This window comes from Peromyscus maniculatus, chromosome 7 (assembly GCF_049852395.1).
Source record: "Peromyscus maniculatus bairdii isolate BWxNUB_F1_BW_parent chromosome 7, HU_Pman_BW_mat_3.1, whole genome shotgun sequence".
Taxonomy (NCBI): Eukaryota; Metazoa; Chordata; class Mammalia; order Rodentia; family Cricetidae; genus Peromyscus; species Peromyscus maniculatus.
The window spans coordinates 33,173,413-33,314,646 of NC_134858.1; the positions used below are offsets into that span (position 1 = coordinate 33,173,413).

The 141,234-nt window shown below is 42.2% G+C and overlaps 9 protein-coding genes and 1 pseudogene across 21 annotated transcripts; 4 read left to right on the forward strand and 6 right to left on the reverse strand.

Moving 5' to 3' along the window:
• Positions 1-308: 308 nt before the first annotated feature.
• On the reverse strand, positions 309-19,406 carry Ddx25 (DEAD-box helicase 25). 2 transcript variants are annotated; one of them, XM_006979791.4, is made up of 12 exons: positions 19,219-19,406; positions 18,582-18,648; positions 18,297-18,341; positions 17,695-17,830; positions 15,401-15,493; positions 15,190-15,292; positions 13,403-13,517; positions 11,961-12,138; positions 5,370-5,607; positions 4,333-4,495; positions 1,934-2,122; positions 309-507 (listed from the first exon to the last, which is right to left on the reverse strand). In XM_006979791.4, exons 1-12 carry the CDS (start codon positions 19,279-19,281, stop codon positions 446-448), a joined length of 1,452 nt encoding a protein of 483 aa, XP_006979853.1. In that variant the 5' UTR covers positions 19,282-19,406; the 3' UTR covers positions 309-445. The 2 variants fall into 2 exon arrangements, with proteins under 2 accessions (XP_006979853.1, XP_015853912.1); XM_015998426.3 differs by having other exon boundaries at positions 18,582-18,625; positions 19,219-19,401.
• Positions 19,407-19,435: 29 nt separating this feature from the next.
• On the forward strand, positions 19,436-31,521 carry Pus3 (pseudouridine synthase 3). 3 transcript variants are annotated; one of them, XM_076575989.1, is made up of 5 exons: positions 19,508-19,616; positions 20,235-20,408; positions 25,480-25,888; positions 25,998-26,566; positions 27,406-31,521. In XM_076575989.1, exons 2-5 carry the CDS (start codon positions 20,398-20,400, stop codon positions 27,905-27,907), a joined length of 1,491 nt encoding a protein of 496 aa, XP_076432104.1. In that variant the 5' UTR covers positions 19,508-19,616; positions 20,235-20,397; the 3' UTR covers positions 27,908-31,521. The 3 variants fall into 3 exon arrangements, with proteins under 3 accessions (XP_006979854.3, XP_076432104.1, XP_042136577.2); XM_006979792.4 differs by having other exon boundaries at positions 19,436-20,408; XM_042280643.2 differs by lacking the exon at positions 20,235-20,408 and having other exon boundaries at positions 19,511-19,616.
• Hyls1 (HYLS1 centriolar and ciliogenesis associated) lies at positions 21,707-31,010 on the reverse strand. Of its 5 annotated transcripts, none has more exons than XM_006979793.4 (4): positions 30,753-30,889; positions 29,417-29,469; positions 24,555-24,673; positions 21,707-22,987 (listed from the first exon to the last, which is right to left on the reverse strand). In XM_006979793.4, exons 3-4 carry the CDS (start codon positions 24,566-24,568, stop codon positions 22,057-22,059), a joined length of 945 nt encoding a protein of 314 aa, XP_006979855.1. In that variant the 5' UTR covers positions 24,569-24,673; positions 29,417-29,469; positions 30,753-30,889; the 3' UTR covers positions 21,707-22,056. The 5 variants fall into 5 exon arrangements, with proteins under 5 accessions (XP_006979855.1, XP_076432106.1, XP_076432107.1 ...); XM_076575991.1 differs by lacking the exon at positions 30,753-30,889 and adding an exon at positions 30,180-30,622; XM_076575992.1 differs by lacking the exon at positions 30,753-30,889 and adding an exon at positions 30,389-30,518.
• LOC121830792 (uncharacterized) lies at positions 30,531-71,400 on the forward strand. Of its 3 annotated transcripts, XR_006074016.2 has the most exons (3): positions 30,531-31,320; positions 32,503-32,705; positions 70,741-71,400. XR_006074016.2 is itself a non-coding variant. In XM_076575993.1 (2 exons), the coding sequence occupies exons 1-2, from the start codon at positions 30,531-30,533 to the stop codon at positions 70,743-70,745; spliced, it is 795 nt and encodes a 264-aa protein (XP_076432108.1). In that variant the 3' UTR covers positions 70,746-71,400. The 3 variants fall into 3 exon arrangements, 1 of the variants encoding a protein (XP_076432108.1); XM_076575993.1 differs by lacking the exon at positions 32,503-32,705; XR_013052682.1 differs by lacking the exons at positions 30,531-31,320; positions 32,503-32,705 and adding an exon at positions 63,924-64,316.
• LOC102927522 (prostate and testis expressed protein 4) lies at positions 50,205-54,747 on the reverse strand. Its single transcript, XM_076575994.1, has 3 exons — positions 54,591-54,747; positions 51,327-51,437; positions 50,205-51,001 (listed from the first exon to the last, which is right to left on the reverse strand). The coding sequence occupies exons 1-3, from the start codon at positions 54,700-54,702 to the stop codon at positions 50,880-50,882; spliced, it is 345 nt and encodes a 114-aa protein (XP_076432109.1). The 5' UTR covers positions 54,703-54,747; the 3' UTR covers positions 50,205-50,879.
• Positions 71,401-73,220: 1,820 nt separating the features above from the next.
• On the reverse strand, positions 73,221-76,440 carry Pate3 (prostate and testis expressed 3). Its single transcript, XM_076575995.1, has 3 exons — positions 76,159-76,440; positions 74,707-74,829; positions 73,221-74,302 (listed from the first exon to the last, which is right to left on the reverse strand). The coding sequence occupies exons 1-3, from the start codon at positions 76,205-76,207 to the stop codon at positions 74,178-74,180; spliced, it is 297 nt and encodes a 98-aa protein (XP_076432110.1). The 5' UTR covers positions 76,208-76,440; the 3' UTR covers positions 73,221-74,177.
• An 11,682-nt stretch (positions 76,441-88,122) lies between these two features.
• On the forward strand, positions 88,123-94,435 carry Pate2 (prostate and testis expressed 2). 3 transcript variants are annotated; one of them, XR_013052684.1, is made up of 5 exons: positions 88,123-88,991; positions 89,137-89,157; positions 89,737-89,865; positions 90,184-90,414; positions 90,532-94,435. XR_013052684.1 is itself a non-coding variant. In XM_006979802.4 (4 exons), the coding sequence occupies exons 1-4, from the start codon at positions 88,940-88,942 to the stop codon at positions 90,318-90,320; spliced, it is 339 nt and encodes a 112-aa protein (XP_006979864.1). In that variant the 5' UTR covers positions 88,124-88,939; the 3' UTR covers positions 90,321-94,435. The 3 variants fall into 3 exon arrangements, 2 of the variants coding, with proteins under 2 accessions (XP_076432111.1, XP_006979864.1); XM_006979802.4 differs by having other exon boundaries at positions 88,124-88,991; positions 90,184-94,435; XM_076575996.1 differs by lacking the exon at positions 89,137-89,157 and having other exon boundaries at positions 90,184-94,435.
• Positions 93,067-94,126, reverse strand: LOC102925374 (proton-coupled zinc antiporter SLC30A9, mitochondrial pseudogene; annotated as a pseudogene).
• Positions 94,436-97,746: 3,311 nt separating the features above from the next.
• Pate1 (prostate and testis expressed 1) lies at positions 97,747-100,296 on the reverse strand. Of its 2 annotated transcripts, none has more exons than XM_076575998.1 (5): positions 100,195-100,296; positions 99,874-99,909; positions 99,225-99,254; positions 98,817-98,939; positions 97,747-98,083 (listed from the first exon to the last, which is right to left on the reverse strand). In XM_076575998.1, the coding sequence occupies exons 1-5, from the start codon at positions 100,244-100,246 to the stop codon at positions 97,950-97,952; spliced, it is 375 nt and encodes a 124-aa protein (XP_076432113.1). In that variant the 5' UTR covers positions 100,247-100,296; the 3' UTR covers positions 97,747-97,949. The 2 variants fall into 2 exon arrangements, with proteins under 2 accessions (XP_076432113.1, XP_076432112.1); XM_076575997.1 differs by lacking the exon at positions 100,195-100,296 and adding an exon at positions 100,061-100,187.
• A 28,296-nt stretch (positions 100,297-128,592) lies between these two features.
• LOC121831076 (prostate and testis expressed protein 2-like) lies at positions 128,593-130,845 on the forward strand. The gene is made up of 3 exons (XM_076575999.1): positions 128,593-129,342; positions 129,776-129,910; positions 130,349-130,845. Exons 1-3 carry the CDS (start codon positions 129,276-129,278, stop codon positions 130,507-130,509), a joined length of 363 nt encoding a protein of 120 aa, XP_076432114.1. The 5' UTR covers positions 128,593-129,275; the 3' UTR covers positions 130,510-130,845.
• The last annotated feature ends 10,389 nt before the right edge of the window (positions 130,846-141,234 follow it).

Here is a 141,234-nt window from a genome sequence, read left to right on the forward strand (position 1 = left end):
TTTTAAAGTATCCTTTCGCCTGAGCAAGGGGTGGGAATGGGGTAACTGATAAATAGAAAGGGCAGTCTGTGAGCCAGGCCTGAAAATGGGTGGCTTTCCATCGGTCCTGCCAGCTTCCATTCTAAAACTGGTGATGTTCTACCGCCCCCTGGTGGCCAGGTTCATAAATGGGTATCATTGTATAATCTAAATGAAAAGCCATCTCCGCAGCAGCTCCGGGAGATGCTACCTGTAAACAGATTAGAAGAAGGAATCCTGCATTCTCATTTAAACCGGTCACATGCTTTGAATCAATTTGGGTCTTAGAATGAAGAGTACCATGACATTTATTTTGTTGTCTGTGACAGTTTCACCTTGACAGAGCCTCAACATAGAAAATTATCTTCAAAACCTGCTGCAACATTCTCACAAACTAGGAAAGCCCACAAACAACAAAGGCCTCTCTTCAATATTCGATCTTTTCAATCTCATCCATGTCTTCTGGGTCGAGTTGCTTAATATTGCTATCTGAAAGAACGAAAGAGAAAGAATCCAGTCTCATCCCAGGTCCTAAATGCAAGTTCATTCCAGCCAGCCATACTAGAAACAGTGACACCTTTAAAATAGTTTCTAAGCAGGGTGTGGTGATGCACGCCTTTAATCCCAGCACTCAGGAGGCAGAGGCAGGTGGATCTCTGTCATTTTGAGGCCAGCCTGATCTACACAGTGAGTTCCAGGACAGCCAGGGCTACATAGTGAGACCCTGTCTCATCAAACAAACAAACAAACAAACAAACACCCTGCTCCTGTGACATTTTGTATAGGAAGCCCCAAATGAGTAACAGACACCAAATAGTTGGCCCACATAAACTACAACAGCAGCAAATAGACTGGATCCAGAGTGTATATATCTGGATACCTTGAGCAAAAAGAGGCTTTGCTGATAGTGAGAAAAGCTGGGGTGGACCAAGCCTCCTCACTGGAGTTACTTCCCAGGAGTTCAGCAGAGCAGTAGTGGCCTACATGGGTGCCACTCAGGTAGTTTAAGATGGGGTGCCTAAGCAGTACTTTAAAGGGTCAGTGGAAATGCAGCAGTCAGCCTGAAAACCTTTACAAATTCCATTCCAATGTTCGGTGAGTCCACTTCCTGGGGAGTGTGCCTACGGCTTCCAACGGAGTCCCATCCGAGAAGATGGTACTTAAGGCCTTCTTGCCATGCTCCCCGCTCCCATCAGTGGCCAGGTTCAAAAATAGGTATGAGCATATAATCTAAATGAAAAGCCATCTACACAGCTCTCTTGGGCTTGGGGTAATGTTTGTTTGTTTGTTTCTTCAAGACAGTCTTACTATGTGACTGGCCTGTCCTGGAACTCACTATGAAGACCAGGCTGCCTTGAACTCACAGAGATCCTCCTGCCTCTGCTCCTGAGTGCTGGGATTAAAGGTGTGTGCCACTACACTTGGCTTCTGCAGGGGAGGGGGTACAGCTACCAAGTGATGCTCCCTTGACGCTCCCATGAGTGCATTCTGACAGTTCTGGGGCCCAGCAGACTAGCTGAGTCTGCTTGTTCAGATGTGGGGCTGGGAAAGGTTGCAAAGTTCAGAAGCCAGGACTGTCCTGTCTGAGAGGGTGAGACTAAGGAGAAACTGTAAAAAAAGAGGAAATTGGGACACAATAAATCCTAAAGGGTGTCATTACTTTGTGGTATTGCTCTATGGGCATAAAATTCTACAGATTGCAGAATGAGCTCATGTGAATTGACTTGAGCTTGACACTTAAACTTCTGTTTAACCATGAAGGAATCATGTAATCACTTGGCCCAGGTTATGACTTTCACCCTATGAACTAGAAGCTATTCTCTCACGGCTTCTGTTTCACACAACCTCCCTGCCCTCACGGACAGTGTGAGCACGTCTGGGGCCCCTATTGTGCATGCGAAAGCCTGCTACTTACTGAAGTGGTCCTGTATTTTCATAAGCAGGGGCAGCTTATCCACTTCAATCATGTTGAAGGCGAGACCTTTTTTCCCAAAGCGTCCTGTCCGTCCTATACGGTGGAGGTAGGTCTCATAGTCTGGCTCTTCTGATTGATTTACAGGAAGGTCAAAGTTCACCACGATGGTGACCTGCTTCACATCAATTCCTAGGAGAAGAAAGACACTATAGGGTCTTGCAACAATTTCTTCAGGACAAATCCACCAAGAACTGTATTTGCCAAAGGAACTCTCACTAGTGGGTCCTAAGACAGGGCAGTTTGCTTGCTCACGGTGGTGTCTGTGATGCGGGGCAGCAATCAAGCTAATCAAGGCTAATTCTGCACCAATCTGGGTACAAAGCATGTATATGTGAGTGGGGGAAGGGGGGGGGCGGAGAGAGGCCCTCACCAAGCCTACAAGGCCAAGCTCTTCCCTACTTCTGTGGAGCTTAGTCCCCAGCAGGCTCGTAGGTCCAGGGTCTTCTTACCCATTATGGGATGCAGCTCAACTGTACTCCATGGCTGTGTTCTCATCATGCCAGTTTTTCATCCCTTGTCTCAGTGTTACCTCCACTCAGCGTTCCGCGTTACAATGCTTTTCCCTCAATCTCTTCCCCACTCTCCTAACGTCACATAGAGGCCACCACCGCCATGTCCAGGACACTTGTGCTCACAGCCACCACCGCCATGTCCAGGACACTTGTGCTCACAGCCTAGAATACATGCTCCTCAAATCCTCAAACCACCTACGGGCTCACCTCATCGCCATGTTCAGTTCCAGCTACAAGGGCTGGGCATTTTCTAAGCCACTGTATTTTCCTACCCAACTGACCTGTTCTGACCAGAGCTGTGGTTTAGTGGTAGAGTGCCCGCCTAGCAAGCACAAGGCCCCGAGTTCAATCCCCAGCATTTAAAAATCATCTGAACTTTGTCCTTTCTTCAATACCTTTCAATCGTAGTGCTGCCTAGGACACCTCTCTGTCGCCTGGGCCTCCATGGCCACACTGACAGGCTGCCCACATCATCATCCTTCCCTCTCTGCTCCGAGCCTTCAGCCTGGAGCTTTCTTTGCCATTTTCCCCCCTAGGGCCTGAGATCATTCTGTCCAGAAAGGAAACCATAACAGTTCATAGACTATTCACAGTTAAATTAGCCAAATTAAAAAGAATCCAGTTCCTCAGTCATACTGTGATGTTTCAAGTGCTCAAGAGCTGATACAGTTAGTTAGTGGCCACCATCTGGACAGCACAAAGTCCCTTTGGATAGCTCCAGGCAAGAACAGTTCCCAAGGGCCAGGAGCTTCACCCTTTTTCAGGGAGGCTAGGCTTCCAAGACAAGGCTAGTAGAGCAGGCCCTTTGTTCTATTCAATGACCTAGAGAACGTGGTTTGAGCATAGGCTGACCTAGAGAATGTGGTTTGAGTATAGACTGACCTAGAGAACGTGGTTTGAGTACAGACTGACGTAGAGAACATGGTTTGAGTATAGGCTGACCTAGAGAACATGGTTTGAGTATAGGCTGACCTAGAGTCTGGGGTCCAATTTGAGTATAGCGTCCAAACAACAATGTGAGAAGGATAAAAATATACGCAGTCCTCTTTCTTAACACTTCTCAGCTTGAAAATGTAGATTTAAAACTCGAAACACCTAAGATACTAATAATGTTGGCATTATTAGTGATTAGGGTAATGCAAATTCAAACCGCATGGAGATACAATGCAACTCCATCTGAATGGTTGAAACAAGAAACTGACAAGATTAATGAATGACAAGGGCGTGGAACATCATCAATGGGAGCGTACCCTGCTGGTGGGAATGCACAGTGGTTGAGACATTGCGGAAGAGCAGCAGTTTCTTAGAAAGCAGTTCCACAGCAAGGTATTTACCCAAGAGAAATGAAGACGTGTGTGGATACAAAGACCTACACATGACTTTTTTTGGTTGTGAGCCTAGCCTTTAACGGCTGAGCCATCTCTCCAGCCCCTACACATGACTTTTTATTGCAGACACATTCAAAGTAACCCCTAGCTGCAAGCAATTCAAATACCCAACTGGTAAATGACTGAGCTATCAATGGAGTACTATTGCCAACGAAGAGGAACAGAACTACTGTTGCCTTAGCAAACAAAGCTGGGGAAATTCAGCAGCAGCATGCTAGGTGGACAAATCAGATACAAAGGCTCTACACTATATGATTCAATGTAGGCAGCAGTCTGGAAGAGAAATCGCATCGGCAGCAGTTGCCAGAGGCTGTGCTGGGAGGAGCCTGGGTGCAGAGAAAGCCAGGACCATGCTGGGGAGGTGGCAGGTTCTGATGTTGATTACAGTGGTGTTTCTATGACTGCATACATTTCCCAGCAACACTCAACTTTCACAAACCTCGAGCACAGACATTGGTTGTGATGAGGACCTTCTCTTTGCCATCTCGGAACCTCTGGATGATGGACGCTCGCTGCTCCACTGTGAGTTCCCCACTTAGCAAGGACACCTGGTGGCCATCCTGCATCATCTCCACAGTCAGCCACTTGGCATTTCGCCGTGTCTATGAGAGAAATCAAAGCATGAGTCTAAGCAGACTGGCTGCCCCGTAAGCTCATGGGTGAAGGGGGAAAGCTGCAGAGGGCTTGTTTCCTTCTCCCTCAGTCTTCCAAGGAGGCTGTGGCATGACATTCTCCGCGATTTGAAGAATCACAGTCTCTCAACTTGACCAAGCTTTGGCCTTTTCTGATGACCAAACCAAACCAACAAACACTACAAGAGTTCTTTGTAGGAGCCATGTGATTAACATCTTTATGTACACAATAAAATAGCTACCCATTTCTGCATCTGCATCTGCATCTGCATCATCTTTGTTAAATGGACCAAAAAGAAAACAATTCTAAAGCTAAGTAACTTGCCTAGTTTACATGACTATCTTGGGGCAGAGCTGAACTTGTTTTCATTCTACAGAGGATTTCAGTTCTGTCCACATGCCAGCAGATGCCAGTCTAGAGCAGGGGATATGTCTCAACACCCTGCTCATAATGCTAAGCATGTTCACATGGTAGGAATGAAAATAAAGTATACGAGCATGAAAAGGGTCAGATAGCAAGAAGCAAACACAACACAACTCCCCCCTACCAGCCCACATAAAATAAACACAGTGGGATAGAGATCAGTATAAGTAACATCACAGACTTGGAAAAGCCAAGTGTGGATGTGCTAGTGGCAGGCTTTCTAAAAGGGACCTTTATTTAAGGTCCATCCCATCAGCCAACCTTCCTAAGTTTCACCCCGAAGCTGAAGATTCTAGTCAAAGCTGTTCTGAGGGTTAAAGTGAACACAGTGCCTGGCTCGATGGCATTTACTCATGATATAGTCTCCCCGCGCACTTGTATGGAATCTGTCCATGGCAAAGACACAGGCAGCAGGCTTGCCTGGCAGAAGATGATGGCCTGGCCAATGGTGATGCCGCCATAGATGTTGCACAGGGCTTGGTATTTGTCTTTTCTGTTTTCACACAACACATAATACTGTCGGATGTTGTTCAGGGTCAGTTCCTCTTTTCGTAACTTGATAACATTGGGGTCAGGAATGATTCGTTCAGCAAACTGCCACACAGAGTCCTCAAAGGTTGCCGAAAAGAGGAGCATCTGGCATTCGGAGGGTAAAGCTCTGAAAGAGAAGGAAGATGCCGTCACTCAGCTGCCAGACTGTCACTCGTCAAGGATTGGCATACTTGTAAGCTTACATGGTGCTGTGTGCTGTGATCAGCGCCACCTCCAGGCAACAAGTCAAATATCCTGTCCCTATCTGCCACCAAGAATTTGGAAAAATGTATGTGGGATGTGAATCTCCGAGCATTCTGGAGGGTCAGCAGTCACACACGCCAATCTCCTCCCAATGTAAGGTTCAGTAGTCTCACACTGGGAATACATCTAAAGGGAATGAGCCGAACCACTTAAAGGGATTGTTTTAACAACCCAAAGAAAGGAAATCAAAAAAGGGAGTGCTGAGCAACCAACATAAGTGCTCTAATTATTATACAGCTTTCTCCTGAGTAGGAAATAAGAGGGACCTTTTCAGAAGCCCCTTTTGACTACTAAATCGTGAGTTCTGACTTTTTTTTTTTTTTTTTTTTTTGGTTTTTCGAGACAGGGTTTCTCTGTGTAGCTTTGTGCCTTTCCTGGAACTCACTCTGTAGCCCAGGCTGGCCTCAAACTCACAGAGATCTGCCTGCCTCTGCCTCCCAAGTGCTGGGATTAAAGGCGTGCACCACCACTGCCCGGCAGAGTTCTGACTCTTACTCTACAGCGTAAACACGCTAACTTACTGGTTAGAGGACGGCAAGAGGAGACTCTCCCCTGACCTCTAGCCATAACGAACAAACAACTGGGTCCCTTATTTCAGCAGCTAAGCACTTACTACTGGGAGACTAGCGTGGAAATTCCGTATTTGGAGACAGGAGCATTAATGGTAGGTGGAATGAGTCACGTGGCCGAAGGGAACGAATCAAATGAAAGCATGCACACTTCCTGGTAGCTCTTCTCATCCAGACTGCCAGCCGCCAAGCGCTGCTGCCTCCTGGAAGAGGTCAGAGCATCACCTAGTTCTGATGCCCCCCTATGCCAACCACCCGAAAGGAACGCTTCCTGGAATTTCAGTCCCTCGGATTATGAAGAGTTGCCAAGCACTGCCAGATGGGGAGAAGAAAGGTCCACCCTTTGTGAAAGCCGGATGCAGCAAACAAACAAAACAGGAGAGCTGGCCAGTTCAGACAACGTTGAAAACTGGGAATAGACGGAAACCGAAAGCGCAGCAGTACCACCTTGCAATAATACTGAGATTAGTACCCTCAGCGAGGGAAGGTGGATGCCGTATCCATAACACAAGAAAAGGAAGTGAGGGAAAAGAAACAACCAGGAAATACCACGAGTAGGGGGCAGACAGGAAAAAGAAAGCCGAGACTGCCATTTTAACCTCAGACAGAAGGAAGTGCACGATAAACCCCCGATTAAAGAGCACCTGGAGTCAAGGGTTAGACTAGGCGCTAGGGTCAGGGATGCAAGGGGCCAGTGCACAGACAGACTTGGAAGTTTAGGGGAGAAAGGCAGTGCTTTCAAATTTCTAAAGGTGGCTCCCTCAAGAGCCCAGCGCCGAGGTGAAACAGTAGCCCCTCAATTAGCTCAGCCACAGCACCCACATGAGCACGCGTTAGAGTGTCCCTGGGTTCTATCTCCAGGACATGGAGTAGCGGTAGCTCAGGGTTTACAGAAAGCATCTTACACTGTGGGCTGTGACCCCATCTGGGTTGTATAACTGAATGTGGGGAGTGTGAAAAAGTCTGCAATCCAGTAAAAAGATATCTGAGCGGGCAGAGGCCAACAACTAATTCCAAATCAAACCCGTAATGAACCTGAGGTGTTTCCAGCGGAGCTTGCCTGGGGTGCAGAGTGTGGCTTGCACACTGTATGCAACTAGAGTCGTCTTGGTTCTGAGCACGTGGCAGCTTCACTTGGTGCTGTGCCTGCCCCTGAAGCCATACAAGATACCAATAACTATTGCTTGAGACACTCGGCTCCAACTGGTCACTACTGGATGCGTCTGAGCTCCCTACAAGGCTTTCTGTTCTCACAGAAACATTCCTTGACATGTTCTTATCAAATCAGTATGTCGTAATTGCTGGGCTATTTGATTTCAAGATTTTCTGAGTTATTGACTTGAATTTCATAAAAAACAAACAAACAAACAAAGAACATTAACTGTAACTTGAGGTTAGGAAAAAAAATTCTAATAATTTCCAAAATGGTGTGAAACATATTTCTGCTATTTGTATTAAATAATTAAGCAAAGTGGTATTTCTAGCATTGGCAATTTAAAAATATCAATGAACTCTAGAAAATATTGAATAACTTTTGTTTCAGGCAATATTTAATTCTTGATATAAAAATAAAAGGCACATCCATCTATTATGCAAATTTTATTTTTATCATTAATGTAAAATTATATGCATACCAACAAACTGTTTTAAAATAAATCTCTTTATGACTCATTTTCAGTAAATGCTTGACATTTATGTACCTAAATATTTGGAGTCATGTAAAAATTTCTCCAGTGAAAATGAGTCTTAAGTACAGAAAATATAAGACCTGGTTTATATAAAACTAAGTGGGATGTCCCCATCAAATCCTTCATTCCAGAGCTCAGGGAACCCCATAGAAGAGGAGGCAGAAAGAGTGTAAGAGCCAGAGGGGATGGAGGACCCCAGGAGAACAAGGCCCTCTTGAGCAAGGCTCATATGAACTCAGAGACTGAAGCAGTGAGCGCAGGGCTGATGTGGGTCTGTTCCAGGCCCTCTGAGTGTACACTACAGCTTTCAGCTTAGTATTTTTATGGGACTCTTGAGTGTGAGAACAAGTGGGTCTCTGACTCTTGTGCCTGCTCTTGGGACTCTTTTCCTCTGGTTGGGTTGCCATGTTCAATTTTGAGATGAAAGTTTTTGCTTCATCGTATTATATTTTATTTTGTTATGTTTGGTTGTTATCTCTTAGAAGCCTGTTCTTTTCTAATGAGAGACAGAAAGGGAGTGGATCCAGAGGAGAGAGAAAATGGGGAGGAACTTGGAGGAATGAAGGAAGGGGAAACTATAATCAGGATATACTGTATGAGAAAAGAATCTAATTTCAGTAAAGGGTAGCGGGGGACACGGTTTATAGACCTAAATAAAATGTCCTGTGAGTAAGGAAAGGCAGAATGCTGATAACAGATGACACAGCTTTCTGTGTGAGAGCTGATTCTTTTAAATCTGCTTCAGATGTGTAATCCATGCTCCACCACACCCAGCAATAAAAATGTGTCCCTATCAAGCATGCTGGCTAACACCTGTAATCTCAGCAGTTAGAGGGTGAGGTAGGACTGTCATGAGTTTGAGGACAGGCTGGGCTACATAGTTATCCCATGTCAGCCTGGGCTACAGAAAAAAGTCTTTCTCAAGACACACACACACACACACACACACACACACACACACACGCACAAAGATACTTCAATTTTAAAAATGAAGATGATATTTATGAATTTTTTATAAAACAAAGAAAATAAAAGACATCTTACCCAAATATAAAGTAGTAGTAGCATGTAAATAAAAATTCTGGCAAATTCTATTCATCCCACAAATTCTTGATCAAATAAAACAAAAATGGTCCTACCAGCTACATGTCTTGCATACTTTGCACCTGACATTTTAAAAAGCTTGTAATATCTGACCATGTCATTATCAAAGTTTTGGGCCACTTTTCAGTTTGAAGTTTGCACTTAGAAAGACCTTTAACTATGAAGACATGTACTCATATGGTGACTACACTGTTGGTGTCTCTGGAAAGATGTGCAATAAATGAAAACAGATGTCTTTCTCCAAAATGGAAACACAGAGAGAAGGAGAATGGAGAATGGATCACCAGGAAACAGAAATAGCAACCCTTGCTTTTTAGTAACATGTGTATAATTATTTCCATTTTTAATATTTCTTATTTGTGATGACTGTGTCCTATATGGGCTCTCTCTAGGAAAAGAAACAACTTCAGATAATTTCCAGAACTTGCAGGCACAAGGTTTGACAATAAAAGTCAACAAACTCCAGTGAGAACTATCAGGATCTGGAAGCGGCAAGAGACCCCAATGGTAGGCTAAGATCAAGGTCTAGGGAAGCAGGGTGACATCCAACCTCCCCGCCACAGAAGCAGAAGCTCACAGTACTGATTACACATAACGTTACCCAGGGAAAACTGTTTGGTTTTCAACAATGCACCTGAAATTGGGAGGAAGAATGGTTTTTCAATACAGGATTCCTATGTAATAGAGACCAGATTTATAAGACAGTAAAAACGTTTGAGACACATACAAGCTAAAAAACAAAATTAACCCACAAACTTCTTATATACTTTAAAGGAGATGAGAAAATACAACCCAGCACATTCAGGAGATTACACAGGAACCCAGGGACTTTGGGAGATGCAAAGCAGCAAATGAGCAACAGCACAGCCATGATTAAAGTACACAACAGGGCTGGACACTCAGACAGGCAGGAGAGGGAGACCTGGAGAGACCTCCCGGATAAACAGAAGCCAAGGACTAACAACATGATTCGAGGCCTCATGGACTTTCCTCCATCCACTCTGGCATGTCGACTGTTGTCCTTGCTCGCTCATGTTCAGGCAGCCCTGTCAGTGACACTTTATGGCTGGAGCTTTTGACATTACACAGTATCACAGTAGACTACCTGTTCCTTGGGCTCCTACAGTCTCTCCCCTACTCTTCCTCTATGATCTCTGAGCCTGAGGTGGGGGAGATTTTTGTAGATTTATCCAATGGGACTTGGCTCTACAACTCTGCATTTTGATCAGTTGTGGTTTTCTATAATGATCTCTGTCTGTTGCAAAGAGAAAGTTTCCTGGAGTGAGGACTGCACGTATCTGTGGGCTTCAACCCTACACAAAACACTAGAGGTAAAAAGCAATGCTGAGAGCAGGGAAACAGTCTCCCCCAGGGCAGAGCACACCAACTGTTTGCCCAGTACCAAATGGTCAGCCCTGAAAACACACACACAAGTAACATTATGCAGACCAAGCAGGTTTTACTAAGGAATACGTGTACAAACATATACATATATGCATGTAACAATCATTTAAAAAAAAAGAGGCCATGAATTTGAAAGAGAGCAAAGAAGGCCACATGGGATGGTTTGGAGGGAGGAAAGGAAAGGGGGAAATAATGTAATTATATTATAATCTCAAAAATAAAAGAAATTATGAACACAAACAACATGATGTGGCTATGTGAAGAAAGCTCTTGCATATGACACAGCTGATGGAATAGTCAGGGAAAAGCTAGAGATCCCTCCCTACACAGGGCTAATGCATGGGAAAAAGACAATAGTCAAGGGGAAGTTGTATGATAAACACACAGTAACAACACTACACCACTGGACCCGCAGTCCACAGTGCGTGCCTGCATCTGCATGTGTCCTCAGACTGACATAAACAGCGCTGGCACAATCAAACTCTTACGATTTAACCTCCGAGAGAAGGCAGAGAGTGGGCAAGGGCAGTGGTTCAAAAGAAATCAGGGCTACTTTCTACACTGAGAAGTAAGGAGACGATGACTTGACATCAGGAGACAGTAATGTGAGCATGTTATTTAAGATCCGAAGATTGGCATCAGAAAAGACAGGCATGTTCTTAGGACTGAGCAGGCAGGGGTCTACTGTTCCTAAATACTATTGAATTTAAAGTTGAGTAAATATTACTTTTTTCCCCCCTTGAGACAGGGTTTCTTTGTGTAACAGTTTCTGGCTATCCTGGAACTTGCTTTGTAGATCAGGCTGGCCTCCAACTCACAGAGGATCCACTTGCCTCTACCTCCTGAGTGTTGAGATTTAAGGCATGCACCACCACCTTAACTTTATTAAAAAAGAAAGAAAAAAAAAAAAAAAAGAGCAAGGCAGATTCTTAACTTCCCTCCCCAAATCTCAACGCAGTGGGTGTGAGGAAGGGCCCAGAAATGTGTTATCGGAAGCCCGTCCGTCAGGTGATTTGTTAGAGAAATCTGGGGAAATGGTATAATTTACTTACACACTAGAAGTGGAGTCAGGACTAGACCTGCTCCAACACCACGTGTTTTCTAGTCTAGCCCAATGGCCATCACATCCTCAAGGCAGCCTTCAGCAGATACCTTCAGGATTCTGCTCAGGATATAAAACATGACTGGCAAAACCTTGTGCGACCCAGGACACACCCTTCAACCTGTAAGTCTGCCCTGCAAACACGCACAGCAGAGAGGCACTCACAGTGAAGGCAGGCATCACAGCAGCCTGAGGGGGCCCTGAGCTGGTGAAACTATGACAAACCCGCAGTCCGCCGGAGGTGACAACAGCAAGAACTTAAGCAATGGAGGTAATTAGGAAGAGCAGAGAAACAAAACTGATCATGTAGACTGAAAATCCAGGAGGAACGGATGAACGTGAAGGTTACCTTTGGATACGAATACTCTGATCTGAGAATCCTTGGGTGTCAATCATCACATCTGCTTCATCCAGGACAAATACACGGATCTTAGTCAAATCAATCAATTTTCGCTTGAAGCACCAATCTAGGACAGTCCCGGGAGTACCAATTATAATCTGTTTGGTGATTTCAGTGCCCCGAGGAACTGTGGAGAAAAGGGTTTGAAGTATTCCTGTAGATCAAAACAGCTCACCTCACGGTGCCAGGACACAGGCCAGGGTGACAGGACGTAGTGCTTGGTATCATTTTTCAAGTGCAAACCCTGCGGGTCATGGATGTATTGAGATTCTGCAGAATTTCAGGATGGATTTCAGACTTTTAGGTTTATGGTAATAATAGCCCTATATATTTGACTGTGCTCCGTGGTCATTTAAAAAGCTATACTTAGATAAAATGGATACAGTGGCATCCTGTAGGCCCCGCTACTCAGGAAGCTGAAGTGAGATGATCACTTGCTTACATAAGTTCAAGACCATCCTGGGCAACACAGTAAGGCACTGTCTAAAAAAACAAAACCAAACCAAAACAACAACCCTCCCTCCCCCCAAACCTCCCAATCCAAACCAAACAACCAAACAAAAAACCAAAACAAAACCAAAAGCAAAACAAACAAACCAAACCACATTCCGACTTTCTCTTGTCCTGTGGGAACTATGGCATGGCTGTGGGGAAACTGGTCAGGTGAGGAGTACAGGCCGGGCCACTACTGCAGTCTCCAGAGCAGCTAGTGTCCCCGGCCTGCCACTGCATGAGCTGAGAGATCCCATTGCAGCTACAGGAACTGGGCTGCCCTCAGGATGAGAGCACTCAGCTAGCGCGCACAAGGCCTCAGTGTCTATCTCCAGCACCTCCAAACCAAAAACAAGCCCTCCAAACCACAAAGCCTTTCCAAACGGGGAACAACAAAACATTCAATAATAGTCTAGAGGTAAAAAATACGGGATGCTGTGAAGCCAGTCAGAGAGGGTGGTGTGACGTGCTCCCATTATGTGAGCACTCAATGAAACAGATGTGCAGATGCATCTGCATGGGCTCAAGGAAGAGCAAACACTGGCTTCCTGTCTTTTTCCTGGGGCAAAGAAGAGCAGACTTCCATCTCCTAATCTTCATCCTTTAAAATTTCAGTTCCCATGATAAGCATGTAGTATTTTAATGAAAAATCTCCAATAAAACTTGTTTGGCACAAAATCACCAAGTCTCAAAAAGCAGACTATAAATAGGGCATCCTCTTACAAGGTGTGGAAATAATGCACTGTTTGCTGTCCTCATTATATGCCAGACTGTACCAGGGCTTAAGTCTGGACCACTTTGTTTAAGTTATTTCCCCCACTTTAGAGATGAGAAAGCAGAGAAGTTAGGTGTGAAGCCAGGATTTAACAAATAGCCAAGACAGGCTGACTGGTACATACTTCGATTTCCTCGAATGGCATACATCACTTCAACATCCACACAGAATTTCCCCATCCTTTCAACCACACGGCCAGTCTGCAGAGCCAGTTCATAGGTAGGAGCCAGGCAGAGGCACTGTGAGATACAAGAGGAGAGGGGAAGGTTCATACAAGCCACTGTTCAAATTTGAACCACAATTAAAAGTTGTATGGGAAGAGGCATAGAAATGTCACTGAAGATTTTCGCTGAATGAAACATTTTAAATTGAATATAATTTGACAGTTGATAAATAGCTCATAGGTTTGAGGTGAGTACTCAGGGGAGGGGTTGGAGCTGAAGGGAAAAAATAGTTACTTTATATATTCCTCTCTACAGGGCTATTTAGAAACATAAGTTACTGGTCACTGTCTTTTGATGGAGAGAGAAAGGGATATAGGGAGCTGGGAATCCATGAAGAAGGCAAGATAAACCACAGCTTGTACAATACCTATCACCTCTTACTTGCTCTTAAGAGTCTGTCTGTCTCCAGCATGTTTTGCTTAATCCACATTATAAATGCATAATCCTGCCAGAATAATATTCCCCCCAACTCCCATAGAAGCAGTGACCGTCGAATGAAGATTCTGACGGAAGGAACTTGGTAAGTAAAATATCCTGAGGGGGTGGGTACCTCCACCGATGCAATAGGCCAGATTACTAAATCCAGGTTTAATCTGAGCAAAGCATTCCCGGGTGGTCTCAGGGGAAGCGGGAGAACTACGTGGCTGCTCCCGAGGAGGGGCCTTAAATACCCTTGGGGGAAGGATCCACTGCTTGGTGGGCTTTCTTTGGGTGGGGTCTGGAGTAGGCAGCTCCAGGGGAGATTCCCAACAAAACTGGTGGTTATTTCATGTGTTCATGTGCAGGGTCTATGGCAGGGAAGGCAACTACCAAAGGGCTAAAAATAATTTCCATACACATTTCCATAACATGGGCTCAAGCATGGCTCTCTTGAATAATTGAATGGATACCACAGTTTCAATCTAAATTTCAGTGACCTTATGTGGAAAGCACACTTCCTGTGCTTGGCCCCCATCACATGCATCTACAATTTCTAGGAATCACTGGCAGCTGGCTGAGAAAGGCTTTTAGCATATATGGGAAGTCAGCCCAGGAAAGAACTTTCTAAGTGTCCTTTGGAGGAAAGAGGGAAACAGGACCAGATTCTTTTTGTGAAAAGAAATGAGGCTAGAACTGTGAGCTGGGTGCCTCTACCAGCCACTCTGTGACCTCAGAAAGACACTTCCCCCCCAAGAGTTTCTGATAAATGAGTGAACTGTATGCCCTTCTGACCCTACAGTCATGCAGACACCATCACTATATGCTTACTTATTCCAAGCACAGTGATGAATGCACATGATGATTTTAGGAGAAAAACACTCACAGATGCATTTGTCATTCAGTGCTTCAGGAATGGTCTCTACAAGGCAGGCTACACTGCGTGTGAGGAGTCGAGCATGAGGAGATCAATGATGATCCGTGCCTTTAGAGTGTGCTGACTTTGCAGAGAGAAAACAGACCCGGGGAGATTTACTAACTGGCCCCTGACACCCAGCTAGGCAGGCAGTTGCGGCAAGGCTGGAACTGGAGGCAGCTGGACTCTAAGGCTGGGGCTGTGTATTACTGGGTACTAGCCCCATACTCCCCCCGACACTCTAGGATTTTATGAAGGAATGCCTATTCTTCATATATCTGCAGAAAGACCAGGCATTGCTGAAACACTGTTGGCATCACAGCTACAATTATTTCCACCAGAGCCCTTCCTTACCTGTGGAAACAATTCCAAGGCATTCACTCTGCTTAGCATTGCTAAGACAAAGGCGGCCGTTTTTCCAGTTCCCGACTGGCTTTGTGCTATGAGGTTCTGGGGACTGTGAAAAAGAGGAGACGGCTGGGTATAAATTGAACACAAGATCCTGGGTATAAATAGAAGAAACCAAAAACAACCAACTTGGAAGACCACTACCCTGTAAACTCACGGATGTGCAAGCATCATAGGGAGGGCCATCTCTTGAATTTTGGATGGTCTGTTAAATCCCATTGCGTAAATCCCTTTTAGTAACTCTTCCTTTCTGTAAAATAATAAATAGATGGGTACATAGATAGATAGCTAAATAAATAAATAGTAAGTAAATAAATAAATAAAAATTCTCATTCTCAAACATGCAAAGCCTCTGCTGGTCAGCAGCCTCATTAATACATGTACCAGCAGCCTCCAGAAACACATACTTGAAAGATACACTTCTGAGGTAAGCCACTTTGCAATTAAGCATTATCACTTTCCTAGGACACAGTGCTCAACAGAAGCAGCTTCAGAAGGATTTATTTGAGCTCATGGTTTAAGAAGGGGTAGAGTCCACGATGGGGAGAGTGTGAGGTTGCTGCTCTCACTGTGTCTGCCATCAGAAAACAGAGACAATGCTGATGCTCAGCTTGCTTTCTCCTGTCCTACCTTTTATTCAGAGGCTCCAGTCTACGAGACAGTGACACCCACAAGCAGATGCTCCTTCCTCCTCACCTAAACCCCGTGGGAAATACCCTCAGGGACATACTCAGATGTGTGTGACCTAGGTCATTCCAAAGCCAATGAAGTTGGCAATGAAGATTAGCCAGCTACAAGCACTGAAAGCAATACTTAGAAATACAATATTTACACCTCAACCCTGACCCTCCCCCCAACTACATACCATCATGCCTCTAAGCTGGACCACTATGATAATAACCTAGGCTAGAAGCCTAGGTTAAAGGAAGTGGGGAAGGCCTAAAGCCAAACTTTCTGTTAGGGAGCTGGCCGGGGATGAAGATTCATTGGATAAAAGGAGTATATCCATATACCACAAGTGTTATCTTCCCATGAAACAGAAACAAAGTGGCATTGATAGTTTAATTCCTTTTCATGAATGACAGACATTTCCAGAAAAAGAAAACATTTGATTGGGGTGATTCTTTTATCATTTCTTTCAGACTCATTACCCTATAATCTCACCTTGCTGATGAAAGAACTTTAAATGCATCTTTCCTGTACTCCTCTGCAAAATGTCAGAACGAGAGCAACATGAGTGGGCTGGACTGTACACCTTTCCCGAGTTACTCACACATTCGGGTGTTCTTTTCTTTTTTCTTTTCTTTGTTCTTTGTCTTTGTTTTTTCAAGACAGGGTTTCTCTCTGTAACCCTGGCTGTCTTGGTACTGTCTCTGTAGACCAGGCTGGCCTCAGACTTACAGAGATCACCTACTTCTGCATCATGAGTGCTGGGATTAAAGGTGTAATGGCCTGGCTACATTTGGATGTTCTTAATTTGGTACATTACGTGGTGGATGACTGGCAGCCACGTTTTAATTATAGGCAGGACTCTCTATCACTCAGAAAATATCTGGGCATCAGGATGTTGGATATTTTCCTGTATGTAAGTTCACATGTTACTACATCTTTCTCTTGGAAACCAAATATTGGGTGTTCCCAATTGGAACTTGGCAACAAAGGCCAAATGAGAAACAGGAATCCCATCAATCTTCTGTAATCAAGTAAGATATCTTCCAGATCCACAAGCCATTTCTCTACTACAAAGTAAAATTTCATGCTAAATATCAGCAACGCTGACTACAGCAAGTCCTGGGATGAGCGATCCAGCAGCTGCTCACATTCACCCACAGGCTCTTCATTCAAGCAATGGGGCCCCCGAGGCAATGGCAAAAGGTGTGTCAAGAGTTGCCTTTTGGGTGGTTGTGCAAACTGCTACCTAACCAGGTCCATTCTGCCTACTGTGCCTGGCAGGCACAATAAGCCTCGTTTGTCCACCCACATCTGTCACCTGTTCTTTTTTGTTAGAATATATTTTCTTCATGTCAGTTTCGGCCCTAGGAGATGAAAACCCATTTGAGGAAGTTACTCATTTAATACCATTTGAAATAAATTATGGTTAGCAAAGTAAAGGACTATATTTTTTTTAAAAGTTGGTTAAGGGGATAACGTTTGGGTCATCAAAGCCTGTGTCGATTCTGATATGGAGGGTGACAACATGGCTGTGCTTGGCTTGGTATCCCCCTGACTCCTGCAAGATTAAAATATTTTGCTTTTCTACCAAAATGTGCTCAGTTTGCTGGGCAACTTGGGTACCCAAGTGTTCCTTGAGTTGTATTATTAAAATACAATCTATTTTTTAACACAGCCTACTAGAAAATAAAGGAGATTCTGATGTTCTTTTAGTACCAGTATGCTAGTTAGTTCTGGCTAGCTGAAGCATTCTTACATACTGAGAGTTAAGATACTCACAGCCGTAGTTCTTCAAATGTTTTCACCGAGTAGAGTGGAGAGCTGGGATCCTTTTGTAAGACTTCCACTCGGTGGCTGGATTCTACTAAGGACTGACGGATTAACTTGTTTAAGAGTGAATTGGCTGCCAAATCCACTAGAAAAGCAAAAACAACAGGGGACATCAAGCCTCCTGAATGGCATCTAATTAATTGTTTTCTCACACTCGGTAGAAATATACAAAACAGCTGCAACTTATTCTCATTTTTCTTCTAAAAGAAAGTTCTAGAAGGAATGCCACAGTACTAGGAACTCCCTCTTTCACAAAGGTCCAGTTTCTTATGCTCTGTTGCACCAACTCCTGACCTTGAGCAAACCAACATCTAATCATGACAGAACCTAATTCTTCTTTGCAAAACTGAGAATTCTTAGCCCCTTCCTTGCAGTTTCCATTTTGTCTAAAGAAATATACCCCCTCCTAATTTAGTATTTTTGTCTGATTGTATTCACTCAAAAAGAAAGCCAAGATAGTGCTTTCCCAAGGCAATCCCGTTCATTACTATTGTTAAAGGGATGATAAAGCAAGCAATGTTAGAAAATACATGCAAACAAACGTCTCTTACCTACATCATCCTCTTCATCATCTTCTTCAGTGTTAAGAGAGCCGTCTAAAAGGGCAAGAGAGAAATAATAAATGTAAAGAAAAACGTTGAAAAAAAATACAGTGCACTCTCAAAATTTCTCACAGGTTTTAGTGTATGCAAACAGAGTCATCTCCAGGAAGAGTAAAGTGATTGGGAAGGTGGTGGAGGATCTTGTGTGTAAATTAAATTAAAGGAGCCAAAGCTATTTCAGCTGGCAGAAAGATCTTTAATCAAGCCAGTCTGCTCTAGTCTAACAACACTCACCTATGTTTGGGACTGTGGTACTCCTAATACCACGGAGGTTCTTCCTGGGGTGGACGAGATTTGAAAACTATTGAAAGGCACAAATTTCAACCAATGTTAGGAAGCAAGACAACAAGCAGAAGCCTGGTGCTATCTACAGCAGGGGCAGGGAAGACCACCCCAAACGCCTTCCTTTGCAATGCTAAGGATTAGTGAATTCATTAATCGGTCCACGGTATGAATTCTCCTATAAAAAGATGGGAGTTTCTTCCATAGTCTCTTCTAGAGGTCTCTTAGTCTGAATATGGCCAGCACCTGGGTGAAAGATGGTTTACAACACCTACAAGGGAAAGGTGACCACCAAGAAGGGGAACCTGCTAAATGGTCAAAACCAGGAGAGGAGACAACTCAGAGCTAGGACTAGCAGCTGCGTTCTCTGTCTGGATTTCCAGGGGTCTTCGCCCTTTCCAATCAAAGGTGTGCCCTGCCTCTGGGAGCCTCCTTTTCCGTGGCCCTTCCACCCCTGCCCACACCTCCCCCATCACTTGACACCCCTACTCCAAACGCCGGAGGGGCGCTCCCCCTCCCAGGGGACTTCCCTCGGGAGTCCTTGTTCTAGCTCCCGCCCGTGGGCCCTCCCCTGCTCAGCGGCGGTTACGTGGCTGTTCAGCCGCTCGCTCTCTGCCGCCCCAGCGTCGCCTCCCCAAAGTAACGACGCCATAGCTGCGGTCTCCGCTCTCGCCCCCGGCACGTGCTGCCACCCCCGCGCGGGGAAGCGCCGGCTCGGCTCAGTGGCCAATGGTTAGGCTCCGGGACCGGCGTCCGCCTCGCGACCACCCGTGGCGCGGCGCACTGCGCAGGCGCGGGCCCGGCGCGGGGCGGGCGGAGGGAGAGAGAGGTGCGGGGCGCAGCCGTGCGGGGCACCCGCGAGCTTTCCGTTTGGCCAGCCTGCCATCAGCACAGCAGGGAGAAGCTGGGCGCGGAGTCGGTACCCATACCGCGTTGCAGGCTCTCGGGGCTCGTGTCTCCCCGGACAGCTCCATCTGGGCATCAAAGGTGTGAGATTGCATAGGACCGTGGAGGGACTGGTGGGCTCGACTGGAGGTTCGGAAAGAAAGCCGAGTTCAAGTGCAGACATCTGTCTCCGTCCTGGATATTTCTGATGTGCCCACATATACACGTATTTTAATTTTTATTCTAAGGCGTGGTCCCTTGTTAAAGCAACCTCGACCACCACTACCTACGCATATATTGCACAGCTCGGGGGTAGATCCCTTATGCTAAGTTTGGACCAAAGAACCACGATTTTCTGCTTTTCGACTGGAATTTTAAGAATCGTGGCAACATTTCTAGAATTGGCAAAAATAGAAAAGGAACAAAACTGTCGCCATGATCTCTCCGTGGTGCTGAAGCAGCACTCCTTTGCCCTGTATTGTCAGTGTTTCATTCAGGCTATAGCATTTCCCTTTAGCCTTTACATTAACATCCTAATAGTAAACGCTTTTGACTCTCAATTAAATTTCTGTTAATTGAACGATATGCAAGATTGGGACACGATCTTCGATCTCTTAGTTTTCATATACGATAGCCAGCATTTAAAGCCTTTTTATTTTAGACCAGAATTGTAATTTGGCCATTTGTTCTTGCATTGATTGTGCCTTGGGGTGAAAACAGGGCTGCATTAGAAACCTGTGCTTACGGTGGGTTGGGGCTTAAAGCCGCACCCGGATCTCGGAACTACATTTCCCAGAACCACAGGCGCGCCTCCCGTGAGGCCGCGCATGCTTACTGGAGACACGAAGCCGTAGCTTCCGGCTAGTCGCGTGGTCGCGAGCTGATGACCGGAAGGTAAGTGTGGACTCTCTCCGATGGGTTGCTTTGAGTCCTATAGAGGAATGAGCAAATGCAGGGAGATCAAATAGCTACCTCCTACCCCGGTACTTAAAGGCTTTAGGAAGGCACTGGTGTATGAAGTGGGACTTAGGACAACGCATGTGGTGTCGTGCCTGGGACTTCTTGGAGCTAAGAAAGTCCCGCCAGCGGGGCTTAGATTCGGCAGCTGCCTTAGAGGGCCTCTTCTGCACCAGAATTGCTCAAAAACAAACTATAGCCCAGTAAAGATGGTATGGGAGGAAGGCGTGGCGGAAACTAGCAGTTTATTCTGGGGTTTGCTTTACGCGATACTTTTCAGAGTTAATGATAGTAGCGCGTCTTGAACCCTTTATCAAGGGGAAATGTGTATCCACCCCTCCCCCCCTTTAAACTTCAAAAAGTTTCGTGCCTTCGAGGCTATTTTTAGTACACCCAGGAATTCCCTTTGTGGGCATTTGGTCACCGTTGCAAACCTGTCTACCTTCTGAATTTCACCGATAAACCTAGTGTGCTGGGCCAAGAGTCTTGGGGTCATCCTTTTTAAAACAAATATGCCTCATGACTGCGTTGATCTTCTCATGCTTAGAAAGAGCTAAACTGGGATACTTACCTTGAAATCCCTTTTATTTTGGCAGTTTGAACTTTAAGGTGCAGGGAAAGGATTTTTTTTTTTTTAAATCAACTGTTTTGAAAAAGCTGTCATACTTTTAACCCTGCACCTAGAGTTAACTATTCTTCGTGCTCTGCATGTATGACAGATCTTGCTGTTTGAGTTACAACGTAATTTGTATTCCCAGGCATTTGTGGCATTGTCCTGGCTCAGATGTACCATTGGAATTTGCAATTTTTACTTGATGTCAGTGTGTTCACAACACGTAGCTGAGTTCCTAATAACATGTCTAGCTATGGGTGGTACTGGGTAAATGTATTCTATCTATAGCCTCAAATATTGTTCAGAGGATTCTTATAGTGTTTTTCCTTCTTGAACAAGTATTCTGCTGTCAGCTTTCAGTCCTAAATCTAGTGCTTGAAATAGACAACTCTTTTTTTTTTAAAAGGTATTCCTTACTGAATTATTAAGATTTTCAAGAATGTTAAGTTCTAGCAAAAAACAGAACTAGTATTTTGATCTGTACCAAGACAATTTGTTCATTTTTGTGTCTTCATGTCAAGTTATATACAAAAACTCTGAATATCAGTAGATGATCACAGGAAGAATCATGCCCTAGAGCTGAGGTCCTTATATTGGGAAGTACTTAAAACAAGGTCCAAACTTATCATTTTCCAAATTCTTTAATAGTTGAGCTTAATGCCCACTAATGGGGAAAAAAAAAAAGCCAAAACAAAACACCACAGTTTACAAGTCTTTTCAAAATGGCACTGACTACTTTGACAAAATCCACATTTCAGGTAGTCCCCTCCCTCAATTGCTGCATTTGAGAATATCATCTTAGAAATTTAAGTGGTGTATGATACCTAAAGTGACATAGGGAAATTAGGAAGGACCAGTGAAGTCCTTCCCCTATGTTCTGCGGGCTTTTCAAGTCAGTTGTATGTAAAAGGAGAGAGATAGAGAACTGGGTTGTCCTAAGTTCCGTGGAAGGAGACAGGTTAAAAAAAAGTCTTAAGAAGGAGAAAGAGGGAAAGGAAGCTTCTTGGGTATGACACCGTTTGCAAGGTCACAACGCACACCCCACCGAAGGGCAGACCTTTTCTTCTCAGTTGGTACTAGGTAATTGTTTGGAACATAAACATGTTGAGGCTTGGCCTGGGGTTCTGTTCTAGAGAGCATTTGTCCTCGGACACTCCAGCGTAGCTCCTTCCTATGATCTTCCCCAGGAAACCGCATTGAATCCCAGTCCCTTTTGTACTCAAAATATCTGGCCACCCGGTCTATCTTGCCCCGGTTTCGGCTTAACTGATCCAGCCTGGGGAGAATAAAGGACTTGGGTCTGCTGGCAACAATCAAGTCTTGTTCATAAACAGGAGGTCCCATTTCTTCTCTTCGTAGATAGCAAATGAGCTGATCTTCTTGTGAAATTCCTTGATACTCATGTGGTAGGTTATATTTTTGTGAAGCATCACTTGGGGATTCTGTGCCTTCTTGAAATTGTAGGTTCATCAGCCTGTGTCTTAAGTTCCAGAGGTCCAAGTCACTTTCTGTACCCGATTCAGATTCACTGATAATAGACTCATCTGTCACTAGTACTTCCCCATCTGGCTTTCTGCGCAGAACCTTTCTCTTCATCACTGGCTTTCTGCATTTTTGGGAAGCCTCTGAAACAGTTGATGAAGTGACGCGGCTTCTTATAGGTGGGTAGTGCAGCTGCACAGGAAGAGCAGGTCTCTTTCCTGGTGTCACGGAGGCTTTACTGTAGGGATCATACTGGCTAGCCTTGGCTTCTCTCCTAATATCTCCTTCGCCCTGCCCTGCACAGATATGTGTAAAAGCTGTAGCAGCAGCTAACATTCGTTCTTCTGGATCCATATTGGCCCATTTTTGTCCACCGGGTCCTATCAGTTGTTCCATTGCTTCCTCTACATTATAAGGCTGTCTATAAAAGATAACACTGGTCAGTTTCCACCTCATTAATTGCCCATTCTTGTCTCAGTTTTATAGTCAATTGAAAGTACAAGGTAATAATAAATTCAGTAGCTGTGGTAGAGATGTATTATTACTTGCTCTCATGTCTACTGTTTTCTTTCACTTCCTATTGCCTTGTCACATGTGGCTCCTGTGATGTGGGCTGAGTTCTGGCATATGGAAAGCTTGAGACTACATGTAATGGAGCATGATGCTTGGTGAACATTATGTAACATGTTTAGAGGATGCTTTATGTATATGGCATTACTCTCATATGGTTATTAATCCATGTAATCCTTGCATTTTAGGATTAGTTCTTTTTCACAGGAAGCTTCAAGAAGTTAACTTGCCCAAAAGTACACAGCTAGTAAGTACCGGAGCTGTAACAGTACCTCAGCAGTCTGAATCAGACATCAAAAAAGCAGCATGATGGGGTCTGCACACATACAGCACACATGTGTATGCATATACTCTAAGACAAATCTGTCCTAATAAGAATAACGATCCAAATCAACCACCGAAGCACGCAGTGGTGGATTTCCTGACTGGGCTGAAGGTAGTTATCTGTTGTCTGCCACTTTGTTTCCCTACTTTTTTTTCTCTTCAAGTTGAAAAATACATGCTTATAATTTTAAAGAATTTCCCCTCCATAATGAAATTTCTGTCTAAGAGGCAGTTTCTTAGCAGTTTTTCAGAATTTTCTGTATTCACACTAAAGTTTTTCACACTATAAAGGAGCATGGCACAAAACCTCTGAACTTTGAAGAGAGTTGTGGTGATTCAGCTGTCAGCACATGAAAACTTACTTCACCATGTTGTGTCAAATTTGTCCAGTCCCTTATTGATATAACACAGACTTATAATCACTTGTTAAGAAGTAATATACAGTGAGTATCTTGTAAGCTTTGACACACTTGCACAAGCATGTAGCATAGGTTCAATTTCTAGCATGGGGTTACCTCTAAGTGAGTTTCCCCCCTTCACAGTGGTGTACTATCAAACTTGCCCATCCTTGTAGACTATTCCACAATTAACTGTTCTCAAGCACTTGAACATGTGTTAGTTAGCAATGCCTTTCCCCAAGGAATATAGCTTAGTGACTGAGGGACTGCCTAGAATACAAGAGGCTCTACGTCAAATTCCTGTGGTGGTGTCTCCACCGCCCCGCCCCCCCCCACCCCCCCACCCCCCGGCTTTTTCTGATAATTTAAAAATATAAGAAAAGGCATTTCCCCATATTTCTGCTAGTAATATTAGTGTCACTTATAAGACTTAAATGTTTAATCTACCATAAACTCATAAACTCCATTTAGTCATAGTTGGCCTTAGAATGAATATAGAAATGCTCACCAAGTAACTACAAGTCACAGATTAGTTCAGTGTTCAAACTGGTATTGTTGCCCTTTGGTTACTGAAATACACCAGAAATTTCAACTTTCAGATCCAAATTATGTCAGACTAACTCTTGTATAACTGTTACAGAAGTCTTTTAGGAACATATGAAATTGTTTGTAAAAAAGCCAGTAATTATTAATTACCTTTTTTCTGCCATTACAACTACTTAAAGTAAGAAAAATTTGTCTCCAGGTTCTACTTCCAATGTGAAATATAATCATTGATTGTATTTCTTCAATTAAGATAGCTTCTATTGTGCCACCTTTAAAACAAAACAGAACATTAGATAATATATAGGCCACTTACTTCAAATATTGTAAGACAATAGAAACAGAAGCAGTCATAAGTACCCCATGTAAATAATTCTTACTATTAAAAATACTGGACAAATGTACTGAGAAATCAAGAGGAAATGTTATAGGGAGAAAACCAGTCTACATGAATCCTCATCTTCGTTAGTAAGGAATAGAGAATGAAATTGAGGCATTTCCCTAAATTTTAAAAAAATAGGTGAATTTTTCACTTTTCTTTTGTGAAAGTAGCCAGATAGAATGTAAAAGAACAGAGATGAGCTGGGCGGCGGCAGCGGCGGTGGCGCACGCCTTTAATCCCAACACTCGGGAGGCAGAGCCAGGCGAATCTCTGTGAGTTCAAGGCCAGCTGGGCTACAGAGTGAGTTCCTGGACAGGCTCCAAAGCTACAGAGAGAAACCCTGTCTTGAAAAACCAAAAAAACAAAACAAAACAAAACAAAACAAAACAAAAAACAGTGATGAATCCATAATAAAAAAAACTGGTGTCTTTGGGCACCTTGGGTAAGCAGAACCTACACTTTTAACATCAAATTAAATCTTAGTGTTTTTGTTTGTTTATTTGTTTTCTTGAAATAGTATCTTGTTTGTACCCGACTGGCCTGGAACTTGTGGTCTTCCTGTCTGTGCCTTCCAAGTACTGGGACCATAAGACTGCACTACCATGCCCAGCTTCAATGATATTTAATCATGTTACACTGTCATATCCAAAGGAACTAGCACTGAAACTAATGTGTTCCTTCACTCTTTTCCCACAGACGGCTTTTCTTGTCTTGTCTTCAGACGGTTGTCATGGCTGAAAACACAGAAAGAAACCAGATTGAGAAACTCCTAAGCAGAGTAAAGGAACTGGAGCAGGAGGTGAAAAGACTTAAGAAAGAACAGGCCAACAGTATCAAAGACTCAAACATCAGAGAAAATTCTTTAGGCTCTGGAAAAGCTAAGCGTGCATTTGATTTCAGTGCTCATGGCCGAAGACATGTAGCTTTAAAAATAGCCTACCTAGGCTGGGGATACCAGGGCTTTGCCAGTCAGGAAAACACAAGCAATACCATTGAAGAGAAACTGTTTGAGGCCTTAACCAAGACCCGACTAGTAGAAAACAGACAGACATCCAACTATCACCGGTGTGGTCGAACAGACAAAGGAGTTAGTGCCTTTGGTCAGGTAAGGGCCAGTACCTTGTTTCTTAAAGCAAGTAGTAACAGGAAATCTGAGTGTACACACTGAGTCTTGAGATCATCTCTGAAACAGTTTCCTCTCTCTAATTCCACAGGTGATTTCTCTGGACCTACGTTCTCAGTTTCCAAGGGGCAGGGATTCAGATGACTCTAATTTAAAAGATGATGAAGCCGACGATGTTGCTAAAGAGATCCGTTACACCCACATTCTCAATCGGGTGCTCCCTGCAGATATCCGAGTGTTGGCCTGGGCTCCTGTAGAGCCCAGCTTCAGTGCTAGGTTTAGCTGTCTAGAGCGGACTTACCGCTATTTTTTCCCTCGTGCTGATTTAGATATTGTAACCATGAATTACGCCGCTCAGAAGTATGTCGGCACTCATGACTTCCGAAACCTGTGTAAAATGGATGTGGCCAATGGAGTGGTGAACTTTCAGAGGACTATCCTGTCTGCACAAGTGCAACTGGTGGCTCAGAGCCTGGGTGAGGAGAGACGGCAGGAGCCTTTCCAGTTATGTCAGTTCCAAGTGACTGGCCAGGCCTTCCTGTATCATCAAGTCCGGTGTATGATGGCTATCCTCTTTCTGATTGGCCAAGGAATGGAGAAGCCAGAGATTATTGATGAATTGCTAAACATAGAGAAAAATCCCCAGAAACCTCAATATAGGTAAGTTAAACCAAACTAGTACATCTGTCTCTCTCCCATGATTTTGAAAAAAACTCAACCACTGATTCTGTCTTCATTAAATTGTATACTTTTAGAAAATTTTATGTGTATAGGTGTTTGGTGTTTGCCTGCATATATGCCTGTACACCACTTGTGTGCCTGGTAACCACAAAAAAGGGTGTCAGATATTTTGGAACCAAAATTACAGAAGGTTGTAGCCTACTATGTGGGTACTGGGAATTGCACCCAGGTCCTCTGGAAGAACAGTGAGTGTTCTTAACCACTGAGTCATCTCCCCAGCTTCTTTCACAAACTTCTGATTTGTAGAATGTTGTGAACATGTAAGAGGGGGTGCTTGCTATCTACTAGTTTTCTCATTGTTCTATTCCATTAGTGAGGAAGTAGATATTTGGACCAGGCTTCTAATTCCCAGCTTCTGAAACCATAGGGAAGGTAGAAAAGAGGTTTTTCTTTTGTGAACAGGCTGTGGCTAACAGCGACACCAGTAGTTCATTCTATGAGAATGTCATGAACAAATCTGGATAAATAATGTGCTTTAAATTTTATGGTATGATGGGGAGCCAGTGTCTTACTTTCTTATCAACCCCCATCTTGATTTATTGCCACTTAATACCGAGCAAATTGATCATTGCTCTTATTCCTTCCTTTTAAGAAGCAGTTATAAAGTTGCTCCATATTAAGACAGTGTTGTATTCTTAGATGTTACTAACCATTGACATTAGTAGATCTTCCTCCCCCCCTTAATCTCAACTAAAGCTCAGTATTATAAAAAAGAACTATTGGCTAACTGCTGTGCATTCTCACTTGTTTTTCTTTAGCATGGCTGTTGAATTTCCTCTAGTCTTGTATGACTGTAAATTTGAGAATACCAAATGGATTTATGATCGCGAGGTTCAGGAGTTCAATGTTACTCACCTGCAACAGCTATGGGCTAATCATGCTGTTAAAACCCACATGCTGTATAGTATGCTACAAGGACTAGACTCTGTCATGATAACATGTGGGGCAGGAACAAAGATGGATGAAGCAACAGAATGGAGAAACATTAAGCCCTCTGTCATAAAGCAAACTAGTGCCTTTGTCGAAGGAGTGAAAATGCGCACATATAAGCCCCTCATGGATCGCCCTAAATGCCAAGGACTGGAATCCCGGATCCAGCATTTTGTACAGAGAGGACGTATTGATCACCCACATTTACTCCACAAGGAAGAAACAAAGGCCAAAAGGGACTGTGCCGACACAGAAGAAGAAAATACTGTTTTAGAGAATCCAACAAAGAGGGTCTGTATAATAGATGCAGAGATTAACAGTACTGTATAATCCCAGCAAGCTGAGATCTCTACCAGGATCTAAGAAACAAAATCAGCTAAAATTCTAAAGACTGGCTCTTAAAAAGACCTAACAAGTCTTAAACAGGAAAGGGTCTAAATATTCTCTAATCCCTGTCCAAAAGAATTATGGAATAAAAGAAGCAAAAAGCACTTGTGAGCTATATAAGCCTCTGGAAATCTGTGCCTTGTGTTCAAATTCATTAAAGCCTGACCCCACAAATATCATTTGTTATTCCAAGGCAAATGTAATAACCACTTATCTGAAAGATCTTTGCCAAAATGTCTTGCTTTCTTATTAAATTCCATCAATTAAAGATTGGGTAGATGGGTTTAGTGCCAGATGTGAAGCTACTTGAAATCTACCTAACTCAGTATAGCACAGTATGTTTTTAATGAGGCAGCTAAGTGCAGGAGCTGACAGATTCTTTTTACTAAGGGTAAGAGCAAATATTTTAGGTTCTGAAAAAAATGCTATGTTGCATTCTTCTTATGACCTTTTAGAGATGTAAAAACATTTTTATTTATTGTTAGCCAAGTTCTGGAAGGTTCAACTTTGCAGAACTGGGGAAAAATGTTTTGGTTTTGAGCTAATTGGGTATACTGGCACACATCTATAATCCCAGCCTTTGGGTGGATGCAGGATCAGGAGTTCAAGGCCAGCTGGGCTATAAGAAACTCCTTCTCAACAACCAAACAAGAAAAGACTTTGAAGTCTATGGTAGAAAATACAAGTCCTTTAAAGAGTTGGGAATTAGCACATACTTAGTATGACTACAAAGTGACAAAAGCTTAATTTAGGTAAGTCAATGTGTCACATTCATATCTTTAGGGGCCACTAAGAAGTTTTAAAAGCCAGAAAATTATGCAGCAAAAGCACTACTAATATTCAGACATATGAAATTCTTGCCTCATACCATAGCAAATGAACTTAAAAATGCCTACTTTAGCAACTGTCCTTGCAATAGTGTTATTCACATTTACTAGACATGTTTATAAAAACCAATCAACGAGTAACTAGTTTGTTCTTATGTTCAAGTCTCAAAACATATATGGATTATATCTGGAAACTGCTAAATATAAGGAACACCTGGACAGTTAGAAACAATATTTACAGTAATCTGGTGCTAAGTACTAGATTCCTAGTGATGGAGTATATAATCACAGACTCATGGGATTTTAGAAGGGAAGTAGCTTGAAAAGTGAGGTGACTTGTGCAGAAGTGGTACAACATAATAATAGCTTTTACAACCTAGTAGAGGATCCAGGAGAACAGCATACAAAGTGATTTAGGATTTCTTGTCAATGTAACATTCTAAAAATGACTGCTTTGTTCTTTCATTTTTAAGTCTTAAACATTTGTATGTGTGCATCTCATGGGTGTCCACAGAGGTTGGAAGAAGGCATCTTAACATTCTGTGGAGCTGGGACTGGGCAGTTGTGAGCCATCCACTGGGTGCTGGGATCCCAACTCTGGTCCTCTGATAGAACAGTTTCTTACCTTATTTTGGTTTGCCTTGACTAACAGTATTTGAGTTAACAAAAAGGAAAAACCTAGAAAAGAAAAACAGACTTTAAGAAATAGTACCTATTTAAAAAGTTACCTCCAAAGCCCTAAGTAAAAGGTGTTCTACTCCGGAGTCTGTAGAAGCAAGAGTTCAAGGTTTAAATCTGAGTAAAATCCTTTCAAGAGGTTGCCTGCCTAGGAATCTAAAAGAGAATGGATTCAGTGACCTTATGTTTGGTAGGCAGTCATCACAGAAGCAAAGGAGAAGCCCCCAAATGTATTTTTGCAAAACCACTGAGGTGATATTTATATGAACTCCAAGGTAAGGACTGATGTTGGAAAAATGTAAAGACGGGCTTAAGGTTTACTTTCTACATTGAGAAAGCAGAATTATTTCAATATGTTTTGAAGTTTAATTGAATTTTAGACACTAAAGCCATGAGGATTTTTAATGGCATGTTTACTGGACATCGTTAGTGTTGTTCCTTTGTGTTCAAATTATGTCTCCGTCATTTTACCCCTCAAATGTGTTGATGCTTACAGAGTGAAATGCAACTTTTCATAAGGTCTATAGGTGATGTTCAGTTCCTTTGGTTTCTAATAAAACATGACAATCTCACAAGCTAGAGAGACACACACAAGCTAAACTACCATCTTGTATTTTGTGAATAAATATGGTTAACATTGACCAAAATACCTATCTTTTCTAAAAAAGGCAAAACAAAACAACAACAACAAAACAAACTTAAGCAGTTACCTAGTTACAGTTGAAAGGATTTGGAGGGTGGTATTTTTAACTCTTAAATTCCCGGATGCGGATATAACTGAAATTATGGTGCAATTTAGCCTTCAAGTCAAATGACAAACTGCTCTCTAGAAAAACTTACTACCTGGACACACTGGTTAGCGTGCTTATTTGTATTTATTCACGTTCATCAGCACTGCGTATTGAAAAGCCTAACAAACCTGAAAGGGCACTGTAATAGCCGTTCCTTCGGTTTTACCCGCTATCCTAAATTCTAAGCAAACGCAATGGTGGGCTGGTTGTAGGCATGAGCCCACGAAAGGTGCAACCCAAACGTGAGACGACTTCCCTGCTGCTAGAACAATGAGGACACCCGTAGCACCATCTGGCCGTGGGCGTGCCGAGAGCTCCGCTCCTTCCCCAGGGGACCGGTCCCCAGCCTCCACGCTGACTCCAAGGGCTGTCAGCTCGCTCGGCCTCCGGGCAAGAGTGGCGCACAGTGCACATTGTGACCTGGAGGAACTTGGCGGCCTCTGCCCCGGTGGACGGTTAAGGACGCCCCAGGCAGCGCACCCCGGGATTTACCTTGACCGCAAGAGCCCGGCCAGGGAGGAGAACGCGAATCCACGCGCAGCGGTCCAGGGAAGGAGCTCGGGCCCCCGCCGCACCCTGTCCCAGGAAGTGTCTGTCCACCGCTGCCCGGCTCCGCGTACGTCACCAGCCCCTGTCGCCGCCGCTGCTGCTGCTGCTGCTGCTGCGGGTTTAGTCGTCTCGTCGCCGCTCACGGCGGACCACGGCTTCCCACTCACGCAGGCGAACCACCCACCCTTACTCCACGCAGTCGTTAACGGTCGGCCGTTCAAGTTTAAATCCCGGGGCGAGCCCACGCCCTCGGCCCCGCCCACCAGCTCTCTGATTGGCTTAGGGGCCAGACGTCCTCCACGCCTACAGAAAGATTGGTGCTCGTTTTCTTTCGGCCCGCCCCCGCGGGCCCGGAAGCGGGCTATGGGGCGTGGAGCTGAAGTGGGAACCCGCCGGGCAGTGGCGCGGAAGCCTTGGTCTTGGTTCCCCAGGCGTTGGTTTGGCGGAGAGACAAGGGGCTGGCCCTGCTTCGTGCCCCAGCCGCTCTTGGCCGCAGTCGGCGGCGTCGGAGGTGAGCGGAGGGGAAGGTTCTGGGGCGCAGCTGGCCCGGCTCATACGTAGGCCTCCTCTGCAACCCGCTGTACGACGACGTCTTGACCAATGCCAGCCTCACCCCTCCCGCGGCACGATGTGCTCTCTCGCAGAACGCACTGTTATTACCCTCTTTAGCTGAGCGTACTCTTGACAAAATAAAAAGTATTTTTAAAAATTATTAACAGGCGTTTTAAATTTTTTTTGCATATGTGCCTGAAAAAAAAAAAAGAGGTACCCTAGTGCTGAGGATAAGATTGGAAAAGAGGTCACCATAGTTCAACATTCTAGTCACTTGTATGCATCAAATCTAAAGAGTTTTGGCCAAATCCTCGGTTGTATTTCCCAACACAAATCTCAATCTCTCTCTCTCTCTCTCTCTCTCTCTCTCTCTCTCTCTCTCTCTCTCTCTCTCTCTCTCTCTTTAATTTTTTGAGACAGGGTTTCTCTGTGTAACAGTCCTAGCTGTCCTAGAACTCGTTTTGTAGACCAGGTTGGCCTCGAACTCACAGAGAGATCCACCTGCCTCTGCCTCCCAAGTGCTTGGATGAAAGGCACGTGCCACCACCGCCCGTTTTTTTTTTTTTTTAATTTTATTTCTTAAAATCTAGAATATGTAACTCTTCCAAACACTTCATCCTATCTTCTACCTAGCTCACTTTTTCTCAAGGCCCTTGATCTACCTCTGGCCTTGATCTCAAGATCTCCTTCTCTCTGTCTCCACTAATATTGCAATTGTAGGTCTGTGCCCACCTGCCGGCAAATGAAGATAAATGTAACCGTAGTCCTATGGTTCATACATGACCTTAAGTTTCCTTTATTCTAGAGACATCTCCATTTCCCTCCTTGTACTTTTACTTTGTAAAGGACCCCAGTGACAGGCTCTGATGAACCCCGCTGGTGAGTGTCCTCTCTACCTTTTGACACCATGCTCTTGTTTGCTCCCCCACCTAGGCGTTGTTGATTTTAGCCCACCAGCATCTTTATTTATAGACTTAAATATATTCAACTGATTACACGGTCACACTTAAGTTAAGCAACTCTTATGCTATCTTTGCTTACCTTACCTCTTGTTGACACTTTAAAGTCCTCTTAACTGTAGTTCTCAGATTATGTCCTGTCTCTCATGTTCCATTTTTTCTTCTTGGTCTTCTCGGTCTAGAGGAACAACAGTACAGACAACAGCAGAATGAAAACAAGCAACATTCTCTTGACACTGCCGCTCTCCTGTCAGCTTGCCTGTCATTCACTCCCTCACTCTCTCTCAATTGCTTCTGAATTCTGCCTCCTCTGTAAACTCAGGCTACTTTTGATAGTCGTCAGTGATCTCAACAGTCAGCAGCTTCAGTTGTCTTGCTCAGTCCTGTGAGTATTTGATAGTTTACCCAATACATATTTATTGGGCACTCGTGAAATGTACTGTGGTATGTTTTGGTGGTTTGATAATTGAATAAAAATCTCAGCAAGTGGGAGACTGAGAATGCAGGATCTTGACTTGGAGGCAAGCCTGGATTACATAAGGAGACTATGTCTCAGAACACAAGAGGCTGGAGATGTAGCTCCTGGTAGAGCACTTACCTAGCATGTACAGGATTCTGGGTTTAATCCTTAGTACCAAAACCAAAAGACACAACTTCTTGTATTTAGGAGTAATTGACATTGATGGATCACAAATTAAAATTATGGTCAGTCAGCACAAACGGGTGGCAAATTTTTCATAGAGAACTCCTAATAACAAGGATTCACCGTATTATGTCACAAACCAGGAAATAAAAGATGAGTGAAAGGGTGAGGAGGGTAGAGATGCAGTGAGAGGTATGTTGTCGGGAATGGAAAATCATATGCAAAGATCTAGGCAGATGGGAGACTTAGACTTGAGAAACTGAATGAGAACTAGGACAAAGGTAGATGGTAGAGATGAAATTAAGAGGTAGGTCATGGAGGCCAATGGGAGGGATTCTGATTTTATCCAAAGAGCTATGGAAACTGGGTGTCTGAAGCAGAATTGGGGTGTGCTGTGAAATATTCAGGCTTATACTTGCAATTATTTTCTCTGCATTGAGAAGAATGGATTAAAGGAGTGCACCATTCTATGTAAAATCTAAAAGGGAGATACGTGCATATTCCAGTTGTACATTGTGGTACTTTAGGTGAGGATGGTAATGGCCAAGATATTAAGATGGGGCAGATAGCTGTATTTTGTGCCTATGACCAGAACATAGATTTGCTGAAGTTGAGGTATGAGAGAGCAGGTGTGCTCTATTGGTTCATAGGTCTCTGGTTTGTACAGCTGAATGCTGTTTTTTGTTTGTTTTTGTTTTTTGAGGCAGGGTTTCTCTGTGTAGTTTTGGTGCCTGTCCTGGAACTTGCTCTGTAGACCAGGCTGGCCTCGAACTCACAGAGATCTACCTGGCTCTGCCTCCCAAGTGCTGGGATTAAAGGCATGCGCCACCACTGCCTGGCTGAATGCTCTTTTCTCAGACAAGGGATACTGGAAAAAGATAATCTTGGGTGAGGTAGAGTTAAGTTTTGAGCATGTTGAATTTGAGATGTTCATCAGTATTCTGTTGCTGTGACTTAACAGAGAAATTCAAATGGAGGAAAGATCTGTTGTGCTTCAAAGATTGAGCTCACTTAGCTCTACTGTTCCTGGCGGGGCTGGTGGTGGTGTGGCAGAACAGAGCTGCTCATCTTATGGCAACTGGGAAGCAGGGAGGTGGAGAGGCAGATAAGAAGGGGCCGGGGCATACCCTATTTACCTACTTCCTCTAATCAGGCCCCACCTCCTAATAATGCCACCAGATTATGAACCTTTACTGGGTTAATCAACTGATGAGGTTTGAGTCCTCTGATCTAATCACCTTCCAATGAGTAGTTTCACCCACTGGGGACCAGTCCTTCAAACATTGAGCTTAAGGGATGCTACACATCCAGAAGATACCTTGAGATATCTGGGGAGATGAGAGTAAGCAGTTACATTAAAACAAATTTGTTGTGTCAATGGAGAATTGACTCAGTGGTTCAGAGCACTTGTTGCTCTAGCAGAGGACTCAGGTTCGATTCCTAGTGTCCATGTGTCAGCTTTCAACCATCTGTGACTCCAGGCCCAGGGAATCCAATGCTTTCTGACCTCCACAGGCACCAGGCGTACACATGGTGCACATACATACAGCAGGCAAAACTCTTATATAAATAAAATAATAAAATAAAGAAGTATGTTAAGTGATGTATGAGAACTGAGGGAAAATTTATGTTTTACTCAACAATCTTCTTTTTGTAAGCTTGATAAACCTGGGGTGATCAGCAAGGGAGAAAATGGATATTAGCATAGTACCTACCAAATAGCTTAACACATTATAGATACAGTGTGTGGTGATATTTTATTTGTGCTCTAATACATAAAGCTTGCCTGGAGATCAGAGGAAAAATCCAGCCATTTAAAGTAAACACAAAAGTCATGCAATGTTAGCACACACCTTTAACCCTATCACTTGGGAGGCTGGAATCTGTCTGGATCTCTGTGATTTCAAGGTCACACTGGGAACAGAGCCAGGCGTGGTGGTACATGCCTTAAATTCCAACACTAGTTAACCATGGAGGTCTGGAGTCTGTACAGACAGATAAGAAGTGATGGAGCTGAGCAGGAAGAGGAAGTGATGTAACTGGACAGAGAGCAAATCAAATGGCAGAACAGCAAGGCATATAGACATGGGTAAACAGGAAGTAGCTTGCTTTTGGAAGTTTCGGAGTTGGTGAGGTGAGGTTGTTATGGTCATATCACAAGACACCCCCCCCCCCCCCCCCCAGCAAGACCACCACAGAGCTGATGCAAACACACAGGGGGTTATTGGTAACAAGCAAGCCCAGGCTTGGTCCGTGTCCAACACTCAATATAGTGGGTAGAGGACAGCCCTGAGCTCTCAGGGTGAGTTTTTTGTTTGTTTGTTTGTTTTTTCGAGGCAGGGTTTCTCTGTGTAGTCTGTGCCTTTCCTGGAATTCACTCTGTAGCCCAGGTTGGCCTCGAACTCACAGAGATTTGCCTGGCTCTTCCTCCCGAGTGCTAGGATTAAAGGTGTGTGCCACCACAGGGTGAGGGGTTTTTAAAGGGAAAAACCTCAAGCCGGGTGGTACAAGCCTTTGCATCATATGATTGGGTGAGGGTATGTAGCCTTTGAATTTACTGGTTGGGGGTTACAGTTATCATTTTGGGGCAGGCATGGATAACTCCCAGGCTTTGCCCTTGAGCTGCCATGGGGGCTGGCTGGCCTAGCACATACTGACTGTGGGGGCTGACTCAGTGGCCCAGGCTCTGTCCTTGAGTTGCGAGTTGCTGGCTGGACTCACACTTTCACATTGACCCATGCACGTAGCTATACGTTGGTAAGGGGTCCCAGACAGTAAACAACTGGCTGAACCCTGAGCAGTCAGAGTACATGCAGAAAGGGAGCTACTGCAAGGACTATGTCTTTTGTTCATGACCCTCCCAGAAACTGCTCGATCAAGTCTCAGGAAACTGAAATTGAGGCCTGATCTCTGAGAGAAGACTGAGCAGCCTGTTATGGCATCTGCTTGGTCCTTTCAAGGTTAGCATGTGGCTGTTCCTATTCCTCTGACCTCTCTCAGGTTTTCACCCCTGTGTTTGGCTCTGTGTTTTCTATTAATAAGACTGTTTAGAAATTCATCTACAATGGTGTGTTATATTTATTCTTTATTCTCATTAGATAATGGCTCCATGCCTTTTCTTATATCTTATATGGATCAATCTGTTCTCAACATCATTGCCATGTGAGGTTTCCTAAAATGATAATCAAGTCACTCTGCTTATGTACCTGCAGAGTAAACTCTGTCCCTGGACCCTGTGTAATCTGGACCAAAGAGGGAATCAAAGGAATGGCTCATATATTTGAATGCTTAGTCACCAAGGAGTGGCACTATTTGGGAAGGATTAGGAGGTGTGGCCTTGTTGGAGTAGCTGTGACCTTATTGAAGGAAATATGTCAGTGGGGATGGGCTTTGAGGTTTGAAAAGTCTATTCCAGGCCCAGTATTTCTCTCTTTGCCGACAGATCAGGATGCATCTCTCAGCTACTTCTCCATCACTATGTCTACTTTCTTGCCACTGTGTTCCCCACCATGACAATACTGGACTAAACCTCTGAAGCTGTAAGCCAGTCCCAATTAGATGCTTTCTTTTGTAAGAGTTGTCGTGGTCATGGTGTCTCTTCACAGGAATAGAACAGTGACCACGTATAGAGAGCAGGAGGTTCATGTGCTTACAAATAGCACTATTGAAACCAGAATTGTTAAACATGCAGACTTTTTCCTTCAATGCAAGAAACTGATACCTGTTCACCAAGAAGGCTGGCATGGATGTTGTTTATTAACCTAGTGATCTTTTGCTATTTTGTGGAGCTAGCCTCCATTTGAATTCCCCAGACTCTTGAGCATTGTTTTTCAGTTAGTAGAACCCATCGTTATGAAAGAGGTCCTGTGTACTTTGCAAAAAAGCTTTGCTATTATGCTTATTACAAAACCTTCCTCCCTAGACCCTTATCTTGAGCATTGTTTCTCGGTCAATAGAATCCATTTTGGAAGAGGTGGTAGTTGCTTTGCTAAAGAAATGTACTCTGCAAAGGAGTTTCAATGTTGCCATGTCTTAAGCTTTGCTTTGATAATTGTCATGAAAAAACTTTCCCTCAAAGTCTTACTGTTTTTAAATATGTAAAAAAGTAAACTGCTCAGGGTCAGACTCTAGAAGTTTGAACTAGCCAGACAGGTTAACTCATGCTGAACCGAGTTTCCTCCTTACCTCATGGATCATTTCCCTCCTGGCTGTGACACTTGAAGGGACCCCCATGACCAAGACAACCCACAATAACTTTTCAACCTTATTTCTCAGGGTCCCCTTCTATGAGCCTTCCTCTTTAGCCAGTTTCATTTGTTCAATGTTCCCCAAGCTCTTGGGTTAACTTTGAGTTCCGTGGTGACTTCCCAATCTAGAACGTTCTCTTATCTCCTCCCAAATCTTGTGTCTCTTTAGTGATCATTACCATTCCATTTTTTTTTCTACCAAGCCTCTATAATTACCTTCAAATTGCTGAAATTTGACCCACTTTGAAATTCCTCAGCATGTCATTCAACATCTAGAACACACAGCGCAGGGGCATCTGAACTTTTGACTTCTCTGGACTACAGTGAATAAAGAATGATCTCAGGCTACTCACTCATTGCATACACAAACACTAAAGTAAGCTGATGAGAGAAAAAAAAAGATTGGGGTATAATTGTTATCTATCACCACAGATAAGGAAACACTCCTTACATAGTCCAAATTATGTGACTCCCTGTTTAGATACTTGTTTAAAATTATTGAACAGGTCTTGAGTTTGTGAGCACCAAAAAAGAAAATGAATGTATCTAAGTAATAAAACTCCATTGATTTTTAAAGATTTTTTTCATTGTGTAAGTAAAAGAATATACCATAAAATGAGTGGAATATTTGAAATTGTATTGAGAAATGTCTGCATCCACATCTGTTTTGATGGGAGTACCTCAGTTCTCTGTGATCTGAGATTTTGTTTCTAGCTTTTCTTTTCGTGTACTTCATTCTTGAAAACAGTTGCTTACAAATGCAGATACTGCCAGCAAGCGGTGACGTGGATGAGGTGAGATGATAAAGTAAGGGATGTCTGTCTCGATGTCAGGAACACATTTTACAAGTTGAATTCAGGTTGCAGCTCTATGAATTCAATTGGAAAATGGGCAGGGAACATATTTGTGTTGACTGAAAATGTGGTTGCAAATATACCAAAATATTATTTCTCCAGACATCTTGAAGTCCAGTCTCATATTCTTTTATCAAATTGAAAAACGCACTGCATACTTTTCACCATTTGGGGACTGTGTTGAGTCAACATAATGAGATGCATAAAATTGTGTCTTAATTTGAACTTGTTATAATTTCAGTTTTATAACACTGTTATGACTTGAAATGTTGTATTGATATGTTAGTTTTGCCTTGAAGATTAGTATTTTAAATGAGTGGTTAAAGTCACCAGCAATGCTAAACATGTAAGTCAGTTTTCATTGTCAAATTCTACAAGCTTTGTGATACCATGAATGACTTGAAAACATGTCACAAATCATAAAATCTATTTAACATTTGGCTTAAGCCTATCTGTCTTACTTTTGGAAAGTAGATGATGTAGTGCTTATCAACCCTTTGAAAAACTTCCTGGGTTAGTGATGATTTAAACCCTTGGCTTTATGAAATTCATAGTATTGTTGACAATTTGTGCAGAATTATTCACTTAGAATGCTTTTGTGCATAATTTTTGGTGCTGTGAAGTGATACTTCAGTAAATATCAATTTTGAGTGGCAATTGCATCATCTGTTAACTTTATGAATTTCCCTGTTTTACCTTCTGTTGTTAGAGCATCAACAGTAACTCTACCCCAGACATGTTGATAATGGACAAAGAAAGCCATTTCACAATATTTCTTATGATTTGTATAGATTTATTGATTTAATTGTGTCTTTTACTTTCATTTTATTTTTAAATTATGTGTCTCTGTGTGGGTATGTACACATGAGTGCAGATGTCCACAGAGGTCAGATACCCGGGAGCTGGAAATACAGGTGGCTGTGTGCTGCCCAACATGGTTGCTGGGAACAGAACTCAGGTCTTCTGCAAGCGCAATACGTGCTGGTAACTTCAGAACCATCTCTCCAACCTCTAGCTGTGATTCTTGATGGCACTAAAAAGTCGTTGTCCCCAGTGACGTCGTATTGATCATCAATGACTCTGTAAAAAAGGAAACGTAAGCAGCACCTGTAGTCAGTACTGCCATCCATCACCACAGCTTAGACTGGAAAGTAGGATATACTCTCCAAATTGTGTTTGATAGATTTCCCATCTTCTTCAATTCACCCGGCTATACTCTGGTGAGCGAACCTTTATTGTTTGTTTGTTTACAACATTCCTTCTTTTTATATGTCTTTCTTTATAAAATGTTATATCTATTATGCTTCCCATACATTGCTTAATAAATTCACCATCAGTATGGCTTGATTTTCTTGCTGTTGAATATGCTATTACACAACTAACTTTTATAATTGAATTGAATAATTAGATTTGGTATAATTAGAATCTGCATTGGAACTCCCTTTTTAAGATTGTTGTTGTTGCCGGGCGGTGGTGGCGCACGCCTTTAATCCCAGCGCTCAGGGAGGCAGAGCCAGGCGGATCTCTGTGAGTTCAAGGCCAGCCTGGACTACCAAGTTAGTTTCAGGAAAGGCGCAAAGCTACACAGAGAAACCCTGTCTCAAAAAAAAACAAAACCAAAAAAAAAAAAAAAATTGATGTTGTTGAGAAGACAAATTTACTTTTCAGATCTGTTACTTTGTCCTTATGACACAGCCTTTGATACCCACCAAATCTGGCAGCATTTTACTGCATATGGCACCTTTTCAAATAACAGTCATTAAATGCATGCACAAATTCCTTAGATACTAAGCAAAATGCTTACAAGTTTCCTTTAAAAAAAAAAAGCAGTGATATGCCCACATTTTGTTGACTAATCTTCCTTCATCCATAATTTTTCCTTTGTTTGGGTTCTGTTTTATTTATTTTTCTTTTCTTTTTTTTGGTTTTTCATATTTATTTTTTCTTTACAGAAGTATTTATTTGGAAAATATGAGTGAAGCCATATGATTTTTTAAATAGAAGTTCATTCAATGATAATGTGCATTATATAATATAGTTTGTAGTGAAATTTACATTTGATAGTTTAAGCAAAGCATTATCCTATAAGAATCATGTTATAGGGCCATAGCGATGGGTCAGTGGTTAAGAGCACATACTGCCTGGGCAGTAGTGGCACATGCCTTTAATCTCAGCACTCAAGAGGAAGATCTTCAAGGCCAACCTGGTCTACAGAGTGAGTTCCAGGATAGCCAGAAAAACCCTGTCTTGGAAAAAAAAAAAGCACATGCTGCTCTTGAGACGACTTGGGTTAGGTTCCCAGCACCCACAATGGGCAGCTTACAACTACCTATAACTCCAGCACCTTCTTCTGGACTCCTCAGGCACCCTTACTTACTGGTACACAAACTCACATGCACATATATACATTGTAGGGACCGGTATCAACTCAAGACACTCCAAGAGCAAGTTCTCAGCACAAAGGAGATTTATTTGCCCCAGAGGGGCAGAAGGCAGGAATAAAGGGCAAAGACAGGAGAGAGAGGATGAAAGAAAAGGGGAAGGGAAGAAGGGAGGGGGAAGGGATATTTGCCCCAGAGAGACGGAGGACTGTCTCTGGATAGAGAGGAGACAGACATGGCCCATAGGCAAATGGCAGCTTATAGAAGTAAAAGGGGAAGCCCCATGTTAGAATGAAGTGTTTAATTTTAATTGGGCATCTTAATTAGGTGAGCCAAAAGGGGGACTTTTGATTGCTGGACTTTGGTAGTCAGCCTGAGGAGGAGGAAGTGGCTAAATAAGGGAACAGACCTTGGTGGCCAGCTTTAGGGATGTAATCTAATGGTTTTTAGCAAGGCAGAGGGAATGGGAGAGAAGGGCAAGGCCTGCCGGAGCCATGTTTGCCATGCTTGGACTGATTAGAGTTCCTTCATACATAAAATTAAAAAAAATCACGAATCTTTTTTGGAATTATGTTTAGAAAAAACATCTAAGATTTAATTAGAAAATTCACGGTTCACAAAAATCCATGCCTTGTGTTGACTGCTTGAGAACACCATCATACATTTCCTGAAGACACAGAACAAAATTTACAAGCTTGACCAAATTCAGTGTGTCAAAAATTTGTGCTGGACCTACTGATACTTTGGATCTCCTGCTCTTCTGGCTAATGAGATGCATTTGAAGTAACTGCTTCTGTTTATCAATCAACTGATATTTTATCTTATAGCCAAGATCTGTTGGTTTACAATATGTCTACTAATCAATAATTATTTATAATATAATTATTATGTCATTGTTCACCCCAGTTTACCTCCCTATCTCAAGGAAATAACAGGTCCAAAAGTGCAGGGGCCTTCATCACTTACAGAATTCAGTTTACCCTAGTTATTCTGGAGAAAACAAGAAATCCTGTCTTGTCTATGCTCCCGCCTAGCTCCAAGGGAGCCTGACTGGTAAACCGGTGCACATGCAAGCACTATTACCTGGAATGTGCTACACAGAACTGTCCTCTGTTTGGGAAGCATGTGACCAGCTCAGGCTACAAGCCCCACTTTGTTCTCTGGCCTTCCAGAGAGAAAGATACGGGGTATTCACAAAGAAGAGTATTTTTTGGAGAGAGAACATTAAGACCCGATGAGAGATGACAAAGGGGTTGTGTCTTCTTATTTTTTTTTAAGATTGATTTATTATGTATACAGTATTCTACCTGCTTGTATGCTTGCACACTGGAAGAGGGCACCAGATCTCATTATATAGATGGCTGTGAGCCACTGTGTGGTTGCTGGGAACTGAACTCAGGACCTCTAGAAGAACAGCCAGTGCTGTTCTTAATCTCTGAGCCATCCATGTCTCCAGCCCCCGGGATTGTGTCTTCTGAAGGAGATCACAGAGAGTTATACTTCATAAGTGGAGTAGAGTGGCAGACACAAAAGGCCACAGTACTGCATATGCCTGAACGTTGTCTACGCAGTTCCTATAGGTGCAGTGCCTTCTTTAGGCCTTTGGTTCCAAAGAAAGTGGGGGGCCGAGAATACAGTTTTTAATTTGTATGAAAGGTCTTATAATGAGGATTATTTCTAGGGAATACGGGGACCTTGACAAACAGGGCAGACTCGTTGGAGGGGGACCTTGAACCACAGAGTCTAAGAACCACAGTGTCCAGTGTGATGAACTGGGCATCTGCCCAATAAATTCATGTAAGGGCAGAGAGGCCAGAGAAATAGCCGCCGACTAAGCGCAAAAAGATACATTTTCTTTTCTCACAATCTAAAGGGCTCCCTCTTGTGGTTATAGGGAAGAATATTTCCGGCATGGCCTAACTCCCAGGGCTCCCTCCCCAGGTGGTAGAGGAGAATCCCTTCTTGCCCTGTCCTCACTCTGCTGGAGCGCTCCTGGTTCTCAGAGTATCAGTGAAGCCGGTTTCGGCTGTTTGCACATACCTTTTGTCTCTGCGTAGACTGTGTATGTCTGTCTCTACTTTTTATTTTCACCCACATTTGACACTGTTTTTTAAAGTGCCTCCTCACTGCAAATGAATTGCAAACGTTTTTGTCTCTATGTCCCTATTGAGTCTTGGACTTTGCAATCAGTTAATCCAATGGTTCCCCACCTTCCCTTTAATACAGTTCCCTTTAATGCTGTGACCCTTTAATACAGTTCCTCATGTTGAGTGACCCCAAACCATAAAATTATTTTCGTTGCTACTTCATAACTGTAATTTTGCTACTGTTATGAATCGTAATATAAATATCTGATATGCAGGATATCTGATATGTGACCCCTGTAAAGGGGTCATTCGACCCCCAAAGGGGTTGTGACCCACAGGCTGAGAACCTCTGAGCTAGTCAGAAAGTACCAGAACAGAGCTAGGGGTGCAGTGAAGGGCTAGTGCAAGAGAAATTGCCTATAACTTGTGACAGGTCCTTGTTATGACCCCCACGGCTGATAGAGAGAGCTAGAGAGAAAGGGAGCGGGAGGGAGGGAGAGTGAGAGGTTGGTTAGAATACTATTCTGCATCTGTAGCACAAAGTTTATCAGCGGACAATCTCCAGGTCTGTCAAAAAGATGTGTATTCTTTCTAAACAATTTTTTTTTTTCAGAGCTGAGGACCGAACCCGGGGCCTTGTGCTTGCTAGGCAAGCGCTCTACCACTGAGCTAAATCCCCAACCCCTCTTTCTAAACATTTTAAGGACATTTGTTATTACATTAAAGGTTTACCCAGTTAATCACCTCTACAAAGACACTCTTTTCTCCCCAGATGCAGTAATAAATTTATCACAATTCACTTTACCATTTCTTCCCCCCTTTCTGAAGTTCCTGTGCGGCAGATTTGTAGGGGCCAGAGTTCCCAGGAGATGGCACTGTGCATCTGCACAGTAAAAGGAAGGACTCAGTGACTGATTCTGCAAACTGGTGGCTCAGGACAGTTAGTTAATGGTTTCTTCTTATTTTCAAACCCAGCAAAGGTTGCACCTCTTTACAGAGTATCACTCTCACACTATCTTCCTTGTGATGACATTGGGAACACCCAGGTATCTCTTTGCAGCAATAGAACACTGACTAAGACACCCAGGGTGAGTCTCAGAAGGATAGCAAAGTCTTTCTCTGGTCCATATGTGGATGCTGATAGTGTATGCAGAAAATCTCCACCATAGCTTTCTCCCCTAGGGTATTTACAGCCAGAAGACTGCTCCCCAACAGAGATGCTCCTATGAGATTAGCTAAACCTGCCTCCTTGTTCAGCTATATATAATAACCCTGCCTCCTTGATTATCTGTATTTTTATTTGTTAGTCTGTTGTGTCTAGTAAGGGCATTGTTGGCCCATTATAGCATTACAGGACAACTCACAACTCCATTTAAACTCTGCCTCTGTCTCTGTTCCTTTCATTGTCTCTGTTTCTCTCTGTCTCTCTGTCTCTCTGTCTCTCTGTCTCTCTGTCTCTCTGTCTCTCTGTCTCTCTCTCTCTCTCTCTCTCTCTCTCTCTCTCTCTGTGTGTGTGTGTGTGTGTGTGCGCGCGCACACACACATGCTGTGGGATATCTTTCTGTATGTTGTGAATATGTGTTGCTCCCATTGGCTATAAATAAAACTGTATGGCCTATGGCAGGCCTCTTTGCTAGCTAGCTCTTATATCTTAAATTAACCCATTTCTATTAATCTATGTTTTGCCATGTGTTCCGTTGCTTTATTGGTCTACTGGCATGATGCTCCTTGGGTGGCAGACTGGCATCTCTTCTGCCTCTTCCTTTCTTCTCCTCTCTCTCTCTTGGATTTCCCACCTGCCTCTAAGCTGCCTTGCCATAGGCCAAAACAGCTTTATTTATAGCCAATGGGAGCACCACATGTTCACAGCATACAAAAAGATATCCCACAGCACTTCCCCTTTTGTATCTAATCAAAAAGGAAGGTTTTAACTTTAATATAATGAAATTAGATATAATAGAACAGTTGTCAAGCAGGAATTACAGTTACCATATCTAGCCTATTTGTATTTGGCAAAATTAAAGAAAATATTCTATCATCTATCCTATATTTGTGAGTCTAATGTTTCATATCTAATTTATCTTTTATCATAACCAAGGGAAATTATAATTATAACTATCTAGTCTTTAACTCCATCAAAGACCTGAGAAGGAACATAATAATACCTGTAGTGGTATTTGCTCCACCCATGACCTTGGGCTATATGGCCTAAAGGAGGCGGTACTTCCTGCCATTGTATGTGACCTCTTATAAGGAGTAGGAGAAGAGTCACATTCCCTTTCTCCCTGCTCCTGCATGCAGGTAGATTCGCTCCCGGTCAGATCAGAGGACGACTTCTACTGTCTACTACATTCTGTATTTGTGAGTGTATTTCTTCAATTTATATCTTAATAAATTCTGTTACCCATTTAATAGACTCACATGGATTAATTGTAATAAATGCTTGAGAATACGGAAAATGCAAGCAAGCAATTTCCAAAATTCTTGCGAGAAAAGACAAAGCAGCTGGCAGCCTGGACAGTCATCTAAAGTTCGTCTGAAACATTGGGTCATCCAACTTCAGCCAATAGGCCTAGAGCTTCTCAATTGCTTTTCCTTGTGTCCTGCAGAATGTCTGGCAGTCTCCTCTGTGAAGCAGGAACCTGAAGGACCATCTCACCTTGTTTTGGCACAAACTAGTGGTCATTTTTCCATGGGTTCTGCGTATGCAATCTATATAACATGTTGTCAAGCAGTTCAGGCAAGAGCAGTTCTTTGCCCAGCAGGCCATTTTGTGCCAAGAAGAAGATAAACTCCATTGATGTCTTCGATGCCCATCTTCCTCTTTGAAGTAAATCAGTGCTGCCAGGGCCAGATGTGTCTAATCGTCCAGAAAGTCTAAGTTTTTAAAACATTTTAAATGCCAAATTCTGTAAGTCTTTGAAGTGTTTGAAGATTACCTACCTAATTGAAATATATCTATGTATACCTAGAAAACTTAACTAACATGACTATGTGTGATTATCATAGATGAGTAATTATCAATCTGTATTTCTTAATTATACATTACAATTTTAAATGAGTTTCATAAATATACTACCTTAAACAAAAGTAGAAATATATATATATATATAGTATAACAAAATTAACTTTAAATTTGTATCAATAAACTAAAATCCATAGCAATGTAAAACATTTTAAACAAGTTGTTGCTCTTTAAAAGTAGATTCAATAATCTACCCTTTCATTCTATCATATCTATATATGGCATTTCTATATCATATCTTTTAGAAAGAGATTGAATGTGACCAATAACAATTTGTAACCAACCCCTAAACAAGGACAAACATCCATAATCCATTTTTTTGGGAATGTGGGCATAGTTTTCTAGGTGACTTCCTGCTGATTGGGAGCACTGGTAGTCTTATGGGCACATAAAGAAAAATGTAAGATTATGGTCAAGTCCTGGCTGGAGTATTCTCTGAGCCACTTGCCTTGAAGCTGTTCTGGATGTTAGATCATCTGGAGACCTCTCAGGGGGTCTTCCATGATGGAACCATATTAACTTGGAAGGAATCCACAGCTTCTCATCTTCTATGGAAAGAAAAGCAGAACCTCTTTTCTAAAGCAACATATCCTTAGACATGAATTTTGAAGTCAAGATGCATTTAAAATATACATATTAGTTTAACTGAGTAGACTTTACAATCAAATGTCTTTCTACAGTTAAAAATCCCTAAGACAATATAATCCAGACTCTTTGTGTGACTTCCATCTTTACGTGGCTTCTTTTTATATTATTTTTATTGTCTCTTTAAAAACTTTATTTTTTAAAATTATCTTTTTTTAAATCAACTGTCTATCCTCCTTTTCTTCTCTCTTCCAAGCCTATGTACATTTTTACATACACTGTAAACCATTTAGAGGTTTATTCCATCTGAAGCTGCCTGTTGTGTATCTGTAATCCTTTTCTGATCATTGCAAACTATAGTGTGGCTAAGATTGAAATGGCATCCCTGGCTGTGACTCCACCCACTGCAGCTTTTCAACATGGCGGAGGTACCCAGGAGAGTCACACTTACTCTGCCAACTCTGGGGTCCATGTTGCCATCAGGTAGCATGCAGCTGGCCCATAAATCCTTTTTGTCTGTATAAATAAAGGCTAAATCCACTGTGCAGTGTGCTGTGCAGTTTGGAAACACCTCTGTGTACTGAAGCGGTAATCCGCCATGCTGCACTCAAGCCCAGATGCTGCAGAATCTTGTGGCCCATATGAGACATGAAGTAGGAAGCTGCTTTTGGCTCCATTTTAGAATCTCTTATTAAATTTTCTCAGATTTCACGTGGAAACTCGAGCCAACACGTTGGGCAGCCAAGGACAAGAGAAAACTTTGGACTGTATGCACACATATATTTTAATGAAGCTTCTACATTAATAGGTTCCTATAGGACTTTTTCAAAAGGCCTTTCATGTTAGTTATTCCTCCCTAGAGGAAATGTATCTGTTAGACCTCCACCTCCCTGTAATTAAGAAGACAGCAACAATGGACAGGAAGGAAACTGTTATGGTTTGGATAGGAAATGCCCTACACAGATAGTTTAAAACCTAGGTATGCTGCTGGTAGTGTTATTTGGGAGGTTCTGGAGACTCAGTTAGCAGGGGCAGGTCCCCGGGGGATTGTAGCTAGAGTTTTCCTGCCTTGCCCACAGTCAGGATAAATCTCTGTCACCCGCCAGTCCCACAGCCGCTCAGACCCAACCAAGTAAACACAGAGACTTATATTGTTTACAAATCGTGTGGCCGTGGCAGGCTTCTTGCTAACTGTTCTTATAGCTTAAATTAATCCATTTCCATAAATCTATACCTTGCCACGTGGCTTGTGGCTTACTGGTGTCTTCACATGCGGCTTGTCATGGTGGCGGCTGGCAGTTTCTCTGACTCAGCCTTCCACTTCCCAGAATTCTTCTCCTCCTTGTCCCGCCTATACTTCCTCCTGCCTGGCCACTTGCCAATCAGTGTTTTATTTATTGACCAATCAGAGCAACAGATTTGACATACAGACCATCCCACAGCAGGGGATAACTTGAATCATGACTCTTCCTGTCTCTTGCTCTGCTTCTGGTCTGCAATGAGGTAAATGGATCTCTGCTACCATATTACTCACACTGCCATGAGGCTGTGCTTTAGATGGTCCCCAGGTCAGTAGAGCCAAGGGACCATGGACCAAAGCCTGAAACTGGGAGCCAAAGCAAATCTTTTCACCCTCAAGTTTCTATCATGCATGTTGTCACAGAAACCCTGGAACTGACAGACAGTTTACAAATGTCACAGTGAGTGGGCATTTCTTATCAGACATAGAAGAAACCCTCACAACCCTAGTGATAAAATGGTATAGTAGTCATTCAAAAATGAAATGATCTTAAACAGTTTGGGTTGCTGTCACAGGAACATCAGAGCATATGTAATACAAACAGCATACATTTGTTGCTTTGAATTCTGGAGACTGGGTAGCCAAAGATCAAGGCACAGTCGGGCTTCAGAGCTTCTCCCTGCTTACCTTCTTTTCAAGTGGTGCCTTCTTGCTGAATTATGCCATGCTGGAAAGGGCAGAAAGCTCCTCTGGATTGTCTTATAAGGTCACTATTCCTGTTCACGAACCCCCACCCTTAAGGCATAGTCACCTCCTCAACTATTATTATATTGAAAACTAGGTTTCAGCATATGAATTTTGACACCTTCAGACCATAGCACAAACAGACAACTAAAGTGAAATGGCTTGTCTCATGATACAACAGAAAATCTATACGAATAGTTTCTCATATATCGTTGCTCTTTTTTTTTTTTTTTTTGACTTTCTAGCAATGTCAGAGGATGCCATTTGGTAGACTTCAAATATTGAATTTTGAATATTTTTTTTTCTGGGCCTGTGACACAAAGGTCAATGCTGTTTTGTAATACTGAGCAGTAGCAGGGAATTATAGCCCCCCAGTTAGCACCACACTCAGAAGGTAAATGGTGGACACCCTATAATGCACTGTGTTGCTGCGCTAAGTTGCTCAGGTTAAGTATATTAAATTTAGTTTTATCTGCATGATATTTCCAGTGTGCAGTGGATAAGATGGGGGTGTTTCCCACCACAACTTGAAGAGCAGTTTATTTTGTATTTGCACATGGCTTCTGGCACTAAAATCCATGTGATTTCCTAAGTGATAAAAATAGCAGGAACACCTGGTGTTATAGTATTTGGCCTTCTGTTCTCAGCTCCTGAAACATCTCTGTGTCTTCCACTATTCATAACAGACTTCAGACACACCGAGGAAGTGATTTTGGGGGAATCACTTAAATAACTGCAGAATTGGGATTGGTCATGGGGGAACCAATCAGTGTGATTGAGAGTTAGAACTCTGAGCCTCCTTCTTTCCTCCTCAATCTCTGGGAAGATAGGAGAGGGACTGGAGGTTGAATTAATTGCCAACAGTTGATGACTTAATTAAAATAGCCGATGAATTATGAATCTTCTGTTAAGATTCTCAACAAAAGGAGGTTGGGGTACTACTGAGCTGGTGAACAAGAATGCACTTGTGTGCAGAAGTGGCTCAGCTCACACTCTGTAGGAACAGGAGCTGGCAGTTTATGTCAGAGTTGAGTTAAATTGTAAGACATTCTGCCAGTGTCCTTCGAAGATGCAGAGGATTCATTTGTGTGGAGAATCTCATACCTTTGATATCAAAATTTTGTGTGTGAGAGAGAGCAGTGAATTTTTCTTTTTTAGTATAATATAAAACAATATCACAAATAAAAAAAACCTTCTTTGTATAGCAAAGCATATTAGGAAAGTTTATTCTATGAAGAAAAATAATAATGGATATTTTCCCTCAACAGCATATTGTGAGTGACTTCCCACAATAGATTAGGGGCCTGAATATAAAAACACTAACATAATAAAAGCAAACCAAAACTATGTGCACAGAAACTAACAACCGGAGAGCTAGAAAGGTGCAGTCAGTATATGAACCAATGAGAAAATGTAAGTTAATCTGCTAGAACATATATTTGATTGCTTTAGAAAGTGGTAGGTTACCACTGAAGTCATATCTGAAGGATTACCTGCAGCATGTAGTGAGGCTGAATGCTAAGGACTAACCTTTCATTCAGTCACAGCAGTTAATCCTCGTGTGGTAGTTTGAAAGAAAAAGACCCCCAAAAGGAGTGGCACTATTAGGAGGTGTGGCCTTGTTGGAGTAGGTATGGCCTTGTTGGAGGAAGTGTGTCACTGTAGGGGTGGTCTTGAGGTCTCCTATGCTCATGCTATACACAGTGAGTCAGACCACTTCCTGTTGTCTGGGAGTCAAGATGTAAGGACTCTCAGCTCCTGCTCCAGCTCCAGGTCTGCCTGCATGCCACCATGTTGCACCATGTTGATAATGGACTACACCTCTGAAAATTCAAGTCACTCCAATTAAATGTTTTGTGTTTCCTTTATAAGAGTTGCTGTGGTCAGGGTGTCTCTTCACAAGAAAAGAAACCCAAACTAAGACGCCTTTCTTCTTGCAGGTTACTCTAAGTCTGAAACAAAGAATTCCATATTGCCCCATTGAGTAGGTCAGGATTACCGATTCCTTTAATTCCTAGATACTTATTAGGATTGTTTTAACTTCCTATTTTTGAGATAATACATGACTACACACCTAATTGCTTAAAACAACACACACATTTATTCAATTTGTAGAACTCTGAAGTCAGGAATAAAACTTATGGGGGATAAAATCAAGTAGCAACATGGCACTGAAGAAAATTAATTTCATTGTCCTTCTCAGTTTCTAGTGACCTTCTGTATTTCTTGGCTCATGAACCTTTGATCTATCTTCAAGGGACATCACTCCAATTACTGCTTCCACCATCATACAATCATTTCCTCTTCTATAGTCAACTCACCACCCGCCTCTTCTTAAAAGGACATTTGTACTTGTGATTAGGATCCACCCTGACAATCCCAAAATAATCTTCCATTAATAAGATTCTTAGTCAAATTGTCATAGTCTCTTTTGTCACCCACAGCAGCATTCACAGATTCCAGATATTAAAATGAAAGCCCTTGGGAGACTATCACAGGGCTAGAAATTGCAAACTGGATGAGTAAAATAACATGGTAAGCATGGGATCATTTTGCAATGGTCATGATTTTAAGGGTCTAATGGTATGGTCAAGGAACCCTTCACTGAAACAAAGACACAGCCCCTGTTGCCATCTCAGGGATCTCAGGCCAGTGTGGAAACGGTGTGGGAAAGCAAGTTCTTCATATTGCTTGGCATGTAATTTTGGATCTTGAACAGAAGATGATCTTCTTCAAGAGACTCTCTTTTCCGTCTAGAAAGCATTACACAAGTTTTTGGAACAGCACATTAAATAAGTCATTCTCCTTCCTCTCGGGGTCTCCTTTTCATGGCAGTTAGCCATACATGAGTGTTCTGAGAACAGATGGTTTTCTCCTAAAAATAAAGAAGCCGGTTACACATGCTGGAGGAGATTATCTTAATACAACTACCTAAAAGTCACTGCCAAGAGGAAAACCCCTTCACACTGGATCCCCTTCCCTGGCTCCTTGGGGTCACACTCCCATATTGACTCTGACTCTGGATGCCAAGCCCCTCAATGATGAATTAGAAAGTACTCTTTTCCCTCCTCCCGACATTTTACTCATTGCTCTACCACTTAGCAAGGTTCAATAATGGTAAGTTCTTTATCCCAGGCACTAGTAGGAGTAATAGTCTTTTGAAGGCATTTTGTTTTGAAGTCCGCATCAGCCCTACTTACCGGAGTAGTGTGATATAGTAGCGCATGAATGACCACGGGTTGCAACGCATCTCTCTTGGCCTTCAGTACATTTTGAATTTCTTGAGTGCTTACAGACATTACAGATCAGACCTGTATTTGTTGAGTAAGGAAAGAATAGGATATTTAGGATGAACTGCAGGGCTATGGAAACAAGTGATTACAAGATCCAAGAGAGGCTTCAGTGTTACACACAGACTATACTGTCTGTTTTCTCCATCAGCTAGTATTCAACCTAGCTTTGTGAGTTAAGCTAGGGGGTATGTAGTGATATATTGTGTACCCTAATAAAATTTGCCTGAAGATCAGAGAACAGAACAAGCCACTAGATTAAACATAGAAGCCAGGCAGTGGTGGCACACACCTTTAATCCTAGCACTAGGGAGGCAGAGATCTGTCTGGATCTGTGTGAGTTCAAAGCCACCCTGGACTACGTGAGACTGACTCAGTCTAGGAGAGAAACAGAGCCAGGCAATGGTGGCACACACCTTTAATCCCAATACTTGGGAGTCACACGCCTTTAATCCTAGCACTAAGAAGGAAGCGATATGGCTGGGTGGAGAAAGGTTTATAAGGCGTCTGGAGACAGGAACTGAAGGCTTTTTGGCTGAAGCTCTCTTTTCAGCTGAAGACTTTTTGGCTGAGGACTTAGAGGCATTCAAATAGAGGATTTGTGGAGTTGGCAAGGTGACACGTGGCAGTGGCTTGTTCCTTTGTATCTCTGATCTTTCAGCATTTATACCAATATCTGGTCCCAGGTTTTTTTATTACAAGACCATCTACCATTTGTGCAACAGGGTGGATTAAAATAATGGTGAAGTTATTTTTGTTAACTAGTTAGTACCTACTTATACTTGAAGATGAAATAAAAGCAATGAGAATCAAATTATGTATATATATGTATATTATACACACACACACACACACACACACACACACACAAAATCAATTGGATGAATTGTATGATGCAATTTGAGTATAACAACAGACATATTCCATTGGGCCGAGAAGGCAAGACTTCTGTAGCCCAGGACTTGAGTTGATTATTGGAGATATGGAGATGTAGGTTGGATCTCTGTGTTGGAGGATCTTATGAGGGAGGGCATAGAGGTTGGAATAACAGTGAAATGTTTAGAGCAGGCTGAGGTGACATTCTTTGCTGATGATCCCACCTAGCTCAGCCTGACTTTCTTTCTTTCATAGAATGTCACCAAGTAGCAAAATGATCCAGGAATATCTGTGATCAAGTAGTAACAGGGCAAGAGAGGTAGGACATGGAGAGGATATCAGAAACGATGACAACTTTAGCTTTTAGGATTAAGCAATATTGATAGAGAGAAAATGGAATATGTTAGTTCAACCTTTCATCTCACACATTCCAAGATTATTGAGTAAGAATCTATATGGAGCCAAGAAGGCCTTGAATGCCATTGACTTACATCCAATTTCGAAGACAATTTTGCAACATCTGTCTTCTATATTTCACTCTCTCTGTTCTATTAAAACTGCCTTTACAAATGTTGCTAGTAATCCCTAATGACAAGTCTAATTGTCTTTGTATGAACCAAGAGTTTTTCCACTTATAAGTAATGATGACTTAAAGCATACAAGAAGATGTGCACAGGTGAGGGGCAAACATGTTACAAAATTTTATATCAAGGACTTGAACATTCATGGCTTTTGGTATCAGGAGCAGACTTGGAGTGAGTTGCCTTTTATAATACAGTGAGATGGCCATACATGGTACATAATCTGCATCTTGATTTCCTTTTAACAATGTATGATATAAGTAAAATATTCTATTGCAGCTTTGTAGCATGCTTTAATTAATCAATTCCTTATTTACATTTGTTTCTACTTTTTTGATATTACTTGCTACAGGAAATAACCCTGAACACTATTCATTATAATATAAGGAGGTTGTTATGTAATTTCATTTGAATGTGATTATATCTGTAAGATAATTTCATATAAGCAGAATTTCTGGATAAAAATAAATTATTATTTTGATAGATTTGCACTTTAAAGGAAAAGAAACTATGGATACTCTTGTTATCAATTTTTAGGTATTCTATCTCACTGTAACTAGGACATGGTAGTTTCTACTGTTGACAATAGGATCATTTAATACGTACTTCTCTTACTACATAAGGAGTGAGGCTGAGCACAATTTTGTATATTTAATAGCCATTTGTATTTACTGTATGGTGAACTTTTAATTCTTTAACTTACTTTTCTGTTAGATTATTAGTGTATTTTTAAATTCTTTTATTGGAGGTCATCATATATTAGGGACATTAGCCATTTTTCTACAACACGAATTGACTTTTTGCTTTTTACTATGAGGAATTTTAATTTTTTTCTTTCTTTCTTTATATTATTTTTATTTTTTGACATTATTATATAACTACATCACTTCTCCCTTTCTTTTCCTCCCTTCAAGACCTCCTATATGTCCTCCTTGCTCTCTTTCCAATTCATCTGGTCTTTCTTCTAAGAGCTCTAGGTTTTTGAGTTATAGTTAGAAAGATCTTTCTCAAATTGGTAAAAGAATAATCCTTCATTTTCTCTAATATTTTATGTTTTAGCAGTTCTTAGTATTGAAAGGGGGACAAAATAGAAACACCATTGTACTTCCAGTACATTTAATAAGTAAGATGAATAGGAATTAGACATTGATTTTCATTAAGTCATGAGGGAGAACTATGTGTCAAGGCTGACTTTCAAGCAGAGTGTGCATTCACTGGTGTGAAATGGAGGATCAACAGAGAGATTTGCCTGAGGAGTGAAGCTCGCTATTTTCAGCTATAAATTGTAATTGGAGCTTTGGAAGCAGAAGGGGATCTGTGTGAGTAGTATTGAGCTTTGAAGAGCCCACAGTGAATCAGGTAAATAAAGGTTCCTGCTGACCTAACACCTGCAAAATACATGGAGAAGAAGTAACGAGAGACAAGAAAGGGGAAGGAGGAGAGTGATGTGTAGAATGCAGCATAACATGTTCCAAGAAAAGGGAAATGAAATGGGAACCCAGGAATGAAAACTCAAAAACTGGAGGTCTGAACATTGCTGTCTTGTTTCTCTGCAGTTCCTCTGTTCTCTTCTTGATTAGTATATCCCATAATCTCTCTAATGTCCAGAACCTCCGTCTTTAGGTTTGAGCTGCAAATCCTGAGTGAGACTGGAGGACAGTGGTTTAGAAAATAGCACCCCTAAGACCTCCCTCCCCTACCCATGGTGCAAACTTACTCTCCACGGAGCAGAGAAGAGATAAGGTCACGATGAGCAGTGTGCTGATTTTTGTCGCAGGATTCATGTTGGATGACAGACAGTGGCTTGAGGTACTGTAAAGGATGGCCATTCACTCTCTTTATAAAGTTGGAGAACAGGAAGAAATCTCCAACATTGGCACAAGGAGGAAATGCCCTTTTCTATTTACTTTTGAGAAACTGCATGTATAATAATGTTGGAAGTACAGGCTGCCCAGCTGTCTAGCTGCAGCTGAGTCAGATAACTTCCCTCCCTTATCTTATCTTCTCTGTGTGCAAGTGTGTGAGATGTAGTTTTCTGGTCCTTCAGAAACTTTTCTCTATATAACAAGTAGAAAATGTCTGCTCATCCTAGAATTCAGAAATGGTGACTCAGAATTCAAAGGCTTCCAAAGAAGGATCATGTAACATGGTTTCCTGCATAGCTTATTCCAATGGTGGAAAACTCTCCAGTTTGAGACTAGGAAAGGAGGAGGTTTGAGCCTAAGAGTCTACATGTGACTCCTGTCTTCCAACTTTTCCATCTTTTCTCCTTAAAAAGTTCTAGTGCTTATCATGCTAAAAGTCTGGGATATCTGGAAGTCTGGGATATCTCAGGTTTCTAGCAAATCTTATGGTTGGGAAGTTCAGGGGTGAAGGCAGACATGAGGGTGCTTCTCAGAGGCATTTCCAGTGAGCTCCTTCTTGGGGACTGAGCACAGTTTCTGAGTATTTCCTGCCCTGGCCCTTCTGGAATTAAAGCTAGGACCATGCCTCCACCACACTCAGCCCTGTCTCACACAGTGTCCCTGCTGTGGACTCTAGGGAAATGAAATATCACGGTCCCAACCTCACTCTGAGCCATTCAGCTACATTCTAGAACAAAGGTCTAGAAGAAAATTTCTTGCTTGTCCTTGTGGCCTCCCCAACTTCTCAGGGAGATTTACTTCCTTCATGAAGGATGCCATCTCTGGTGGGGTGCATTCTCTCCACCCCATTCTAGTTGTTACCAGGTCTCATTACCCTTTCTCTTCCAGGTGACCTTGTCTTTGTGTAGCTCCATTGTCTGGGCTTCATTTAAAACCAATAACCATGAAGATCTTTTCTGTTTCCTTGTTGGCCTTGTCCTCTGTGGGGATTAGGTGTGTGACATGGTCTAAGACCTTAACAGACAGGGCTCTCTCCCTTTCCTTCTGCACCTTTTACATACTGGATCCTAAAAACAACTCTGGGCAGTATAGATAATAATTATCATTTCTTCAAATGAAATAATAGGCTCAGAAAGGTTCAATAATGTACCTAAGGTCACACAGCAGCTAGCAAGCTTCAGAGCATGTGAAACCATGATTGTCGGCAACAGAGTTACATCTAAGATAAATTTACAAATCATACATTTATTCCTATTAGTGGGATTTTGGTGTATTCCTCAACCTTTGAGAAAAAATATTAATTTTTAATCCAGTTCCTGAAACTGCACCACAGTGAACAGGAATTAAATGATATATTCTTAGAGTTATATACTTTGTATGAGCTCCCTATTGCTATGGTAAAAATAAACTCCTAAGAGTGGCTTTTGATACCATGAATTACTCTTCTAACATTCCAGAGGCATACAATCTTATGGAGCTACAATAAAGACACAATTAAAATTCCAGCAACATGCTATTTACTTCTGGAGATACTAAAGAAGAAAATATATTTTCCTCCAGTATTCCATAGCTTGTGACCCATTTCTCCATCTTCAAAGCATATAACTTCAAAAATCTGCTTTCATCATTATATCACATTCCTCATTCTACAGTCAACTCCCACTCTCAGATTCTGATAATCAAGCACATGGTTTTGCATGTGCTAGGCAGGTTTTCTACCTTTAAACTATGTCCTCAGCCCCCTACTTCTCTTTTATAAGGTTATTTATGATCATATTTAGGGGCCCAACCAAATGAAACATGATGACCTTTCATCCCACAGTCCTTACCATAATCTTTTGGGGCATACACACTAACATTCCCCAATAACAGAGATTGGGATATAAAAATATTTGGAAGTAATTATGCAATTTTTTCTATTTACTACTGTCAACTCGACACAGTCTAGATCACTTGAAAAAGACTCAATTTGATAATTGTCTTTATCAGGTTAGTTTGTGGTCATGTCTGTGGGGGATTGTCTTGGTTGTTAATTGATTCAGAAGAGTCCAGTTCACTGTAGGTGGCACCATTCCTGTGCAGGTAATCCTGGACTGGATAAGTATGAACCTGTGAGTGATCCAGACATACACACAGAGACAAAGAGAGACACAGAGATAGATAGATGATAGATAGATAGATAGACAGATAGAAGAGAGACACAGAGATAGATAGATAGATAGATAGATAGATAGATAGATAGATAGATAGAAGACAGATACAGAAAGAGAGAGAGAGAGAGAGAGAGAGAGAGAGAGAGAGAGAGAGAGAGAGAGAGAGAGAGAGAGAGAGAGAGACCAAACCAGTGAGTGAGCCAGAAAGCAGTGTTCCTTCATGGCCCTTGTCTCCAGATTCCTGCCTTGAGTTCATGGGTTCATGCCCTAACTTTCTTCAGTGATGGATCATGGAAATGCAAGCCAAATAAACTCATTCTTCCATAAGTTGACTTTATTCATAGTGAGAATGCTTTATCATGGCAACAGAAAGAAAATAAAACACTGTCCACTACGCACTCTCAGTACCAAGATCATGACACCATCTCTGTGGGCCCTCCTGTTTGCCCAAATGCTACCTCTGCAATAAGGTGCATCTTTCTCTGCCTGGCCTGCTTGTGTACTCACACCTGTATATCTTCTTCATTTATGCAGTAGCAAACACCCACTTCTTTAACAGTCTGTCCCATTATTTAAAGCTTCTATCTGTTCACATTTGCTCTTCCTCTGGTGCTTTCACTGTCTTTTCCACTGAACTACTTTCTTATTAGCTTTCAAAGTCCTCTTTTTCCCTCTCTTTGTTAAATTTTATTTTAATTAAAGTATAGTTATATCATCCCCCTTCCCTTTCCTCCCTCCAATCCCTTCTGCATCCTTCCCATCACTCTCTCAAATTCAAGACCTCATCTCCTTTTCTTTAATTACTATTGTTACACACACATATATAAAATCTGCTGAGTCCTTTTAGTGTTGCTTGTGTGTATTTGATTTCAGGGCTGATAATTTATACCAATGGTACCTCAACAATATTGCTGCCTATACAAGATGAGAACAATGAAAACACCAAAGACATGCTAACATGGAAGGAGGAAATGTCATAGGGACCTATGACAAAGAACTACAGACAACTAGTGACTGCTGAGAGAAGGAGGATTAGTCTTTTCCCAGGAATAAACTCCTTAACTGTCCATCCAATACGGAGTGGTCAAAGTCCTTCTTTTTGAACAGAGGTTTCCCTGGTAATATTTTCTAATCCTAATCCCTTCTGGTCCCCAACAGCCAACTATGTTTGACACATTGTGATCTCTTTAAGATGGTTTCAAATTCTGTAAGGTCCTCAACCAGTGTCTTTGTTTAACAGAAAGCCTCGCACTTAGTAAAATGATCAGTGACAGTTTACTGAGTTGGAAAATTAGCTAATGAGTAGAAATGATGAGGACAGACTTGGTTCAACTTTAGGAAGAATTTTACAATAAATAATACAGAGATACAATAGGGTATTTTGTGCAGCAGCTTTCTAATAACTGTGGAATTAGGGTGAACACTCTCCTGGGAGTGCATGGGGGAAATCAGGTAGGGATGCTGTGTTCTTGGAAACATCCTTTCTGGAAAGTGATCTTATGATCTGTAACATTCGGTGCCTAGTCTAAGCACATATCACAAAAGGGAACAGTGAGCACACCCCCCAGGGAGGTACATGATGAACATCTGAGAATACTTGATCCATGCCTCTGTTCATACTGAGTATAGTCATTCTGCTCTGTCTGTTTAGAAATAATTCCTGGAAATGCAGGAGCAGCTGGCAGTTGCCTGAGAGAGAGAGAGAGAGAGAGAGAGAGAGAGAGAGAGAGAGAGAGAGAGAGAGTCATATTGTTTTAAAAAATGGCTACAAGAAAATATGATATTTGAATGAGAAATTATAAGAACTTTCTCTTGTTCATGGGAAGCATGCTGGGTGTCATTGGCAGCACAATCCTAGGGTAAATCTGTTTCCTTGTGAAGCCTTTGGAGGATGGCTATATTTGACTGCATCACTATAAATATTTCCATTCCTTTGTTCTCCTACTTGGTCATCAGCCTGTTGACTTCTCTCTGCATTCATCCCTCTTCCATTGTTAGGATTCCTGGCTAAGGGAGAGTTCATGACTTGTGTTCCTTTGGTAGTCTGCTTAGCAACTTTGTCCACCTGGAAATATAGCACTACTTTCACATTTGTACAAATTATCAAATGAGAAGACAGGAGAACCACAAATCATAAAAGAGCCATAAATTGGACAATATAAAAATTAACTTTCTTCAGGAATGAAATGGAGAGTGAAAGATACTAGTCACAGACTGGGACTCCAAGAGTTCAACTGCTAGTGACAAGGGAACTCTGATAAACTTCGTGGAAAACTGTACATGAGGACAATCACAGCACTCAAAGTCTTAGCTAAGAGGTAGGATGAGAGAAGGAAATAAAGGGGATAGAAATAGAACAATGAAGTCAAAGTATCTCTACTTGCTTATGACATCATTCTATAGTCAACCTTAAAGATTACACCCCAAACTCCTAGAGCTGATAAACACCATCAGCAAAGTGGCAGTTTATAAAATCAATACACACAAATGTATTGTGCAAGGGTTTCTTTTTCCTCTGCAGCCTGTCAGCATTTATTGTTTTGTTTTCTTAATGGTAACTAATCCAACAGGGCAGCTGGAGAGATGGCTCAGTAGTTATAAGCACTAGCTGCTCTTCCAGAGGACTGGGGTTCAAGTCGCATCACCCACATCGCAGCTCACAACCATCTGTAACTCCAGTTCCAAGGGATCTGATTCTGGCCATCTTGGGCACCAGGCATGTATGGTTCACAGAAATACATTCAGACAAGACACCAATAGACATAAAATTAAAAACAAAATCTAATTGGGATAAAATGGCGTCTTAACATAGTTTTCATTTTCAATTTCCCAGTGGCTAAAGATAGCATATTAGTTTCTTTGTGGTCGCTGTGATCAAACGCCCTGACATAAGCAACCTAAAGGAGGAGGAGTTGATTTGGGATCACAGTCCCAGGGTTCAGTCCAGAGGGTAGGGTGTCACGGCAGCAAGAGCAGGAGACAGCTGGTCCATGGCATCTGAAGTCAGGAAGCAAGGGAGAAGAGTCCCCATGTTCCCATTATGTAGTCCAGGACCCAAGCACACAGCATGGTGCCGCCATACTCCCTTATCTGGTGTTTATTTGTCCACTCCTCTACTGAAGGACATTGCTGTTTCTGAGTTCTGTCAATTATCAATAAAGCTGCTGTAACAACTATGTGTGGATGGCATAGATTTTAAATCCTTTTGCCAAGGAGCATGATGGCTGGATCATAGGATGAGAATTAAAAGTATTTTTTAATTTAGTAAGAAATTGCTAAATTATATTTCACAATGCTTCCACTATTTGTGTTTTCGTCTAGGAAGATTAGATGAGGGCCTGTTTTCCTCCACCTCAGGCTGGCTACCTCCCGTACTCAGTGGCTTGACCCAGGAGCAAGTCAATATACTGATTCTGGTTTTCTGTTTATGTCTCATAAGTCACACTTGAGGGGATTTTTTTTTAGAACTACTTCTTCCAATTAGGTCTGAAGGTAAAGGTTGTCTTATTACACGCACTTCTGTGCTGCTTTCAAGGGTCATGTTAATCCTTGCTCTACTTTGGCCCCACTTATGGAATGGATTATTTTATTGTGTCCTCTGAGCTTATATGTTGAGCTCCTATTCCAGTATGCTATAAAGTGACCATATTTGGGGATAGGGCCTTTAGAGAGGTCATTATGACTAAATGGGGACATATGGGTGGCACCTAACTCAATGACTAGTACCTCTACAGAAGAGAACAGAAACTGGGGATTTGCATGTAAAGAGGAAAAGACACAGCAAGGTGGCCATCTGCAAGCCAAGAAAAGGAGCCTCAGAAAAGCCAACCCTGTCTGCCCCTTGATCTTGGACTTCCAGCTTCCCCAACCAGAAGGAAATAGATTTCTGTGGTTTGAGCAGCCAATTCATGATGTTCTGTCGTGGCCAAGGCAAACTAATGTGGAGAATTGTCGTGGAGATCTGAATTGCAGTGTTTAGGGGCTCTGTTCCTTTGTTATGAGGGTCGTTGTCTGAGTCTGAAGCCCTCTGCTAGGCCCTTGCTGAGGGAAGAGCTGAGTAGAGCGCCTGTCCCCTCCCTAGAGGGGATGCCATGGCAGTGCACAGGAGCATGCTTCTTGGACAACACAGCAGGACTGGCAGACCTGGTGCGGTGCTCTGAACTTGGGAATTGCCTGACTCTGGGTTTAGTCTGGGATCAGGTTCTCTTTTAATCTTTCCGGACCAGAGCTTATGGGTTCTAGAAGAAAACTGCTTGAACCTCAGAGCTTGCCTCTAAGAGGAATGGTTCTCAGAGACTTCCAGAACATTTCTAGAAGAAGGAAAGCCTGTAGATGAAGGAAGAAAGCAAGGCTCCAGACACATGTGTGGAGGTCCCTGACGGCCACAGCCCTGCAAGTGTGTCTTTGATTATTCTGGGCTTCGGAGGAGCAGCTCCAGGTTTCTCCCCATGACTGATAGTTAAGCCAATCTGTTCGCTAGGCTATCTGAGAGAACTCAGCCCGTCCTAAACCTCAGCCCAGACTTCAAAGACTGTCTAGAAGAAGTTGTTCTTCATTTCCTGCCCACTCCAACATGCAAACTGTATTGAAGCTGTGTGACCTTCTCCAGACAACTCCTACAGCTGTCCCCACTGCCAATCTCTGTCCTTTCCTGTGCCAGTGTCACCCGTCGGCCTTGGGCTGCTGCCCCCTCTGCCCCAAATGGCCTCTAAAAGTGGCCTCTGACTGAAGCATCTGAATTCTATTTTTTTTGTCATGACAAGGTCTCACTGCAGCCCTGACTATCCTAGAACTCTCTGTATTGACCAGACTGGCCTTGGACTCACAGTGATCTACTTGCCTCTGCCTCTGGAGTGCAGGGATTAAAGGTGTACATAACCTCACCTAGCTCTGAGACTTGATTTTTCTCAGGATTCTATATGGCTCCTGAGAATCCCAAATGCCAAGAGTTCTGTTATCTCAGATCTCTTATTGCATTGTGCTTTGTCATATGAGAACAAGGTTGACACAGACCTGGGGTCCCTTTTGCTGATGTAATGAATTCTATGCAACGATCCTGTTTAGAAACTGTGCAAAGGGAAGATCCACACGGTGCATCAAGATTTTCCTGCCTTTAATTCTTTAACTGACAGAGAAAATTATCAATAATATATTAAGTGCAAAAGTTAGAACCGCCGGGCGGTGGTGGCGCACGCCTTTAATCCCAGCACTCGGGAGGCAGAGCCAGGCGGATCTCTGTGAGTTCGAGGCCAGCCTGGGCTACCAAGTGAGCTCCAGGAAAGGCGCAAAGCTACACAGAGAAACCCTGTCTCGAAAAACAAACAAACAAAAAAAAAGTTAGAACCACACATATATTAATATATCAACCATGATGGTGCTTGTTAACATGGACTTGTGATATATGTAGGGAAATAAAACTGAATGGAAAGATGGTACATCATTTCTTAGAATTAGAGACGTAAAGGTGATTTTCATTTACTTCTTAACAATATTGGTATAGTTCCAAATTTCCTTTACTCTTATTCTGGGAAATATGTTCAGAGTTGCCTTGACAAACTATAGACTGGGGTTGGGTGGAGCTGGATATTCCATCAACATATTTAATCACTGGACACCCATGACATCTTTCTAGGCTGCAACAAGGGGTTTGTTGGGAGGAATGAGTGTGATGCTCTTAGCCCAAACCCCTAGGACTGTGCTGAGTGTCACATGTTCCAAATGTGAGTCCCATAAAAGAGGTCCCCAAACCAGCATGGGAATTCTTTCCTACAATGGCATGTAAATTCTAGGGCCCAGGCAGGTTCATGGAGCCTTCTAGTCTCAATGGGATCTGCCAGTAATTGTTGTCTCTGCTAGGAAGAAATGTGTGATATTTTGTTTGTGTTCTGACAAATAAAGCTTGCCTGGAGATTAGAGGGTAGAGCTAGCTAGCCACTAGTTTACCATAGAGACTAGGCGGTGGTGGCACATATCTTTAATTCCAGTACTTGGGAGAAGGAAGCAGGAAGATCAGGAGTTCAAGGCCACTCTGGGCTACACGAGATTGAACCAGTCTAAAAGAGAAACAGAATTGGGTGGTGGTGGCTCACACATTTGATCCCAGCACTTGGGATCTCATGCCTTTGTTCCCAGCACTTAGGAGGTGCACGCCTTTAATTACAGCATTAAGGTGGTGGAGAAAAGAATATAAGGTGGGTAGAGACAGGATCTCAGTCCCTGTTCTATTTGAGGATTCATAGAGGTAGGAAGTCTCTAGTGGCTGCTGATCTGCTTCTCTGATCTTTCAGCTTTCACCCTCGATATCTGACTCCAGATTTTTATTGTTAAGTCTAGTTAGGATCACACTTCATAGAAAGAAACTCATTTTTATTTGATAGAGAAGGCTCTCCATAGTGTCCCACTCATCATTGTTGTGATGTTTCTAGAGTAGAGACCATCCAAACCAACCCTGGAAACCAGTTCTAGACCGTAAATACAGAGCTGGACTGGAAAGATAACATCCAGCTGAATCAGACAGATGTGCACCTTTGTTGTCTTGATAAAAAAAAACATTTCATCTCTAACACCCCCTTGGTCTTCATCAGTAAGACTAGGTCGGTCATTTCTAACCCACAATACTGGCAGAGAATCCAAACCCACAATACTGTTGAGAGAATTCTAAGAATAAATGGACAACATTCTGGCGAATGTCTAAATTTTCATTCTTAAATTGGGCATTGTTAAATGTAAGCATCCACGCCTCTTTGCTGGGCCAAGGTCACCCGATACAGCTTCGAGGAATTAAACCAGGCCTATTGGAAGGGCCACAGCAAGACTGAGGCTGTGACATTTTATTGAGAACAATCAGACTTTGTATACTTTTATCAGAAACAGAATTGCCAGGATAAGTATAATTGTAGCTGCCAGGATACAATGATGTTTGCAAATTTTACAGGGTACTCAAGATTAATGTCTAAGGCCAATTGTGTTGAGCTTTCACGCTTCCTTGACTATTGAGGGAACATACAGAGAAACAGAAAGCAGCCTGAATCTGCCACTGCCTGAGGGAGTGTGTGGCTCTCTCCGGAACAGGCAGGTACCTTGTGCCCCAGGAGCCATGGACTGTAACCAGAAAAACCTATGATTCCTACCTCTCAAGGCAGCTAGGTCAGGCCAACTCCATGGTTCCCTCTAGTTAAATATGTATTTCTTTCTCTTCCTCGTCACCCATGTACAAGTTTCTAAGTCCTGACAACTGTCTCAGAGATTGCTTATACCTGTAATGGTTCTTTTTACCTTTTGAGCCACAGAGGCACAGGGTAGGCAGGCAGGACATCTGGGCTGCAGTCCTAACTGTGGGTATGGTGGGTACCTTCCTAGCCAGCATGGCATGAGGGATTGCAATGGATGGTAGATACATGGATCATGTTCTGGGAACCTTGTCAGGTAAGTGGGTCCTCTATTCACTCTCTCCCCACCACAGAAAAACCTGTGATGTCTGTTGTCTATCTGCTCTGTAGTGACAAGAATTTGTAAACTTAAGACCAGGAATTTCATTCTGTAAACTTGTCATTAGGGACTGTCAGTCAGTATGAACACCTTTGGTTCATTCTCTGACACCTCCTGGGTTGCCTGTATCCAGTCATGCCATTCGTCCATCTGCCATGATCCCGATGATCTGATATGTTCAGGGCATGAGTCTAGACACGGAAGAGAAAGTGGAGGACTTCAACACATGAAACCAGCATCTAGAGGGGGCAAGGAGCAAAATGAACACAAATGAGATAAGCTATGGGCTCACAGACCGAATTAGGCACTCTGCAGGGAAGGCAGAAAGAAAGGTGGTCAGAGTCGTGCTCTTTCATCTGTTTATTTGTGGCTTCGCTGAGAAGGCGGCAGCTGGTACTGAAATGGCAGCGTCTAGGAACTGTAACATCCTGGAACTCTCTAACTTACTTTCCACACACCAATTCAGTCATAACTCCCTTTAGGTGTTAGTTTCTGCCACTGTCATCATCATCATCTTGGTCTTCCTCGGAAAAAGGTTAATAATTTCAGTTCATAAAAGGCTGACATCATCTTTTCTTCCATCTCTTGTCTCTTTTCCCAAGACTGTTCTACCCACTCAGAGAGAAGCTGAGCAGTCAGACCACAGATGAAGTGTTAGGCTTGGGTCCTGCTGCCATACTCTGTAAGGAAATAAGGCCTTGGTAGATGTAGTGCACAGGCAAGTTAGGAAGACTGTGGTCTCTGAACGGGACTGATTAAGTCACTCACAAATGCTTTGTTACCTTGGGTTTATCAAACTGAAAGGATGCCATGTAGATGTAAAGTTAAGGTGTGTTTCATCCAGGTTACAAATCAACACAAGCAAAATGAAGAAGCAAGAGATTCTGTTTCAGTATGAACTGATATCTTATGATTGATTTAATAGAATGACATGGACTGTGTGGGCAGGCTGACTTCAAAATGGTTGGAGGAGTTTATAAACACAGCTGTGTCCATTTATCTGCAAATTTCATTTGAACAGCTAAATAATATTCCATCATGTATATGTACTACTCGCTTTAGATTTCCATTGTTCCCAGGTTAACTCTCATGTTTTAGAGTTTCCAGCTCTGACTCTATTTTAATCATATAATCATATACTTGTTTGTAATACTATTTCAGATATAGCAGTAATGTCCCTCTTTGATTTCCTCATTTGTGGTTGCTTATTAGTTTCTACCATGTTATATTTATGTAAGCAGAATAACATATTTAAAATCTAAAAATTACTTTCAAGACACTTGAAGTGTCAGTAAGAGAGGATTTGTCCAAATCTTACAATAATAAGATAGAGATTAGAGTTTAACTTCAGGTGGAAAATATGGCAGATTCCTCTATTGGGGTGTGGCTAATTAGTTCATGTGGACAGATCGGAGATACTGGCAGGAGGGTCTCAAGATGAAATGATTCCCAATGATCCCAGCAAGCAAAAATCATGTTAAAAGAGAAACCAAGAGAAAGGTTCAAACTAGAGAAGAAACAGGAAGTAGATGTGATGAGGGTGAGTGACAACGGGAGGGGAGAGAGACCCCGAGGGAGACAGAGCAGGAATGGACAGCCACACACAGCCGAGCATGAACTGAAGACCATCAGCCTTTGGCAGAGCAGAGTCATATCCCTCCATGTGGTCCTCCAGGTCTGCCTTCCTGAACTCTGACCCTGTCCTGGATTTCCATGAGATTCTGACTCTCATGTTGCCTCGTTTTAAAATTATTTCCTTCCACCATTTTGGTCTAGTTAGAATAAACCCGTTCAAAACATTTTACAAACCACAACAGCAACAACCAAGTCAGAAGTCGAGAGAATGGTCAAGAAGGCCAGTCTCTAAGCAAATGTGGCAACTTAGGATCAGGGTCTCAGATGCCTTTCTTGGCCAAACATATCTTGCTGGTTGATGAACTTGTAGTGGCAAAACTGATGATCATCTAGGAAAGACAAACATATTAAAAATTATGCCAGAACCACTGGGTCCCAATTTACATGAACAGACCACACAATGCCCTTAGGCAGAAGAAAGGTAGTTCCATAAATGCCCATAATGCATGTATTGATATTTACTGACAGAAACATGGTCTTAACTGCTAGCAAGACCAGTGGATTCCAATGATTACATATATAACTATATATTAATTTATTATAAATATATAATATATTGATATTAGTATATATTGTACTACATTAATATCTTATTATATAGTGCTAACATATTACTATATTAATATAATAGTGTTACATTAACATATCATATTATGTTATTAATAATATTAATGTATCATGATAATAACACATTGATATTAATTAATATGACTAATGTGATATATAACATATTAATATAAACACAATATTATTAATAATATCATTAACATATTATTATGCCTACTATATTAATATATTGTCTTATTATAAAGAATATATATTAGTATATAAATTATATAAATATAATCATATAACAATATAAGCTTTACCAAAAATTTCAGGCACATCCCTAGGACTGATGGTACAAGTGTCTGGATCATAAAGCTCCCCAGAACACAAATGACTTCACTTATTTTTAAGAAGATGGGAAACTATCAATGGGAAGCCAAATTAGATTATTTAGTGGCAGTCATGGTAGTTACATCTCAAGATGGCAGTAATGATGTCAATCTGAATCACATAGTACTATAGTCCTGAAATTATTATTAACATGAGGAAAATCATGGTTTCATTTGGGTAAATATATGTAAAAGTATAGACATCCAATAAAATATGTTTATTTACTGATTAATTTAAAAGTAGATCTCAGACCCCCAAACAACATAGGGTATATCCATTGCTCTCAACCCACCACTCGAACCTGATAGCATCACTGTATTGTTGAAGACACTGCACACTTTGGTCATAGAACACAGAGAAATCAAGCTGATGCTCGGCTGGAGGCTTCCTCCCTATAGCTAGGTTTCTCAGGGCTGGAAAGTGCTCTATATGACGCTGGGAGAGAGAAATTGTCAGCGATTTTACTCAGCTGGGAACTCCAGGAGCTACAATATTAAGTAGTGTGTCAAGATATGCACACAGTTTTGAATGCCACAGGAGTGAGCAATCATTCTGAGTGCATTTAAGACCCACCCCACAAGATGGAACACATACCTGGTAATGTTACCTGGTTCAAGAATCAGTGGTTGGGTAAGTCATAAGCCCTAGAGGATAATCTATTTTGTTTTTAGTGTTATTTGTTGTTAGTGACATAGCAATAAACTGCTCTCTAAATAATTATCTTTTAGTGAAAAGTCTATTCACTTATTCGTCTATTTCATGTTTATGTGTGTTTATGAGTGAGTTTATATGCATGACATGTACTAGAAGAGGACATCACATCCTCTGGAACTATAGTTACAGTTGGTTGTGAGCTACCACATGGGTATTGAGAATAAATTCACTGGAGTTGTGGTACATTCACAAGACTTGCATAAGATCAAGGAATTCATATTTCCAATTTGAATGAGAGGGGCTCACGAAGCCCTTTCCCTAGCTGAGGAGTTATTGGTAATTGATGACTGCTAGGGAGGGGAGCATTAGTCTTCTTCAGGAATGTGGATCTGGGTCGATTGCCCATGCTCTAGTGGTGGCTCTCTCCCCATACATATACCAGGCTAGCCTCACTAATTAGACTCAGTAGTTTAAAAAAATGACTAAATGAAGTTAGGAGGGAGATGTGGGGGTGGAAGAGAAGACTGGACAGAAGTTGGAGGGAAAGCACGGAAGCAGATTTGATCAAAATACTTATATACGTATCACAAATCCTAAAGAATGAAAGTATACTTTTAAAAAAAGAAGTGAGGGGTTTATAGTCACCTGAATTTTTACGTTGCTAGATGTTCCCTAAGTGCTTCCTGAACAGAAGTTAGCAGTTTGGATGTTCCCCAGTAGTTTGTATGGTCCTGTGTGATGTGAGAGACTGTCAAACTTTTCAGTGCTTCCGAGGTTGATATGTAGAAAATCAGATTCAATTCTTGCTGTAGTGTTTGCACTTGTCTTATCTAAGAATTGACTCTCTTTGTGCAGGGTTTTGCACTTCCCTTATTTTGAATGGTTTCTTTATTCTTTGCTTACATGTGCTGTGGGGGTCTTTGTGACCACCAACATTGGCAAAGTAATGATCCATGGAATGCAAGAAGGTAGTTTGGTTCAACAGGACTAAGTAGGCTGTGTTTGTTCAAACTTAGAGGATCTGACCCTGAGTAGTTTATTTTTGGCATTGTTAAGCACAGCACAATTTGGTGAAAACCTCCCTGGTGATTAACTCAATCCTGTGTGTACAATAAAGCACAAAGTAAGCTAACTAAAGATCTAATGTAACTAAATCAAAACTCTATGTAAAGTTCACATAACACCTTCCATAAAGATGGGTTTATTGATTGACTGAGAAAAACAAGTTTGCAATAAGGGTCTGGGGGAGGATCTGGTGTGATCTTGGCCACTCACATAGCTCAAAGGTTGCCAGGCTATTAAGCACATCTCCCCAGCCTTCTGAGGGGAGGGTGGGATGGCAGGTTATGTACCCTTTCCTTTGATGGAATAACCCTGTGTGTTTAACATTCCTAGTGCTTTTCTATGAGCACAAAAGACCTCCAATCCCTCTACAATGTGCATATGTTTTTGAGGGTTATTATTTCTTAACTGATTTTTAGGAATACTTTATACTTAAAATAATTAAACCTTTTTGGCTATCTCATTGAAAAATGAACAGCTTCTTTCTGAGTTCTCTAAATATTGGAGCCCGTTCTCTAAATATTGGTAGGTGGTAGGTGTGGTGAGTTGAAATTAGAGACTGTTACATTTCAGCCTGCTCAAATGTCAGCTGCTCAACAGTGCTGAAACAAGTTTAGGGTTCTCCCTTCCATGCATATCTTGAACCACTTCTGACCAGCATTAGCTTCGCAGCATGTGGGCAAGTATGGATCTCAGTTGCTCCAGATTGTACATATTGGAGTCCCTAACGTCAAAGTGAAGGATGCTCTAAGTGTAGTGGATATCTGTTCTATGATCCTGAAGCACAGCCCTAGAGATGTAGAAGGTAATTGTTCTATCTGCCTATGACCTTGAAGTACATGCCTTAGGGCATGGCCTCTCAGTTACCCTTAAGACCTGAGATACATGTACACAGTCTCTCTTCTCTCCTTCATGGATTTGGATGCTGAGATGGACCAGGTAGAAGAACAGTGTGGGACTGTAACTCAGCTTTCCAAGACCCTACAATAAATCTCCTGTGCTGTAGTGAGTTTTCCTCCCTAATAAATTCCATCACCTTTTAAACAGACTCCATGGAATTTTTGCATTATCTAGTGCCCAACTATGTGGATCTGAGCCCCATGCGTCCCTACTGGGGCTACTCACGTGACCAAATCCGAACGCCTGTGGGAGCTAAATGTGTTGGTTGTAGAGGAAGCAGTTGGAGCACTGAGAGCTGTTACTAGAGGACTCACCTCCGTGCTTTCTACTCCTGCTCAACACTAAACATCCCATGCAAAGCAGGAGCCTGTAGGGAATGTCCACATGCATGAACTTAGTGTTCTCAATACTGCAACTAGAAAACTTTATGGCCAAGAAGAAGCCTGACTTTTGACTCAGGGCCATCTGTTTCTTATGTTACTCTCTTTTTCACTGAAAGGGCAGGGCTCCCCACCAACTCACCAATGAGTTCTTCCTTGTCTGTGCTTCTGTATATCTGAGGTTTTTTGCATGTCTGCATTCAGCCCTCTCATTTCCATGACTACCTTATGTTACCAGCTCCAACCCAGGGTGTATGGCTGTATATCTCCAGGCTCTCTTTTTGTTTGTTTTAAGGGCTCTAGAGAAGCTTTGTACCAAGAAATATGTTTTGTTTTGAGATGGTATGTGGGTATAGTTCTTCAAGGTACAGAGAATGCCCAAGTGAGTACCTTATACTCTGACTTGTTACTCAGATTTCCACTTGGATTAAAAATTATGAGAACTAAGCTGGATGATGGTGGTGCATGGCTTTAATCCCAGCACTTGGTAGGCAGAGGCAGGTGGATCTCTATGAGTTCAAGGCCAGTCTGGTCTATAGAGTGAGTTCCAGGACAGCCAGGGCTACACAGTGAAAACCTGTCTCAAAAAAACAAGAAAACAAACGAAAAAGTTGTGAGAAATATGGGCCTGCTCTGTGGCTAAGATTGACTTCCAGGCCCTTTCTAAACAGGGCCACCTGGCTTAACTTGCCAGTCTTCCACTTCCCCTTGCCCTCATTGGGAAACTATCTTCACTGGTCATATGAACTCTTTTGTGAATTCTGATGTGCTTCCTCTTTCTCTCTCCTCAGTATAAAGTTTCTCCTTTGTTTTCCTGACTGTTCTCGATCCTGGTGTCACCCAGAGCCGGCTTCCACTCCACCACCTTGACTTGACTCTTCAAAGTGAATTATTTTGGAGAAGAGAAACCACTTTGTCATCAGTTGAGATCTTCAGTGATGAGAGAGAATCACATGCCTGTGGATGGGAGGTACTGGGAAGAACACAGCATTCTGTGATCATCATTGTGTGATGTTCCTGACTGCAGATCCATCACCTGGATGTAATCATGCAGACACTGTGGACTGATCCACTTTGAGGAACTGTAAAGATGTTCAGATATCAAGACCATGAAAACAGAAAGATTGTGAAACTATTTTGGACTGGAGGGACTGGTTAGATGTGGTAACTAAGTGTGATATTGAGATTGTGGTTGGAAATATTTTATTAAAGAAATGTTACTGAAAATGTGTTGAATCTTAGCCAGTAGATGCTTTGACATCATATTAGTCATAATCTTGTGATTGTGATGAACACCTTGTGGATATGGAGGAAATATTGTTATTTTTAGGAAACATACTGAAGAACTCAGGGCTTGTAAAGATTGTGTCATCAATTACTCTCAAATAGTCAACAAAAATATTCTTTGTGGTATTAAAGATGACGAGACTTCAATAAAACACATAAGTTTATATGATTTAACACAGAGATTGTTTACATTAAGTACATTTTTTAAGGAAACAAGACAATATAGAAAAGGTTAGAATTGAAATGGCCCAAAAAATTCATGATGAATATTCAAAAAGACTTGTCATAAACTTTCACATAGGAAAAGTGCACTTCTGGAGTTTGTGATGATATGGAGTATTGTAGGGAAAGATCCATACATAGTAATAACAGGAAAATGAATAAACCAATAAAAATCAAATACTCTAGTTTGGCTGGGAAGGAAAAGGTTCATTTCATTTTGTACTTCTAAGTCACAATCTGTCACTGAGGGAAACTGGGACAGGAGCTCAAACAGGAATTGAAGCAGAAACTATGGAGGAATACTGCTTCCTGGCTTTCTCTCTCTGGCTCATGCTCAAGCAACTTTCTTATACAATACAGAGCCATCTGCCCAGGGATGGCACTGACCACAGTGGGCTTGGATCTCCTTTATCAATTGGCAATCAAGGAAATGTCCTACAGACATACTCACAGGCCAATATGATCAATGCAACCTCCCAGTTGTTTGAGACTCCCTCACAGAACTATATGAGCTGGAAGCTAAGTAAGAGAAGACCTCAAATGAAATTTTATTTCAATTTTTTCAATGTATTTTTTTCAATTTTTATTTTGTGAGGGTTTCATCCATGCATAAAATTTTCTCAATTTTCATTTATTCATTTATTTTGGTGGCATGTGCACATGGGAGGTTGAGGTCGTCTCAAAGCAAATACAAAAATCCCAATAAGTCAATACATGAAATGCAAAAAGCAGATGGTTAAAAGTGGGGAGAGGGGTTTATCACTTTGAAATTCTTGCTTCCTTAGCAACTGTTGTCATCCCACCCCTGTTGCCGCTGCCATGCCCTACTTCAGTGCTGGCTCTAGTCAGGACTCTGCTTTGCCATGGGGTGAATACATGCACAGTCTGTTCCTTGAGATGTGCTATAGGTACATCTGTGGCCCAGCAGATGTGTGAATGAGTACACCCCATATGCTGTCTGTGTTCTTCTTCTTTTTTTTTTTGTAGGCTTCTTTTCTCCAATTTTGTATCCCCTAAGGTGTCTGGCATCTTAAGCCTAGAAGATGACACCCTAATTTGCAGTTTCCAGGACAGCTCAATTTCTTAGGCAGTGAAGGTCATGTAATGACCGACTAATTTATTTTCTTTCATTCTGAAAGTTAGGGAAGGTTTTATTAGGTGCTTCACAGGACTTTTAATTCAAACTGAAAAATCAAATATTCTTAGGTGATATTGGGCACATGTAAATTCAAAGCAAAAGAAAAATCTCATTCTGAAAGGATGAGCTCTTCTTGTGTGAATAGAGACCAACAACAACCTTTTTATTTGACAACAGCCCCAAGATTTTCTCAGTGGAGGGAAGGAAGGGCTTGCAATGCACAGACAAACTTTGGATGAATAGAAGAAAATAATAGTTTTAGCACTCTGTTGGGGCAATATGATTTGGGACCCATGGGCCCCAAAATTTAGTTATAGCTCTCAAACTCACAAGGATTCCCGTGAATAGTTGCTAAGTACTTGACAACTGGAAATCTAGAGAAATATCTGTAATCATAAGGCTCTTAGAAGTCATATTCATGCTAGATGCCAGAGGGAGGGATTACAACATATAGAAGATCCCAAATTAGGACTCCCACTTGTGATGAACAGCAAAGATCATCACTATGCCAACTGTAAGAAACAGCAATGTAATTGTACCCATTGAATCCTGGGCTGCTATTCATAGCCACTATGCATGGGTTACCTATGTGGGTCCACTGAGAAAGGACACACTAGTACACAATTATGTGAAGTGGGTTTATTATTTATAGACAGGTAGTGAAGGACTGAAGACCTAGGTCCATTGTGCTCTACGTGTGGACCTAAGGCTCATGGGAGATGCTGTGGGGAATATGGAGATGTTCCTGAGTGTGACCAGTTTGCACCACAGATGAGGAGCCCTGGAAGGCTGCCTGCTCAGGGGCCATGGGACATACTGGAAAAAGATTTGAAGGACAGCCCACTCTTATTGGGAGAGTGCATGTTGTCATAGAAGGTGAAGAGATGTCTGGCAAAGGAGGAAAAGAATGGCAAAAGGTTAGGAAAGGATAGAGGCTAAAAGTGATGTAATGTGTTTTTGACATGCGTCTATAGAGGAATAGTCATGGCCTCATTTGATCTCGGAATGCCACACAGGGCAAAAGTCCTGTGTTTGCAATGCCCTGTGAAAATGTGTGAGAATGCTTTAGTTGCCAAGAAAATCAGAATGACTGAGTCTGAAATGGGCACTGTCTGCCAAAGGGGGGAAAATTTGCATTCACAGAACAAAATCTTCATTGCCCACCTCCACTTTGTTCTGTTTCAGCTTAACCATCGTGGTGACTTGTGAGATGTTCAATTAAAAATATTTGTGAGTTTTCCATTGAAGGCTTTCTGGTCCACCTCAATTATCTAAGCTAGTGAAGAGTTCTAGGGTGGTCCCATTTCATATCTTACTGTACAGAGTTTCTTGGGACATGTCTTTTAGTAGATGAAGATGCCAATTCTAGTAACAGGAGAAAAAAAATCTATTGTTTAAAACTGTGATCCCTCATCATCTCCTGCCCAAAGAGAGATCCAAGCTGAAGGAACCAGGAAGGATGATGTGGAGTTGAGGAGGAGCAGGAGTATTCTCCATGCATATGGGGCAGAAAGGCAGGGTTAGTAGAGTGTAAAGGAAGAAAAACATCTGGACCTTCTAGAATGAGGTCTGGGGTATATCTTAGACTCTGAAGTTACAAAAATCGTCATCACAACATTTATGGATGTAAGTCCGATTGTTGAAGTTGTATGTCAAGTCCTTGCAGAATCTCTGACACACCATGTATGATATTTGGAGAGTGTTATCTGCAACAAGAAAGAACCAAAGACATCAAGCAGTGACCCCAGTATCCAAGGCAGACCATACCTGGCCTTAACCAGTCAGGCTTGTGGATGGCTTCCCAGCATCCCCTTCCCAAGAGCACCAACACAGAAATTGCTGGAAAGCCATCAGCTTGACTTGTTTGCCTGTGGTCCCTGACAACTCAAATCTGTGCATTTGCTTCATCCCTTCCCCTGCTAGAAGATGAGAAAAACATGGCTTTGGTATCTCCAAAGGAAAAAAAAAATCTGTCTGGCTGTTTTCATCCTGCTCTGCATCTTTTGCCTGCCTCATCGGTCTCTACCCTCTGTGCTCAAAGCACTTTGTACTGTGGCCTGGGTCAGAGATGCCCAAGCTTCCCACGACTTTGGCCAACCCCGCAACTTACTGGAGTAGATCCTTAGGCTCATGCATGATTCGTACTTCTGAGCATGGCAAACACCGAAGCCTCTTCTGCAGTGGTCTGCCGGTGTGCGAAGGTGGCATGTGACACACTTCAGTGATGTTGCTTCTGGAGAGAGCACAGAGCTTGCCGTGAGGGCAGGGACTTGGGATGGGGAGGGAGATGGCAGAGCTGGGTGGAGCGCCCTTCCAAGGGTGGGTAGGCAAGAAGAACTGATGGTTGCATGGTTAGGAAGTGACAGTTGAGTTTTCCTTTTTGACAACTCCTTTGCCTTTAGTGATGGGAAGTAAAGGCTACCGAGCATGTGAAAGGATTCTGGTCTCAATTTCAGCCTTTACATTCTGGATAACTTTCTCTCACTGGTTCAGGGCTCATCTATTTGGCTCAGCTGGCTGCCAAGGGAGCTGCAGGAATCTGCCTGTCTCTGCCTCTTTAGCGCTGGGATTATAAACACACACCACAAGATCTGGTGTTGTTTTAGGTGAGTTCTACACAGTTTATTTTTCTAGCTTAAAAATGGTCATTGATCTTTAGGAGGTTTTCGAAGAGTGAATAATTAAAGTATGGGTTCAATTAAAAAAAAATTCTTTCCAGAGGCTGGTCAGCTGGCTTAGCAGGTAAAGTTGCTGTCAAGCCTGATTGACTTGAGTTCGAATTCTAGGACCCACATGATGGAAGGAGAGAAATTACTTCCAAAAGTTGTCCTCTGACCACGTGTATAGTATGGCATGTGCAACACACACACACACACACACACACACACACACACACACACACACACACGCGCGCGCGCGCAAGCATGCACACATACATGCCTGCACACACAAGCACACACATGTTAAAAAGTGTTTAAAAATCTCCTAATAGTGATAAAATTAGAAAGGATATAGTATTTATTGACCATTAGATGTAATTTAATGCACTGTACTCTGATCTCGCAAATCATTGTAAGAAGGTTTTTGTCTCCACTTGTCAAATTAGAGAATTCAGGACAGTGACTGACTGACAAATTTGGAAAAATCTGTCTGATTCCAGGGTATACACTTCTCCTGTGCAGCTTGTGACAAGCTCTCTGAAATGGCTTTCAGAAGCCAATGTCTAGGACTAGGGCACATCACAAGATTATTGCATGACCAGTTCCCTCAGCATCATAGATTTGTGAATAGAATGGATGCTTGGCATCTAGATTATGGGCTTTGACAGCGGCGGAAAGGGTGACGAAATTAGGCCTACACACCCAGAGAGATGTTGCAGAGTGCTGAAAAAGACAGAGAAGATGGAAGAGAAGGCAGAGGAGCATTCTGAAAGCATCTCCCGTCCTTCTCTCCCAAATATGGTCAAAGCTCTGCCCACATGGACATGGCTGTGCTTGTGGAGATTCGTTGTGGCTCCCTGGGGATCCTGCACTGGAGCTCATTGCTCAGGTCTGGGACTCACCCACAACGAGGCAGAAGAGGGAGAAGAGCAGCAAGAGGTGTCTGTTCATTTGGACCCTGATGTTTTGTGGGGAGCAAAGCTATGAAGGGCTGCAAGCAGAGCTCTGCTGGACTCCAGAGAGAGGCCTTCTCCTCCAGCAGGAGTTGGTGATTATTCATGCCTAAGGGGAGCCAGTCACACAAGGTTTATTTTGAGAGCTCAAGTTCATTGGCTGTGGTCTCCATAGTCTTGAGACCTGGAGCCTGAAGTTGACCAGGTAATTTTAAGGCAAAAGGACCCTGAAACGTGAACAATTTCTTGGCTAAAAGCTAGAAGTGCTTTTGAGCCTGTGAACAGCTTTGCACTTGCTGGAGACCCAGGGTACCCGAAGGCTTTAAACCAAAGTGTCTCTGATTCTGTCAGGGACAGAAGCCAGGAATGGCAGAAAGGAGGGTGTATCTAGATTTTCCTTGTCCCTTGCCCTGCAAAGGAGTACCCCTTCCCTGGACACCATACTGAGTACACAACTGAAACTCAGAGGCACTTAGATAACCTGAATGGAAACTGCATTGACCAGCTCACTCCTACCCCCATCCCTCCATCCAGGAAAACCTTGTTATCCCCAGGGCAGTGAGGCTCATGGTATCCCCCTCTAGGACACCTCTCCTGCCTTACAGAAACTCTGTCTTTTTCTTTTCTGTAATAATAATAAAAAAAAAAACCTCTGTAAAATTCACCCTCCTGTAGCTAGAGTTTTCCTGCCTTGCCCACAGTCAGGACAAATCTCTGTCACCCGCCAGTCCCACAGCCGCTCAGACCCAACCAAATAAACACAGACACTTATATTGCTTACAAACTGTATGGCCGTGGCAGGCTTCTTGCTAACTGTGCTTATAGCTTAAATTAGTCCATTTCCATAAATCTATACCTTGCCACGTGGCTGGTGGCTTACTGGCATCTTCACATGCTGCTGGTCATGGCGGCGGCTGCAGTCAGTCCTTCTGCCTTCCTGTCCTTTTATTTCTCCTCTCTGTTAGTCCCGCCTATCCTTCCTGCCTAGCCACAGCCGATCAGGTTTTATTTATTGATCAATCAGAACAACTTGACATACAGACCATCCCCCAGCACAGCCAAGTGCAGACCATCTCAGACACCTGCACTCAGGCCCATGGTCCTAATCATCCTCTATGCGGACCTGCTGGGTAACGCCACAAAGAACCCAAGAAGGGCTCCCACAGGACATACAGAACATCCCACAGCACCCTCCCTGGTCTAGAAATTTCATTCTTCATATTTGCAAGCCAAGAGCAATGCAAATCACTGGCAAGTCCCCAGGACTCTAGCCCACTGGGATAAGCCAACCCAAGAGTCAAGAAGGCTCCATCACTCTCAAAGGTATCCCAGAATTCCCATAAGAACAGAAGACAAGAATGACAATGGATAATTGTTAATGTTTCCACTGTGTCAACTTCTTTTTACAATATAGTCTTTATCATAATAATTATAGTTGACCCCCAGTATCAAGAGCATGTTGACTCCAGGAACCTCCACATGTAACACAATCTGTGATGTTCAATATGCAAACTCGTGTGGTGTTTATATACACCTTATGCATATACTCCTGTATTGTTTAAAACATATTTAGGTTAGCCAAAGTACCTCACAATATAGTATTTGTATTACAGTATAATAATATAATATAAAATAATTCTACATAAATAGTTATTGTTACTGGACTTGGGGTCACAGTCTGTCCCCCAAGGAGCCAGGTTTGGCCACTCCTCCTCCAGAAGTGAATTAAAATAGCCAAATGAATAGTAAAAATTAGACAAATGAGATTTATTCAGTGTAGCCACATTGGGGAGAGGTACAAAGAGATCCAGTTGCTCTTCCAGTCCATCTTTGGGATCCTAACGTGAGATTAAAGTTTAAACAGAGGGCCAGAGATATGCATGTCTAAGCAGCCCAGGTCAAGGTTTGATCCTAGCTAATAGTGACCCATTATTGTGTAGGCTTCAGTTTCCATCCTGGGAAGTGGTCAGACAAATTCCAAGAACTGTGTGAAATCTCTTCTCTGGGAGCCACGTTCTCCCTCTGATGGCACCAGACTTTAGCCTTCTTCTCCTGGCATGGTCTCAAGGGAAGGGGACTCTAGTTTCTTGGGGTTCATTGTTTCAATATCAAAAATCTATTGTCTGATATGTCAGACTGAGGGACAAAATGTCTGTTTGGACCAGTTTGATTTATGCAGTTGCTTACAGCATGCTGCATGGCTTAGGGAATAATGACAAGGAAAACTGATTTTTTTTTTTCTGAAAACTTTCAATGTTTCAGTGTGGCTGGAGGTGGAATCTGTGGCTACCAAATGATGGCTGCACAATTGTTGTTATGATATTGCCATTCTTATCCTGTCTTCACAGAGGAGGAAACTAAGGCTTGGTGAGGTCTAGTGTCATTCCCAACGGTCACACACCTGGTGACTAACAGTACTAGTACTTAAAGTAAGTTTCTCTAAATAGAGTTCACACTTTTCACCACTATGATTCAATACCTCTTTGAGACTTATTCATACATTCAAAATACAGACACTGCTCCATGTGTGAGAGAAGAACAATGAACGAGCTCATCTGGCCCGCTTCCTTATGGGGAAGAGAGAGGTCAGAGAAAGAGATAGACAGCTGTGACCAAGCTGGACCTTCAACCTAGAACTTTCCATTCTTGTCTTGGATTCCCCCTATCAGAAATCTACCCTTTTAGGACGGGGACCATGTACTGTGTGGGGCTGTAACATCACCCTTCCACTTTTATTATCATTGCTAGGGCCAGAGCCTGGTCCAAGACACTTCTGACAAGCTAGGCTCAACATTTCTATTAGAGAAATTTATGTGGCCACATTAAGAAGAGTTATGCACATATCATAGTTCCAGGACTTTGGAGGCTGAGACAGGAGAGTGATGAGTTCCAGGCTAGCCTAGGCTACACATCAAAACCCACTATTTCTAGAAAATCCAGGTCTAGGAATGTAGCTCAAGGGAATAATGTTTTTCTAGATGTGAAAAGGCCCTAAATTTATCCTCATCATAGGAAGGAAGGAAGGAAAGAAAGAAGGAAAGAAGGAAGGAAAGAAGGAAAAAGGGAAGGGAGGGAGGAAAGAGAAACAAGATAATCAGATACGGGAGGGTAAGTTTTAGGAGAAATTCCAGAGTTTGCAAATTTTCTTTTCTTTTAAAAATGTTTTATTACATTTTTATTTAAGTGTGTGTGTGTGTGTGTGTGTGTGTGTGTGTGTGTGTGTGTGTGTATGCAACATTGCACATGTATGGAAGTCAGAGGAGAACTTGCAGAAGGCAGTTTTTTTTCCCACTGTGTGGATCCTGGGGATCAAACTCAGGTCATCAGGCTTGGAGGGAGAGCCTTTACCAATGGGCAATTTGGTGGCCCTAGAGCATTTCTTTTCTATGACTCGTCAAAGCATGGATCTTTCTTTGCCCATGCAAAGGTCTGAAGTCTTAAAGTCTCAGGGAAGAGAAAACAGGTCCAACAGCTTCTAAAACGAAGAATGAGACTTTGACACATTTGAAACTATTTTTCTGTTCTGTCAGGTTTAGGTAAAAAAATGATAGAAACTAGATGGGGTTTTCCAGAATATTCCTAGCTTTATCAAGAAGTCAAGTCCAGGAGATGGTTCAGAGGATAAAAGCATTAGATGCCATTGCAGAGGACTGAGGTTCAGTTCCCAGCACCATGTGGTGGCTCACAATGATCCTTAAACCAGTTCCAAGTGATCTGGTGCTCTCTTATGGCCTCCACAGGCACCAGGAATCCATGTGGTGTATTTAATACTAAATAAATCTTACAGGAAAAAGAAGGCAAATCCTACAGCTTTTGTAACAATAGGATCCGGACCATACTGTTACTCAGGCCTCACACAGCCTCCCTGCCTACAGATGCTCACCAATGCCTGTCTGAATGCACAGCTGTCAATATTTAGTTAATAGATTGCCAGGTGCCTGAGTTTCTCACCTGGGGAAGTGAATTTATATTAAAGGGGGCTAATGGCAGCCACATTCAGTACCTTCCTCTCCGTTCCCAATTCCTGGCTGGGAATCAGAGACCTTGACTGCAGGTTCATGCTGTGAAAACCCTCTGCTTCAGATACCTATAAGAAGGGACCCCCAGTCCTGTCTTGTGGGCCTGATCAGTTTCAGGGCCTCTAACATGGTGTGCTGTGGCCTGAACTCTCCGCAGGGCCCCAAGCTGTTGTCTGTCTGTCCATGTCGTGAATAACCTTTCCAAAAAAACTTACCCTCCCCCTCCCGTCATCCACCTTGGTGTCTCCCTCGAGCTCCACATCTGAGACTTTTCAAGGCATTTAGTTTGTCCTTTGTTTTCCTTGCTTCATTCTCTGTTGAGAGGCAGAGTGAAAGGAGAATTATGGCAATGGAAGCACTGTTGGAATTCCTGGCCACTCCTGTAGCTACATGACCTCACATGGGCTGTCCAGTAGCCAAGCAAGAGGCTTAGTCATCCCAGGGCCTTATGTCCTACTAATCAGCGTGCTGTGTGGTCACATAATTTGCATGCAGTGTGATCATGTAATCTATGCGCATGCATGGCATAGTTACATAAGTGTGGCGCAGGGGGTGGGGGTGGGGGGTAGGGGAGCCCATAAAAAGTGGGTCACAGACTCCTTCCCCCTCTTCTTCCTCTCTCTCCCTGCACAATCTTCCATAGGTCTAAGCCCTTCCCCCCTGTTCTCTTTCCCCTAATAAACTCCTGTAGTGGGTTTTTCTGTGCCTCATGGCTTTTCTCGCATGGTAAACAGCATCATTTAATGAATAACAGAGTGTCTCATAATAATAATAACTAACAGGCACACTTTCAGGGTCCCCTGGAGTGGTTTGCACAGGGTCTGTTCTTCCTGCAGGGGCCTCCTTGGCTGCCACTTTTCTGAGATGACCAGTGAGGTTTAAACCTTTAGTTTACCAGCTCACTTCTAGATTGGTGGTTAAAGTTTGCCATTCCATCCAAATACTGGTGTACTCTGACATGGTCTTCATTTTCCCATAGGCCCTGATCCATCTAATTTCCTCCTGAAAAAAGACCTTAACTCTCACAAAGCCACAGAGAATGGACATTAAAACCTGTGAATGGAGGGTAAGCAATGTAATAGGAAATGTTTTCCTGAGGGTGGTGAAACCGGAGAGTAGGGTGACGGGTGAAGTGTTAATTACACAAAGGTCATGCCCCTTCCCCTGACAGTGCATGCCTGGTTGTGAGACCTTCTGATGTCTGTTCACCTACACTCAGGTCGGGGGTGGCAGTGGCAGCCATAATGCTGTGACCATGATATGGTTGTCAGTGTACCAAGTCTGAGGCCACCGACTCCTCCAAACACTGTGTTTTCCCACTCTTTTCTTGTGTTGCTGGAGCCTTGATCTCCCATCTTCCTTCTCATGATTTCCAGTGCTCCTCCTGACTTGGCACTGCACATCCCTCCTATCATCCAGTGTGTTATGCTTTGTTCGTTTCTAGTTTCACCATAGCCTGCCTGCTCGCATGTCCTTCTTGCTCATTCACTAGGTAGCTCCAATGCTTTAGGGCAGTGGTTCTCAACCTTCCTAATGCTGCAACCCTTTAATACAGTTCCTCATGTTGTGGTGACCATAAAAATTATTTTGTTGTTACTTCATAACTGTAATTTTGCTACTGTTATGAATCATAAATATCTGATATGCAGAATATCTGATATGTGACCCCTGTGAAAAGGTCATTTGACCCCCAAAATGGTCACAATCCACAGGTTGAGAGCCACTGCTTTAGAGTATGATTGGGTAGTAAGACACTTCTTTGAACATGAAGTATAGAAAAATAATATCCATTTGCAATTTTAACCTGGATGGCAATCTGAAAAACAAAGCACAAAACCAGACCCATTTTTTTCAGGCAAGCCTCTTCTCGGAACCTAGTAGCTTGCGCCTTTTTACAGCCTCTTAGTGGGGGAGATGTTATGCCACAGTGGTAAAATAAATGACAAAGAAACCCATAAAATCAACTTGTTCCCACTTTCTCAGGATAAGGTATAAGAAGAGACAGAAAACCATGGGCTCAGACCACCTCGGGGGTAAATAGGCCCAAGAGAGTTAGGGGTGCAAACTAATGTTTGTAAATCTCTGCTAGGACATGATTGGTTCACTGATGACATCTAGTAGGGTTATAGAACTAGGAGACGCCCAACCTGTCAGGCCTCTGGAGGATTTTGCGTGTAGGCGAGATGAACACTATCCTGACTCCAGAATCTTTCTTTTTCTTGTAACTCCCCCTAGAAAATTCAATTCCCCGAGGCATGCCACTACAATAAATCTTTAAAAATTGGAATAAATTTCATCCTAAAGGAAAAAAGGTCTAATATTTTATTGTAACATCATCTGGTCTCATTATAAGATAGATGCTGGAAATTTGGCCAAAGGATGGAAGGATATTCCCATTTTGCTACTTAGCTATTAAAATGGGAAATTAACCCAAATCTATACAACAAACTTCATCCCTTGACCCTTTGGCAGTCACTAGGCCTTTCTTACATCTCAAATATACAGTTATTAAAATTTTCTATGTCTTTTCTACTAAAAGTACATTCTTGTTTAGTAATGGTGTCATATGTATTTATGGCAATTGTTTCATGTAATCATTTATGTGTTGTTTTGTGTATTCAACCATGTGCAGCAAAACTCAGTCTTGTCATAGAATTCTTCAAAATTGAGTAACAAAATTTGTAGCCAAACCTCATTTTCACATTTTTAACTTATTGTGTGATAAAATTACTATTTGGGGCATGCCTGATTACAGACATGTGAGAGCACACACATAGGTGTGGTGTGCATATGTGTGTATGTGTGTGGGGTGTAATCATTTTTGAATAATTTTAAATTTCACTTGTGACATTAAGTTACCTGTGTTCCCTTTCAAGACATCATTTTTTTTTAAAAAAAAGATTTTTATCTTGGCCAATTTGAAACTAAAGAAAAGAAGGTAATTTAAGGATAAAGCTACTGTTGCTTTCTCAACCTGCTTAGAGTCTTATAATTACCCTAGGCATGGTGTCTTTGAAATTTGAAATTTCTACTTTGTCTTAAGAGTTCTGTCTTTAGAAGTGCAGATGTTAGAGTAAAGATTATTTAATGATCTGAAGAAAATCAGATCAATAGTCTAACATAAAGACTGGCAAGTGATAAATAAATAAGAACTGAAAAATCTTTGTGTTTAAAAATATCCCCATGTAAAATCAATGCCTTAGCCAGTCATCATCATCAGAGAGGCTTCCTCTGGCAGCAGATGGGAACAGATGCAGAGACCCAAAGCCAGACATTACATGGATAGACAGTCTAAATGGGAAGTCTCCATCAAATCCTTCCCCACAGAGCTCAGGTAACCCCTCAGAAGAGGAGGCGGAAGAGTGTAAGAGCCAGTGGGGATGGAGGACCCCGGGAAGAGAAGGCCCTCTGAATCAAGTGACAAGGCACACATGAACTCACAAAGACTGAAGCAGCAAGCACAAGTCTGCACCAGGTCCTCTGCATATATATGACAGCTTTTAGCTTTTTTTTTTTAAATGGGACTCCTGAGTGTGAAAACGAGTGAGTCTCTGATTCTTGTGCCTGCTCTTAGAACTCCTTTTGTTGAATTGTCCTGCCTGACTTTGATCTGACAGTTTTTGTTTTATAATATTATATTTTATTTTGTCATGTTTGGCTGTTATCTCTTAGAAGCCTGTTCTTGTCTAATGAGAGACAGAAATGGAGTGGATCTGGAGATGAGGTGAGGTAGGGAGGAAGTTGGAGGAGTAGAGGGAGGGGAAACTGCAAAGCTATATATCAATATATATTGTATGAGAAAATAATCTCTTGTCAATAAAAAGAAAAAGTCTCCCTATGCCTGGCTATGTGTATGCATGCATTATCTACATGTGTTTATGTTTTCTTATATTGTTGCATGGTAATAAATTGTCTTGTAGTGAATGGTCACATAAATGAAATTGTTAAATTAGTCCAAATTCCTTTTAGTAAATAGTGTATAATTGGAGTTTCTGGACAAAACCCCTGGCTCTAACAGCACCACTAGGTTAAGCTTCAATAAAAGTCTAAAATGCCAAGGCTATTAATGAGCACACACATAGGTGTGGTGTGCACATGTGTGTATGTGTGTGCAGGTATAATCATTTTTAGGATGATTTTAAAGTTCTCTAATATAATGTCAAGGAACACGGAGAAGAGATTTAATAAATGTGGCCACGTTGGTAGAAGCAACTAGAGAGGTGTGATGGCACTTTATTTGTGGTCCTGATATGAGTTTTATTTTTAAATAGGAAACAAATTTAAACTGCTTAACTGGGCAGGCTTAATCATTGCTCAGTTGATCTAAGAAGAACCTATTGCTTGAGGGCATGGACTGGTTCTCCAAAGATGACTGCTCCTGTTCCAAGGTGTAACCTTAACTTTGTGGATGATTGCTCTAGGCTCCACAGTTCCTGGACCTGATTGACTAGACAGTGATTAATTCCCTGTTTGACATGCTTTTGCACCGAGGTAAGCAGATAACCTGAAGAAAAGGAGGCAGGCACAGAGTGGAGAAAGACATCACAGGCTTCTATTTTGCCTTTAGTTGCTGAGAATATAGAGAGGTTTTGAAGACTATCGACAAGGCCTATTTCAGATACCACTTTCTGTATTTTGTTAGGATGCAGTTATTTTATTAAGAGAGAAATTTTGGAGAGAGTGAGCAAGAGCCAGGAAAGGCTGGCATGAGGCAGCAGTAGGCAAGAACTGTGCTCAGCTGCTCCTCTCCACGACCCTCTGTTCCCATTTCTGATCCCTCAGGTTCCCTGTTAGATGAGGTGGGGCTCTTTGGTGTTCTGTCAGGAACAGGCAGTGGCCAGGAGACAAACAGCCAGTGGTGTGGGCAGTGAGGACAAGGAGAAGGAGTCATCAGGGAACCAGAGTGGACACTAAGGAGTTGAACCAATGGGTTAAAGTTTGAATATAGATGCTGTGTACAAAATCTAAGGAAAATTTAACAAAGAACCAAAATGTACAGGAACTTTATTAACCTTATAGCATCTGTGGAGACATGGTCAATTCTATGACCTTATGGGACTCTTTAGAATTGGTAGAAAATCAAGATGCAAAGTATCAGTTCATAGGTGACATGCAAACAGAGGTAATTATTCCCTGGAGCCTGTGGCCACTCTTGTAGCATTAAAAGTGTTGTCTTCAGAATGTGTTATAGTATTGTCTATAAAGCAAAAAAGGAAAAAAGAAGAAAAAGAAAAAAAAAAGAAGTCTCTCAAGCACACGACTTTTACTGTGAATATCTATAAAATTATGGATGTGCCAATGTGTGGACGTATTTTACAGATCTATTTGATTGTCTTCCACTTAGAGATGTGGTAGATGGATGGAGAGACTCTGTGTCCATGATGGCCTCTCCCATCCATAGATATACTGGGTAGTAGTTTGTAAGAAATTTCACATGAGGGTTCAATGTATAATTGGTTGTGGTTGTGTTAAGATGATTGTGAGAGATAGGGTAACTTACCATGTGGTACTGACTACACATTGGGATAAGATACTTCTGAAACATTTAACTATGCCAATAGTAAGTTAGTGTCTCATGCTCACCAGCATAATAGATTGGTGCCATGACTGAAATGTAATTTTTATTTTTTTGGGTACAATTACTTTTATCATTGTGGGAACCAGGGAGCTATCATGGCATTAGATGATAGTTTAAGATATCCTTTTTTTTCAGTTTCACCCAGCATACCTTGTCATGGAGAGCCTCATATTACTCAGTGTATTCCAGGCTATTTCTTGAAAATTCTTCCCAAGAGCACCTTTCTTTGTGTGTGGACATATGCCTGGCTTATGCTATAAAACAGTATCTATGTGTTTCTGTAACAAATAGTGACCTGTCTTGACATTATGCCACATCATGGATCAAAATGTGCCATACTAATGATGAGCATTTAGTACAGTTGGAGACTGAAATTCAGTACATTTTGCTTTGGATTGGTCAGTTCAGTAGTTTACCTGCTGTATTTATAGTAACTATTTTTTTTTACTGGTTAAGCAAGAAAGGCAACATGATGATTTGCCTTCCTTGTCATGGTCTAATAGAGTTAGATTTTTACTTAAAAAAAATCACCGTTGAATTCTACTTAACTTATTAGCCACTGTTTTATTGAAATGTATAATTAACTAAAGAAGAGATTCTTCTTAGAATTCAAGTATTTATTTTCACTTAGACTAACTTACTATTTCATGTTGATCTGTTGATCTGCATATTTCTTTATGAGGAAAGTAAAAAGGGACCATTGTTAGGGTATGGGAATGGGTGAACAATAGAGAGGGGAATAGTAGGGAACAGGTGATCTGATTGGGAAAATGGAATAAAAAGGGGGGGCTAAGTATGGGGGGAGATATTGTAGAAGAAGGAGGGTAAAATAACAGTAAGGATGTTTAAAAAAGTCATAAGGAATCATACTACAAACTATTTACCTAAAAACCTATAATATACATAAGTCAGTGTATAAGTATACATACATAGTTTAAATAAAACATTCTCATTTTGGCTGACAATGCTTTCTTCAAGGAACAAAGACAACCTAACAAAAACTTTAACCCTAGGCAGGAGAAGCTCTCTTTTCAGTTTTTGGACAGGTTTACCAAGAGACTCCATAAACATAAAGATTGTCACTACTGTCCTTAGGCGCCTCCCCAGAATTGGAAGGTTAAGTCCATGTTCTTCAGATACAAGACCCAGAGGCCCATGAGTTTGATCTGACCTGAATGCATCCTCCCTGGGGATTAGCTTTCTTGGTACCAGAAGGCACTATGCAAGCTTCCAAAAGAGGGGAGCAGTCAAAAGTTCTACCCAGCTGTGATGCACATGAATCCCAACAATGACCAGCGTAGCCACAGTAACCTTAAGGGGGCACTAGAGGCATGCATGTCTTGGTGGTAATTAACAACTCTCTTAACTTGGACTTAAGACCCATTCAATGAGAGGGAAATCCTTCCTGGTACTGGAAGCCTAGAAACTACCCAGGGCTAGTGAAGTCATGTATCTTGGAGGAGAACCTATAATTACCACTTTACTAAACTAGCATAATCCCTGAATGTATGTGTCATGCTCACTGATAAGTATAGTCCTTATTCCTCATTAAGGAAGCTTCTCTTTGCAATAGATTTAGACCATTACAGAAAACCACAGCTAATTAGAAATGCAAAGTTCATGGCGTTCGGTCCCATTGATGTATCTATAATTCAGCTCCCATGCTTAAGGCCCAAGGATCATTGAGGAAGAGGAGCCATAAAGATTATAAGAGCCAGAGGAAAAGGGAGTTTGCTGTGAGATTGTATCTCCTAGGAATGTCAGAAGTTACATGCATAAAGTGTCACGAACATGACTGCCTAAACATGAGCTAAACAAAGACAACAATAGACATGTAAATATGGATGGGGAGAGCCCATGAGGCTGCAACCCTACATAAAGAATTATAGGCAACAAAGAAACGTTCAAAGAAATAATCACTCCCAGAGAAGAGCACACCAACTGGTTATCCAATATCAAAAGCTCAGCCCTGAAAACATGCATACAAGTAACATTATACAGAATGAGTAGGATATATTTAGGAATATATAGATATATGTACAAACATATACAAATATGCATGTAACAACAATTGATGCAAAAAGGCCATGAATTTGAAAGGGAGCAATGAGAAGCATATGTGAGAGTTTGGGGGGAGGAAAGGGAAGGGGGGAAATGATGTAATTGTACTATAATCTCAAAATCAAAGAAAAACAATCTGATAAACCTGTTTGCTCTGTGGAAAATGAACTATGAATGCAAAAGTGGGTGTGGTGAGGCTATCACTCATTCATCTCACAAATATTTATCAGGTGTTTTCTATATCCAAAGCCCCCAGCTGCATGGCATGTCACATTAAATAAAACAAAACTCTTGCTTTGTCCTAGAGAAGGAGCCAAGACATGAAGAAGCAGATATGCAAGGCCAGGAGGTGAGACAGGGAGGAAACTGGAGGTGCTGCTTTCCACAGACTGCTGAGGTAATGCTGCTGTAGCTGTCTGGGGGCATCCGAGTCAGGACCTAAATCAGCAAGGCCACTATGGCTGGGAAAGACATTGGAGAGGAAGCTGTTACTTATTTCCCCAGAGAAGGCCTTTTTCCTAAGTACGCTGAGAAGTCATTGGAGGGTTTGGATGGGCAGCATGGCACCTGTGACTTATAAATGGTTCTCTGGCTTCTACCTGGAGAAATCACCATGAATGGGCAAAAGTAGAGGCAAGGAAGCCAAACAATAAAGTTATTGGTCAGTCGAGATAAAGATGGCTCAGATCATGGCAAAGGCAGTGAAAACAGAGAAATGTCTGCAGGGAAGTCAGCAGGTAGAATGGCTGAGGTTTGCTGCTACTCTCCTTTAAGGATGGGACAAAGGGAGCTCTAAAGACGGACTCCAGGATCTGCCAAGACCTGCAGTCCAGAAGCAGGAGCAGGTGTGGTGAATCGGGGGAGGTCACAACTTTATGTTTAGGATCTAGGGTGTGTCCTGAGGGAGTCAGACACAATGACTTGATCCTGGAACTGAGAGGTACTGTCTGTCCTGGAAAATTAATGACGTTGGAATTCAGATGAACAGCCCAAGGACAGGTCAACCACTCCTCTCAAGTGAGAAAAGAGCCAGTACCTTCCACAGGCAGCTGCTGAAGACCAGGGTTGCAGGATGTTTGCTCTGTTGATGCTGGGGATGGTGTTTCTGTCCTCCCTGTATTGGGGTAAGTCCCAGTGATAAGGAGGCAACTGGTGGCTACTTAAGAAGTGACTAGATGCTGGGAAAGGAGGGGTTTCCAAAACTGGCTTTCGGGCTGTGGAGGTCTGGGAGATTGTGACAATGGAGACCACCTTTCTTTCTCTTTGTAGGTGACCTTCATGAACATGAAGGTATGACCATGGCTGGTGTAAAGGTTTTGGTAAACAGTTCATTTGTGACATGTTTAGTAGTAAACTTCCCTTCAATTTACTATGGAATCCGTAGAGTCCAGTCTTCTCCTGGCATACTTCCTCTATTTCTATTAGTAAGGAAGTGAAAATACCTTTGTTTCCTTTTACCCATTACTGACAGAATATTCAGTTTAGACAAGATGTTTATTACTTGAACCCTATTGGTAAATTCTACAGGAAGCCTGACTTCCTCAAATGGTATACATTTGTTTTATGTCTATAAGCTTCTGTCTCACTCACATTCCCAGCACCTGGGAGACAAAGGCAGGTGGATGTCTATACGTTCAAGGCCAGTCTAGACTGCATGAAGAGTTTTAAGACAGCCAGGGCTACATAGAGAGACCTTGTCTCAAACAAAACAAAACAAAACATTTCTCTCTCTCATAATTATTATAGGAGTCCTATTTGGGCAAGGTTAGAACTAATGGATTAATAGTTAACTTCCCACAAAGAAGGATCTAATTGCAAAAATTTTCTCAGAGACCACAATCACCAAGTACTTTTTTCTGTATCTCAAAGATCTTGGAACCATGTGCTATAAATGTAACAAATATCATCTTGGGTTATGCTATGAAGTCATGAGTTCCTGCACACTGAAGCATAGACAGTCTTGTGCTGCTGAGAACATTTACGTACTCACAACGAAAGGTAATGTGGGGAGTAGAGTGATGGGCAGTTAACCACACCTTCCCTTCTAAATAGTAGTGCTCTTTGTGCTTAGGATGAGTGGGGTAGTGGAGTTGATGAGGATGAGTGGTCTTGTACAGGGGTGGAAAGATGGACCTTTCCCTAAGATAACACTGAGTGGTGGAGGGGTTGTTGTCTTTGGTCAGTTCTGTAATAAAATCCCGTCTGTGGGTTAGCAATGAGAAGGAGAAGTCTATGATAGTTTGAAGATAAATTATTTCCAGGGATATAGAAAGAATGAATAGTCTTTAAAATTCTTTTCCTCTTTGACTTCCTCAGGGCAGAGCATGTATCATTACTCAAGACTGTCGTGTATGACCAACTGTGAGGACATCAACTTCCTGAGTTTTGAAAAGAGGACAGAGCTCATCTGTTGCAAACATAGTAACTATTGCAACCTCCCCATGGGACCCTAGTTCTGAGTTTCCTATGGATTTGTGGTCATTCTTCAACTTACTACCCACTCCCTTTCCCCCAAAGTCTGTATTTGCTTTCCTCTCCTAACTAATGGTAAGTGAGAAAGTCACCTGGCACTGAAAAGGGAAGTAGTCATAGGAGAAATTGGGCTGGAAGCTCAGCGTCATTGCCAAGCAAATCTTTGCAAATTCTTGTTCTCCCATCTGGCAGGGCACTTCGGCTCACTGACAATGCTCCTTGTGAGTAGGCTCAGAATTGGTGACCTCTTATATGAAAACATAAAGTCTTGGGTCAAAATCATATCCCCACTTTGTACAGGAAAACCTGTGAGTATGCTGTCCTGGTCTGCACCAAGTCCTCTGAGTTGGGATTCTCTTTGGACTATCTCTGAGCCTTCCTGGCTCAGTACTTTTGATCCATGGATTCTGGGGATAGGGAAGGTGTGGGCCCTGCTTCCCAATTTTCTGATGTTCTGAGACAAATTTTTGTCTAGTAGATTTCATGGGGGAAATCTCTGGTGAGAAAAACCTAAACAAACAGAAAGATTAAACAACAAAACTTTAGGAATCTGTGGACGTTGTCATTGATGCAGAAACAGTTTAGTGTGCGTGGATCTGGTTTGTATTATCAAGGCTCTGGGTTGAACCAGGTGATTGGATTAGGGATTGAGGTCTTGTTCAAAATTGAATACCCAATTTCTTCTGATGGGAATGAAGGAAAAAGTGGAAATGGGTTTCTATCATAGTTAAAGGTAACAGAATCTGCAGATAGCATGAGGTACCATTCTAGTTTCCTTTCTGTTGCTGGGATAAAACATCCTGACCCAAACCAACTGAGGATAGGAAAGGGCTTGTTTGGCTTATACTTCCAAATCTTAGTCCAACATGGAGGGAAGTCAGGGCAGGAACTAGAGCCCGGAGCCTGGAGGCAGGAACTATAGAAGTACAATGCTTGATAGCTCATCTGCAGGCTTATGCTTAGTTAGCTGACTCATACAATACAAGACCCCTTGCCTAGGAATGATACCACCCACAGTGGTCTGGGCTCTCTTATGTCAATAGGAATAATCAAGATTGTCCCCCACAGACATATCCACAAGGCAATCTGATCTAAGCAATTTCTTAATTGATTGTGCTAAGCTGACAAAGTTAACTAGGACATGGTATTTGGGTAATAATGTATGCCACCGTAAGACAGAGTTATGAGTAGCAGAAAGAATGAAAGAGTAGAAGTTAACACCAGTAAGAGGAGAAATATGCAGACAGCACATGCATCAAGCACCAAGGTATAAACAAAACCAGAGTAGCACAGACACTGGAGCATCACAGGAGGGGCCAAGATGGACAGGGGGTAACCAAGTTTCTCTGGTTAGGAAGCCTACTGCAATTCCTGCTCCTGGATTCCTGTGAGCCTTCTCAACTATATTATGCCACAACAAATCCTCCAATGAACAAATTGTTCTACTTGAGGAATTAAATGAACTTTCTCGCCTTGTCTTGTGTTGGAGAATGTAGTTGTTATTTTTGGGGAATTCCCAATTTGGACTTTATAGTCAAGGTTGGATAAAAAACACAAAACAAAAACCACAAAACAAATAAACACCCCTCCTAACCAACCCCAAACCCCCAAACCAAACCAAACCAAACCAAACCAGAAACCGTGGAAATAGTTTTTCAGAATAGACAAGCAGGTTGGAAAAGGCAATGTAATGTGGGAGTTTGAGTTTGTGTTATGGAATTTTGATGTATCTGGACTCTTTTAACCCTTAACTCATGAGGATTGTAGAGGTCAATGCAGGAAAAAAGAATGTTATTTGGCAGTGAGTTTCAAAATAACCCTTAAAAAGATCCCGAACCAATGTTTAACAAGGCCAAATTTGGATTTTGCTGAGCATGAAAAGTTGTAAGCTTGTTCTGTGCTTCATGAACAGATACCAGGAACAGGAGCCTCACAGCACTGGGGTTTTATGCCAACATGGGTTTTGGTGCTGCGCAGACTCTGTCCTGGTCAATGTACCCAGTTGCATGGATCTTTGACTTTTGAGAGTTCAGTGGATTGCTTATCTATAGATTTTCTCTCTGCCAAACAGTATTTGCTTTGTCCACTTGCTAAACTCTCAACCAATGAGTGTCTAGAGTATTGGGCCAAGGTATGGATAAGTCTGTGGTATAATTTATGCCCAGCACATTTTATAAATGGGACAAGTCTACAGCTAGTCTGTAACTGAGACCACATTTTTATTAACGTTTTCCTCCTTCAATTCTTTGCTCCATTTCTAAGTTTTAGAGGGGGTGGCATGACGAACACTAAGCAGGAACCTTACCACTGAGCTACCCCCAACCCTATCCTCTCTCTAAGTTTTAAGTTGGGAAACAACCCCAACATTGGGAATAGAGCCCTCAAACACGATGAGCCAGGTTGGAAAATGAAGTTTGTTTTGTTTCTCTTGAGAAACAGGGTGCAGGGTCTGAGGACATTACCCATGAAAGAGGAGACTCTTAAATGTAGGATTCCTCACAACCTGGATGAAATTGTCCTCATCCTTGAGGATGTTTTCTTTTATGTCACCCACAACGGGATATTCTCCCCAGTTCTAGTGTGCAGTTTGGGCAATAGAGCAGGGTAAAACCTAGGTGAAAAACTCTTTCCCCAAATGATGCCACACCAAACATCTTCTTTATTTGGCAGATGCTCCTCTTTCACGTGTTAGAGTAATTACACAGGGATTATTTTACAGATATCCTCTTTTTTTTTTTTTCAAATTATGCCTTGACTTTATTTTGACCTTCACACTTTAGACAATACAAAGGAAATGACCCAATCTCAATCTGATGCTATATAAAGTTCGGACTTCTCAAATTCCTTGGTTCTTATCTCAACGACTTATAGCAAATGCAAATCAGAGTTAGTGTCCTTACGGGTGAGAAGGGTCTGGTGTTTGGACAGACTTGCTGATGCCCAGTGCTAGCAAGTATCAGATAATGAATGTATAGCTTCTGAGAACATACTTGCTGAACCCGTATAAATCCAGGCAAGGAATTTAAAGAAGCAGTTTAAGTCATTAATGTAGATGGCAACCATCACCACTTTTCTGGGTCCCTTGAGGAACACTGACATGGTCCTGGAGTGAGGCTTTGTGTTTCCCAAGAAATCACCATATTCTCTTAATATTCTTTGGTTTCTTAACAGCCGTTCTCTGTATTCTATTTCTGCTTCTTTACACAATTTTTTTTCTCTCTGGCAAGAGCTTCAGGGCTTCCCCAAACTTCCAAAGCTTTTGCTTCCACGTCTGACCTCAAGAACACGGTAAAGGACTCGGTATCATTGTGGGGACTTCGTCGTCTGAGTTTTTGAAGTTGTTCTAAATCACTGGATTTAAGACAGATCTCATTTATTGCTCTTACTCCAGTGATGAAATTATTCTTAGTGTATTTTGATCCATACTCACTTTTCTTAAGGACTGCTTTGACTCTTACTTGGATAGGATCTTGTTTAAGTGGAGCTTTGAGTTCTGCGCCTGTATTTTCTGCTGTTTCCTTGAGTGTTGGGACTTTCTCAGCTCTTGGAGTCTGTGATCCCTGCCCTCCTTTGTAGACATCTGTAGAGTACAACTTGACTCTATTTAGAGTACAGACATGTGGGTGACTGTTGGGAACCATGTATGTAAAGCTTCCAAATGTCATTAAATTTCTTCCCTGGCTGCGGCTGCCGCCAGCCACTGCCCGGCCGCCACTGAGCCTGCACAGCGTCGCCTGTGTGCCGCGAGGGCGGCGGCCAAGCCTGGAAACATCCTGGCGGGGCAGAGGTCCCCACTCGGACACCGCCTCCTGCCTCCAAGCCGCTGGCTGAGTCAACTGACTCCATAGACTGGACCCCAGCGGACACGACTCTGCGCACCGCCGGCGGCCTCGGCGACACGGAAGTCCTACAGATATCCTCTTAAGAGTTGTACTTGAAAAAAAAAAAAAGAGTTGTACTTGGGTTGGCAACCTATGAATCTGCAATTGACCAACAAATAATTCACACACCTTCATACATTAATCCAAAATGAATTTCACATGTATTAAAGCTGTAATTGTGAAAAAAATCAAATAAACTTTGACTTTAAAAAGTGTCACATCTATCATTATTAGTTTTTAATATATGCTCGACAAATTCTAAATACCTTACATATATATGTGTGTAGCTATATAGTCCTACATACTTTTCACTGTTTCTATAATGTGGACAAATTGATAGATAAGCAATCTGATAACAGGCTGGTGACATAAATAGACAAGTATTGCAGTTTCTGGTCATGACTGTTGTCATCACGATGACCAAGTCAGTCCTTGACTGAAGCAGCTTAAGGCAGGCAAGGTTTATCGTGGCTCCTGGTTTCAGGTTTCGTGGTGAGGAAGGCATGGTTGGATTCACCATGGCAGGGGACTTCAGCCTGAACTGTTTAGATATGGGAAGGTCAGGGAACACAGGCTGTACTGGAGCGGGGGTGAGCTACTGACCCTCAAAGCTGTGAGTGGCAGGCTAGGCTCTATACACCAGTTTCCATAGCCTCTCTAAACCTGGCCATCAGCCTGGGACCAAATAGTCAAGCATGCCTGTGAGGGAAATTTCCCATTGAAACCATAGTACAGTGCTGTGTACCACATTGGTGAGCACACGTGGTGTTCACCAGAACTGTGTGAGAATTTCATAGGTAAACCTGGAGCTTGTCTTTTCTCCCTGATGACCAAAATCTCAGAGGAAGACTGAAGTCAGAAGAAAAGCAGAAGCTGGGGATTGTATCCTTTGTTTTTTCTTTTGCCCCAGTCTTGGGAGTCCTGTCTGCTGTATTACACTGCTTCCCTGCCTCCACTAGAGGGTAGGAAGTTAGAGAAAAGCTGTGATATAGGAGATTTGGTTACAGCAATCTTTGGAAAATACAATCTGTTACAAATAGTTAATGGCAGAGCCAGAATTTAATCCAAGACCTGTATAATCCCAAGGTTCCTTCTCATTCCATGCTCACTGTGAGACATCAAGATTTTTTAAGTGTCTATACAACCTAATGGCTGAGAAAGCTTCTCTAACTAAGCTATCAGTTAAAAAGTGATAGATTTGACCACATATGAAAGTAAATATTTGATTAGTTAAAACCACCCTCTTGGAAAAAAACATAGAAATGCAATGGGAAAAGATTATCTGATAAGTAGTTTGTCTCTTAAATATACCAAAATTCTTTCATATAAATTAATATAAGGTTAACTGCACAATTAAGTAATAAACAATGATCAATTAAATAAATTACATAAGTAATCCAAAGGAGGAATAAAAATTGCCACTGCACATAAAACAATATACACTGTCATTTATAATACCAAAATTGCATATAAAGAAAACAAAGACCTCGGAACCCTTGATTAATACATTACCAACAAGAGATGCTAAATGGACCTAGTAATAAATTGCCCCTAAGATCTTACCTTTAAACCCATAGCCTGTGCAACTCTCAGCCCTTGTCAGAGAAGCTTCTTTTTGTTTGCTGATGTCAACTAATGCTGAGATAATCCACGATCTGTCAATGTGCAGAGAATAAGAGACTGGGACGTCCAACTCTAAGTGAGACATCTCTATCACACCCTCTTCCCCCAAGGCTGAGGAATCATCTCAGAAGAGAGACCAGAATGATTATAAGATCCAGAAGGAGTAGATGTCTGTAGGGAAACAGTATTTGCTGGATGTGACAACAAAGTTGCACATAATGAATTCGCATAGACTGAGACTGTATGCACAAGAACCCCACAGACTGCTCCCACAATCCTGTGTCAACAGTTCATAGCCATCAAGACAGAAGGAGAAGACCCCTCTCTCTTTGCATCTCTAGCATAGGTCTCTTTTCACACCCTAAACTTTTGCTCGGCTTGGCAGAAGTATCGATGAACAAAACCCAGGAAACGTTCAAGCACTGAATTTTTTTTTTTCCACCATGTGCATTCTTTTTTCAGGAAGCCACTGGTACATGCTTTAATTTAAGTGAGATAAGAGGCAGGGAGGAAAACCAGAGAAAGAATTAATAAAATATCCAGCCACATTGGGGAAGGCAATAGGCCTTAATGAGGAAGCTACAACTGCTGGTCTCATAAACTGACATGAACAGATATGGTAAATGGACCTGTCAGCTCTCCTTCTAAATAACTGTGTTTGTCTCCAAAGATCAGCAGGGCTGCTCACTTTTTGCAGTGGGAAGTGGTAGCTGCTGAGATTCATAGCTTGTCATAGGAGAACCACAAATAGGACATCTGTATTACTACTTCCAAGGCCCAGGGAACATGGCAGAGGAGAAGTTGGGAAGAATGGAAGAGCTCAGGGTGGGGGTGGAGTGCTGTGAAATACTATTATCTGGGGACAACATGACTATTGCACTTTGAACTCATGGCAGTTTTGCTTATCTGGGGAGAGACTCGTGAGACTCCATTCCTCTCTAGCATTCATAAGCTTAGTAGCTGTTGGGTAAAGGAGAGATGTTTTCTTCATGTCTGTAAATAATCTTTCAAAGATGCTCCTCTTAGCAACCATGATTGTGGTAGTTTGCGTGTAATTGGCCCCCATCATCTCATAGGGAGTGGCACTATTAGGAGGTGTGGCTTTGTTGGAGTAGATATGGTCTTGTTGGAGGAAGTGTGTCAGTGTGAGGGAGGGCTTTGAGGTCTCTTTTTCTTCCCTCAGTGTGTCAGTTAATCAACTTCCTGTTGCCTGTAAGATGTAACACTCTCAGCCCCAGGACCACATCTGCCTGGGAAGCTGCCATGCTTCCCTTCATGATCATAATGGACTGAACCTCTGAAACTGTAAGGCAGCCACCTTCAATTAAATGTTTCTTTATAAGAGTTGTCGTGGTCATGGTGTTTCTTCACAGCAACAGTAAACCCTAACACTGATGAAACTTACTGAGCTGTACATACACAAGATGTAAAAGTAGAAGTCATGGGCCGGGCGGTGGTGGCGCACGCCTTTAATCCCAGCACTCGGGAGGCAGAGCCAGGCGGATCTCTGTGAGTTCGAGGCCAGCCTGGGCTACCAAGTGAGCTCCAGGAAAGGCGCAAAGCTACACAGAGAAACCCTGTCTCGAAAAACCCAAAAAAAAAAAAAAAAAAAAAAAAAAAAAAAAAAAAGTAGAAGTCATGGAATAGTTGAGAAGGTGATCAATGGAGTGGAGGATAAGAGAGAGGAATGGGGTGAGTATGATCGGAGCACATTGTATATGTGGAAGAAAATGTCACAACAAAGCCAATTATTGTGTATAATTATTACATGGTAATAAAAATTTAATATATTCTGCCACAGAATAGAAGAATGGAAAAGAAGGATCCATCTTTTGAATTTTAATTTTTTCTGTCCTTAGTACTTGGTTATCCAGTGGGCTTTACTAACAACCCAATCACATGCTGATGTTGATAAACAGGTTTTATTTGTTCACTTTTTATTGATTTTGGAACAGGAAGGGGCTTTAGAAAAAAGGTGCTTTTCCTCTTACACATAGAAGGCAGAGTCATATGTCTGAAGTCCTTCTATGTAGTGTGGTCCTCAGGATGTCCTTGTGGAGAAGCCATCCCATCATCCAGATGTTGGAGCACAGAGCCCAGAAGCTTCTAAAACCTCTCATTGCACATGTCATAGCCCCGGCAGCATCTGAAGTCCACCAGATAGCGGCCCCACCTTATTTTATTCACATTAGCACAGTTCTTTAAGCAGCCCATGAAGTTTAACCAGAGGGTACCGTCCCCTGCAGAACAGGGAAGAGCAGATCAGCAAACCCAGGAAAGGCATCTGTAAATCAGCTTCTCTCCAGCCCACGCTGGCATCTAAAAACTACCATGTGGAGTTTACGCTCCATTATTCAGATATGAAGGATTGGAAGGCATTGGAAGGTGGTGGCTCCCCAAAAGAAAAAGACTATAGTGGCGCAGTTTTAAGATTTTGTTGGAGGTAGGAAGGCCATGAGAGAAGTGTGTCAGGGATTAACCACAGTGGGAGGTTTCCGCTGAGAATCTCAAGGCTTGGGTATCACTGAGGATAGGAAACTAGAGAAACCCTGTCTAACCTTATTTAAAAGGAGATGCAACCAGGGCATATCATTGACACTGCCCCCCCGCAGCCCCACCCCCAACCCCACCCTGTCTCCATAGCCTGGAGCCATTCTTGAAAAAGCCTGGGCAGGTACACAGAGAGCTGCTTTTGTTACCAACTCGCTGCTCTCCAGGGAGTGAGAATTATGTCCATCCAGTCACCTGCATTCTGCCCCGTCTGTTCTCTCCAGGCTTCTTACTGTTGCCTTGAGCTTTGCTTCAGTGGCCACTTGCATTTCTCTTTTATCATAGTGAATTCTGGGAGTGATATTACCAGCTACCTCGGGAGCGAGGCTGTCTATAGTGACCGGAAGTTCCTCTGTGTTCATGCCCAAGGCCCACACATCCGGCTTCCTCTTCCCCATCTTCCTTCCTTACCCCACCACTTACTTTTGAAGATCTTTCCAAACATGCAGGCCTCTTCTGCTGTGGCCGTACATATTCCTCTTCCTCTAGAGCACTTTTCCCCGGGGAACTGGAGGTGGCACATTCTACACTGCACAATCTCCACGACTCGAAGAGAGACATGAGAGATGATTCTACTAGGAAAGAGCCCATCTCCCGCTTCCGGTTCGAAGCATGCTTAGGGCTGGAAGGCATTGCCGGCGTGTCCCTGGCCCCAGACCCCACCAAAGCATGGGCATGTGCCGCCATTAGAATCGGTGAAACCAGAAGAGTGACCTGAGTTCACGGCCTCAGAAGCTCCAGCTTGGAAGGTGGTGGGGATGGAACGGGGAAGCAGAATGAAAAGAGAAGCATAGTGCCAAGGTGGCCCGGCTAGGGTTGCTTGGTACTCACCGTTATTTTCACCAACGACTACTTTATCATCTGTTCAGGTGAGATAAAGAGAAAAAGCCTTCACTCTGTCTGAGATTTACCTTCCCTTGCACTCCCCTCCCTCAGGCTCATCCTGCATTCTAGCTTGGTGTGTGGAGAGTTTTTTTTTTCTTCTATTACCCCGAAGGTGCTTATGCCGTCTTGTACCATTTTTCCCTTTTATCCTCTTCCCCTCAGATCCTTCTTCCCACCCCTAAGGGAGAGGCATAGACCAGAAGGAAGGGGATCCACACATGGTTTTCACTTCACTGTCGTCTGTCAGTTGAACCCCTGTGATAGTCTCACTTAAGATCGGACCATGAGAACAGACCTCTGAAACCCAGGAGGTTGCTACCCTGGATTGGGCCACCTGGTTTCTGCCAACCCTACGCCCCACTTCTCTGGTCCCTTGCTCTTGTCCCTAGGGTGTCAGTTGCTGCCCTGCTTCCATGTTAGCCCTACAGACAGCTTCCAGCTTGGCTGTCTCCTGCCAGAAGAGGCTGCTGAATGTGGAGATTATGTCTATTTGTAGTTTACTTTGAGCTCCCAGCACCCACTCCACCCACTCCTCCTGGAATCTCCCTTCATCTTTTTCTTCTTCTTCTTCATTTTCACACCCGTTTCTACTCACATGTGTCAACCTCATGTGCGAATGACGCAGAGAAAACTGTTGAAAAAGCAAAAGGACAAAAGTCATACTCTCTGCAGGGTGTCCTTTTCCAGCCCCCATTTCACAGCTTCTAGGAATCTCTCGGTCTGTTAGTAAATCATCTACTTCCTCCTACGAGCAAAAGGGCTTTGGTTAAGGTCCCAGTGACCTGATACAGGGTGAGCAGAAGGCACACAGGGGCTGCTCTTTCTGCTGGGTTGCCCCAGCTGGCCTTCATCATGGGAGTTCCCACTCATTCCTAGATCCTGGACATATCTCACACTGGTGACTCTTGGGACTCACCCCTCAGGCGGCAGAGTAAGATGAGACATCCCATTAAGTAAGACTTGCCCATTTGGGAGGCAGAAAGGTTCAAGTTGGGACAGGACGTGTCACTATTTATATATACCTGGGAGGCTGGCTTCTTTAGAGGAGTTAGGGGGTGGGACAGTGAGGAAGTCACTGAAAATCATACCCTGGTCCTAGAAAAATCAGTGACTCTTATTTTCTTTGTAACTTGCGGGGAGAGAGACTGGTTAGAAAACTCCTGGACTTGATTGATTCCACCTCTCAGGATTTCTGATACACACCAGGTAGCTGTTTCCCTGGGATCACCTCTGTCCTACTAAGGCCTCTAAGTCTCATCATTTAGGGTTCAAGTGTGCACATACATGTACTACCAGGCCTGGCCAGTATAAGTCCTTATCTGGTCTCCTACAGAGATTTTTCCTTTGGTGCCTGAGCTCTTTGCTTCTGTCTTCAGTACAATCCTTTTGATCATTAAGAGTTTTGCATTTTTATTGAAATTTATCAAGTTGTATTAGGTCAAAGTTTCTCTAGTAGTGTGCGTCACAATTCACCAGTTATTCTGGCTTCTAGACAAAGATCTACAGAGACAAACTTTCTTAAAGAAAATAAACGTATGAAAGATAAAAATGTTTTCAAGGTGGGATGCAACTGCCTGCAAGAAGACAAAGCAATATACAGAAATACAATGGAGCCAATTTGTACCCCGCCCCCAAGTGCATGGAAACACAGGGAAATGGCAAGGATTTTTAACCTCCTGTTTTCAACCTGTACAAAGGAGAACATACATACCACACTTGATTCCTTTGTTTATTTATAAGTGTGAATAAAGACACTGTTCCAACCATACAAAAAGAGTTTCTAACCCTTTTATAGCCATCCTGCAGCGCGCGCACATGCACACACACACACATACACACACACACACACACGGGGGGGGGGATGAAGGGAGGGAGGTAACACACATATACAGACACACACAAAGAGAGAGAAGGGGAGGGAGGAAGGTAGGGAGAGAGGAAGGGAGAGAAGAAGAAGAAGAAGAAGAAGAAGAAGAAGAAGAAGAAGAAGAAGAAGAAGAAGAAGAAGAAGAAGAAGAAGAGATAGAGGTATCATGCATGATCTGGTAGTTAATGTTAGTAATTATTAGAATAAAAGAAAATGTTATTGACAATAGCCAAGTGAACTCAGGGGTACTTGGTGAATTGAAGCCATGAAAATGGATGTAGTTTCTGAACTTATTGTTAGTCAATAAATTCTCACACAGAGGGAAGAAACAGATCTATCCACCCATTTTTAGCGTATCTCATCCATATTTAAAAGATGGATCCAAGGAAATACCAAGATGGCTCCGTGGGTAAGGTGCTTGCTGTCAAGCCTGAGGACCTGAGTTCAAGCCTCAGAGTCCACATGGCGGACATATGGAACTGACCCTGAGAGCTGTCTCCTAACACAACTGTGCAGTAGGACATGCAAGCTCTCCTCTCCCTGACAGAACAAATAAATAATGGAAATAAGTGAGTAAAATAATAGAATTGTCAAATTAAAATCTTTTGTTAAATTTATTCGGCTAATATGCATGTGTATATATGTATGTATGTATTCTCATACATACATATGTAGGGCATTCTTTTTCTTTTCCTTTCCTTTTTTTGGTCTTTGAGACAGGATTTCTCTGTGTAACAGCTCTGGCTGTCCTGGAACTTGCTTGGTTGACCAGTCTAGCCTCACGCTCACAGAGATCTGCCTGCCTCTGCCTCTGCCTCGTGAGGCTGGCATTAAAGGCATGTGCCGCCACCACCTGGCTGTAGTGCATTCTTATTACTGTCACCCTTACCCTCTCTTGCCCCCCTGTGGCCCTTATTACTCCTACCCTTCTTTCTACAAATCCCTTTCCCACATTCATGTCTTTTTGCTTTGCTTTGTGACCCACTGAATTCAGCCAGGGCCGTGTGTTTTCACTGGTTTGGAACTATCCCCTGGAACATGCTGGTCTCACCACTGGCCTCAGAACTTGAAGACACTGGCTGTCCTTCCCTCAGAGTCCATTAGCAGCCACAGCTTGGAAGGCTGGGAGCACATGGGCCACTTCCTGCTCTGTGGTGGGTTGCTGCCAGAGGCAGCCTTGTGCAGTCCTGCCACAGCTATCTACTGGGCTATGAGATCATGATTCCACTAGCTGTATTATGTGTCTAGGGTGAGCACTGGATCATCATAGTCTTAACTCTCATTCTTTTTAGTTTTCTTGCCAACTATCAACTTTCCACACGGCTTCTCAATGCACATATCATTTTGATTAACTTTCCCTTCTCATATACCCCCCCCCCCCTCATTTCTCTACTCTCACACCTGGGTAACATTTCCCTCTTGCCAGTATTCCCTGCTCTCTGTCTTCATATCACCTCCATTCTGCGGTTCCACCTCCTTTGAGGCATCTTTCACTCTGATGATCCTCAACTAGTTTCCTGGATTGTTTTAAAAATATTTATTTTATTTTAAGTTATGCAGAGATGTGTATGTGAGTGCAGGTGCCTGTGGAGGTTAGAAGAGGGTGTTGAATCCCCTGGAACTTGTGGTTGTGGTTGTGGTTGTGGTTGTGAGCTGCTTGATGTCTGGGGAACAAATTCAGGTCCTCTTAAAAGCAGTATGTGCTCTTAACTGCAGGCCCATTTCCTGCCTTCTAAGAGTTTTCCAAGTTAAACTCACAAACATAAAGGATGGACGCTGGGATCTGCATATGAAAGAGAGTACGAAGGTTTGCCTTTCAGACTTGAGTTGCCTTGCTCAAGATAATTTTGCCAGTTCCATCTATTTACCTGCAAGTTTCATAGTTTTGTTTTTCCTTACAGTGGAATAAAATTTTATTGTGTTTACTTACTATATTTTTCATTAACCATTCTTCCATTGATGGATGGCTGTTTTTTGATTGCTGCTGTTGTTTGTTTGTTTGTTATTAAATAGATCTAGGGTTGGTGAGATGGCTCAGTGGTTAAAGGGACTTGCCCCATGAGCCTTGTGCCATGGGTTCAATCCCTGGAACTCATATAAAGGTGGAAGTGGAAGGAGGGGAGAGAACTGACTCCATAAAGTTGCTCTCTGACCTCTACATGCTGTAGCATGTGTGCATGAACACACACACACACACACACACACACACACACACACACACACACACACACACACACACTGTGCACATACACAGATACCTAATAAAAATAAATGTATTCTTCATAAGGTATAGAAAAAGCATAGTTTCGTTGGTGGTGGAAATGTTTTCACAAAGTGACCTTGTTGAGTAGTTCAGTGAGGCTGGTGGTGAGTGGCAGATGGAGGAACGGGATCTCAGTGTGGACAGATTGCCTGAGAGATCATGGAACGAAGAGAAAGAGCCTCAGGTGTTGTTCCAATGCAACGCCTCAGTTTGTTGGAATCTGCCCAGTGCCCAAGGATATCTACTGATGACCCGGGAAGGAAAGAACAACTTCTTCTCCATCAGGGTTTGAAGTAGTGGTCAGATAAGAACAGCCTATCTCATTGTCTCAGCTAAGCAAAGAACACAACTTTGTACAACGAGGAAAAAAACAAAGAACAAAACCAAAACAAAACTAAGTTTCTACTTTTATGGATGATACGCGGGACAGAAATAATCTAGATAATATGTACCTATCCAAGAAAGAACACGCACGTGTCTTTGGGGATCATTCATGTGCACTTTCTTCTGTCATGAGACTACCCAGTGCTCAGACTGTCAGGAACCCCAGAATTGTCCATCGTCTCCACTTCCACAGAGTTCCTTCCTCTTGTGCTGAGGACAGGGGAAGATATTAATGACAGTGAAGTGGCTAGGAGGGAGGTCTGGATTCCAAAGGTGAAAAAAAACACAATAATTTATTTATTGTTGCTATGATAACATAAGGATTAAATGAAATTATCTGAATTTTCCAATAGAATGTACCAATAAACCTGGATGTCTCCTGAGAACAATTTCTAAAGGTGGCCTTAGCTAAGGAGAAATGAGGGGCTCCTCCACTGTTTCCATGGTAAGTTCAGTGGGAAGGGGAGGTCACAACCAGACACCTCTGCACAGCCTGCCAGCAGATGTCTTGTGAGTTTCTATTTCCTTTTCATAATTTCAGTGTTAACATTAACATTCTTTATTAGAATTGTTTTAAATTCCTTTAGTCTTTACCTTTAGGTTGTGATCAAAGAAGAAATTTATCAGACAAATAACCTTATGCTTTACCTTAAGAAATGACAAAAAAATAAAAACAAACAACTGAAACCCAGGCCAACAAAAAGAAGATAAGGATAGAGATTTGAACTGAAATAAATGAAACATTAAATGGGAAAACAATAGGGGGTGGACGTGATGGCCTACCGATTAAATGCACACACTGTTCTCACAGAACCCAGGTTGGGTAGCTCACATTCTTCTGTAACTACAGCTTCAGGGGATCTAGTGTACTCCTCTGGCCTCCAAAGGCACAACATTTTCATACACGCCCTATATATATGCACATAATTAAAAACAAATGAACAAACTTGAGAAGTCAGTGAAAGCAAACATTGGTTCTATCTCATGAAGATACAGAAAGAGGGAGAGAAATATAAAATTACTGACCTTGAGAATGAAAGATGGCATATTATTTCTGACTTTGCAGAAGCAGAAAGGACTCTAAGAATACAATCAACAATCATATACAAATTAGATAACTAGGTGAAATAAACATGTTCCTTGAAAGATGAAATTGCCAAATTTACTCAAGAATAAGCTTAAATTTGAATAGATCTTCAACAAGTAAGTATACCCAACTAACAATCAAAAGAGTTTCTACAAAGAAAGTTCAGCCCTAAACAGTTCCTTTGGTGGATTCCACCAGATGCTTAATGAAAACTGAGCATCAACCCTTCAAAAACTCAAAAGTACAGACAAGTGGGGAAGTCTTCCCAATTGATTCTATAGGGACAGTGTGGTCCCATTCTTAAACTGTGAAAAAATTATGGGAAAAGAAAACTGAATTTTAGTAACATTAATTAATATAGCTATAATAAATACCATCAAAATATCTATAAATTTGATTATATTCAAATTTATTAAAATGTTACATATTTTGATAAAAAGGATTTATCACCAGGTTAATTCTGGATATAAAATTCATCATGCAATCTGTATTATTAATAGAATAATTACATAAATAGAATACACTACATGAATAGGATAAACACAGCAGCAACAGCAGAAATAGATGAAAGTCCTGTGAAGGGTTTTGAAGTTTGTGGCCCAGGACACTGGAGCACATGCTCTTCCCTCAGCTCACTTGCATTCTTGGAGCTTTTCTCCATTAATGAACTGCCTCAAATTCTGTTTATTGAAGAAGAAGAAGAAGAAGAAGAAGAAGAAGAAGAAGAAGAAGAAGAAGAAGAAGAAGAAGAAGAAGAAGAAGAAGAAGACGGCTCATAACTGGACAACATGAAAAGAAAAGGAGACTTTGAAATTCTCTGCCCTAAATAGGATGTCTATATCACACTCCTTCCCCTTAAGGATCAGGGGTCTCTGCAGAAGAGAAGTTAGAAACAATGTAAGAGCCAGAAGGTGGTAGATGACTCCTAGGACACAATAGAGCCGATGGACATATGAATTCATCGACTTTGACAGGCATGCATAAGACCTACACAAGCTCAAGCCAGCATGGAAGAGGGAAGTGGGCATGAAGGCCCACCCCTATCCAAGAAGCTGATTGCTATTGATAGCTGCTGGGAGAAGGAAACTCAGTCTTCTTCAGTAAAATGACACCAGGGATGTTAACTGCACTCTTGGGTAGGTCCTGTGGTTAGGAATAGTTGAATAGTACAAATTGGACTCCATAATTTTGTTTTTACATGAGAGAAAGAACATGTAGTTGGGTATGCAGGGAGGTCATGGAAGTTCAAGGAGAAGTTTGGGGAGGGATGAGAATATGATCAAAATATATTGTATGAAATTCTCAAAGAAATAAAAAATAGAAAAAGTTTAAAAAATATATAAATGTCAAGGATGTCACCAGGACGACAGAACAGACTTTTCTAGTGCTCATCCTTCACAAAAACTTCCATGAGTAGCCACACAAAAATATTTTCTAAGGAGGGAAAGATGTGAGGTATAGCACAGAAATCAGTAAGGACAGGTCCATTGCACAGGGTATGAAGTTCAACTTCACATTACCATCCTCACCACCCTCACACAGAGGCAACATAGGATGGAGGGAGGGAGGGGAGAGGAGAGAGGAGAAAGGGTAGAGGGAGATTGGGAAAGGATGAGTATGAATCTCCTTCTGGGGTCAGGAAGATAGACTTAGAACATGCCCCAACAGAGCCCTGCATTAAACCAGCCCTTATGACTCAAACCCCAGGTCTGAGTATTCCATCTTCAGAATCAGGACAAAACTCTCAGCACTGAGATCAGGTCAATGTCCATGGACCCCAGGTCAAGGCTGGCTCCAGACTTCAGGACTGATCCAACACCAGTCTATAGCAATAACTCTATAGACTAGGCTGGCCTCAAACTCACAGAGATCCTCATACCTCTGGCTTCTGAGTGCTGGGATTAAAGGCCTGTGCTAACACCACCTGGCAACTTTTGAGTGGAAAGACTGAGTGTAACACCACAGAGTTTCTTGGCTATGATGGACAGCATATGTCTTTGGCCTCAGGCCAGCCCCTGTGGACCTATACTCCAGATTAATACCTATGTCCCATGTAACCATTGATCTGTTTTCACTGGAGATGTTTAACCTGCAAGGTATAGTATTTTATATGAAGAGAATCAAATTCTTTTAGTGTCTAGCTTCTTTAACTCCATGTAATATAGTATTTTCATCCTAGAGGAAGGAAAAAACATAAACTTATTGTATGCAAAATTCTACAAAAATGTTCATAGAAACTTTATCTGTATCAGCTTCAGTTCTCTGGGAAGAACACTGGTTTTCTCAAATGGTGAATGGATAAATGTGTAAATGAGGAGTGGTTTAATGGAAGATTATCCAACAACAAAAGAGAATGAACGATTGATAAATTCAACCAGAGTATCATACAGAATTATGACTATGTATTGTATGATTATACCCATGGAATAGTCTCAGAATATCAAATTATATGAGTGGCAAACACCAGTGCTCTGGAGCTGAGTGGAAAGACTGAGTGTAACACCACAGAGTTTCTTGGCTATGATGGACAACACTTGTCTTGCTTTGGGAGGACTTTACACATATAACACATATGATATATGCTAAAGGAGTATATGTCCAACTGACAAAACACAAGTAGGTTTACATTTAACACTATGGTGTATCTGTTTCCCAGTTTAGAAAATTCTTCATGATGATTGAAGAAGGCATTGTTGAGAAAGCTACAAGAAAGAACACAGAAACTCTTCGTCAACTTTGTACAATTTTTTTTTTTGAGACAGGCTTTCTTTGTGTAGCCTTGACTGTCCTGGAACTAACTCTATAGACTAGGCTGGCCTCAAACTCACAGAGATCCTCATACCTCTGGTTTCTGAGTGCTGGGATTAAAGGCATGTGCTAACACCACCTGGCAACTTTTGCAATTCTTAAGAAATTTAAAAATCAACTTTAAAAAATTGATGTATTTATATGATTGAATTCTTGGTCAACAGTCATGATTTGTTTCTCCATTTATCTTGATTTTTCTTATCCCTGTTACTTACCCCCCAGAGTATTTATCCAGCTTAGATTTCTTTGTAGATCCTTGGGAAATTGTTCCAGGAACAGCCTGGGATGCAGCACATGCTGTTAGAACCAGAACATCTACTTCTTGGGGCCTTGAACTGAGGATGCTTTGATGATAAAATCCAGATGGGCACCATATGAGAGAAAAAATGCTTAATCAGGCAAGAATAGAGATCAGGCACACTCAAACAAGCAGCACTAGATAGAAGTCTCCACAGCATTCAGAGGTGGGTGGAGATGGGAAAGAAGCTGTGAGTACATTCGGGAGATACAGTCAAACCAAAGAAAAGCAAAACATCTCTGTCCCTCCAAAGACTGAAACATGCATCCAAAAGATACAGCCTTTTCTTCTAGGCTAAGAAATGGCCTGAGCACGTATTATGTTCATATGTACTACCTAAAAAGTAAAACTAGTTTGCTCAGTGCTGGGTTCAAACTCAAGGTCTATATATGCCAGTGGAGTTCCCCATCACCGTGCAATGCTCCCAGCCCTAGACAGTGAGTTTCTTGTAACATCTCTCTCTTTCTCTCCATCCCATAGAATGGTCTAATGTACCTCCAGTTACTCTTCGAGTTTGGCTTATTTCTGTTACACTTGGATTGGTTGCCACCAAGTACTCAGGTCTCTATAGTTCTAAAAATTAATGTAATAGTCAAGATATTAAAATTGGAAGCCTATGGAAACATCTATTTTATTTTTTTATTGTGAATTTAGTTTTGACCATCCTATTTTCCATCTGTTTGCTATTCTGTTTCTTATCCCACCTCTTGTCACTCACTGCCACCACTCTGGCTTTATAATGTGTGGTTTGGTTTAGAAGTAGTTTGGATCTCTGAGAGTGAGTGAGAGAAATAGTCTTCTGAGGGAGAAGCATGTCAACTGATTATCCAGTACTAAATGGTCAGCTCTGAAAACATATATACAAGTAACATTATACAGACCAAGCAGGTTTTACCTTATATATTTAGGAGTGTTTGTGTGTGTGTGTGTTTGTGTGTGTGTGTGTGTGTGTGTGTGTGTGTGTGTGTATTCCACTTACTTTCAATATTTCTTAGGTGTCTGTCGTTCTTTGTGTAGGACTGAGGCCTCATGGGCTTTCCCCCATCCACATTAGCATATCTATTACTGTTCTTGTTCAGTTCACATTGAGGCAGCCATATTGGTGAGAATTTATGGGTGGAGCTTCAGACATTCCCAGGAAACACAATATCACAGAAAACTCTCCACTGTCTGCCTTCTACAGTCTTCCTGTTGCCTCTTCCACAATGATCCCTGAGCCTCACAGGCAGGAGTTATGTTGTAGATCGATGCATCAGTTGGAACTGGCCTCCACAAGTCTGCATTTTGAGTAGTTGTGGCTTTCTGTAATGGTCTCTGTCTGTTGCAAAGGGAAGTTTCCTTGATAAGGGTTGAGGCTTACACTTATCTGTGGGTAGAAGGACAAATATTTAGAATGTAATTAGGGGTTATTCTGGTTTAGTAAAGTGGTGGATGTAGGTTCTCTTCCTTGATCCATGAATTCAGTAGTTCTGGGAAGCTGGCTAGGCTTCCAGGACCAGTCATGACTTCCTCCCCTGAAGCCTCTATGTAGCTGTTTGGTACCATGAGAGCTAGTTTTCAGGGAAGAGGCTTTTAGATCATCTTCAGTTCAAGGGCCTCTGGGCCCTGTGTCTGAAGTGCATGGTGTCTTCAGCAATAGGGTATCTACCTTCTACTTCCAGGGGCAACCAAGGGCTATAGCAATGGCTTGTAGTGTTTGGGGGAGTTTCTTGGACAACCTTGACAAACAATTTTAAAGACGGTTTATGATATGTGATGTTACATGGACGTTGGCTTTTGAAAGAAGCATTGCTGGTCCAGATGAGAAAATTTCATTTAAACTATATATGCCTATTTATACGTGCCCTTTTGTGTAATATAGGTATTTTCAAATAGATAATATGATTCCTTATGACTTTTTCAGACATTCTTACTGTTATTTACCCCTCTCCCTTCTTCTTTTTGCATTTTCTCTCTCCCTCTCCCTAATTAGAATCCCCACTTTCTATTTCCCAATCAGACCACTTGTGTCTTGCTATTCCTATTTTCTATGGCTTCTCAAGTCCCCGTCCCCCTCCAGCAATGGTCCTCTATTACTTTCTTGGTTTCTGTGGTTACTTCAGGGTATGTACTCACATCTGAAGATTTGGAGCTAGCAGCCTCAGATGAGAGCACACATGCAGCATTTGTCTTTCTGTGTATGAGTTACCTAACTTGATATAATCTTTTGGAGCTCCTATTTTACCTGCATATTCCATGTTTTCAAAACTTTTCTTTACAGCTGAATAGCAGTCTATGGTGTATACACAACACATTTTCATTACCTATTCGTTGGTTGATGGGTTTAGGTTGTGAATAGAGCAGCAATGAAAATGGCTGAGCAAGTATCTGTGCAGTAGGATGCTGAGTGCTTTGGGCATATGCCAGCGAGTGGAATAGTTGGGTCTCCTGGTAGATTCATATTTAGGTTTAGAGAATTCTCCACACTGATTTACAGAGTGACTGCACCACTGTGAAATCCCACCAACAGTGAAGGAGGGTTGCCCTTACCCAAATTCATGCCAGCACATGTTGGTTCTTTTGTTGATCTTTGCCACTCTGATAGGTAAGATGAAATATCAAAATTATTTTAATTGCCAGGAATGATTGAACATTTTCTGAGCTATTTCTTAGCCAGTTTTTCTTCTTTGGAGAACTTTCTGCTCAGGTTCCAGGCCCAGTTTCGAAACAGGTTGTTGGTTCCTTTGGTGGTGGTGGTAGTGGTGGTGGTGGTGGTGGTGGTGGTGGTGGTGGTGTGTGTGTATGGTGTGAGTGTGTATATGTGTATGTGTGTGTTCTTCATATAGTCTGGATATTTGTCAGATGTATAGCTATTAGAAATTCTTTTCTAATCTTTGGCCTCCTCTTCACCTACTTGAGTTTTTTCTTAGTTGTATGAAAGCTTTTTAATTTTATGAATTCCTTTGTCTATTGTTGGCCTTAGTTCTTGGACAAATTGAGTCCTATTCAGAAAGTCCTTTCCCACAGCTCAATCATGTAGGATGCTGCCTATGTTTTCTTCTAGCAGTTTTGGTGTTTCAGCTTTCACATTAAGTCTTTGATCCATTTGGAGTTGGAGTTTTCTCAAGGCGATCGATACAGGTCTAATTTCATTCCTCTGCATGCGGACATTCAGTTTTCCTGGTACCATTTGTTGAAAATGTTTTCTTTTCCCAGCTTTTGGTATATTTGTTAAATATTAAATAGCAGCATTTATATGAACTTATATTTAGGTCTTTAAATGTGTTCTGTTGGTCTACATGTCTGCTTTTGTACCAGTACCATATTGTTTTTACTATGGCTCTGTAACATATGGTATGAGATCTGGAATGGTAATTTCTCCAGCATTGTTCTTTTTGTTCAGGATTGTTTTGGCCATCCAGGGTCTTTTTTTTTGGTTCCATAGGAATTTTAGGATAGTTTTTTTCTAGCTCTGTGAAGAAAAAGATGGAGATTTTGATTGAGATAGCACTGAATTTGTAAATAACTTCGGGTAAGTGTTCATTTTCACATTATTATTTCTATAAACCCATGAATATGGGATATATTTCCATTGTCTTTTTCTAGATCTTTCTTCGGAGGTTTAAAGTATTCATCATAGAGGCCCTTCACTGCCTTGGTTGGGTTTATTCCTAGATATTTTATATTTGTTGAGACTATTCTGAATGGGAGTGTGCCCATGATCTCTTTCTCTGTATGTTTGTTGTTAGTATATAAAGAAGTTGTTGGTTTGTGGAAGTCCTGCCACATTGTTGAATTTGTTTATCGTTTCTGGAAATTTTCTGGGAGAATATTTGGGATTTCGAATGTATAAGATGTTGTCTGCAAATAGTGACAGTTTCATTTCTTTCCTAGTGGCAGCCTCTCAGTTTTCTTCTCCAGCCTCATTGCTCCACCTGGTGTTTTAAGCACAGCATTGAAAAGCAGTGGGGACAGTGGGTATCCTTGTCTTGTTCCTGACTTCAGCGTGATTGCTTCAAGCTTTTCCTCACTTAGGATAATGTTGCCCGTGGGTGGCTTTTATTATATTCAGATATGTTCCTCTAGCCCGACATTCTCTAGAACTTTTATCATGAAGATGTGTTGGATTTTGTCAAAGGATTTTTATGCATTTATTGAGCATTCATTTTCATATGTTGAACTATCCCTGAATTTCAGAGATAAAGTCAGCTTGGTCATAGTGAATAATCTTTTTGACATATGTCTAGATTCTGTTTTCAAATATTTTACTGAGATTTTTTTTAACCCTATGTCTATCAGCAATATGACCTATAGTTCTTCTTTTGTTGTTGTATTACCTGGTTTTTGAAGAAGAGTGATACTTGCTTTCTAGAAGGAATTTGGGAGTACTCCTTCTGTTTCTAATTTTTTTTATTGGCTCCAGTTCCTCGAAAGTCTGGTAGAATTCTGCTGTGAATCCATCTGATCCTGGACTTTTTTTTTTTTTAAGCCAGAGGCCTGTTATTACTATTTGAGTCTCCTGACAGGTCTGTCTAGGTTGTTGATTTCCTCTTGATTTAATTTTGCTAGGTTGGCTGAACCTAGAAAATTATCCATTTCTTTCAGGTTGTCTAGCTTATTGTAGTATAGGTTTTCAAAACATTCCCCTATAATAATCTGAGTTTCCTTGGTGTCTGTTGTGATGATTCCTGGTACATTTCTGCTTCTGTTCATTTGGTCCTTGCTTTTTTCTTCTGATTAGTTGGGCCAAGGGTCTGTCAGTATTGTTTAGCTTCTCAAAGAAAGAAGGGGTTAGGTTCACTGATTCTTTGTATTGTTGTCTTTGTTTCTATTTCATTAATTTCTGCTCTGATTTTCATTATTTCTTCCTGTCAACTGGGTTCAGGTTTGGTTTGTTCTTGTTCTTCCAGGTTTTTATGAAGTCATTTGTTTATTTATTTTCTTCTGATTTTTCTAAAGTAGGCACTTAGAGCTTTAGATTTCCCTAGAGAAACTACTTTCAAAGGGTCTCAGAGGTTTGCTGTACTGTGTTTTCATTTTCATTTACTTTCAGGAAATTTTTCATTTTTTCTTTGATCCACTCATCATTCAATAATGGGCTGTTTAATTAGGCAGAGCTTGGGAATCCTGCAGAGGAGAAGGAGAAAGGAGTGTAGATGCCAGAGGAATCAAGGACACCACGGAAAGAAGGTTCACACAACCAACTAACCAGGGTTGTAGGGGCTTGCAGAGACTGAACTGACAACCTGGGAGCCTGCATGAGACTGACCTAGGCACTCTGCATACATGTAATAGTTGTGTAGCTTGGTCCTCTTATGGGACTCCTTACAGGAGTGAGAACAGGAGCTGTCTCCAACTCTTTTACTGGCTTTTGGGACCTTACTTCTCATACTTGGTCACCTTTGCCCAGCACATGGGGAGGTGCTCAGTCTTACTGCATCTTGATATGCCATGTTTTATTGATACTCATAGGTGACCTGCCATTTCCTGGATAGAGACAGAAGAGTAGGGGATTGAGGGGTGGGAGGGGGGATGGAGGAGAGGGGTTGAGAGGGGGAGGTTGGAGTGGGGAGGCTGCATTCTGGATGTAAAATAAATAGATAAATAAAAAAATGAGCTGTTTTATCTCCATGAGCCTGTATATTTACTATGGATTTGTTTGTTGTCAATTTTAAGTTTTATTTCATGGCAGTCAGATAGGATACATGGAGTCATTTAAATCTTTTTGAATTTGTGAAGATTTGTTTTGTGTTCCAGGGAGTGGTCTGTTTTAGAGATGGTTCTGTGTGATGCTGAGAAGAATGTGTATCCATTGGTGTTTGTATGGAACATTCCATAAAAATCTCTTAAGTAATTTGTTGTATGAGCTTCTCTGATAATTTTTTGTTCAGATGAACTGTTTATTGGAGTAACAGGATATTGGAATCACCTAATATCAATGGTTGATCTTAATCTCTGTCTTTAAATGCAGAAATACATTTTTCATTTAATTGGGTCACAAGAGTTTGATTTACATATGCTTAAGTTAGTAATGGCTTCTTGTTTTCCTGTTCCTGTGAGGAGACTGAAGTGTCCATCTTTATCTATTCTGATTTATCTCTTCTGATTCATTTTAGTTTGAAGTCTATTCATCAGACGTTAGGATAGTGATACCTGCTTGCTTCCTGGTCCCATTTGATTTGACTGCTTTTGTCCATTCTTTTATTCTACTGCAGTGCCTATCTTTAAAGCTATGTGTTTCTTTTGGACAATAGAAAGAAAGAAAGAAAGAAAGAAAGAAAGAAAGAAAGAAAGAAAGAAAGAAAGAAAGAAAGAAAGAAAGAAAGAAGAAAGAAAGGGAGGGAGGAAGGAAGAAAGAAAGACAAAAAGATATATAATATATATATATATATATATATATATATATATATATATATATATATATATATATATAAATGTTTCTTGGTCCATCCATTCAGTTTCTATATTTTGATTGTAAAATTGAGACCATTAGCATTTAAAGTTATTGAAATGTGTGTGTTAATTTTTGTCATTGTGTTGTTGATTTTTTGTGTTGTTTGTGTTCTCTGTGGTACTTTGTGTTTAGTAATTATGGCTTTGTGTTGTTTTTTTTTCTCATATTCTCTTTCTTCTGTGCTCATTCTTCTATTCAGCCTGAACTATTGCTTCCCGTATTTTATTTAGATTTGGTTCATTGGATATAATTTTTAAATTACCCTTAAAATTCCTTTTGAGTTATAAAATAACTCCTTCAGTTTCTTCCCTCCAAACCCTCTCACATACCCTTCCCTGCTCTGCTTCAAATTCCTGTATTCTTTTTTCTTTAATTGGGGTTACATATACATACAATCCATTCAGTCTGGGTTATGTTACTCGTACTTATGCTTTCAGAGATGCCCATTTCGTGCTGGATAATCAGCTGGTGTGCTCTTCCCAGGAGAAGACTATTTCCCCGACTCTCAGCAGTCCTTGCTTTCCTGCAGTTCTTTGCTTAGGGTTGAGGCCTCCTGAGCTTTCCCTGTCTGCTTTAGCATTGTTTATTGTCTATTGTCTATCGTTGGTATCTTGTTCACTTTATGTTTAGGGAGCCACGTTGGTAATACTTTATAGATGTAGTTTCTGACATTCCTAAGAGACAGACTCTCACAGCAAGCTCCACGTTCCTGTGTCTCTTTACATTCCCCCTTTCACTCTTATGCGACGTTCCCAGCAGGCTCTGGAGCTGTTTTGTGGATGTGTCTGTCGGGACCAGGCTTCACAACTCTGCATGTTGATTGGTTGTAGTTTTCTGTAATGGTCGCCATTGCAGAATGGTTGTAAAAAGAAGTTTCTTTGATAATGGGTAAGGATTGCACTTATTGGACTTATTGGACTAGATGTTGGAGAGGAATGTGCAGCGTTTGGCTAGGGTATACACGTCTTTAGGTTGTTTATATAAGAGAAAGTTCTTTTTCCTTCAACTATGGTGGACAGTTTTGCTGGGTATATTAGTTTAGCTTGGATATCATGTTCTTTTAGGACTTGAAATGAGTGCTCCTGATTATTTTTTTAATAGTATTTTTATTCTATAATTAACTTAATTTCACATATTAGCCATGGATTCCCCCATCCTCCCTCCTTCCACCCCACAGCCCTCCCCTCAATCCACCCCCCACTCTCACCTCCTCCAAGGCAAGGTCTCCCCTGGGGAGTCAGCCCAGCCTGGCAGACTCAGTTGAGGCAGGCTGTGGTGGCACACGCTGGTAGGATTTGCTGAAGGAGGTAGAGGCAGGAGGATCATGAGTTCGAGGCCAGCCTGGGCTCTTGGTTCTTTTAGCTTTCAAAGTTTCCATTGAGAATTCAGCTGTTATTCTGATGGGTTTTCTTTTACATATGACTTGTGTGTTTCTTCTCTTGCAGCTTTCCATACCTTTTTTATGTTCTGTACAGTTCTTTTTAACTTTTTATTGATTCTTTGTGGACTTCACATCATGCATCCCAATCCCATTTGTCTCCCTGTCCCTTTGCATCTATCCTCTGCCCTTGCAACCTCTCTCCCAAAACAAAACAAAACAAACACAAACAAACAAACAAGTCTCAGCATGGAAGCTGTAGTGTGACAGTGAGGCACGCAGTATATACTTTAGTTCATGTATCTGTACTGGTAAGTGTTCATTGCAATGAGTCATTGGTCTGGCACAAGGGCTCCAGCTTCTGCTACACCATCAATACTAGACCCTCACTGGGACTCCTTTTGAAGGACATCCTGCTGTTGCCTCGTGTGGTGGAGATCCTGCAGCTTTGGATCTACAGGTCTGGCTCCTTTACATGCTCCAGCAGTTCAAAGATGAGGTGGATGTTGGGGTGGACAAATTCACAGCCTTGGTTCTAGGCCTGGGTAGTAGCTGGGTTGACAAGCCTGCCAGCTTTCCCTCATTGTCATCACCAGGGTGAGCTCTCAGGCATTGCCCTGGCTAGCTCACCCAATGCATTAGGCAGCAAGGGGTGGGGCCAGTTCTCCTACTTTCACGCCCTTAGGGCCAGCTCACCTGCACCCACACCACCAGGGCCAGCTCTACTGTTTTTCCCAGACAAGGTGCAGGGTCTGCTTTCTGGAGTGGTGCAGTTGGTGAGGGATAGGACCAGTTCTTCCACTCTCATGCCCCCAAGGCTAGCTCTCCCACCTGCCACAGGTGGCAAAGGGCAGTAGGGGGGCATTTCCCCCTCACCCATGCCACCACATGGCAGATGGGGGATGGGTTAGCTCTCCTGCTCTCACACCCTCAGGGCCAGCTCTATTGTGCTGCCCAGGGAAGGTGCAGCTGGTGAGGGACAAGGTCAGCTTTCCCACTCTCGTGATCACAGGGCCAGCTTTCCTGCATGCAAGTAGGTGGCAAGGGGGGCGAGGGAGCATCTCTTCCTTGCTCACTCCACTGTGAAGCAGACAAATGGTGGAGCTAGCTCTCCCACTCTCACACCTTCAGGGTTGGCTCACCTGTACCCCTGCCAATGGGGTCAGCTCTATTGTGAAGCTCAGGTGAGGTGCAGGGCCCATTCAACCTGGTGCTGCAGCCAGTGAGGGGCAGGGCCAACGCTGTGCAGCCTTATCCTCACTGTCTTCAGTGAGAACAGGAACCGCAGACACCAATACAGACCGAGGCAGTGGCAGGGTCATGGACCCCAACATGGCCTTTGGCAGCAGCCCAGGCCCAGATGACAACGTGGCCCTGGGTGGCAGCACAGGCTGCTGAGAGCTGTTTGGCCCTGCAGTGGCATGGCCCTCAGACACCGACATGGCCTTAGATGACAACGTAAACCCCTGATGTCTGCACAGCCCTTGGTGGCAACACAGGCCATGGACATCAACACAGACCTTGACTGTAGTTGGACTGCAGACCCAGACATGGTCCTTCTCAGCAGCCTAAGTCTGGATGTCACCATGGCTCTGGTTGGCAGTGCAGGTCACTCAGATCAGAGTTGACCCAGCAGCTAAGTGGCCCTTGAACACGAACATAGCCCCAGGTGGTGGCCCAGACTCCGCGGGCATCCACAGGGCCCTTGGTGGTAATAGAAACCACAGCCAGACATGGCCCTTGACATCAGCCCAGGCCTGGACATCTCCATGGTTCTTGGTGGCAAACAGACCACCTCATATCAGCCAGTTTCTGACTGCCCTCAACTCTTCAGATCTGTCTTTCTCCCCAGCACATTGAACTTCTCTCTGTCTCTGTCTCCGTCTCTGTCGTCTCTCTGTGTCTCTGTCTCTGTCTCTCTGTCTCTCTCTCTGTCTCTCTGTCTCTGTCTCTCTGTCTCTCTCTCTCTGTCTCTCTGTCTCTCTCTGTCTCTCTCTGTCTCTCTGTCTCTCTCTCTCTCATTTCTCTACCATATACTTGCTCACTATAATGGTGCCTGAGGCAATGAGCAGGCTCAAGGTTGATTTCTTCCTGTCCAGGACAAATGTCTTGGGGCTGAGCTGTGGCTCTCCTTTTTGAGCCCGGGCCTCATGGTGCTGTGCTGCTTGTGGTCCATTTCTGTCTGCCCCCTGATATTTTATCTTCTGCTGGAGTCATTTCATTTGTGAGGCTTTCCGTTGAGTTTTCTAGTTGGGTTACTGGGTTTTTCAATTCCATCTTCATTTCAGCTCGAATAACCTCCAATTTTCCTTTCTCTTCTTTGACTTTGCTTTCCTGGATGGTCTTCACCATTTCCTTCAGCCTTGTGTTTGTATTTTCTTGGGCATCGCTCAGGCATTTCTCGTCCTTAAGCCCCTTTCCTTAATATCTTCCAGCGTTTTGTTTGTGTCTTCCTTAAACCACTAGAATTCTTTTTTTTTGAGAATTTTTTTATTTTATAATTTAATTTAATTTTACATATCAGCCATGGATTCCCCTGCGCTCCCTCCTCCCGCCCGCACCCCTCCCCCTGTCCTTCCCCCAAACCACTCCCCATTCGCACCTCCTCCAGGGCAAGGACTCCCCTGGGGATTCAACTCAGCCTGGTAGATTCAGTCCAGGCAGGTCCAGTCCCCTCCTCCCTTCACCCAGGCCAAGCAAAGTGTCCCTGCATAGGCCCCAGGTTCCAAAAAGCAAGCTCATGCACTAAGGACAGGTCCTGGTCCCACTGCCTGGGGACCTCCCAAACAATTCAAGCTAATTGATTGTCTCACTTATCCAGAGGGCCTGATCCAAATGGGGACTCCTCAGCTATTGGTTCATAGTTCATGTGTTTCCACTAGTTTGGCTATTTGTCCCTGTGCTTTTTCCAGTCATGGTCTCAACAACTCTTGCTCATGAAATCCCTCCTCTTTCTAGCTGATTGGACTCCCAGAGCTCCACCTGGGGCCTGGCCATGGATCTCTGCATCCAGTTCCCTCAGTCATTGGATGAGGTTTCTAGCACGACAATTAGGGTGTTTGGCCATCCGATCACCAGAGTAGGTCAGTTGGGCTGTCTCTAAACCATTGCCAGTAGTCTATTGTGGAGGTATCTTTATGGATTTCTGGGGACCTCTCTAGCACTTTGCTTCTTCCTATTCTCATGGGGTCTTCATTTATCATGGTCTCTTTTTCCTTGTTCTCCCTCTCTGTTCTTGATCCAGCTGGGATCTCCCACTCCCCTAAGCTCCTTTCCCTCAACCCTTGCCCTCCATTACCACCCTCCCACGTCCAGTTTGCTCATGTAGATCTCATCCATTTCTCTGTCATTGGGTGATCCCTGTGTCTTTCTTAGGGTCCTGTTTTCTAGGTAACCACCCTGGAGTTGTGAGTAGGAATCTAGTCATCCTTTGTTTTACATTTAGTATCAGTATCCACCTATGAGTGAGTACATACCATGTTTGTCTTTCTGAGTCTGGGTTACCTCACTCAGGATGATTTTTTCTAGATGCATCCATTTGCCTGCAAACCTCATGATGTCATTGTTTTTCTCTGCTGAGTAGTACTCCATTGTGTATATATACCATATTTTATTTATCCATTCTTCAGTTGAAGGGCATCTAGGTTGTTTCCAGGTTCTGGCTATTACAAACAATGCTGATATGAACATAGCTGAGCATGTGCCCTTGTGGTATGATTGAGCATTCCTTGGGTATATGTCCAAGAGTTGTATAGCTGGGTCTTGGGGGAGATTGACTCCCAATTTTCTAAGAAAGCACCATATTGATTTCCAAAGTGGCTGAACAAGCTTGCATTCCCACCAACAGTGGAGGAGAGTTCCCCTTGTTCCACAACCTCTCCAGCATAAGCTGTCTTCAGTGTTTTTGATCTTAGCCATTCTGACGGGTGTTAGGTGGTATCTCAGAGTCATTTTGATTTGCATTTCCCTGATGATTAGGGATGTTGAGCAATTCCTTAAATGTCTTTCAGCCATTTGAGCTTCCTCTGTTGAGAATTCTGTGTTTAGTTCTATAGCCCATTTCTTAATTGGACTGTTGGGCATTTTGATGTCTAATTTCTTGAGTTCTTTATATATTCTGGATATCAGCCCTCTGTCAGATGTGGGGTTGGTGAAGATCTTTTCCCATTCTGTAGGCTGTCATTTTGTCTTATTGACCATGTTCTTTGCTCTACAAAAGCTTCTCAGTTTCAAGAGGTCCCACTGATTGATTGTTTCTGTCAGTATCTGTGCTACTGGTGTTATATTTAGAAAGTGATCTCCTATGCCAATGCATTCAAGACTACTTCCTACTTTCTCTTCTATCAGGTTCAGAGTAACTGGATTTATGTTGAGGCCTCTGACCCACTTGGACTTAAGTTTTGTGCACGGTAACAGATATGGATCTATTTGCAGCCTTCTACATGTTGACATCCAGTTATGCCAGCACCATTTGTTGAAGATGCTTTCTTTTTTCCATTGTACAGTTTTGGCTTCTTTTTCAAAAAGTATATTTTCATAAGTGTGCAGATTAATGTCAGGGTCTTCAATTCGATTCCATTGGTCCACATGTCGGTTTTTATGCCAATACCAAGCTGTTTTTATTACTGTAGCTCTATAGTAGAGCTTGAGGTCAGGTATTGCTATGCCTCCAGAGGTTGTTTTATTGTACAGGATTCTTTTGGCTATCCTGGGTTTTTTGTTTTTCCATAGGAAGTTGAGTAGTGTTCTTTCCGGGTCTGTGAAGAATTGTGTTGGTATTTTCATGGGGATTGCATTGAATCTGTAGGTTGCTTTTGGTAAGATTACTATTTTTACTATGTTAATCCTGCCTATCTATGAGCATGGGAGATCTTTCCACTTTCTGACATCTTCAATTTCTTTTTTTAGGGACTTAAAGTTCTTGTCATATAGCTCCTTCACTTGCTTAGTTAGAATTACCCCAAGGTATTTTATATCATTTATGGTTATTGTAAAGGGTGATGTACCTCTGATTTCCTTCTCAGCCTGTTTGTCGATTGTATATAGGAGGGCTACTGATTTTTTTGAATTAATCTTGTGTCCTGCTACATTGCTGAAGGTGTTTATAAGCTGTATCATTTTCTTGGTGGAATTTTTGGGGTCACTCATGTATACTATCATGTCATCTGCAAATAGGGAAAGCTTGACTTCCTCCTTTCCAATTTGTATCCCCTTGATTTCCTTATGTTGTCTTATTGCTCTGGCTAGAACGTCAAGTACTATATTGAATAAGCATGGGGAGAGTGGACAGCCTTGCCTCGTTCCTGATTTTAGTGGAATTGCTTTGAGTTTCTCTCCATTTAATTTGATGTTTGCTGTTGGCTTGCTGTAAATTGCCTTTGTTATGTTTAGGTATGTTCCCTGTATTCCTGATCTCTCCAAGACCTTTATCATGAAGGAGTGTTGGATTCTGTCAAATGCCTTTTCAGCATCTAGTCAGATGATCATGAATTTTTTTCTTTCAGTTTGTTTATATGGTGGATTACATTGACAGACTTTCATGTGTTGAACCACCCTTGCATCTCTGGGATGAAGCCTACCTGATCATGGTGGATAATTGTTTTGATGTGTTCTTGGAGTCTGTTTACCAGTATTTTAGCATCAATGTTCATCAGGGAGATCGGACTGTAGTTCTCTTTCTTTGTTGCATTTTTGTTTGGTTTAGGAATCAGGGTAATTGTAGCCTCATAGAAGCAGTTTGGTAATGTTCCTTCTGTTTCTATTGTGTAGAACAATTTAAAGAGTGTTGGTATTAACTCTTCTTTAGAGATCTGGTAGAATTCTGCATTGAAACCATCTGGTCCTGGGCTTTTTTTGGTTGGGAGACTTTTAATGACTGACTCTATTTTCCTTAGGGGTTATTGACTATTTAAACAGTTTATCTCGTCTTGATTTAACTTAGGTATATAGTACCTATCCAGAAAATTATCCATTTCTTTTAGATTTTCCAGTTTTGTGGAGTAGATGTTTTTGAAGTATGACTTGATGATTTTCTGGATTTCCTCAGTGTTAGTTGTTATGTCTCCCTTTTCATTTCTGATTTTGTTAATTTAGATGCTCTCTCTCTGACTTTTGTTTAGTTTGGATAAGGGCTTATCTGTCTTCTTGATTTTTTTCAAAGAACCAACTCTTTGTTTCATTATTTTTTTGCATTGTTCTCTTTGTTTCTATTTTATTGATTTCAGCTATGAATTTGATTATTTCCTGGTGTCTATTCTTCCTGGGTGATTTTGCTTCTTCTTGTTCTAGAGCTTTCAGGTGTGCTGTTAATAGTGTGAGATTTCTCCAACTTCTTTATGTGGGCATTTAGTGCTATGAATTTCCCTCTTAGCACTGCTTTCATAGTGTCCCACAAGTTTGGATATGTGGCATATTAATTTTCATTGATCTCTAGGAAGTCTTTAATTTCTTTCTTTATTTCTTCCTTAATCCATTGGTGATTCAGTTGAGCATTATTCAGTTTCCATGAGATTGCAGGCTTTCTGTAGTTTTTGTTGTTGAGATATAACTTTAATCCATGGTGGTCTGATAGAACACAGGAAGTTATTCCAATTGTTTTGTATCTGTTGAGATTTGCTTTGTGACCAAGTGTGTGGTCGATTTTAGAGAAGGTTCCATGGGGTGCTGAGAAGAAGGTATATTCTTTTTTGTTAGAATGGAATATTCTGTAGATATCGATTAAGTCCATTTGGGTCATGACATCAGTTAAGTCCTTTATTTCTCTGTTAAGTTTTGATTTGGCAGATCTGTCCAGAGGTGAGAGTGGGGTATTGAAGTCTCCCACTATTAATGTGTGGGGTTTTATATGTGATTTAAGCTTTAGTAATTTTTTTACATATGTGGGTGCCCTTGTGTTTGGGGCATAAATGTTCAGAATTGAAACATCATCTTGGTGGATCTTTCCTGTGATGAGTATGTAATGCCCATCTTGATCTCTTTTGATTGATTTTAGTTTGAAGTCTATTTTTCAGATATTAGGATGGCTACACCAACTTGCTTCTTAAGACCATTTTATTGGAAAGACTTTTCCCAGCCTTTTATTCTTAGGTAGTGCCTATCTTTGAATTTGAGGTGTGTTTCTTGTATGCAGCACAAAGATGGGTCCTGCTTTCCTATCCATTCTGTTAGCCTGTTTCTTTTTATTGGTGAATCAATTCCATTGACAATAAGGGATATTAATGACCAGCGATTGTTCATTCCTGCTATTTTTTTGGTGGTAGTGTGTGTGTGTACTTCTCTTCTTTGGGGTTTACTGCTGTGGTGTTATCTATTGCCTGTGTTTTTGTGGGTTTATATGACTTCCTTAGGTTGCAATTTTCCTTCTAGTGCTTTCTGTAGGGCTGGGTTTGTTTATAAGTATTGTTTAAATCTGGTTTTGTTTTGGAATGTCTTGTTCACTCCATCTATGATGATTGAAAGTTTTGCTGGGTATATTAGTCTAGGCTGGCATCCATGATCTCTTAGTGTCTGCATTACATCTGTCCAGGTCTTTCTCACTTTCAAAGTCTCCATTGAGAAATCAGGTCCTATTCTGATGGGTTTGCCTTTATAAGTCACTTGGCCTTTTTCCTTTGCTGCTCTTAATATTCTTTTTTTATTCTGTATGTTTAGTTGTTTAATTATTATGTGGCAAGGGGACTTCTAGGAGGATCTAGTCTGTTTGGTGTTCTATAGACTTCTTGTGTCTTCATAGGCATTTCCTTCTTTAAGTTGGGAAAGCTTTCTTCTATGATGTTGTTGAATATATTTCCTATGCCTTTGAATTTGGTATTCTTCTTCTTACTCTATCCCTATTATTCATAGGTTTGGTCTTTTCATGCTGTCCCAGATTTCTTGGACATTTTGTGTTATAATTTTTTTTGGCATTGGTATTTTCTTTGACTGACAAATCCATTTCCTCTATTGTATCCTATACACCAGAGATCCTCTCTTCCTTCTCTTGCATTCTGTTGGTTATGCTTGCACCTGTGTTTCCTGTTCATTTACTCAGATTTTCTATTTCTAGCATTCCCTCTCTTTGTGTCTTCTTCATTGTTTCTATTTCCTTTTTCAGGTCTTGGATTGTTTACCTCACCTATTCATTGCTTTTTCATGGTTTTCTTTCAGGGATTTATTGTTTTTTTCTGCTTTATTTGTCTTTTCCTCTAGTTTTTTATAGAGTTCTTCCCATTTTTGTTTGACTTTTCATTTTCTTTATTGATTTCCTCCACTTTTGTTGTTTATCTTTTCCTCAATTTCATTTTTGACACCGCTAGAATCTTCATGATGCTATTCTTAAGGTTGCTTTCTTCTGCTTCTTCCACTTTTTGATGTTCAAGTCTTGCTGTTGGAGGAAGGCTAGGTTCTGGTGATGCTGTATTGCTCTTTATGTTGTTGTATGTACTTCTGCTTTGATGTCTGCCCATCTCCTTGTGTATTCATTCTTGGTTTTATCAGGGCTCTTGGTCCAGTCAGAGCTGACAGATTCAGCATTTCAGGAAGCCTCTCTTGGTTCAATGAGAGGTGGCAGATTCTACTTCTCAGAAAGCCACTTTTGGTCTAATCAGATTCCCTGTCTCCTGAGTTTACTGTTGGTCCAATGAGAGCTCTCTCTTTCTCTGGGCCTTATGGGAGCTCTCTGGGCCTGATGAGAGCTCTCTGGGCTGGATGGAAGCTGGGGGGTGGTCTCCTCTTGAATTCTTTGATGAAGTTTATGGTTTTTTGTTTTACATTCTGTGTCCTAGGGTTCGTCTGGGTAATTCTCATTGACAAACATTTCTACAGGATTGTTAGGTTTAAGAGGAGAGATAGCGGCTTGATCCTTCATATTTCTTTTGTATTTTTGTGATAAGATTTGGGTAAGTGGACTTCTTTTGTTCTTTGTCTGATGTGGACAAAGCAGGCTAGAGAAGAAGAGAGGATGTGCAGGCCGGTTAGACTTAGAGGATGGAAATGGCTTAGCAGAGTGACATCAATAGAAAGAGGAGACTGGGCTGGGGCAAATATGTGTCCCCGTCCAAGCCTGGAGTGTGGGAATAGATCTAGCAGTGTGGAGAGGTTAGATTCGGCATAGGAGAGGTGTGTGGTTTGGGGCCTGTAGGAAAGATCCTGGCAGAATCCTGGAGGTTGGTTGTGGTACAGACAGGATTGGCCATACAGGATTGGCCATAGGCCTGGGCAGTGGATGTAGGACCCAGGCTAGATTTGGTGGTTGGGGAGGGTGCCTGGAGGGAAGGGCCAATCAGACTCACTGGGTTAGACCCTGGAGAAGGAGGTGCAGATTCAGGCTAGGAGTGTGAGAGGGCTAGGATGTATGTATATATGTATGTATGTATGTATGTTTGTATGTATGTATGTATGTATGTATGTATGTATGTATGTATGTATGTATGTGTGTATTGTGTGTGTGATTGTGCACTGAGGAGGACCTAGTTTATATGCTGCAAGTCCCGAAGCAGTGATAAAAGTAGTTATAATTCAAAGCCATCTTGGGTCTGGGCAGTAGGGGGCAGGCTGCAGCTGTAAAAGGAAGGAAGAGACCTCAGAGAGGTACCTGGTTAGAACAGACTTGCTTATCAGCTCTGTGTGGAGAGGGAGAGACTGTGACTGTGGGTACTGAGACCCATGTGTTGGGAGCCAGAGAAAAGTGGCTAGAGGATCTGTGATTTAACAGGTAATACACACTGTTTTGAAGGCCAGTCCATCCCCAAGAAGTGCCAGCCCCCGAATGATACTTAAGATCTAGAAGGTTGTAGAGTTGATCAGAGGAGCAGAGGGGTTTTGAGAGTCTTCAGCACCCTCAGGTCACACCTTCTCAGGTGTCTCTTTCCTCAAACCTAACATGGCTTCCATATTACCTTCCTTACGTGTGTGTGTGTGTGTGTGTGTGTGTGTGTGTGTGTGTGTGAGAGAGAGAGAGAGAGAGAGAGAGAGAGAGAGAGAGAGAGAGAGAGAGAGAGAGACTCTACACAGCCCTGCTGTTATGGAACTCACTATGTAGACAAGACCAGCCTCAAATTCATAGAGATCCACCTGCCTCTGCTTCCTGAGCCACAACACCCAACATGAGTAAAATATTCTGACACCTGTTGACACCTGTTGGCCTTTGCTATCAAGTGGCTCTTGCACTGAACATCCTTACCCTTGTTCTGGTCCTTAGAACTCGGGTTACAGTCTGCTGAATTTTATCTCATCACTGGCCCATCTAAGGCATTTCTCCCAGAACTCTCAGCTCTTTAATGGGAAACAGAGATCTCTAATTTCTCTCTTTTTCATTTATAAGAGTTCATTTCACCCTTCATCTCCACTAGCATTTTTTATTTCACTTTTTTGAAATCTTTTTTTAATTATTGTGTGTGAGTATATAAGTGTTGGCACCAGGGCACCTATGTGGATGACAGACAACGACTTTGTGGAGTTGGTTCTCTCCTTCCGTGTTTCTATGGGTCCTGGAGATTGAACTCAGGACCTCAGGCTTATGTGGCGGCATCTTACTTCTGAGCCATATGAGCCATCTGTCTGCTTTCTAGTGCCTGGGTATTGGTCATTGTATTTCCTTAGTTCTGAGGGAGAAGAGGGAAGCCAGAGTGGAGAGTGCTGGCAAGGAATCCCTAGGAAGAAAACTGCTCATGTGGCCCAAGGAAGAAAAAGTAGACATGCGACACTAAAGGAAGTGGTGTGTGTGTGTGTGTGTGTGTGTGTGTGTGTGTGTGTGTGTGTGATATGTATGCATAACCACAACTAAAGAAAAAGATAACATGAATTTAAAATAGAACAAGGTGGGTTATGTGGGATGGAGGAAAGGGAAGAGAGAAGTGATGTAATTTTAATCTCAAAAATAAATTAATTATTAAAAATAAACAGATGGTTCCCTTGGAGTCTATTGCTGGCCACCTCTCACCAGGGCCTAAGAAAGCAGGCAGGATTTTTTTTATATTTATTTATTTAAATTTTATTTTATTTTATGTGTATGGGTATTTTGCTTGCATGTACATCGTCTGTGCAGCATACACATACAGTGCTCACAGAAGCTAGAAGAGGGTATGAGATCCTCTGGGACTGCAGGCACAGACATGTATGAACTGCCATGTGGGTGCTGGGAATCAAACCCAGGTCATATGGAAGAATAGCCAGTGTTCTTAACCACGCAGCTTTATCTGCAGCCCAGAATGCATGTGTTTTCTCAAAAGTCAGAGCCCTAAGTCGGTCCAATTCTTTGTAGTCTACAGGATCTTATCTGTAGTATCTTCATCCCATCATCCCTGAGACAGCCAGTCTACTGGCTCCTTCCACTGCCCCTTACTTATCAGGAAGTCTCTGTAACTGTCAAGTGCATACATGAATGATTGGATGGGTTGTGGCCCAAGTTCCACTTTCTCATGGGTTAGCTTAGTTTCATCATCCTTGAATTGGGAAGTTACTAAGCTGTACTCCCTAATTCTTTCAAACAGTTCTAGCACCTGGAAACAATGTACTCAAATAAATGAGCCTATTGGGGGCATTCGCGTTCAAACTACTACAGTTAGAAAGTGGGTCTTCTAAATTCCTGTCATTCTACAGTATACTTTTAAAAATGACTTTAATCTAGAGAATTTAATTTTTTAAGACTGCATGTTTTCTTTTTTGAATATGCAGGTAATAATGACCACATTTTGGTTAAAAAGAAAACCTATCCTTTTATAAATACCTCAAATATATTTTCTTATGTTCACACAACAGGAAGATATAATAACAGTCATTCCATACTTATTACAAGTGATGACCAATAGTTTCCAAAGACTCTAATTACCAAAGTTAACAAAGAATCAACAAATACTCATGTATCTACTGTGTATATTGGTCTCACCACTAACATTACTACAATGAAAGAACAGATAGACTCCTTGGTGAACTCTATCATTTTTTTTATTTGGTAGAAATAACACCAATTTTATACAAACTTTCTCTGGGCTGCTTAGCGGATAAGAGTTCACATCCAAGCACCATGTCAGGCAGTTGACCAATGCTCTAACTGCAGCTCGAAGGGATCTAGCAATCTCTACTAGCCTCCAAGAATACTTGCACACACATATGTACACACATACACACACACACACACCTCAAAACACAAGTATTGAAAAGGAGTTATTTTTTCCTAACTCGTTTTATGGGGCCAGTGTTTTGACAATAAAGACAATATATATATATATATATATATATATATATATATATATATATATATATATATATATATATACATACACACACACACACACACACACACACACACACACATACCAATCTGATTTGTGGCGTGGCTTCTGATCTCTAGGATTATACACTACCTTCCTCTCACTACAATGCCATTCTTCTTAATTCCACTCAGCCAAGTTTTACAGTTCCTGAGATCACAGCCCATCTATACATTACTCTTTCTCACAAGTATGTGGTTTTTCCTTCCTTGAGTAGATTGGAGTCCCTGAAGATGGACAATATTGTGAAACATCCTGAAAGGAACAATTAGATTCTACAACCATAGAGCTCAGAAGCGTCTGGAGGGATGAGTTTTAAATTCACTCACAGAAAAGTGGAGATGTTTGAAATGGGGCAAGGGAAGTCACTAGACCATAAGCAAAAGCAGCTTGTTTTATCCAGGCTAAAGAGGTTGAGGCTTAACCTTGGACTGTATCAATAGAAACCATCCTAAAATAACTTAATCAAAAGGCATTAGAAAGAATATGTGGAGTTAATCAGTGAGTTGTCAGAAGTGAGAGAGAGAGAGAGGAGAGAGAGAGAGAGAGAGAGAGAGAGAGAGAGAAAGGAGGAGGAGGAGGAAGGAAGGAAGGAAGGAAGATTAAGAAAGGAAAATATGCCTTGAATAAGTGCTGTGGTTTCCTTAATACAGCTACTGTTTACCTGAGTAAAACTGAATTGTCTCCACTTTGCATCTTTAAATTCCCTGTCATGTGAGTGGCTCCATCTGATATGGGGTCATCTTTATTTCATTTTCTAGACCTAAATGTGTTATCTCCTGTCCACATACTGAAACTCTGAAGTAAGCTTGGTCCTCACTCTCATCTTCACGGAGTCCCCTTTCTTCAGCTTAGTATTATACGATATGGATGGGCTGGGGAATCCACTCCACTCTATGTGTGCCATGCACTTGCAAGCCTGTGAGGCAAAGCTATCATGTCCTGCCCTTGACACTGGGGTTGTCTCTTGCCAATGTTATTTTCCTGGTCAACACCCTGGACTGGCTGGATTGGGAGAGGAAGCAGAACACCCACACTGCAGAGCAGAGCCTAGCACCACCAATAAATGGGCCGCATTGTTCACAGCCCAGAACATCACTGAGTGGGAAGCCAAGGGAAAGTCTCAGCTTCAGCTTGGTCTCACAGCCTGCCCGGATCACAGCTCCTGAGCACTTGCTGGACACTGACGGCCCACCTCATCCCTCTTTCCTTTGTTCCTTTCCCCAAACACATGGACTGGCTCCTGTTCCTGTTGCTCCCAGGAGTCCTCCTGGTTTTGTGTGAGTCTCATTTAATGGGTGAGTGTCAGGGCAGGATTGAAAAGGGAGTGGGGCTCTGGGGTCTGGGAGTGCTGTCCCCAACTTCCTGATTGGGAAGGGCAGGAACTATAAGGACAGCATTGGATCCAGGTCTCTGAGTACTCTGGCTGGCCCAATCCCATATTCCACCTTGGAAGCTTTTCCTGCTGCCCCCCCCCCCCCCCCCGCTGTGCAGTAACTCCACCAGAATCTAGTTCTAGGGAGGTAATAAGGAGGTTGTTTGATGGAGAGGGTGGTGAGAATCATCACAGGAGCACAAGATTTCTCTCAGCTGAGGTGCAGATCACGGTAAGTAACTAAAGTAAGATCTCCCCTTTCCTTGTCCCCACTAGATCCCCAATCTTCTCTTTCAACCTTGCCCCTACCAGCAATGCCTTCCCCATCATTCTGATACAATATCTATGCCTTGCAGGGGAAAATACTCTTTGCAGTTCTTGTGATGAATATTTTGACAAGACCTGCAGAAAGAACATAGGGGTCTGTCGACCCAGATATCCTGACTTTGCATGCCAAACCAAAGAAGTATATTTTCAAACTCCAACTGGAGGTGAGGCGAAGGCAAGAGAAGGGGATGGGTGGGAGGCTGACTTTATGACTTGGCTAAGGGAGGAGAAGAATTCTGCATTTAGAATCCTATCTGCCCCCTCGGCATTGGCATTGACTTAGCTGGTGGTCTTGGACATGTTCCTTCCATCCTGAGTTCAAGGTTCAAATTTATATAATGACCTGGTTTAACAGGTGGCCTCCAAATTCCCAACCTTTTCCTATCTTTAGTGACTAAAACTATCAGATGAGTCTGCTACATCTCTTCTGTGATGAGTGCATGCTCGTACTGGGGGTGGGGATAAGTTGTCTTTGGGAAGAGACCTTCTTTCTGTGGAGCAGTTCTTAGTTTCCAGCTTGAAGGGGAGGGAGGGGCAACTTGGCTACATTTCTTCTCAGTGGTTTAACCTGCATATCTATGTCACTGCCCTACTTCCTTCAGAATATCTGTACAAATACTCCACCTTGAGCTGCCCAAGAAGATGTATGGAGTATGTGCGCTTTGTCAAGATGGAGAAAAATATCTTTTCTTGCTGCAACGAAAGCTACTGTAACAGTTTCCCAGAAAAAAATATCATCGTCCCAGTCAATAATTTGGTCTGAGTGCCTCCCTTGGTTTGTGGGGGCTTCCTGCTGGCCATATTCTGCCTCGTTCTTCCTGAACACTCTTCAGTGTTTGGAAGTTCCTTCCCTCCCATCCAACACCCACACAGCCTGCCAAGAGCCAAAAGACACAAGGCAAGACAGAGAAGAAGGTGGTGGAACTTTGAAATGCCATCGGGGGCCCGTCAGATCCATCAGGCCTCAGGAACTGTTATTCTGGTTGGGACCAAACTACAAGTTCAAGTGCGGGTGGACTGGGGATCATGCTGTGTGAGGATGCTTGTTACACCCTACATAAGTTATCAAAAATGTTGTAATAAATAATGTGACCACATACAGAGGATGCATGGGCTGTTTCCACAGTAGACCAGATAAGAAGGAAAGGATTCTTGGCTGAACATGGACTGTCAACGGTTCTCCAAATGTCTAGGGTCCTAAATTCTCTTAGATCTGATACTGACCGGGTTGGGGAGTTCTTTTTATGAGGATTAAAGAATTTAAAGTCAGGAATAAAGTTTGAGGTAAAACCAACATAAAGTTTACTGGCAAGTGTTACAGAATCTGAACAGAGAGGGGCATGATTTTTTTTTAATTAAAACATTTGTTATTTGTTTTATATACCAATCATAGATCTCCCTCTTCCCTTCTTTTGCCCCTCCGGCCTTCCCTCCTACCCCTAATTCCCTCCTACAAGAATTCAGTCCCATGGGAAGTCAACACAGCCTGGCACATTTAGTAGAGGCAGGTCCAAGGCCCTCCCCTTGCATCAAGGCTGTGCGAGGTATCCCACCATAGGTAGTGGGCTCCAAAAAGCCTGCTCATGCACCAGGGATGGATCCTGATCCTACTGCCAGGAGGCCCCTTAAGTAGATCAAGCTACACAACTGTCTTACTTATGCAGAGGGCCTAATCCAGTTCCATGGAGGCTACACAGGTGTTGGTCTAAAGTTCATGAGTTCCCATTAGTTTGGTTTGGTTGTCTATGTAGGTTTCTCCATCATGATCTTGCTGTCCCTTGTTCATAGAATACTTCTTCTCTCTCTCTTTGACTGGACTTCTGGAGCTCAGCCTGGTGTTTGGGTGTGGATCTCTGAATCTACTTCCATGAGTTACTGGAGAAAGGATCTAGGGGCCTGGGTTTAAACTTGAGCTTGAGTAGTCCCTTCTTGGTGATCTCGTTGTTCTCCTATTGGACCTAAGGTGTTCATGCATTCTTAATGCAGAGAACAGGTCCTCTGCTTCTTTCCATGAGCTCAGGAGGAGCCACAGGGGAATCCCTGTCCTGGCACACAAGTACCAAAGCAGCTGTGATGGTGGCCCTTGTCTTGGTGCACAGGATGGAGCTCACTCGAAAGTGAATGCTTAAAGTCCTGTCTTTTCCAGTTTGCCCTGGGAATGTCCATGGCTTTCAAAGTTCTCGTGATTCCATGGCTGCTTGCTACTTTCACTAAGAATTGACTCTAGTTTATTCTCCAAGAAGTCAACTTTGCCTTAACCCATTGTATATCTCAGTGAGTAACCTCTTCTTGCAGAGAGCTGTGTGTCTTTCAGCTCTTGTGGCTTTTGTAAAAACTTCCTACTGCATTACCACTTAAATTCTGAGTTGGACAAGACAGGTGTGAATGCAGCCTTCCCCCATGGCTTCAAGCACACTGATTTACAAGAACTGGGGCCAAGATCATTAAAAAGTCCAGAAAAAGTTCAGACCAGTTTAAAGATTTTTCCCCTCCTGATTGGACATTTGTTTGGCTTTTGTTAACCTCTGGCTCTTTCTCTGAAGGTTTGTTTGTTTTCTGAGGTGTCACAGAATGGGGGGGCTCTGAAACCAACCTTTTTAAACAGGAAAGGAAGAAATTCAGAGTCCAAAGTGCTAATTATTCCTAATACAGAATTTTTAGGAAGAAATCCTTCATGTATATGAGTCATCTTTAAAACCCAGTGGTTTACTCTATTTCTATTACACCCGGGTTAATGATTTCAAAGACATTAAAAACAACATGAAATTCCTGTTACCGAAGAGTACAGTTGGTTTTCTCCATTTGACTAGCCTACTTTAGCTAGACCATTTTGTAATGTGCTTGAAAAACAACAATATATCTGAGCCCCTTCTTGTGTTCTACATCCTAAAACAATACTTCCCCCACCCCTGTCTTCAGCAGACATTGCAACAATCCTCGTGTTTAGCATTTGTGACTCATTGATACTAGGTGTTTCATCACAGTGACCCAAAAGCAGCACAGCCATCTACCTGCAACTTAGGGAAGTTTCAGAACTGAGCAGAACTTAGAGAAGAACGCAGAACTCAGAGATTTTTAACTTCAGACAGGAATCTTGCCATCTTGCACCATCTTGCCAATGGACCACAGCCACACCTCAAATGTGTGCCAGCAGGCAGCAGCACATTTCACTGATGCTGCCATCTACAGGAATAAATTTTACAGCAAGAGAAGGTTGGCTGGCATGGAATGCTGTTGAGCAGAACGTCCCTACTTGCTACGCAAATGCTTTAAAATGTTTCCTATTCTACTAAGGTAAAGCTAGAAAGCACAAGATGGATTATATAACTTTTAACCATTTAGAGTTTGTGACAATTATATACATACATGATTCCAATCGGCCTAGAAATAAGTAAATCAAAAGCTGATGGAATTAAAGTGCAAAATGTGTAGTTCAACTATTGTTGGAGACATCCATACATCACCCTCAAGTGTGTATAGAGCAGTTACACAAGAGGTAATCAGGTAAACAAGAGTCATAGCACTCTAAGACAGGCCTGATGGCACAGTCCTGTAATGTTACTACATGGGATGACCAGGCAGGAGAACTGAAAGTTCAAAACCTGCCTGGGCTACAGAAAGAGCTCAATGCCTTCCTGGGACACTACGTGAAACCATCTCAAAATAAAAAGTTGAAAGAACCAAGACTACACAGAGAAACCCTGTCTCCAAAAATAAAAAAAAAAAGAAAAGAAAAAAGTTAAAAGAAGGTAGCAGATACAGCTCAGCAGTGAAGCAGTCACCTAGCATTCATGAGGCCCAGGTTCAATCCACATTACAGAAAACAAGAGATCGTAAATGGACCTAACAGATGATGCTTCATCCAACATCAGAAGAATGTGTGTTCTTCTCTGGTCCATAGGACTGTATGTACACTGTTCCTTTAATATCTTTTCTGTACTTCTCATCTCCTTAGGAGATCACAGAGTTCTCTATATGCCTGAAACAGAAGTGTATGTTGAATTGTTTGCTGTCTGTTCATTAGCTGCCCCCTCCTTCTCATAGGTAAGGTATTTTATGCACTTAAATCCATGATGACATCTCTTTTTCAGGTTGTAAAAGCACTGATTAAATTCAAGACTCAACTCTATTCTTGCTAATTGTAAGCAAAATACCAAGGATAAGAAGTGGACTGTGTCATCCTTAAGACTGATACCAAAGAGCTTTAGACCTCGGGTTCTGTGACTCCTGCATGTCTGATGCTTGGAGAAGCCTTTAGCAGAGAATAAAACTAAAACAAGCAAGGGGATCAGGCAGGAGATTTGAGGGAAGTGAGGAGACAATCTAAATGTACCCCAGTCTAAGACATTATAACTGGTGACTTGAGATCATTGCAGAAGTCCCCAAATTACAGCAGCTTGTCAGCACTCTGCACAATCACCACAGAAAGCCTCACTCTATTCACGGTTTTCATGCATTTGGACTCCACATGCTGTGCATCAGCCACTGGAAGAGAAAAGCAGAAACAAGTTGTCACTGTGTTAGCTCGAGATCCAAGTTTGAGTAACCGAGAATATATTAAAGGAGACTATTTTTTCCCTAGGAATTACCAGTCCTACACTGGCAGTCCTGCCATTCATTCTAACTGTATTTAGCAAGACCCCTTCTCCCAGAAGTTTTATCCTTCTGGTGCTGACTTTGAGGTTATAGAACAGTCGTTCTCAACCTTCCTAATGCTGGGACCCTTGAATACAGTTTCTCCTGTTGTGCTCAACCCCAACCATAAGATTATCTTCATTGATTCTTTATAACTGTAATTTTGCTACTGTTATGAATCACAATGTAAGTATCTGATACATAGGGTATCTGATGTGCAACACCAAAGAGTTCTTGACCCAGAGACTGAGAACACTGTTCTGGGTGATGATATACACAGTAGCCCATCCCTCTCACATAGACAGGCACAAAGCACATGCTGAACTCTTCTTCATGGGCTCCAGTTTCTGTGGTAAGCACCAGGTAGGTGAAGATCCATATCAAGTCTTCTGTCAAAGATCAAGTATCTTGGAATGTCAGATGATTAAAACGCACTGTAGCAGATGTTCAGAGATGGGCATAGCAGCAAGATGAGAAGCATAGAGGGGAGCCGTGTAGACCAGGAGTAGGTTTTCAGGACACCGGAGTCTGAGCTGAGGTCAAAGTTAGATCAGCATTAGAATAGTGGAGAAGGACAGAGTGTGAGGAGTGGAGTGTTTAGACTCAGCGATTCAGACCCTTTGCACCCTGAAAACATAGTTGTGGCTGTGGAGACTCATAAAGAGATCATGAATAAAATGGTGGGAAACATCTCCTATGAACTCAATATCCTCTTCTTATTAGAATTATCAGATCTGTGCAGGAGAGATGGCTTAGTGCTTAAGGGCACTCACGGCTCTTTCAGAAGATCAGATTCAGTTCCCAGAACCCACTTGTCAGCTCATCTGTAACTTCAGTTCCATAGTATCTCATGCCTTCTTCTGGCCTCTCTAGCACCAGGCATGCATGTGGTACAGATACATATATGCAGGCAAACCCACACATAAACACAAAAAAATAAAAATAAAAAAGAATTGTCTAACAAAGATCATTATGGAGGGAGGGCCTGAGTCTCAAACATGGTTCTCATTTGCATATTTTTTGTTTGTTTTTTGAGACAGGGTTTCTCTGTGTAGCTTTGTGCCTTTCCTCACAGAGAACCACCTGCCTCTGCCTCCTGAGTGCTGGGATTAAAGGGGTGCACCACCACCACCTGGCCTCATTTGCATTTTTAAGGGAAGGTAGGTTGACTTCTGAACAAGGGGAATTCCAACAACTTTCACTGGATCTATGAATACACTTACAGTTTTGTGGTTCAATCAAAACTCTATGGATCATACAAGTCTATGCACACAAATTTTGTTTCTTGTTCTTGTTCTTCTTCTTGGTTTTTCCTTCTTGTTCTTGTTCTTCTTGTTCTTGTTCTTCTTGTTCTTGTTCTTCTTCTTGTTCTTCTTGTTCTTGTTCTTGTTCTTCTTCAGGGTTTCTCTGTGTAGCCCTGGCTATCCTGGATCTCACTCTGGAGACCACAGAACTCACTGCTGGCCTCGAACTCACAGAGATCTGCCTGGTTCTGCATCCCCAGTGTGGGGATTAAAGGCATTCACTGCCACCACCACCCAGCCAGATTTTGTTTCTAAAGGCACTACAATATCTACACAGAGGGAAGGCTATAAGAAAAATGAGACTGTGTTCAAAGGAGAAAGGAAACACTACTGTCACACTCCAAAGGGAGCAGACACTAAAACAATTTACCTTAGAGACACATCCCAGCTACAGACAAAGACGAAGAAGCAGAGGGTTATGCGATTCTCAAGTGACAAGGTATGAACAGACTGGCTGGCAGGGGTACTAACACTGTCTAGAGCCACCAGTCCCAGGATTATCTTGTGGTTTACTACAGTGACCACATGTAGAATGGAGAGCACAGAACATCCCTTACACTTCCAGAACCTGAGCTAAATGTCCAAGAATGATAAGGGAGACAGTCCCCTCAGGTCGAAGAGGAGTTTCTTATTCTTCACTCCCTTATTAAATTATAGTTTAGGGTGTAGAAAGTTCATTGTCTGACATTTTCAGTGGCAGATGAGATTTGGGAAAGATCCAGGAAAATAAAAAGATGGAAGAGATATCAGATAGCCAGGGATGGGACTTCTCTTTATATATTGTGTTCTTCATAAGTTCACTTTGAAGCCATAGGCCTAATAACATGGAAGAATGAAGGTCCTGCTTAAAAATACACCAAGATGAGGCCAGGTGGTGGTGGCGGCGGCGGCGGCGGCAGCGGCGGCGGCGGCGGCGGCGGCGGCGGCGGCGGCGGCGGCGGCGGCGGCGGCGCATGCCTTTAATCCCAGCACTCGGGAGGCAGAGCCAGGCGGATCTCTGTGAGTTCAAGGCCAGCCTGGGCTACCAAGTGAGCTCTAGGAAAGGCGCAAAGCTATGCAGAGAAACCCTGTCTCGAAAAACCAAAAAAAAAAAAAAAATACACCAAGATGATAAAAGTACCCTCAGATGATAATTTAACTATTATCAAACCAACCTCCAAACATTTGCCAATTCCTATGCAGAGCAAAAGAAGACCCTGTTTCAGTAGGTTCACCATTGGGCATCAGCTAACTCTTGAAGCAAGTTGTTAGAGATGAGGGAGCACTTGAGTTAGATGACTGTAGTTCACTGGTTGCTAAGATCAGCTCCCAGTTATTATATAATATACTCAGGCAAGAGAATTGGGCAGGAACTACAAGAATGGTCAGAAGCATACCCTTTGATACTGTCAACACTTTTCCATGACACGTTTCTCTCTCATATCCAGACTGCTGGCTTTATTTAGTTTTTTATATATATTGAACTATATATATATTGAGCAAAAATGTAATCCCAATTTCAAAAACTTTATGGACACTACATAAAATTAATACCCCACTGCTTTAGCCTGGGTGTAACCTCTAGAAGAAATGTGTGTATCAACCTTCTTCAGAAAATAGAATGACCCCAAGGAAATCAATGAGGGTCAAAGAGTCAGATGCACTCCAGGGAACTCTGGTGGTTGACTAGACATACCATTGTGTTCTTTCTTGGTACAGTGGGTGTCAATTGAGTCGTGGAGATGGTCAAGATTAAAGAATGGAAGGCAATGTTCCCACAAGATCCCTTTCCCCGAGGCCTAAGCAGGAGGTGGAAATTATAGCAACTGGTACACACAATGACCATTAGAGGCCACAGAATTACTCTTACAAATGTGCCCCTTGCTACCTGGAGAAATGACAGAATCAGATTCTGTTCTCTCATCATGGCTCTCAGAAGTGGGTTTCCTCCTCCCTTCCCAACCTTCTCTCTTTAAAGACAGAGTCTTACTGTAGCACAAACTGATCTATACTTTATGATGTAGTCCAAGCTGGCTTAGAACTCATAGAAATCTTTCCTCCTCAGCCTCCCAAGTATTGGAAATACAAACATGGTCCACACACTAGGCTGGAAACAGAACCATTTCTTTCTATTAACAGCCATTCTCAAGCCCAATTGCAAATATATGAATATAGTTTTTTTTTACCCCAGCTATTGCATTTCTTACTTTGTTCTAAGAATTTGAGATTATGTTGACCCCAGAGTGTGATCTAGGAATGACGTTAGGAATTTCACACATCAGTCATCCTCTGGTGCCCCTGTGATTGGCATCAGCTTCTTTTATCCTCATTTCCTTCTGTTCCCCAATTCTGTCAAATCCTGAGGTGGTTTCTGTCATACTCCATCTGCATTCATAACTATGCTTATATTAATCCTATGAAGAGAATTAGATAGTCCAATACACACCTATTGATCTGATGTCCCCAAAGCTCAGATACCACTGTGGATGATTAACACGTGATCTACCATATTTAACATGAAGGAACTCAAAGGAAGCATAATGATGAGCAGAAAAAGCTAAATCTTGTTCACCACCTATTCTAGGGTGAAACTGACCCAATGCCACAAACTTGCCAACTTATAACAGATTCAAGTAATCTTGGAAATTATACTATCAAGGACTCATGATCTATACTTTTTTTTAAAAAAGGATACTGTGCATCATTGGGTGCTTGATCAGATTTGATGACATGTAGTCATACTATAGGACTCTCAGCTTGTCCACATTTTTACTATTGTAGCTCCTTGGTTTTTGATTCACTGCTCAGGCAGTGAGATGGATGACCAATTTCTAAAAACATTCATTGGCCAAGTCATCTTGATCATTGGTTGCATGCTGCCTCTTGTGTCTGGTGGCTAGAAGTTGAGACAAGAAGACTTATTATGAGTGCACATTGCCATATATTCCTCATGCCTCCTGGTCTTTATCTCCCCAACTTACTTCTTCTAGGCTCTTGACCCATTAAATATTCTCACACATTGTAGCATGAATCTTCACAGGTCTTATTAATAAAAACAAATCCAGGCTGGGTATTGGGGTGAACGCTGGAAGATCAGAGAAGCAGAACAAGCCACAGCCACCTCACCTTGCCAGTTCCTCAGCTGATCCTGTTTCTTCAAACTGGAAGCCTCTGAGTCCTCATCCGAATGGATCTCAGCTGAACTGCTTCTCAAAAGCCTAAAAGCTTAACCAGGCTCTAGTTCCTCATCCTCATGCCTTAAATACCTTTCAGCTTTCTGCCATCACTTCCTGGGATTAAAGGCGTGTGTCACCATGCCTGGCTGTTTCCAGTGTAGCCTTGAACTCACAGAGATCCAAGCAGATCTCTGCCTCCGGAATGCTAGGATTAAAGGCGTGTGTGCCTCTATTTTCTGGCCTCTATATCTAGTGGCTGTTCTGTTCTCTGACCCCAGATAAGTTTATTAGGGCGCACAATATTTTGGGGAACACAATATCACCACAATACAAACATTACACTATTTGTCCAACTTCATGGGTACTTCTTTTTCATGGAAAGTGTTCTAGTTTTCCACAGCATAAGTTTACTTATAGTCTATCCAATTCAAAAAAGTGAAAATTCTGCCCAGATATTATCTTTTCTTGTACTGTTGGGAGGAGAATGAGGCCAGGATTTTTATGTATGTTGTAGTAAACACATTTTCATGTCCCAAGTAAATAATCATTTTAAATCTATATGTTTCTTATGATTTCTTTTCCCACCATTTAATACATTTTTCTAGAAACTGCATCATTAGTGGTCTGGAAGATGGCAGAGATACCCAGTACTCTCCTGTATCTCTACTAGATGACACTAAGAACATGTGCAGCTACATCACCAACCAAGGTTCCATGGAAGACTGTGAGAGCTGTGACCAGGTGAGATGCAGAAACATTACATTCTAGGATTAAAGGAGAAAACAGAGCATTAAGAGCAGTCATTCTGCTGCACAGGAGGAGGGGCAGTGTGATGGTAACAAGCTTGTCAGTGGGGCTATAGGTGAAAAGAGAAACACAGTCTCAGTGTTCCCACTGGTGCAGAATCTGGCACTGTGCACATTTATATTCTAAGCACACAGGGGATCTGAGATCCACATAGGGAACTGGTGCACTGGAGAGCAGGCTCCCTGTATCTTAGAGCTCATTCCTGCAGTGACATATCTGGGAGTCATCTTAAGAAGGCTCTTAGCATCTGACTTTTCTGCCTGAGAGATCAGAGGCCCCTGCATTCTTGCATCTCTATGATTCAGAAGTCTCTTGTCTTACTGGGTCAGAGTGTAGGTACCGTGAGAGACAGCATGGGCCCAGAACATTGACTATGACTTTGAAACAAGTGTTTGAAAAACCTTATGTGGAAGGAAGCACAGGCTTTTACACAAAGAGGATGAGATTTTGAAATTGATGATGTAAGTTTAAAAAGCAGAGACCCACTGTGGGCGATTCCCTTGATGTTGGAACAGAGATCAGAGTGTCCAGGCTGCTGGACCACTCAATTCTAGAAGCTGATCAACTCAGCCCAGATTGCATTTTTCTAGCCCCTTCTAGGCTCTGAGGATGTCAGAACATATGCAGTATGAGGCACTTGAACACCTGCCCTCCCATGGGTCTGCTGTCAGAGGGTCTCGGGAGAGAAATTGTGCATCCACTTGATTACTATCCAGGCCTAGTGGGTGAAGGGACTCTTGGGTTGCACGTGTAGTGACAGTGATTCCTCCCATGAATGTTTGGTGGTGGACAGGGATCTCTTTTTGCTAATCTGTGGGGCTCACAGTGCACCAACTTGGCCCTGTATCAAAGGGAAACCTATTTTCTTTAAAAAACTCAGTTCCCATAGGTGCTTGAGAACAGGGATACAAAGTCAGGAGCCTGCATTTAACCCACTATAGATTCAGGGTAGGAGACTGAACAGGAAGCAGTTATAGAGACAGGAGGGCTGGACATGACAAACTAAAATGGGCAAGTGGCTGGAGACCAGACTCAGCCAGTCAACTATGGAAGGAAATGTAGGACTGCCTATGGTTTCCAGACGTAGACATCTTCAACTGAGAATAACGATGGAGTTTAATTCCCCTGAGCCTGAGACTGGCTCATTGATCAACTTTAGGTGCCATCATACTATCACAAACAACAAGGGTAGCCAATTCATGGCATACACATTTAAGTTAAAGCTAGGGCCTGCGTATGAGAGAAAACACGAGTATTTGTCTTTCTGCTTCTGGGTTGTCACAGTTACTATAATACCTTCCAGATTCGGGTTCATTGCTTTCCTGCAAATTTCATGTTTCCTTACAGCTGAATCAAATTTCATTGTGTTTTTGGTTGAGAAAGAGAGAGAGAGAGGGAGGAGAAAGAGAGAGAGAGAGAAACACAGACAGAAATGGAGTTTGGTGGGTAGGGAGGTGGCGAGGATATGGGAGGAGTTGGGGGAGGGGAAAATATAATCAAAGAATGATGTATATTTCTAATGAAAAGATATGCTAGTTACTTTTGATTGACATTTATTTCATTTTTGCTTAAAGTAAATCTAGTTCT

Excerpts from the sequence above, each read along its gene's own strand:
- Pate3 (XM_076575995.1), bottom strand. The coding sequence starts at position 76,207 with ATGAACAGACACCTCTTGCTGCTCTTCTCCCTCTTCTGCCTCGTTGTG. Across the intron at positions 74,830-76,158 it reads CCTCTTCTGCCTCGTTGTGG|AAGCAACATCACTGAAGTGT; the intron begins GTGAGTCCCAGA and ends TGCTCTCTCCAG. Across the intron at positions 74,303-74,706 it reads GAGCCTAAGGATCTACTCCA|ATAACACTCTCCAAATATCA; the intron begins GTAAGTTGCGGG and ends TTCTTGTTGCAG.
- LOC121830792 (XM_076575993.1), top strand. The coding sequence starts at position 30,531 with ATGAGGACACCCGTAGCACCATCTGGCCGTGGGCGTGCCGAGAGCTCC.
- LOC121831076 (XM_076575999.1), top strand. The coding sequence starts at position 129,276 with ATGGACTGGCTCCTGTTCCTGTTGCTCCCAGGAGTCCTCCTGGTTTTG. Across the intron at positions 129,343-129,775 it reads GTGTGAGTCTCATTTAATGG|GGGAAAATACTCTTTGCAGT; the intron begins GTGAGTGTCAGG and ends TATGCCTTGCAG. Across the intron at positions 129,911-130,348 it reads TTTTCAAACTCCAACTGGAG|AATATCTGTACAAATACTCC; the intron begins GTGAGGCGAAGG and ends TACTTCCTTCAG.
- Pus3 (XM_006979792.4), top strand. Across the intron at positions 25,889-25,997 it reads GAGTTAGTGCCTTTGGTCAG|GTGATTTCTCTGGACCTACG; the intron begins GTAAGGGCCAGT and ends CTAATTCCACAG. Across the intron at positions 26,567-27,405 it reads CCCCAGAAACCTCAATATAG|CATGGCTGTTGAATTTCCTC; the intron begins GTAAGTTAAACC and ends GTTTTTCTTTAG.
- Ddx25 (XM_006979791.4), bottom strand. The coding sequence starts at position 19,281 with ATGGCGTCGTTACTTTGGGGAGGCGACGCTGGGGCGGCAGAGAGCGAG. Across the intron at positions 17,831-18,296 it reads TGATGAAGAGGATGATGTAG|TGGATTTGGCAGCCAATTCA; the intron begins GTAAGAGACGTT and ends TTGCTTTTCTAG. Across the intron at positions 13,518-15,189 it reads CCTTGGAATTGTTTCCACAG|TGCCTCTGCCTGGCTCCTAC; the intron begins GTAAGGAAGGGC and ends TGTATCTCACAG.
- Pate2 (XM_006979802.4), top strand. The coding sequence starts at position 88,940 with ATGTTTGCTCTGTTGATGCTGGGGATGGTGTTTCTGTCCTCCCTGTAT. Across the intron at positions 88,992-89,136 it reads TCTGTCCTCCCTGTATTGGG|GTGACCTTCATGAACATGAA; the intron begins GTAAGTCCCAGT and ends TTCTCTTTGTAG. Across the intron at positions 89,866-90,183 it reads TTACGTACTCACAACGAAAG|GGCAGAGCATGTATCATTAC; the intron begins GTAATGTGGGGA and ends TGACTTCCTCAG.
- LOC102927522 (XM_076575994.1), bottom strand. The coding sequence starts at position 54,702 with ATGGCCATCCTTTACAGTACCTCAAGCCACTGTCTGTCATCCAACATG. Across the intron at positions 51,438-54,590 it reads TCTTCTCTGCTCCGTGGAGA|GTCTGATCTGTAATGTCTGT; the intron begins GTAAGTTTGCAC and ends CAACAAATACAG. Across the intron at positions 51,002-51,326 it reads TACTATATCACACTACTCCG|GAGAAAACCATCTGTTCTCA; the intron begins GTAAGTAGGGCT and ends CTTTATTTTTAG.
- Pate1 (XM_076575997.1), bottom strand. The coding sequence starts at position 100,148 with ATGAGTGGGAACTCCCATGATGAAGGCCAGCTGGGGCAACCCAGCAGA. Across the intron at positions 99,910-100,060 it reads TTCTGCTCACCCTGTATCAG|TTTTCTCTGCGTCATTCGCA; the intron begins GTCACTGGGACC and ends CTTTTTCAACAG. Across the intron at positions 98,084-98,816 it reads GTTTGGAAAGATCTTCAAAA|GGGACGGTACCCTCTGGTTA; the intron begins GTAAGTGGTGGG and ends CCTGTTCTGCAG.